This window comes from Malaclemys terrapin, chromosome 23 (assembly GCF_027887155.1).
Source record: "Malaclemys terrapin pileata isolate rMalTer1 chromosome 23, rMalTer1.hap1, whole genome shotgun sequence".
NCBI lineage: Eukaryota > Metazoa > Chordata > Testudines > Emydidae > Malaclemys > Malaclemys terrapin.
The window spans coordinates 8,206,242-8,331,825 of NC_071527.1; the positions used below are offsets into that span (position 1 = coordinate 8,206,242).

A 125,584-nucleotide genomic window follows, 5' to 3' on the forward strand; every position below is an offset into this window, starting at 1 on the left:
AGGGCTCCCCTCCTGCAGAGCTCCCTACTGGCCCCCTCCCCAGCCATGGGGCAGCAGGGCAGGGGGCCATACGGTAGGGAGTTATCTGAAGCCCTGGCATGGAGCTCGTGGGGTGGCCAGGGGGTGCCAGCTGCCCCCTGATTGCTGTCAGCACCTCTTGTGCCCCCTTAGGCCAGGGCTCAGGAGCTGCCGCGGCCCGGGAGCTGATGAGCCAGGCTCCCCCTGGAGCTTCTGCAACTTCCAACCCTGATAGTCTATGATTCTATGACCCCCCACCCCCACGTGGGCACCAGCAGCCCCGGTGCTCAGAGCCGGGCTTCCCCTCTGGGGAAGGGAGACTCCATTTCTCCCACCCCACCCCTGCCGAGGAGCCCCAGCCACACGGGTGCCAGACACCACAGCGCCCACGGACCCCAGCAGCGCCACCCGCTGGCAAGTCCCAGAGCCCTGCCACCAGCAGCTGCCAGTCACACACATTGGTAGTTAGTGCCAGCAGGGGGCAGCGCAGCCTGCGAGCCCGACTGGTGTGAGTACAAGTTCCAGGGGATGTGGGAGCTGTTGGATGGTTAGAAGCGAAGATTGGCACCCAGGACGCCGGGGTTCTATTCTCTTAGCAAGAGGCAGTCAGGACTCCTGGGTTCTTTTCCTCACTGACTGACCCCAGGCGAGTCTCTTCCGTCTCAGGCCCAGCTACCCAGCTGGTTCCCAGGGGCAAGACACAGCAGGCTCTCTGCCACTCACACCAGGGCTCAAAGCATGGGAGAAGTGCCAGGGAAATAACCCGCTCAGCAGCAGGGGAATGGTGCCCAGAGCTGGCTCCCAGGCCTATGCTCTAACCATTAGGCCACCAGCACTCACAGGAAGGTCCGACAAGAGCTGTAAGAACCAGTCAGAGACCCGTGGAGGAGAAGGGCGAAGCGCTGGTGTCCCTGGGACTCCCCCGAGGAATGTGAGGGATCCCCGACAGGGAGCTGAGCACCCTTCCACCCCGCCCCCCACTTCCCCTTCCCTTGCGGAGCTGAGCACCCCCTGCCCCCCCACTTCCCCTTCCCTTGTGGAACTGAGCACCCTCCACCCCCCTTCCCTTTCCCTTGTGGAGCTGAGCACCTCCATCCTGCCCCCCACTCCTCTGCCCCTGTTTTATTGTTCCACGGGCCATGGCTTGCAGAGCCTCAAGGGAGGTGGCGCTTGGAGCTCATCCACACAGCACAGCGGCCCGTGGTCAAAAGGGGCGTTGCAGCAGGAAGGGGCCCTTCTCTGCCGGGTTTGGCGCTGGGGTGACTGCTGATTTCCCAGCATGCACCGGGGTGCTAGCCCACACTCTGCCCCGTGCATGGCTTAAGCTGGGTTTGCCATAGCTGAGGGCACCCAGACCACTGCCCCCATCCGTCAGCTGCACGGGGCACTGCAGGCAGCACGGAAATCAGGCCGGCCGCACGCTCCGAGAACCTCCCTCCACCTGCGGTTTGCCACAGGCCCGCTGAGTTCTCTTTAGGACTGTTTTTAACCAGCGAAAACTCTTGGGCTCCCAGATGAATTAACGCCAATAAAGCACAGATTTACACAACACATTAACCTGTAGAACTGCCTGCCACTGGGGCTCATTGAGGCCAAAGAAGCACGGTTCACAAAAGGGCTCCATGTGGATGCTGTGGACATGCACTTTTATGCCAGAGACTCGGATATAGCCATAAACCCTTGTGCTCCAGACCCAATTTTTCCAGGGCCCTCAATCGGCCGGGATCCCTGGGCACGTGGCCTGTTGGCCCAGTGGTTAATCCAGGGCTTTGCTGGCTGGCCCACCCTTCTCCACAGGCCATTGCCTGCTTCTAATATTAAATGCATGGGAGCCTGCAGACTTCCTAACTCCATAGGGAGCCCTGCTGCCTTCAGTGCCCACCCTGCCTGCCACGTTCAGCGCCTGCCCGGGGGCCCTGCTACTGTCAGCGCCAGCCGGGGAGCCCTGCCACAGTCTATGCCCACCCAGGGGCCCTGTGATGTTCAGCACCGGTCTGCACGCCCTGCCTTCTGGGGCTGGCATTCTATCCTGTTGCTGGTAAATGCTCAGTGGCTACATCTTGGGCACAAGCTCTAAACTCCCATGTGGCCCCGGCCTTGATTTATGCTGTTGCTATATTCTGGCCTTCTGTAGTGCACCTCTCTGGGGCTGGCCCATGTGAAGGATAAGTGCCTACTGCTGCTGCTAGCTGCGGGAGTTACTCTGCTAGCTTCTCAGGGAGCGTGCTGCCCTACGGGGCTGGTTTGGTCCCCACTAGTGACCCAAGCTCGGGGGGTTGTGTCACCAGGGTATCCCTTCACGTGGGCTTTGGGGCATTCAAGCATCTGATTGGCTGGGGAGATCTGTAAGGCTTTTCTCCAGGCTGTCCCCAGGCAGGGACGGGAGGCTCCCAGGGAGTTGGGGGCCTCCTCTGTGAGGAGCAGCTGGGCCTAGGGGAGCATCCGCAGGGCCCAGCGGAGTCAGCGCTGGATCCGTTGGGGGGCCCGGCCTGAGGCTACACTGGCTTTGTTTTCCATGGGGGCTCCCCTTCTCTGGGGGCACCAGCCCTTTGCCGACTCCCCCGCATGGGCAGGAGCCCTTTGCAGAGGGAGTCGGCGTGGGCCTGGCAGGTTGGCCCAGAGTGCCAGGAGGGGCTCGTGTGCTGGGGGGGTCTCAGACCCTGGGGAGGCAGCATTCATTTATTTGCCTTTGAGTTGGCGTGAGGGGAAAACGGCGTAACATAAACAAACCCAGCTCTGCTAAGTGTGTCTGTCCGGCCTAATCCAAACACATACCACAGCGTGCGCCACGCCCGGCTCCGGGCCGAGCGCAGCACGGGCCCCGCCCGAGTCCAGCTCCGTGCCCCCCGCCCCACGGCTCCGGACCGAGCGCAGCACGGTCCCCGCTCGAGTCCAGCTTCGAGCCCCCCCCGCCCCATGGCTCCGGGCCAAGCGCAGCACGGTCCCCGCTCGAGTCCAGCTCAGAGCCCCTTGAACCCCCCAGAGTCCCCCGCGGGGCTGAGCACAGCACGGGCCCCTCCCAAGTGCGGCTCAGAGCCCCCCTCAGGCCTCTCACGTGGCACCAGGCCGAGCGCAACACAAGCCTTGCCAACATCCTGCTCCGAGCCCCTGCCCCAGCCCCACCCCATGGCTGCTCAGTGTAATAAGTGTTTTCATTCCCTTCCCCCAAACAGCCCCAGCTCCCCCAAGCTACAGCCTGGAAAAGGACAAGCTGAGATTGCTGGCAATGGTGTCAAGGCCCTTGGGGTGACCATGCAAAGGCCTGGCCAATAAGAGCAGCCCCTAGCCCCTCCCTATGCCCCATCTGCCCCCATGCTGTGCCCCAAGCTGCCCCTACCCCACCTCACACTACTCCTGCCCTGCGATGCCCCCCAGCCCACATGGCCCCATGCCCAGCTATGGTGGAGGGGACTTGCCCGGCCGCAGGCTGAGATATGAGGTGGGAGGCAGTCCCTGGTCCCTGAGAGCGGTTCCCATCTGATGGCCACTCAGCAGCAAGGGATGAGGGGAGAGGGGGGACTCAGGCCAGTTCCAAGCCACCAGGGCAGGTCCTGGGACCTGGCTGGCAGAGATGCCAGGACTGGGTGGGTTGCCAAGGCTCTCTGGCGATGGCCCTAGTGACAGGCCGAGCTGCTAGGAATCCCGCCATGGGTCCGTCCCAGACTGGAACCAGCACGTTGGAGCTAGTGGAAGCGATTGGTTTTGATACCATCAAACCGTTCGCGCAGGAACCAGGGACTGTCCGCTCCCCGGACAGGACATGCTGCCCGCGCAGATCAGGGACTCTTCTCACATTTCTACGGGTAACATCTTGGCTAATGAATCTGATTGTCCGGCGTGTAACAGCCAGGACTCCCCAGGGCCCACCCCGAGTCAGAGCTCCATGCTAGCCCAGCCCTCCAAGTGGTGTCTCTGCAGCCAGCTAGGGGTGAGCCACACCCCACCTGGGACTGTCAGCCTCGCTCCCACTCCAGCCTCAACCCGTCAGCTGAATCTCAGGCTGTGGCCAGTGCCTCACACCCCCGAGCAGAGCTCGCAAGCCCACAGGAAGAACACTCCTGTGGTTAGGCCGGAAATCAGGGGACCTGGGCTCTATTTCTGTTTGTGTCACATGCTTCCTGCATGACCCCTGTCCAGTGACCTCACACCAGGCCTGGCTGACAGCGAGCAGCGGTGCCCAGATGCTACAGCGATGGGCCACAGGACAGCCTACAATAAGCAGCACTCACCATCCAGCTGGGGCATTTGCCTCCGATGGCAGCATGGGTGCCGCCTAGGAAAGCACCTCCGGTCCCAGCGCTGGGCCTCCCCTCTCTGCCCCACAGCGCGAGGCTGAGACGACCCTGGCAGGCACGGTGCTGTGGTGGCTGCTCGCACCAATCTCAGGCAGCGGGGGGAGGAGGAGACAGGTTCTGGCAGAACTGGAAAAACCACCCCGTGGGCTTGCCATGCCCAGCGCGGTTCTAGGTTTAATTGGAACCCGGGGCACCTCGCAGCTATGAGCCCTGCCCGGCCCCTGGCAGGTGGGGCTGGGACCAGGCACTTCCCGTTCTGCAGAGGGTGAGCCGGATTTATTGCCTCTTTATGGGACAGAGGCCCCGATTGTGGCTTTTTTTTTTGCTTGAGCTTTTCACCCAATAAATCCAGCTCCTTGTTTTCCCAGGACTGTCTGGAGATGGCTGGAGAACGGATGAGGTTCTGGCCCTGGGGCAGCAGGAGCCGGGGTGGGTGGGTTTCACTCAGCCTCAGCCCTTCTGGTCTGTTCGGGGGCTGCGTGGCATCTGTGATTTAACTCAAACGCCCAGTGTACAGTGGGAGAAAAGATCTCTGTGATAAAGTCACCGAAGGGCAGGGCATGCCACGGGCCTTCATCACAGGGCCCGCCCCAGAGCCCCTGCCCGAGCAGGGACTGAGTCATTGCTAGCGTTCAATGTGGGCAGGAAAGGAGAGCAGCGTGGGAAAAACATCTGGGCTGGCAGCATAGCCTCGTGCAGGGCTGGCCTCAGAATCCGACCTCCAACTCTTGCTGGGGCCACGCTGACAATTTTTCCTGAAATATTGAATTAACTTTAGGAAAAATAAATAAATATCCACAGATCTGTCCCTGGCTCTGGCTCTGCCTCCCACGGCCCTTCAGCAGGAACCCACGCTGGGGAAGGTGGGCCGGGAGCGCACCAGCCTCCTGCAGATCCCCAGGGTCCCCGTGCGCCGGGCTGGGCAGGAGCAGGGTTGCTGGACAGGGGAGCGTCCTGGTGACCAGAGACCGCAGCTGCCTCCACTGACGAGCCACCTCCGGTGCCGCACACGCCGGCCCCACATGTCTCCAGAGGTGCTGCCCGGAGCTCCCCCGAGGAGGCTGCGTGGTGCAGGGTGCTGATGCCTGCTGTCCATGCCAGTGCAAACACCAGCGCGGCGCTTCTCGCTGCCCTTGGTAACAGCGATTCAGGAGTGACAGCTGGGCGCTGCAGGGAGGGGCTGCTGTTTTCTGGGAGGGGCGATCGAGGGTAATGGGGGGGCTGTCCTACCTCGGGGCGCGGGCGTGACTCAAGATGTTTGGGGGGCGGTCAAACCTTTAAATTGTGCCCTCTACTATCAACATTTATGATTTTGGGGGGCAATGCTCCTCAATCTACCCCAATTCCCCCCTTGTTTTGGAGGCTGTCTTGGCAGCAAAAAATATCCTCCGATGGCCACATTTGAGAAACACTGGCCCAGGGGCTACAGCAATGGACTGGGCCTCAGGACACCGGGTTCTGGTCCTGGCTCTGGCACTGGCCTGCATGGGGAGCTTCGACTTCACTTTCCTTCTGTGTGCCTCAGTTTCTCCAGCTGTACAGTGGGGATAATGATCGTGTGTCTCCCTTGGAAAGCATGTTGAGACAAGCGACAAGACAATAATATTCTATGATTCTATGAAGAGCTCCGGGTTGTTATTATAATTCTGCCTCATCATGAAGCCGCTGAAATGGGGCCCAAACCCCACTGCCTTCCTCTGGCAGGGCCCTTTGAATAACTGACCTGGTGACTGTCCAGCCTAGTGGCTCTGTCTGGCCGGGTCGGTGGTGTTCATAGAATCATAGAATATCAGGGTTGGAAGGGACCTCAAGAGGTCATCTAGTCCAACCCCCTGCTCAAAGCAGGACCAATTCCCAGCTAAATCATCCCAGCCAGGGCTTTGTCAAGCCGGGCCTTAAAAACCTCCAAGGAAGGAGACTCCACCACCTCCCTAGGTAACGCATTCCAGTGCTTCACCACCCTCCTAGTGAAAAAGTTTTTCCTAATATCCAACCTAAACCTCCCCCACTGCAACTTGAGACCATTGCTCCTTGTTCTGTCATCTGCCACCACTGAGAACAGTCTAGATCCATCCTCTTTGGAACCCCCTTTCAGGTAGTTGAAAGCACCTATCAAATCCCCCCTCATTCTTCTCTTCTGCAGACTAAACAATCCCAGTTCCCTCAGCCTCTCCTCATAAGTCATGTGCTCCAGACCCCTAATCATTTTTGTTGCCCTCCACTGGACTCTTTCCAATTTTTCCACATCCTTCTTGTAGTGTGGGGCCCAAAACTGGACACAGTGCTCCAGATGAGGCCTCTCCAATGCCAAATAGACGGGAATTATCACGTCCCGCGATCTGCTGGCAATGCCCCTACTTATACAGCCCAAAATGGCGTTAGCCTTCTTGGCAACAAGGGCACACTGTTGACTCATATTCAGCTTCTCGTCCACTGTAACCCCTAGGTCCTTTTCTGCAGAACTGCTGCCTACCCACTCAGTCCCTAGTCTGCAGCAGTGCATGGGATTCTTCCGTCCTTGTTGAACCTCATCAGATTTCTTTTGGCCCAATCCTCTAATTTGTCAAGGTCCCTCTGTATCCTATCCCTATCCTCCTCCCAGTTTAGTGTCATCTGCAAACTTGCTGAGTGTGCAATCCACGCCATCCTCCAGATCATTAATGAAGATACTGCTGAATAAAACCGGCCCCAGGACTGACCCTTGGGGCACTCTGCCAACTAGACATGGAGCCATTGATCACTGCCCGTTGAGCCCGATGATCCAGCCAGCTTTCTATCCATCTTATAGTCCATTCATCCAGCCCATACTTCTTTAACTTGCTGGCAAGAATACTGTGGGAGACCGTATCAAAAGCTTTGCTAAAGTCCAGGAATAACATGTCCACTGCTTTCACCTCATCCACAGAGCCAGTTATCTCCTCATAGAAGGCAATTAGGTTAGTCAGGCACGACTTGCCCTTGGTGAATCCATGCTGACTGTTCCTGATCACTTTCCTCTCCTCTAAGTGTTTCATAATTGATTCCTTGAGGACCTGCTCCATGTTTTTTCCAGGGACTGAGGTGAGGCTGACTGGCCTGTAGTTCCCCAGATCCTCCTACTACCCTTTTTTAAAGATGGGCACTATATTAGCCTTTTTCCTGTCATCAGGGACCTTCCCCGATCACCATGAGTTTTCAAAGATAATGGCCAATGGCTCTGCAATCACATCCGCCAACTCCTTTAGCACCCTCGGATGCAGTGCATCCAGCCCCATAGACTTGAGCTTGTTCAGCTTTTCTAAATAGTCCTGAACCACTTCTTTCTCCACAGAGGGCTGGTCACCTTCTCCCCATATTGTGCTGCCCAGTGCAGCAGTCTGGGAGCTGACCTTGTTTGTGAAGACAGAGGCAAAAAAAGCATTGAATACATTAGCTTTTTCCACATCCTCGGTCACTAGGTTGCCTCCCTCATTCAGTAAGGGGCCCACACTTTCCTTGACTTTCTTCTTGTTGCTAACATACCTGAAGAAACCCTTCTTGTTACTCTTAACATCTCTTGCTAGCTGCAACTCCAAGTGTGATTTGGCCTTCCTGATTTCACTCCTGCATGCCTGAGCAATATTTTTATATTCCTCCCTGGTCATTTGACCAAGCTTCTGTGACGAAGTGGTGGATTTTCTTGTTTGTTTTCTTGTTTTCGGTGGGGTTTCAATGGTTTGCATGCGGAGGGGGTGGGACTCAGTTACTGGTTTAACAAGATGAGGGGAGAGGGAGTTTGTTGTTACAGAGGACCGGAGAGGGAACGTGGGACCCCAGCCAATGGCCTGAAGGATGGACACCCCAGCGACCGGTGACCTGAGACCCCGACCTGGAGACCCAGCTCAGGAGTTGCAGCTGGTTCTGGCCAGTGGGAGCACAATGGCCTGCAGAGTAAGGGCCCAGTGACCTAACCAGCTGGTTCCAGCCAGAGGACAGAAGCGAGGAGAGGAGGCCCCAGTTTACAACCCTGTTTACCTGGAGAGAAGACAATGGACAGAGGCGGGGCTTGGGGCCGGGGAGCTCAGATGCCCATCTGGGAAGCAGGGGGGCTCTGGGCTGGGGGGGGGGAGCAGGCAGAGCCCTGAGAGTTTCCTGTGCTGTGTTCAACTCTCAATAAATCCTCCTGTTTTATGCTGGCTGAGAGTTGCTCCAGTCTAGAGAACAGGGTTGGATCAACCCCTTTGGGGGTGGAGGCCCCGGGGGTCCAGAGCGAGTGGACTCCATGAGGGAGCCCACGGCAGAGACAGACGTGCTAAGGCTCCGAGAGGTGCGGCTCCAGGAGGTGGAGGGGCCTGACCCTGAGAGAGAGTGGACCCCCGAGAAGGGCTGTCCCCTGAAAGGGGCACCCCCCATGGACCGCACGGGGCCAAGAGTGGGCACGATCTGTGAATCCATGACAGTTTCCACTTCTTGTAAGTTTCTTTTTTGTGTTTAAGATCAGCAAGGATTTCACTGTTTAGCCAAGCTGGTCGCCTGCCATATTTGCTATTCTTTCTACACATTGGGATGGTTTGTTCCTGCAACCTCAATAAGGATTCTTTAAAATACAGCCAGCTCTCCTGGACTCCTTTCCCCCTCATGTTATTCTCCCAGGGGATCCTGTCGATCAGTTCCCTGAGGGAGTCTAAGTCTGTTTTTCTGAAGTCCAGGGTCCGTATTCTGCTGCTCTCCTTTCTTCCTTGTGTCAGGATCCTGAACTCGACCATCTCATGGTCTCCCAGGTTCCCATCACTGTGTTACCACAGCCCCTGTCACAGTGCCATGGCAGTGCACCTTGTAATGCAGCCCAGCCCAGGCCCCACCCCATGCCGCAGAGTTCGAGCCAGGAAATGCAGCCAGCCCAGGCTCTGGGAGCCAGCCTTCACGCAGACTGACCTGTTTGCCCCAACCTTAGTGATCAGAGCTGGGTGGTGGTGTCAGGAAGAAGAGAGCTGGGACACCCAGGCCAGGGACCTTCCCCCAGCGATTCCTGCTCCCAGCCCTGTTCTGATGGTTGAGCTAGAGTGTGCTCTTTAGAAAGAGCTGTGCAGTCACCAGGGGCAGGAACATCCACTCCTCGGTGACCTTGGATTGGGGAATGACCCCCCAAGAGTGTCACAGACTGTATGTACACGGGACTTACTTCTGCTGGAAAGCAGCTGCTTCTGGGGTGGGGGCAGCTCCTGAAAGACACGCTGGGATCCCTCTAATTGGAGGGCATTGCCGGGGCCTAGCTTGGCAAAGGGGATGCCTGTTCTGCTGCATTAGAGCACGTGATATCTGAAGCCAGCTGTGCAACACTTGAGGGACTGTGGGCACCCGCCAGCCAGGCTGAATGCCAGGTACGCTCCTCCCGCCCCGTGAGCTGCTTGTAGCTTTTTGTTCCTTTGCATTGATACAAATCAAACCCACAAAGGGTTAATAGCTCTCCCGGTGGAAGGGTTGAGGGGTTGCAGAGGCAGGACCTGAGTCTGTCTCAGAGGGGCCAGGGCTCCATGGAGGCATTCCAGACTGACATCAGAGCCAGGAAGGCTAGAATAGAACCAGGTCTGGGAGGTGGGTAAATAAGCATCATTAGCTCCGTTGTACCAATTAGGAAACTGAAGCACAGAGACGGCCATACAGCTGAGATGAGAACAGAGGAATCCTGGCTTTCAGGCCCCCACTTCTCTAACCATTAGACCCACTCACTTCCTAGAACCCAGAGTAGAACTCAGGTGTCTGCTTCCTAGCTCCCCTGTTCAAACCACTAGCCCCTACTCCCCACTCTAGACAGTGGGATGTAATTCAACTGTGTGGATGCTGGCCCTGGCATTGGAGCCAAGTGCTCAGCGGGTCCCAGGGTGGGCAGGCTGCCCAAGCATGCAGCTTAAATGAGTGATTGATGGGGCCTATAGATCCAGCGTCTCCACCAGGTGCCAGTACACACCATTTACAAAGCAAATGAGCCGGGGCAGTCTGGCTGACAGGCCCTGATCCAGCCATGGGGGGTGGGGGGAGTGGTGAGAGGGCGAGGGGCTGGCGCATGGCCCCACTGTGGCTTGGAGACACAGGGAAGGGCCTATGGGCTCCATATACCCTGAGAGACCCACACAGCCGGCTGGAGCTGCGGGGCTCTGATCACAGCAGGCAGGGGCTGATGCTGATGCTGGGTTTGTGGGCTCAGACACTGGAGTTGGGGACGGGGGCAAGAGCAGGCCAGGCCTCTCCTCACAGGGAGGACCAACAACAGGCGCTCCCACCCGATGCCCGCTTGGTGTGAGTTGAGTGTGAGGGCCTCAGCCCAGCTCCCGATGAGACAGGGACCCCTCCCAGCACTAATCACCCACTGCCGAGAGGACAAGGCCTGGCTGAGCAGGGGGTGGGGCCCCTGGTGGATCCCAGCAGGGGAGGGCAGGGCAGGGCATGAGGGCAGCACTGGGGCTGTTGTGCCCGCAGGCCCCAGGGCAGCCCAGTATCACTAGGTGGCACTCATGGCCCATTGCTGGGTCCAGGCTGTGGCACATGTGTCCAGGCCCCTTCACTCCCTCTGGGGTGGGCTGGGAGGCTGCCCCCACTCAGACCTGGGTGGGGCACTGAGGGCACCCACCCATGTTCTCCCATGACTGGGGAGGGGGAGGAGCTCAGCCCCTGGGCCCATCCCCCAGGATCGTGGAGGGGGGAGAGGAGGAGCCCTCTAGGGGCCTGGCTATGAAGGTGGGGAGGGGCAGGGGGCATGTGTGTGTACTGGGGGGGAAGGGGGCTGAGGGGTGGGGGCTGGGGGTATTGTCTGTAACACTGTGGTAGTGGGAGGGGGGACAGTTCTGGTTCTGACCTGGGGTCGGGGGAGGAGTCTCACAAGCCCTGAGAGCCGGGGGGAGGGGGCACCCTTTTCCTGGCTGTTGCTGGTGCCACCACAGCCTGGTTCTTGGCCTGTGTGGGAGGGCGGTTCCCCAGGGTCCTATCCCCGCTCTGGGGCGATCAATGCAGAACCCAGGAGTCCGAGCTCCCAGCCCCCCCCCCGTTCTCCCCACTCCCGCCACACTCTAAACCAGTAAACTCCACTTCCTGCCCTAACCACTGGGGAAAAACCCATGAGTTCGGTCTCCGTCCACTGCTCTAACCACTCTTCCAGGCTCCTTCCTCCCTAGTGTGGTCACTGGGATGACACTGCCCCTGCTGCTTGGGGTATTGGCACCACCCCAGGCACTGCTGTCAATGTTGCTGTTGTATGGGGCAGCAGTGCCACCTGCTGGAGGGTGCATGAATGCAGGGCCCAGCTTTTAGGCAGCAGCCACCTGGTGCCCAAGTCTTTGCATGGCCCTTGGAATCAGGGCAAAGGGGCGAGCACCCGACTGGGGCAGAAGTGTGTGTGTGTGGAGGGGGGACCTGGGGAGGTGGGCACTTCCCAAGAGACGCTGGTGGACGCCCTTTCCCCCCCACACTCCCCATAGCAAGGGTTTGGGTCTGGGGCACTTTCATCAGGCCCCCATGAACCATGAGCTGCAGAACCTGGCTCAAGAATCTGAGTTTGTCATTGTAACAAATCCTGTCTCTGCCCCACCCCTCGGGTGTGGAGACACTTTGAACCCATGAGCTAAGGGAGGCTGGGGGCCCATGGATGGAGAAGGTGGGACCAGAGATGGGGAAGGTGGAGGGGACTGGGGGTCCATGGACCATAGAATCAGAGAATATCAGGGTTGGAAGGGACCTCAGGAGGTCATCTAGTCCAACCCCCTGCTCAAAGCAGGACCAACACCAACTAAATCATCCCAGCCAGGGCTTTGTCAAGCCGGGCCTTAAAAACCTCTAAAGAAGGAGATTCCACCACCTCCCTAGATAACCCATTCCAGGGTGCGGGAGGTGGTGGTGGTGGGGGGGCTGGAGGACCAGGGATGGGGAAGGTGGACGAGACTGGGGGTCCATGGATGGGGGAGACAGAAGGGCTTGGGGACCAGGGATGGGGAAGATGGAGGGGACCGGGAGCCTGTGGATGGGGGTGGGTGGGAGAGCTGAGGGACCAGGGATGGGGAAGGTGGAGGGGGCTGCTGGGGGCCTGTGGATGTGGGAGGCGGGGGGCTGGGGGACCAGGGATGGGGAAGGTGTAGGGGGCTGGGGGGCTCTGGATGGGCGGAGGTGGGGGGGCTGAGGGACAAGCGATGGGGAAGGTGGAGGGGACTGGGTATCCATAAATGGGGGAGGTGGGGGGGGCTAGGGGGTCTATGGATGGGGAAGGTGGAGGGCGCTGGGGGCCTGTGGATGGGGGGAAACAGGGGGGGTGGCTGAGCAGTCACTCTCCCATGTGCCATAGGCTGTGGGACCCAGGGTTGGGGTCACTCCAGTGTGGGGCATCTGGATACTATGGCGACAGCCTGGCGGGATCAATCCCCGCCCTGTCTTCGTGGTCTCACTCACCTGCCAGCTAGACTCCTTGGGGGGGGAGGGTCTCAGAGTCAGTCCCAGCCTCCACCCCTCCAGGGCTCTGCTGCCATCCTGGGCTGCTGAGTCGTCCGTCCCATGAGTGCCAGGGTCATGACCCCCCCATTAGGGTGAGTCTCACTCCCCCCCCCATGGAAACTGAGGAAAAATGGGCGAGGGCAGCAGAGTATGCCCAGGGTGGGACATGGCACGGACCCAGGGCTGGCACCAGGGCCACACTTCCCCTGGATGCCTCGCTCCCATCATGCCCCTGGGCACAAAGGAGCCCCAACAGGACACTGCCAGGCTCTCCCCGGGACTCAGGGCCCCAGTGTCTGTCGGCTCCTCCCCAGCTGGGCCCCCGGCTTGTATCTCCCGGAGCCCGCCATGTGCCCCCCCAGCCAGTGGAGCTAGGAGGGTGCCAGGAGCTGGTGTCTCTTTGCACCCTCCCTGGGGGGTTGTGACCAAATGCCCTAGGCACCTGCCCAGCTGCATCCCTGCCCCTAGGCACAACCCACTGTGGCCTCCGCACCCTCTAGGGCCAGGTGATGATCCTGCCAGGGCTGGAGTCACATTCCTTCCCCCACAGTCTGGGCCTGCATGTCTGGTGCTTGATGGATGCAGGGATTGGCCACGTCATGGGCAGGGAAGCAGGGATCCGTGTACGCAAGGCAGAGCCCAGAGCCAACCAGCAAGCACCATTCAGACCAGGGCATCAGCCACTCACAACCCTGCTTGTGGGAGGAGAGTGGGGGCTAGTGGTTAGAGCAGGGGAGGCTGGGAATCAGGACTCCTGGGTTCTAACCCCAACTCTGAGAGGGATGTGGAGCCTAGGGGGTAAAAGCAAGTAGGCGGTTGGAGGGAGAGGGACTGGGAGTCAGGATTCCTGGGGACTAGCCCCAGCTCTGTCACTTACTTGGGCCAGTCTCAGTCCTGCTCTATGCCTCAGTTTCCCCCCTTAACCAAGATTAACGCTCCCACTTTACCTACTGCTGCTGTGCTTGTGGAAATGCTACGGGCCGACTCCTCCGCTCCCTGCCTTGGGGGAATCGGGCATTGCCCCACGGAGCCAGCAAGAGCTGAACCAGGCTTAAGGCCCAGACCAGCCCTGCCCAGCCCCTCTGCCCAGTGCAGTGCAGGCTCCTCGCTGCGGGCCGTGGGGTCTGGGCCAGATTTGTCGTGTGGCTTCTGTTCCCTTTGCTGGGAAAAGAAACTCCCTGTGCCTGAACAGGGCTCAGGGGACAGCCCAGCGCCCGCACCAGGGTCGGGATCCCAGTGAGGGGGGCTTTCCACCTGCCAGCCACACAGCAGCGGGGAGGGGGGACTTGGCCCATGCTGGCACCGCCAGTGCCAGGAACACAGAATTGACCCATCTGAAAAATCACAAGGCTGCTTTGTCCCTTGGCTCCTTGGGCTGGGAATCCCCATGAGCAGATGATTGCATGTGGAAGCTGCGGTATGTATATGGTTCTAGCGGGTGAGCCTGAACAGAGGTATGTTTGTATGAAGTGCCGCCTAATACAGTTACTGGAAGAAAAGATTCGAGGGTTGGAGATGCAGGTAGATACCCTGGTGGAGTTCAGACGGGGGTTCGAGCAGTTGATGGAGGAAAGGCAAGGAGGGGCTGAAGGGGAATGCTCAGGCGTGCAGGTGGAAGCAGGGGCTGAGGACTATGAGGGGGGAATGTTAGGGGGAGAACAAGGGCAGTGGAAGCATGTGACTGTGAGAAGGAGGCCAAGGAAAAGGAGGGCTAGTGAAGGGGAAGTAGAACTCAGGAACAGGTTTGGGTGTTTGGATAACGAGGAGGGGGGGCAGCAGGTGGTAACTGAAGGTGGGAGGGTGAGGAAGAAGAGAAGAGCAGCTAGTCCAATAGAGAGAGGGGAGGAGTTGATGGAGACAGCACCAAATCTGGGCCCCGGGAGGATACAGGATGGCACAAGGGGGAGTATAAGGGAAAATAGGAATGGACACAGGTTATGACTAGAGGGAACAGAGGATAGATTAGTAGATCGCACTGTCGCCAGGCGAAGGCAGGTTTACGTGATTGGGGACTCCTTACTGAGGAGGTTGGATAGGCCTGCGACCAGGGCGGACCCAGAGAACAGAAGGGTGTGCTGTCTACCGGGCGCTAAGATACGGGATGTGGACCTGCGGTTGAAAAGGATACTAAAAGGAGCAGGTAAGAACCCCTTGATAATCCTTCACGTAGGAACGAATGACACGGCTAGGTTCTTGTTAGAGAGAATCAAGGGAGATTATGCCAGGCTGGGGAAGACGCTCAAGGAAATCGAGGCTCAGATTATCTTTAGTGGGATTCTGCCTGTTCCTAGAGAAGGGCAGCAAAGGGCTGACAGGATTGTGAGGATAAATAGTTGGCTAAGGGAGTGGTGCTATAAGGAGGGCTTTGGGATGTATCGCCACTGGGAGGCTTTCGGGGACAGACAGCTGTTCTCACGGGATGGACTTCACCTGAGTAGGGAAGGAAATAGACTTCTGGGAGGGAGGCTGGCTCATCTCATCAAAAGAGCTTTAAACTAGGAAGTTGAGGGAGACGGTTGGGAGATGTCCAGTTAATCTCCACGCCAGATTCCAACACTGAAAAGGAGAGTGATGAGATAAGAACAGATATAGCCAGGGGGATGGGATTGGACATAAGAAGGAAAGGGGGGATAAACAGTAAGGGGTCTGTAACAAATTGCATAACTAATGGGAGACAGGCTAAACGGCATACATTAAGATGTTTATACACCAATGCGAGAAGCCTAGGTAACAAAATGGAGGAATTGGAGCTCCTGGTCCGAGAAATGAAACCAGATATCGTAGGAATAACTGAAACGTGGTGGAACGGTAGTCATGACGAGTACAGGTATGGAAGGGTATGTGCTGTTTAGGAACGACCGGAACAAAGGTAAAGGTGTGTGGGGGGTGGCATTGTATGTCAATAATGAGGTAAGCTGTAAAGAAATAATAACTGATGGAATGGATAAGACGGAGTCCGTCTGGGCGATAATCACACTGGGTAAAAGAACTACTAGAGCCTCCCCTGGGATAGTGCTTGGGGTGTGCTATAGACCGCCAGGATCTACCCAGGATATGGACAAAGAACTATTTAATGTGTTTAGGGAAGTAAATACTAATAGGAACTGTGTAATTATGGGGGACTTTAACTTCCCAGATATAGATTGGGGAACAAATGCTAGTAGCAATAATAGAGCTCAGATGTTCCTAGATGTGCTTGCTGATCAATTCCTTCATCAAGTAGTAGCTGAACCGACGAGCGGGGAGGCCATTTTGGATTTGGTTTTGGTGAGTAGTGAGGACCTCGTTGAGGAAATGGTTGTAGGGGACAACCTTGGCTCGAGTGATCATGAGCTAATTCAGTTTAAACTAAATGGAAAGATTAACAGAATTAAATCGAAGACTAGGGTTTACAATTTTAAAAAGGCTAATTTTAATAAATTAAGAGGACTGGTAAGGGAAGTGGATTGGGCTAACATATTTATGGATCTAAAGGCAGACGATGCCTGGGATTATTTTAAGTTAAAGTTGCAGGAGCTGTCGGAGGCCTGTATCCCGAGAAAGGGAAAACGGTTAGTAAGCAAGAGATTTAGACCGAGCTGGATGAGCGACCGTCTCAAAGGGGCGATTAAGAAAAAACAGAAAGGGTACAAAGAGTGGAAGAGGGGAGGGATCAGTAAGGAAACTTACCTTATTGAGGTCAGAGCATGTAGAGATGGAGTGAGAAAGGCCAAAAGCCGTGTAGAGTTGGACCTTGCGAGGGGAATTAAAACCAATAGTAAGAGGTTTTATAGCCATATAAATAGGAAGAAAACAAAGAAAGAAGAAGTGGGACCGCTGAAGACTATAGCTGGAGTGGAGATTAAGGATAATCTAGGCATGGCACAATATTTAAACTAATATTTTGCATTGATCTTCAATGAGGCCAATGAAGGTCTTAGGAATATAGGCAGCGTGACAGAGGGGGATACAGGAGGGGGTATTACCGTATCCGAGGTAGAAACCAAACTTGAACACCTTAACGGGACTAAGTCGGGAGGACCGGATGATCTTCATCCAAGAATATTGAAGGAACTGGCGCGAGAAATAGCAGGCCCATTAGCGATAATTTTTAATGAATCTTTAAACTCGGGGGTGGTACCGTTGGACTGGAGAATAGCTAATGTGGTTCCTATTTTCAAGAAAGGGAAAAAAAGTGACCCGGGTAACTACAGGCCTGTTAGTTTAACATCTGTACTGTGCAAGGTCCTGGAGAAAATTTTGAAGGAGAAAGTAGTTAAGGACCTTGAGGTCAATGGCAATTGCGACAAATTACAACATGGTTTTACCAAAGGTAGATCGTGCCAAACCAATCTGATCTCCTTCTTTGAGAAACTAACAGACTTATTAGATAAGGGAAATGCGGTGGACCTAATATACCTCGATTTCAGTAAAGTGTTTGATACGGTACCGCACAAGCAATTATTGGTTAAATTGGAAAAGATGGGGATCGATATGAAAATCCAGAGGTGGATAAGGAACTGGTTAATGGGGAGACTGCAGCGGGTGGTACTGAAAGGTGAACTGTCAGGTTGGAGGGAGGTCACCAGTGGAGTTCCTCAAGGTTCGGTTTTGGGACCCATTTTATTTAATCTATTTATTACTGACCTCGGAACCAATTGTAGGAGTGGGCTGATAAAGTTTGCGGATGACACAAAGTTGGGAGGTATTGCCAATTCGGAGGAGGATCGGGATATTCTGCAGGGAGACTTGAATGACCTTGTAAATTGGAGTAACAGAAATAGGATGAAATTTAATAGTGAAAAGTGTAAGGTGATGCATTTAGGAATGACTAACAAGAATTTTAGTTACAAGCTGGGGACGCATTGGTTGGAAGTAATGGAGGAGGAGAAAGACCTCGGAGTCCTGGTAGACCGCAGGATGACTATGAGTCGACAATGTGACGTGGCAGTGAAAAAAGCCAATGCGGTCTTGGGATGCATTAGGCAAGGTATATCTAGTAGGGATAAGGAGGTGCTGCTTCCATTGTACAAGGCACTGGTGAGACCTCATTTGGAGTAGTGTGTGCAGTTCTGGTCTCCCATGTTTAAAAAAGATGAACTCAAACTGGAACGGGTACAGAGAAGGGCCACTAGGATGATCAGAGGAATGGAAAACCTGTCGTATGAAAGGAGACTCGAGGAGCTCGGTTTGTTTAGCCTAACCAAAAGAAGGCTGAGGGGGGATATGATTGCTCTCTTTAAATATATCAGAGGGATAAATACCAGGGAGGGAGAGGAATTATTCCAGTTCAGTACTAATGTGGACACAAGAACGAATGGATATAAACTGGCCATGGGGAAGTTTAGGTTTGAAATTAGACGAAGGTTTCTGACCGTCAGAGGGGTGAAATATTGGAACAGCCTTCCGAGGGAAACGGTGGGGGCGAAGGACCTGTCTGGCTTTAAGATTAAGCTAGATAAGTTTATGGAGGGAATGGTTTAATGGGATAACATGATTTTAGTCAAATAAACAGCGTGCCATCGCTGGTAAATAGTATCAATGGCCAATGAGGGTCTGGCTGGAGAATCTTGCCTACATGCTCGGGATTCTACTGATCGCCATATTTGGGGTCGGGAAGGAATTTTCCTCCAGGGTAGATTGGCAGAGGCCCTGGAGGTTTTTCACCTTCCTCCGCAGCATGGGGCAGGGGTCGCTAGCTGGGGGATACTCTGCTACTTGAAGTCTCTAAACCACAGGATTTGGGGACTTCAACAGCAGAGTCAAGGGAAAGGGGTTGGGACGACTTTGTGGCCTGCATCATGCGGGAGGTCAGACTAGATGATCATAATGGTCCCTTCTGACCTTAAAGTCTATGAGTCTATGAGCCAGTGCTGCAGTGCTCCGCCTAATCGCTGCCTTGCTGCAGCCCAGAGGTGGCTGCATTTGAGTGCTGAGAGCCTGCCCCACTCTGAGTGCCATGAGCCCTTTGCTGCCCTGGGGTGCCATCCGGAGGGGGAAAGGGGAGGGACCTGGGAACCTGGCTACACTGAGCCCCATCTGCAAATGTTTGCGAGCCTCATGCAGGATGCTTCCCCGCAGACACTACTCCACAACAAGCATGTCAGCCAGGCAGGCATTAGCCGGGCAATGAGCTGGTTGGTGGGCATGTGCCCATGCGTGTAGGCACCATTGCCCTCTGCTGGCTGGAATCAGATGTGCTCAATTCTGGGTCATAACCCATGCACTGTCCCCAGCTAGCAGGGATTCTCTTTCACCTCCTGTACTGGGGCTGGGGGTCTCCTGGGTTCTAGCCCTGGGTGGGCGCAGCCTGTGGAGTGCCAGGGTGGACTGCTGGGGGAGGCCGCTATAGGGCACAGGGGCCGGCGCAGCGACAGACACACACAGCGAACCTGGGCATTGTGGAGTCAAACCTTGAACTTTATTGTTGTCAGGGTGCGGGGGGCTCGAGCGGAAACACGTCAGTGTCACGGCGAGAATCCAGCACAGGACGAATGGGGAGAGATGTTTGGGGTGGAGGCAAAGCCTGGGAGGGCGGTGGGGGGCGTGCAGGATCTCACCCGAGAGCCCCGCGTAGGACAGTGCTTGGCTGAGGTAATGCAGGGAGCATGTGACCCGGTTCCCCCCCCCCCAGCGGAGGCCCCCCCTTATCTATTGCTTTTGCTTTATCACAGTTTTGCTGGCGGAGTTGGGAATTGCAGGCGCGAGCTGGGGGGGTCTGATGCTGAGCTCTGAGCTGGCAGGGGTATGGGCAGCATGGGGGGTTCAGGAGCCCTGGGCAGGAGCAGGTGTCTAGCCTGGAGCCTAACCCCAGCCCCCAATTGTCCCAGGGCGCTGAACTCTGAGGCATTCCCCCACTCCCAGACCTTGGGCTGAAGCGGGGAGGGGATGGCAGCATCCAGCCCCATCAAGTGCCTGCCCCACAACTAAGGAGATAGAGGGGCAGGACCCCTTGTCCCTGACCATGCAGGGGGTGGCCCGAGGGCTAGATCAGGCCCCAGCCAACCCCTTGGAGGTGGAAGCTGGTTCGATCCCCCACCCCAGGCCTGGGGCAGGAGCGGACGTCCCTGGCCCCACAGTTGAGATCAGCGTCCCCTGCTGCCCCCAGGATCAAGGGAGCCATGGGAGCTGAACCTCTCCAGACAATCAGAGGCTGCATTTGGGCAAGTGGCCAGGCCAGGGGCCTGCTGAGGTGTCATGTGTCATGGGCCCCGCACCGCTGGGGGCGGGGGGCAATTCTCCTCTAGCAGCCAGGGCTTTGGGGGCAGTGACTGACACCTGGGGGGGGGGGAGGTGCTGGCCTGTCACACAAGCCCTTTGCTGGGGGACACCCAGTCAATGGAGCACCAGGCACCATACAAAAGGGCAGCCATGGGGGCCAGGCCAGCGTTCCCAGGGTTGCCGAGGTAAGGATGGGGGACTGTTTTGGTATTAACCCTCCCCCGCCCCCAGCCTGGCACTGCCAGCCCCGGGCATTTAACGAGTGTTTGGGATTTAACGGCTGGGGGGGCCTAGTGGGGGAGGGGAGGAGGCTGGTTAATCTCCAGGAAATGACCTGGCCTCTCTGGCTAAGCTGAGGGGCCTGGGGCCAGGCTGCTGGCTCACTGAGCGACTTCGGGTGGCCCCAGAGGGGATGGGGACGTGCTGGGGGGCGGCCGCCATGGCATCAGCATCACAACAGCCCTTCACAAGTATGCATCTGGGGCAGCAGTTTTCCAGCAGCACTTGGAGCTTCCCTGGGCACCCCCCCCCCACCCCTGCCCTGGGCACTCTAGCCCTTCCCCTCCCATCCCCACACTCTTCTCCAACCCACCCCCCCATGGGCACCCCACACATCCCTTCCCCTGATGTGCCCCCATCTCCTCCTGTGGACCCCCTGCACCCCATCCCTTCCCCTGGCCCCCAAGGAGCACCTCCTATTTCCTGCAAACCCTAAGCCCCGCCCCTCCAACCCATGTATTTGAGCTAGGGGCTGGCCAGCTGACCCCCTACACATGGGGGTGGTTCCTGGCTGGAACTTGGGGCACCACCTGCTCCCTGGCACAGGGACCCCCGCTCCCTGTTGGGATAGCAGGGGCCCCATGGCAGGGCAAAGGGTGATTCGGCTTGTGTCCAATGCCTGGGCTGAACCCCTCAGGCCGTGAGGGGAGTGGGGGGCAGGGCCTAGTGTGGGCTGCAGCCCCAGGGAGGTGACAGCTGGGCACCCACGCGGCCCAGGATGGGTTCCCCTGCCTCACTTGGATCAGACCCCCAGGGTCGTGCCAGGGCTCCGCCCCTGCAGCATCCGAGCAGGTGCCCCACAGGGTGTTGCTTGGGGGGGCCCCCATCCAGCCCTGCCCCACAGGGCGGCCATCCCCAGCCTCCCTCCCACCAGCTGGGACACCCCCCTCATTCTCAGCACAGCTGATAAAATCACCCAAGCTTGGCGCTTCTCCTCAACCTCCTGGCCCCACGGCAGGGGGCTCAGGCCAGGCCCAGCCAGTGGCTCCCGAGGGACGGGGGGGGGGGGAAGGGCGCTACCTCTAGACACAAAGCTCCTGCCCCGAAGGGTAGAGGGGCGGGCGCGGGGGGCACAGTGTGGGCCACAGGCTGCTGGCCGGGGGCCGTGGTGGCAGCTGGAGGAAGCACGGGGGAGGGTGGGGGGTGCTATGTACACGGGGCGGCCCAGGCCCCAACGTTATTGCAATGGTGTCCGTTCTCCTGGCGGGCCGGGCGGGCCGTGAGCCCAGGGGGGGATGGGCATCCCTGGGCTCCCAGCTTCGCACCTCTCAGTGCAAGTGGACATGGCTTGTGTGGCTGGCGGGCTCCCTGGCCCCGCATGGATCCTGCTGGGGGGCTGTAGGGAGTCCCCCAGCTCTGGGAGGGACGGGGGCGCCTCCCCGTGGAGAGAGAGATACAAAAGAGATTGCTTGCGATCAGTTCCCTGAGGTACCGGGGGACCCTCCCCCCGATCTGGGGTCACCCCCCAACCTGACACTCCATGGAGTCCGATGGGGGGGCTTCTCCCTTCCCCAGTCCTTCTCCCAAGATTCAGATCCCCCCCACCCTTGGTACCAGGGAGAAAAGAGCAATGAAGGGGGCTGTGGGGATCCCCTCGGTCACTTCCCCGGGGGGCCCAGCACTTGTGCAGAGTTGTCTGGTCCTGGGGGGGACGGAGCTGGGGGGCGGACGGGGGATGGGCTTGTCCCTTTTCTTCTGGGGAAAAAGGATCCGAATTCCAGTTAAAAAGCCACAAACGAAAGGCCCCAAGCCCCACCCAGCCCCCGCCAAGCCCCCGGGAGCTTGGGTGGGCGCCGGGCGGGTCCAGCAGAGGTGGGCGTCGAGGGGCACAGCAGCGGGCATCAGTACGGCGAGAAGAGGATGGGCCCGTGAGCAGTTCTGATGGGCCCCGGGGCTGGACGCAGCAGTGGGTGCGTTAGGGGGGGCCCCTGCAGGAGTGGGGGCGTTGGGCGCAGCGTCAGGGGGGCGGAGGCCGCGGCTGCCATCGCTGCTGCCATGGCCAAGGGGCTGGGCAGGAGTCCGGCCGCCAGCGACTTGGGCAGGTCCTTGGGGAAGGCCAGGGGGCCCTGCAAGAGAGAGAGAGGCGGGCTCAGGGGGTGCCCAGAAAGAGAGAGAGACGGGCGTGTGGGGGTGGGGTGCCCACAGAGAGTGCCAGGCGTGGGGGGAGGGGCGCCCACAGACACAGCACCGGGCTGGGGAGCACCCATAGACAGAGCACTGGGTGCGTGGGGTGCCCAACCATGGGGGCTGGCCAGGAAAGACCAAGGTGTGCAGAGGGCACCGGGGGCCATATTTGTCAGCAGGGCCGGCTTTAAGCCGATTCGGCCGATTCCCTGGAATGGAGCCCCGCGCCTAAGAGGGCCCCGCAATGTCCGGGGCTGCCAGCAGAGCGGAAAAAAAAAAAAGCCGCGTCCTGCTTCTCCCCCCTCCCTCCAGCGCTTGTGCCGCCATACAGCTGATCAGCGCAAGCCTGCGAGGGAGGGGTGAGGAGGAGGAATGCGGCGAAGATGCAGGGCGGGGATTTGGGGAGGGATCCAATGGGGCAGTGGGGGGGTGGCTGGGTGCGGGGATTTGGGGAGGGATCCAATGGGGCAGGGAGGGGGCGGAGTTGGGGTGGGGCCAGGGCGGAGTTGGGGCAGGGGGGGCGTGAGACAATTTGCGTCCGGGCGTGGGCCCTGCACCTGCTAAAGCCGGCCCTGTTTGTCAGCTGCCCTCCGGCTGTCTGCCCGCTGCATCCATCCGTCTATGGCAGGGGTTCTCAAATTGGGGGTCGGGACCCCTCAAGGGGTCGCAAGGTGCAAGGTTATTACATGGGGGGTTGCGAGCTGTCAGCCTCCACCCCAAACCCCGCTTGGCCTCCAGCATTTATAATGGTGTTAAATATATAAAAGTGTTTTTAATTTATAAGGTGGGGGTCACACTCAGAGGCTTGCTATGTGAAAGGGGTCATCAGTAAAAAAGTTTGAGAGCCACTGGTCTATGGCACCCATCCGTGTCCGTGGCTTCCAGAATACCCGTCTGTCTGTCCGTCCGTCCATCCATCTGTCCATGGAATCTCTCTCTCCAACTACCCCCGCCCTCGCCATGGTGCTCCTGCCCCCTTGGCCCCTGCACTCCTAGGAAGCTCCAGCCCCCCTCCAGTGACCAGTCCCAATTCTCTATGCGGCTGGGCCCAGCAAGGTGAAGGGAGCACCCCCACCCCCTGTCTCTCAGCTCACCCGCCCTACTTCCCCCCACACCCCCGCCACTCAGCTCACCCCCCCACACCCCTCTGCCTCTCAGCTCACCCCCACTACTTCCCCCACACCCCTGCCACTCAGCTCACCCCCCCACCCCTCTGCCTCTCAGCTCACCCCCACTCTCACCCACCCACCTCTCAGCTCACCCCACCCCACTGCCTCTCAGCTCACCAGGGCTGGCTCCAGGCACCAGCTAAGGAAGCTGGTGCTCGGGGTGGCCAATTGAAAGGGGCGGCATGTCCGTCCAGTATCGGCAGGAATTTGGCAGCGGGTCCCTCATTCCCGAAGGACCCGCCACCGAAGTGCCGCTGAAGAAGCGGCGCGTTTGAGCGGCCGCTCATCTTTTTTTTTTTTTTTTTTTTTTTTTTTTTTTTGCTGCTTGGAGCAGCAGAAAAGCTGGAGCTGGCCCTGCAGCTCACCCCCACCCGCCCGCCTCTCAGCTCACCCCCCCAGCCCCCTCTCCGGCCTCTCAGCTCACCCCCAGCTCGGCTGAGCTGCGCTGCTTCTTGTGCCGGCTCAGCAGGGGGTTGGGCTTCCCGGCTACCCCATCCCGGTGTCTCCGGCTGGAAATGTGCTGGGGGGGAGAGGAGAGAGTCAGAGCCTTGCCTTGAGCTGCTAGACCAGGGGTCGGCAACCTTTCAGAAGTGGTGGGCCGAGTCTTCATTTATTCTCGCTGATTTAAGGTTTCGCGTTCCAGTCATACCTTTGAACGTTTTTAGAAGGTCTCTTTCTATAAGTCTATAATATAGAACTAAACTATTGTTGTATGTAAAGTAAATAAGGTTTTTAAAATGTTTAAGAAGCTTCATATAAAATTAAGATAAAATGTAAAGCCCCCCGGACCAGTGGCCAGGACCCGGGCAGTGTGAGTGCCACTGAAAATCAGCTCGCGTGCCATAGGTTGCCTACCCCTGTGCTAGACCCTGCTCCCCTCCCAGAGCTGGGCATGGAACCCAGGAGTCCTGACTCCAGCCCGGGTTCAGAGCTGGGACTCAGTGTCTCCCAGCACCCCCAACTGGGATCAGACCCAGGAGCTGGCTCCTTCCCGACCTGGGAGACTAGCCTACCCCCACGCCACATGCCCAAGGGGCAGGGGCTAAGGGGGAGGAGTGATGGCAGGGTGGGGAGGCTGGGAGGACATGGGGGTCCCCAGAAGTGCCCCACCTGTTTGAGCTGGATCTCCGAGTTGACCTTGACATTGCAGATCTCACAGTGGAAGGTGCGCTCCTGAGCATTGGGGTCCTGGCTGCCTGGCTCCCCGCTGGCTGTGGGGCCCAGCCGTGGGTACGCCTTGATGGGCCCCAGCCCGCTGCGTGCCTCCAGGATGGTTTTGTGCTTGGTACCTGGGCGGGGAGGGGATATAGTGAGGGGGAGCAGTGGTGGGAGCTCCCCTCTCCATAGCCAGCGCTCCCACCCCACTCCCCACAGCGCCCCCTTGATTAGCCTTCACTTTGGATGGACTGAGTTTGCTGGCTCTTTGCTGGACCAATCAGAGGGCAGAAGCCCCCCCACCTGGCCCCGTGCTCAGCTCGGTCGCAGCCAGTGGCCCAGGCCGGGGCAGATTCCTGGGCCTGGGGCTGCTTGGCACAGCACGGATGCTCCCCGCGGAAAGTCCCACCCAGGGGCCTGGCTGCTGCCCCTCACATGCCCAGCACAGACAGGGCCACCGGCAGGGGGCAAGTGGGGAATTCCCGGGGCACTCACTGCGGGGCGGGAAGCTGGTCACAAACGTCCTGCCCAGCTCACTTGCCCCAATCCGCAGCTCCCCCCACTCTGCTGTCCCAGCCCTGACTCCCCACACACAGTCGTGCCAATGCCTCTCCATCCCGACCCGCAGCCCCCTGCTACCCTAGCCCTGGCCTCCCTCACACTGCTCAGTCAATGTCTCCCAATCCCAACCCACAGAGCCCCTTACCCGTGGGTGTGCCCACACAGCAGGTGGGGGCAGGGTACGGCTGTGGGGGGTTGGCTGGATGAGCTGATGTGGGGGGCTAGCTGCACAACTGGGAGGTGGCTGGAGGAGCCGGGGGGGTTGGTGGATGAGCTGAGGGAGGGCTAGATGAGCTGAGGGATGGCTGGAGGAGGTGGGGCGGCTGGAGGAGCCGGAGGGATGGCTAGACAAGTGGAGGGTGTGTGGATGAGCTAGGGGGCTGAACGAGCCGGGGGTAGCTGGATGAGTGGAGTGTGGCTGGATGAGCTGGGGGCGGGGCTAGACAAGTCGGGGTGTGGTGGCTGGATGAGCTAGGCAGGGGCTAGATGAGCCGGGGGGTAGCTGGATGAGCAGGGTGTGGCTGGACGAACTGGGGGGGGTGGACGCACAGGGGGGGTGGCTGGATGAGCTGGGGGGTGACTAGACAAGCGGGGGGTGACTAGAGGAGCGAGGGGGGGTGGATGAGGTGGGGGGTAGCTGGATGAGGGGAGTGTGGCTGAATGAGCTGGGGGCTAGATGACCTGGGGGTGACTAGACAAGCGGGGGGGTGACTAGAGGAGCGAGGGGGGGTGGATGAGCTGGGGGGCTAGATGACCTGGGGGTGACTAGACAAGCGGGGGGTGACTAGAGGAGCGAGGGGGGGTGGATGAGGTGGGGGGTAGCTGGATGAGTGTAGTGTGGCTGGATGAGCTGCGGGCGGGGCTAGACGCACGGCGGGAGGGTCTAGACGAGCTGGGGGGGGCTAGACGAGCTGGGGGGGCTGGACGCACAGCGGGAGGGTCTAGACGAGCTGGGGGGGGCTAGACGAGCTGTGGGGGCTGGACGCACAGCGGGAGGGTCTAGACGAGCTGGGGGGGGCTGGAAGCACGGCGGGGGGGGCTGGATGAGCTGGGGGGTGGCAGAAGGAGCCATGGGGGGTGGCTGGACGGCAGCAGGCCTGGGAAACGCGTTGCAGCCGGGCAGGGTGGAGCCGCCTGGACTCACTGTGGCCCTTGCTCTGTTTTTCCAGGGCTGGGAGCTGCTGCGGGGCAGGAAATGCGGGTCCCCGGGGAGGGGCGCCGGGAGCTCAGGCCAGGGCCCGGGCCCGTCTCTGGCAGGCTCCGGAGGCCCAGCCCCGGCTGCTTTTGGAAATTTAGAGGCTCCCTGGCCTGAGCCCCAGCAGCTAGGCATGCTGAGCAATTCCAAACTGGTAAAGAAGGGCTGGGGTTGCAGGACTCAGGGAGAATGCTCGGGGGTTGGGACTGAGGGGCACTGGCAGAGCTGGGGAGGGGGGGAGTGGCAGAGCCCAGGGCTGGGCTAGCAGGGGGCTGCAGGTCAGGATTGAGGGCATCCGCAGCACTTGGGGTTGGGGGGAGCCCAGGGCTGGGCTAACAGGGGGCTGCGGGTCAGGATTGGAGGCATTGCCAGAGCTGTGTAGGGAGCCACATAATTTCATAGAGTTCTGCCCTAGGGCATGTGCCCTGGTGCTGCCCCTGCCTGGCCGCCTGCTGGCCCAGTGCTGCCCTGCCCACCCTGCTGACATCCCTGATTGTGGAACCTTGGAGCTGTTTCGAAAAGGACCTGAACTTTCCCACGCGGCACCGTGTGGGGGCCCTGCCCCGGGGCAAGGACACGATTATTTTAGTCTCTAGAAATAAGGCAGCATTGTTGGGCCTGGGAGGACCCGGCAGAGCAGTGCCCGCGGGCACCAGCCAGCCCAGGAGGAGGCGCCACATGGTCCTTGCTGGCACAGCCCATGGTGGAGCCCCTGTTCCACAGCAGGGCTGCCCGTCCCCCGGCCTGCCCGTCCCCCATCCCCGTACCTTTGTTGTGGGCCTCCAGCTGCGACAGGGAGTTCACGGCCACCTTGCAGAGGGCGCAGTAGAGCAGCTTCTTGGCCTTCTCCTCGTCTGACTTGGAGGCCGCCCCTGGCCCCGCGCTGCCATTGCTGCTGGGCACAGAGGTGCCAGCGGGCGCTGATGCCACGTCCCCCATGGCCAGCGTGCCTCTGGGCTCCTGGCTCACTTCGGCAAAGGAGGCCTGGTAGGGTGGCACGGCTGGGACCGGAGATGCCAGGTAGGGCGGCTTGAAGGGTGAGGCGGGTGCCGAGGGCACTGTCACCCCCAGCCCGTTCTGCTGCTCGGCTGCAGGAGAGGAGAGAAGGTTCAGAGCTGGGGTGGGGTGCCTGGACGAGGGGTGAGGACCCTGGGTTCCCCGGGCACAGGACAGGCTCAGTAGCCCTGGGGCAGGGAGAGGACTGACTGCAACCTCTGCCCTCTGCGTCCCGCCAATCCCTGAAGACCCCACAGACCCTCCCGCCCCCTAGGTGCTGCAGAGCCAGCTAGCAGGGGGAGGCTGCCCCCCACGGTGCCCATGGAGGGCGCGATCCCGGCCCTGTGCATGCTCTGCTGCTGCAGTGCTGGTGAGTCAGTGGCGCCATTAGCACTTGCTGCTCACCCCCTGGGGCAGCGTGGGGAGGAGCAGAGGCTGGCAGGAGACAGGCTGGTGGGTCTGGCAAAGGGGCACCGGGGCTGGGATTCAGGGGCCTCGGTACAGCTTGTGTGGTGGAGCTCCAGGCTGGGGGCTGTGGGTTGGGCCTGAGGGACATCACCCCCTCTATCCAAACCAGCTCGGCTGGGCCACCAGGTCATGCCAGTTGAGCCGGGGGCACAGACCGAACGTCAGTGAACCCCATGGAGGAGCAGCTCCCACGGGACCCGACAGGAGCCCAGGGCCCTTCCCCGCTGACTGCCCACGAGGGACCAGTTGGGGTTGGATGCGGGACAGGTTCTGGGGCGCCAGGCTGCACAGCGCCCCCTAGTACCACTCTGGGCTCAGCCCTGCCTGAGGGGAGAGCGCCCCCTACTGAGCCCCCCCGCTCCCTGCAGCCCCTGTAGTGTTTTGGGGTGGGCTCCTGTGCCAGCCCTGCCCCTGCTGAGCCCGGCCAGCTGCCTGCCCCACACCGCAGGGGGAGGGATCTATCACTTAGCACGGTTGGGCAATGCCAACGATCGGCTCTGAGAACGAACCTGCCCAGCCCGTGGCAGAGCCCATGGCTCCTCCAGACGGGCTCTCCTGGCTCAGGCTGCCACATACACACAGCCCCTTCCCCCACCTAACCTCCTCCCCCCCCCCGCGCTGGCCCAGCCTCCTTTCCCCCCAGCCCAGCCTCCTTTCCCCCAGCCCAGCCTCCATTCCCACCCACCGCCCCATACACAGCCCCCCCACACACACCTAGCCCCCCTGCACTGGCTCAGCCTCCTTTCCCCCAGGCCAGTCTCCTTCCCCCCCCGCCCCCCAACCTGAGCACAAGGCCCAGAGTGCGAGGGCTGCTCTATAATTCATGGGGCCCCATTAAACATCCCCCCCGCCCCAGTTCCACTCATGAAGAAAGTTTCCAGACCAGGGGCACGCAGGGCAGCGCGGCTCCGGTAACCACGCTGATCGGGTTCCCAGCTCACACAGCGCGGGAGGGAGGCTTGGAGCCAGCTGGAGGCACCCATGGGCTGGCTGGGGTCCCACAGCTGGGCACTAGCAGCAGGGTCGGCCCCCCTCCCCACAGCCTCCCTGTGCATGGACCTAGGCCAGGATGGAGCGGGGGCTGGGTCCCGTCTGGGCTCCCATGCCGGGTTGTTGGAGGGTGGGCAGAGGTTTGGGGGAGATCAGCTAACACTGGGACGCTGCCAGGAGGGAGCCTCCCCTCCATCCAGGATAGCCCCAAACCAGGACAGGCATGAGAGCACCTGCCCCCCAGCCCCCTGCCATCCAACCCTGCCCTTCCTGCCCCCATCTCTGCCAGTGCCCCCCAGCCCCCTGCCATCCCAGCCCCGGACTTCCTGCCCCCCAGCTCTGCCAGTGCCCGCCAAACCTGATGCCCACGCCCCTCCGTTGCAGCCTAGTTTTCTGTTGGCTCTAAGGATGGGAAGGCAGGGGGGGAACAAGATCTTGATCCAGTCTGTCCCTTCCCCGCCGCCCCCACGTACACGGCGCCAGCTGCAGGTGCAAGCCGTGACCTCGGCCTTGGCAGTGTGTGGGGATGGGCAGGAGTGTGTGTGTGGCGGGACACGAGTTCTTTATCCGGCAGCACCGCAGCACCAGACTCTGCAGAGCAACCCAGCTTCCGGGCAGCACACGGCTCCATTACCCGCCTGTTGCAACTGCAATCAATTTTTAATTCGATGCTATTTAATTAACTGCCCGGCTCGGCTGACGAGTCAGCTCGGGTTCCCGCTGCAGAGGGAGCTGCCCCAGAGCTGGAGTTGGAGTATGGGCCAGGGCTGCCCTGTGTGGGTTTGGGGATGGGATGGAATTGCCCCCTGGTCCCAGGGCAGCATCCTGGGTGCCACTGAGCAGCTGACATCCCACCCCAGAAGCAGCCGCAATTCAGCCCGTCACTGCAGGCTGGCAGCTGCCACTCAGGGCACTCCTGGGACTGCCCCCTGCCCTGTGCCGAGAATGGGTCCTCCCTCCGGCACTACTGCTGCCTGGGGCAGGATCCCCCAGCCCCCAACCCCAGGGGTGCCCCAGAACCCCCTCAGGTGCCAGCACCAGACCAAGGGGGTGGGGAAGGTGCTAAGGGGGGGTTAGCGCTGTGTATGATCAGAACTCCCATCCCCCCACCGGCTGGGGGGACATGGGTGCCAAGGGCCCGGGGGAAAGGAGGAAGGGCCCATGGGGGCGGGGAGCACCTGGCTTGTCCGAGTCGCTCTCGCTGACGCTGGACATGGGGCTGCCCACGGGCCCCGGCTTGTCGCCCTCGCGGGGCCCCGACTCCTTCTGCCGCGTCTTGGCCGCCTCCATGCCCTTGACGCGCCGGGCGTGTCGGTTCCCCTTGTAGTGCGCCTCGGCCTGGCTCTGCGGGGAGGGGGCGGGGGTCAGGACGCCCTAGAAAACCCTGACAGAACGGCCCCCACCCTGCCCCCATCCTCCCCTGCCTTGTCCCCCAAGCCTCCCTGCCTCTAACCTCCCCAAGCCCCCAGCGCAGCCCCCCACATCAACCCCCGAACCTCCCCCCACAGTTCGGCTCCCCCCACACCATGGCCCTGACCCTCTCCCCACAGTGCGGGCCCCCCCACACACCATGGCCCTGACCCTCCCCCCACAGTGCGCCCCCCCACATCAACCCTGACCTGACACTTCCCCACAGTGCGGCCCCCCCACAGGGGGCTGGGGAGGCAGTAAGGGGGCCCTTGGGTCAGGGCTTGGCAATGGGGGCAGGAACACATGGCTCTGCCCCACCTAGGCCTGAGTGTGTGTGACCCAGACATGCCTGCCGGCTCCGCCAGCCTGGCAGTGTGGGGAGGGGGAGGCAGGGACCACTGTCAGAGCCCAGCCCCCCAGGAGGACACAGATGGGGGCGGTGCTTCCAGAGTCACAGGCCAGAGGGGAGCATTGGGAGCAGCCCCCCCAATCCCCTTGGAAAAGGGCCTCTAATTGGATTCTCTAATCCACACAACACAGCCCCCCACTACCCCAGCCCTGGGCTCCCCCCACCAGCTCTATGGTGCCCCTCAATCCTGACCCGCAGCCCCCCCCCGCCACTACCCAAGCTCAGGGTCCCTCCCCAGTAACTGCAAGTGAAGCTGGCTGCGGGGGAGGGGTACACCAGTCCATCTCCCAGTAATTGCTGGCAAGACCATGCCATGAAGGATCCGGGCTGGGAGCTCTGACAGCCTGGGGCGGGGGAGGGTCCAGCACATCTGGGGGCCTGGAGCACTCAGCAACTGGGCCAGAGGGGAGAGCCACGGGATCTAGTATTTAGAAAGGGCTGGGAGCCAGGATTCCTGGGTTCCATGCCCTGCTCTGGGAAGGTGAGGGGCCCACTGGTTACAGCAGGGGAGTGGGAGCCAGGAGAGGGAATGACTGGGGTGCTGCTAACTCCCTGGGGTGGATGTGCTGCCTCCACAGCACCCCCACATGGCAGCGGCTCTTGCTGCAGCTACGCCCAATCTGGATTCTCTTCTGCTCCTAATGAGTCTCGTTCTGGGGCCATTGCTCCCAGGGTGCCCCGGGAGATCTCCTGAACCCCACCCTGCCCGGCTGGAGAGACACGGTCCTCCCCAGCCACACTGGCTACCAGAGCTGGCAGAGGCCACCTAGGGGCAGAGATGGGGCTGTGCTGGGCATGGGGCAGAGAGCTGGGGGTGTGTGGCTCCTGGGAGGGCACCATGGGCGGGAGTGTTGGGCTGTATGTCTCCCAGAGGGGGCACTGGGGGGGTGTGCACTGGGCTGTACACTGCCTGGAGGGGGCGCTGGGGGGTGTGCACTGGGCTGTAGCCGCCCAGAGGGGGTGCTGGGGGGAACACCCAGTTGTAGCCGCCCTGGGCGGGGTTGCTGCTGGACGCACTCAGCCTTGTTTGTTTATCCCAGCTGGGATCACAGCTTGGGAGGTGGCTGCAGCCACAGATGGGAGACAACAACAAACCACAGCCCAGCTAATCCCCAGCCACGAGCCAACAGCCCCCGGCCCCAGCCCGCCCCCAGCGCTGCGGGTCCACAGCCCCGGCTGCTGCTGGGAGAGGGACGAGCCCTGGGGGTCCGCCAGTGCCCCTCAATCCCAACCCGCAGCCCCTGCTATCCCAGCCCTGCCCCCCCAGCTCTGCCGGTGCCCCTCAATCCCAACCCGCAGCCCCTGCTATCCCAGCCCTGGGCTCCCCCCCAGCTCTGCCGGTGCCCCTCAATCCCAACCGGCAGCCCCTGCTATCCCAGCCCTGCCCCCCCAGCTCTGCCGGTGCCCCTCAATCCCAACCCGCAGCCCCTGCTATCCCAGCCCTGCCCCCCCAGCTCTGCCAGTGCCCCTCAATCCCGACCCACAGCCCCTGCTATCCCAGCCCTGAGCTCCCCCCAGCTCTGCCAGTGCCCCTCAATCCCAACCCGCAGCCCCTGCTATCCCAGCCCTGCCCCCCCAGCTCTGCCAGTGCCCCTCAATCCCGACCCGCAGCCCCTGCTATCCCAGCCCTGCCCCCCCAGCTCTGCCGGTGCCCCTCAATCCCGACCCACAGCCCCTGCTACCCCAGCCCTGAGCTCCCCCCAGCTCTGCCGGTGCCCCTCAATCCCAACCCACAACCCCTGCTATCCCAGCCCTGAGCTCCCCGCAGCTCTGCCAGTGCCCTGGTGCTGCTGGCAGGCCGTGGGGCTGGCTGTGGGGTGTTGGTGCCCATTGGGAGATGCCACCCATTTTCGGGACGGGTTTCTGCCATTAGCGAGGGTTTAAATATCCAGTGACTTGTGCCAAAGGACAGCTGTAGCAGCACCCGCCCCCATCCCCGGCACCCTTCGCTCTGGCAGATACCCGCTGGCCCCATGCTGCACCCATAGGCTCCAAGTGCATCCTGGGGGGAGCAGATCCCCCTCCCACACTCCTCTGGAACGGCCGGCCAGCCAGGGGTTGGGAGCAGATCCTGGCCTGGTTGCGGGAGCCGATAGGAATAACAGCTGCACTGACGCAGGACAATGCTGCGGGGGTGGGGAGAGGGGGAATCTCTCCTACCAGCTGGCCGGGGCAATGCAGGTAAGCGGTGCCCAGCCTGCAGGGGGCACTGCTAGCCCCTGGTACCCCCTCCCTGTGCTCTGCCCAAGGGGCCCAGCCTCGGACCGGTTTCACCCTAGCTGGGCCCCACCACCAACCCGCTCCAGCCCAGCTCGAACTAGAGAGCAGCAAATAACCCCACCCCCGAGACCCAGGCCCCAGGGCCTGACGCAGCGGGGAGCGGAGCCGGGGCAGGGGTAGGCAACAGAACAGAGCCCAGGGGTGCTCGGAGGGATGGGGGGCTCAGCAAGGCGCGTTCTCCCCTCCTGGTCAGTGCTGACCCTGGTGCTGGGGGGCACTGTGCTAGGGGGAGTGGGGTGGGGCTTGGTCAGGGGCTCTCCCCTCCCGGTCAGTGCTGACCCCTGGGCCGCACCCTGACTGCTCCCTGCATGCACACCCCCCACACACTGCCTGCCGGACAGAACTTTCCGCACGTTCCCACAATGCTCCTGGGCAGGGCAGGGGGCTCAGGGCAGGGGGTTGGGGTGCAGGAAGGGTGCAGGGTGCGGCAGGCAGCTCAGGGCAGGAGGTTGGAGTGCAGGAGGGGTGCAGAGTGTGGCAGGGGGTTGGGGTGGAGGAGGGGGTGTGGGGTGCAGCAGGCAGCTCAGGGCAGGGGGTTGGAGTACAGGAGAGCTGCAGAGTGTGGCAGGGGGTTGGGGTGCAGGAGGGGTGTGGGGTGCGGCAGGGAGCTCAGGGCAGGGGGTTGGGGTGCAGGAGGGGTGTGGCAAGGGGCTGGGGTGTAGGAGTGCAGTGGGGTGCGGGCTCCAGCGCAGCGCCCCTTAACTGGAGCGGCTCTGGGGTGGCAGCGGGGCTAAGGCAGGCTCCCTGCCTGCCCTGGCCCCGTGCCGCTCCTGGAAGCAGCTGGCCCCACGTCTCTGCGGCCCCTGGGGGAGGGGGAGGGAAGAGGGCTCCGCATGCTGCCCTTGCCTGTGGGTACCTCCCCCGAAGCTCCCATTGGCCGCGGTCCCCCGTTCCCAGGGAGGGCCGCAGGGACGTGGTGTCGGCCACTTCCAGGAGCGGTGCAGGGCCCACGGCGGCACGGGGGTGGCAATCCCGCGGGCCGGATCCAAAGCCCTGACGGCCTGGATCTGGCCCTCAGGCTGTAGTTTGCCCACCCCGATTTAAAGTGATCCCCAGGGGGAGGGTCAGTGTCAGACAAGGGCCAGGCTGTGGGGGGAGAGGAAAAGGTGTGACCCCCAACCCACCCACCAGGGAACACACAGGATAGACAGATGAGCTCTCAGCAGCTCCCATGTCCACTGGTGATCGAGGAGCCAGCCGGGTCTGTACAGCCAGTGCTGCCTGGGGAAGTCGTCCCCTCCCTGGCCTGCTGCAGCTTGGCCTGGCCCGCCCCTCCTGTGGGGCCCAGACCAGCTCTGCCATCCCCCACCTTGGGTCACGTCCCTGGGGTCCTAGCAGAGCTAAGCCCCCACTGGCCCTGTGACCAAGTGGGAAGTTTGGGTAATATTTTTAAGAAGCCGAGCTGTGCCTCGATTTCCCCTGTGTGCAGCACTGCTCCCTGGTGTGGGGGAGGCCTGTGTGCTCTTGGGGAGGCTAAGACGCAGGTGGGTATCGCTGAGCTGTCTGGGCCTTGATCCCCACCTCAGGGCAAACCCAGTCGCCACAACATGGCCACCTAGCAACCAAGGCCCCAGAGAGATATGGACCCCGCCTCTGTGCAGGGGACTGAGCCCCTCCCGCTTGGGAGCCCAGGCTGCTGGAGGAGCAGGGAGGTTCAGGGGAAGCCCACTGAGGCATAGGCACCAACTTCTGGCGTTAGTGGGTGCTTGTGCCTCCCTGCCCCTGGCCCTGACTCCACCCCTGCCCCATCCCCATTCTAACCCCTTCCCCAAAGTCCCTGCCCCAACTCCACCCCCTCCCTGCCCCTATTGGACTCCTTCCCCAAATCCCGGCCCTGGCCCCGCCTCTTCCCTGCCTTCTCCCCTGAGCATGCTGCATTCCCGCTCCTTCCCACAACTTCTTACGCTGCGAAACAGCAGTTTCGCGGCATGGCAAGCCTGGGAGGAGAAGCGGGGACACGCTCAGGGTAGGAGGAGGAGGTGAGCTGAGGGGCAGGGCCGGGAGCTTGGCTGCCGGTGGTGCAGAGCACCCACGAATTTTTCTCCATGGGTGCTCCAGCCCCAGAGCACCCACGGAGTCGGCGCCTATGCATTGAAGGCCAGGCTGAGCGACAGAGGGGCTCGGGCTGCCCAGGATGGACTCTGCTAGCCAAGGACCCTGGTCCAGCAGAGCCAAGAACTCTGCCTGTGTGGCTGCGCCAGCTGAGCATCCCTGTGGTGCTGGCCCACAGGGTGAAGGCCCTGAGGACCGCAGCGAGCTGCGTGGCTTGCCCTGGGAGAAGAGTGACACCCTAGGGGTCTGGGTCATGGAGGGGGCCTCCCAGAGACTGGTCCAAAGCTGGGGCCCTTCTGGGTCCCGCCGCCTGGCGGGGGGGCCGGCAATACCATCTCACAATGTGGGGGCCTTTGCCAGGAGCCAGTGCAGTGGGGGACTCACCTCCGAGTTGAAGCGGATCTGGCAGACGTTGCAGGAGATGACGGGGCGCCGGGCCTTGCTGAGGGGCGCCCCGAAGGTGTGGTTAATCACCGCCTTCTGCACTGGATCCATCTGTGGGGAGAGTAATGCCATGAGGAGCCATGGGGAGCTGGGCACAACCTTGGGGGGGCTCTGCCTGCCCCACCCTGGGGGCGTCTCCTCCTGCAGGGACTGGGGGAACTGCTCCCGGGAAGGCTGGACTAAACCCCCATGGGTGAGTCTCTCTCCAACAAGCAACATCCCCAACTGGGGCCCAGGTTGGCATTTCCAATGCCATGTTGTGGCCTGGGCTGGACAGCCTCCGGTTCCTGCTGACCATTCATAGGGGAGCTCCACCCCCAGCTCACCCTGGCCCCACCCCCCAGCTCTGCCAGTGTCCATGGGGCAGGGTGGTAGTGGAGCACGGGGTGCAGCCAGCAGGCCAATGCACCGAGGGAATGGGCCAAGGGGCACTCCTCCAGTCCCTCCTACCACAGGAGCTCCAGGGGTCACCCTATTAGCTGGCAGCAGCAGTAGGCTGTTACCCGCCTAAACATTAGCAAACATGGTACTCAGGCAGCAGGGTCCATTCATCATCTGCAGACAAACGGCTCCCTCCCCTGCCCCCGCTGGGCTCTGTCCTCCCTGCAGAGCCCAGGACACCCCCTGGAAAGCAAAAGGGAGGAGTCAAGCTCTGATGGGGAGTGTGACCCCAGGGAGGGGAGGGGAGGGCTTGGCCCTGGCTTTGCCATGCTATCCCTGACTCCGCCCACTACACCCCACAGCCCCCAAAGCCAGGCTGAGAACCCAGCCCCCCAAGCCCTGACTCCACCCACTACACCCTCCAGCTCCACCCACTACACCTCAAAGCCCCCAAAGCGAGGCTGAGAACCCAGCCTCCCAGTCCCCGCTCTGCCCATTACACCTCACAGCTCCCAAAGCTGGGCTGAGAACCCAGCCCCCCAAGCCCCGACTCCGCCCACTACACCCCCCCGACTCCACCCACTACTCCTCACAGCCCCCAAAGCGAGGCTGAAAACCCAGCCCCCCACTTCCTGCTCTACCGACTTTACACCCCACAGCCCCCCAAAACCAGCATTCCTGTCTCTCCAGCCTGTCTCCCCAGGGCTCAGTGATGGCCATGCTGACTGCTGTCCCAATCCTTCCTGGCAATGCTGGCACACCAGCCAGCGAATCCGCCATGGCCAGCGCATGGCACAACGCCAGGGTGTTGGCTGTCATATGGACGCTCTCCCAAAATAAACGAATGACGGGGAGGCGGATTAGCTGGCACAATGGGTCCCAAGCGTGAATTGAGCTGGGATCTGGGGCCACAGGACACGCAGAGTCTCTGTAATGGGCCAGCCCAGCCCCCTGGATCCAAACAGCCCCCCTGTGATCCAGCTCCAACCAGCACCTTGGGCCCCTCCTTCGCTCCTGGGGGAGCTGGCAGCTCCCCCTCCCCCCAACCACAGCCCCCCAGCTGCTCCCCCGATACACATGATAGCAGCTTCCCCTCCCCCCAGCCACTGCCCCCCTGCCCCCGATACACACTGGCAGCTGCCCCTCCCCCAGCCATGGTCCCCCTGCCCTCCCCCAATACACACACTGATAGCTTCCCCTCCCCCCAGTCATGGCTCTCCTGCCTCCGATACAAACACTGGGGCTCCCCCTTCCCCCCAGCTACACACACTGGCACCTTGCCCTCCTCAGCACCCCCAGCCTGGCACCCTGCCCTCCCCAGTGGCCCAGCTCTGCCCCTGCTGATCTCCAGTGCCACTAGCCCTGCCACCTGCGCTTCCCCCAGCCCCACCATTTTCCATTTGCTGCAGTAACTGGCTTAGATTAAAATTCCAGCTGCAAACACATCCTATGCTCGCAGGGAGCGGGAGGCAGCCACGGGTGCTGGGAACGGGGAGGTGCCAGAACCGGGGGGTCAGCTGCGGAGATCCAGGCCCCGGCAGGGACCACGCTATCTCACCCCCACCCCAGGGCCAGCCTGCAGGTCCTGATGCTGAAGTCCGGGAAGGGAGCTCGGCTCAGTCCCCTCTGGGAAGCAGGGTCGCCGGGCAGGGAACATGCAGCTGCCCCGGCCCTGGAGGAGCTGGCGGGGGCTGGATCCAGATCCAGGCTGTGTTTGATGCGAGGCCGGACTCGCAGGGTGTCCCCACAGCTCCTGCGGGCCACTTCCCTTGCTCCAGCATCCCAGGCAGGCACTGCCTGGTGTACCCTTCCCCCCCGGCTCCGAGATCCCTCATCTGCTCCGGTGCCCATCACTGCCCTAGTCCCCCATCACTTCCTTAATCCTGCATCACCCGCTTTAATGCCCCCAGACCCACCCCGGGGCCCCTCACTCACCCTCATCCTCCCACACCCACCTCGGGGCCCGATCACCTGCCCCCATCCCCATCCCCTGCCCTGGGGCCCCTCACCTGCCCTAGTCCCCCATCACCCGCCCCAGGGCCCCTCACCCACCCTAGTCCCCCACCACCTGCCCAGGGGTCCATCACCCACCCTAGTCCCCCATCACCTGCCCTCATTCCCCATCACCTGCCCTAGTCCCTCATCACCCCCCGAGGCCCCTCACCCGCCCTAGTCCCCCATCACCCACCCCGGGCCCCCACACCTGCCCCAGGGCCCATCACTGCCCTAGTTCCCCACTGCCACCCCAGGATGTGCTGCCACCCAGGGCTCTGGGCGCTGCTTGCAGGTCACACTCCTGCCACCACACTCTGTTGGGTGCCACGCTATTGGCTGCCCCAGATTGGGGATGGGTCACACAGTCGGTCAGAGATACAACCTGGAATAGAACCCAGGCGTCCTGACCCACCTCATCCTCTGCTCTGACCACTAGACCCCACTCCCCTCCGAGATCTGGGATAGAGCCCAGCAATCCTGACTCCCAGCCCCCTGCTCTAACTACTAGGCATCACTCCCTCCTAGGACAATGCCCTGGTCTTGGGAGCACCCCGAGACCCATTGCTTCAGCCCCACACATCGTCGCGCTCCGAACACGCCACTTTCCCATTGGCTGTGTTTTGTTTATTCCAGCTTTTACCCCAAATGATTAGCAAACGCAGCACTCTGATTGGGTGGTGACAAAGCCATGCAGTGCTGACTGGCTGGCCAAGTGCTGTGATTGGCCAGCACAGAGCTCGACCCATCGGGGGCCAGACAGAATGACCCTTGGGGCGCTAGCACGGGACCCAGCCTGGCCAGGCGTTTGCCCCGATTTTACGACAATAACTGTCAACCGCCTGGGACTGCGACGGCACCAGTGCCACAGAGCCTGGCACTACGACCCACCCAGAGCCCAATGCTACCACCCCACCCGAGCCGGCACTACGATCCCCCCGGCAGAGCCCAGCTCTACCACACACACCCCAGAGCCTGGAGCTACCCCCCCACACCCGAGTCTGGCACTACCACCCCCGGCAGAGCCGGGTGCTACCACCCCTACGACCCTCCCAGAGCCCGGCGATGCCACCCCTCGGGAGAGCTGGGTGCTACCACCCCTACAGAGCCCAGCCCTACCACCACCACCAGAGCCTGGCGCTACCAGCACCCCCAGAGCTGGGTGCTACCACCCCTACAGAGCCTGGCCCTACCCTCCCCCAAAGCCGGGTGCTACCACTCCCCAGAGCCTGGCTCTACCACCCCTCTAGAGCTGGGTGCTAACACCCCTACAGAGCCTGGCCCTACCACCCCCACAGAGCCAGGCACTGCCACCCCCACAGAGCTGGGGGTGGGGGGCAGCTTGTACTACACCTCCAGCCATCTCCTCATTCTGTGCCAGGGACCCCCAGCCCACACCACAGGTCTGGCCTGGGGGCCAGAGGTTACACTCCCTCCCAGCATGCCTGGGCCACCCCCTCAACCCTCCTCCCTGCCCACAGACCCCCCACTTCTGAGCACACACAGGCCTGTCTCTCCCTGCCCCCCTTTGCAGGCATGGACCTGTCCTCCCCACACAAACCTCCTCTGCCCAGCACACCCCAGCCTGCCTCTCCCCTGCCCTACACCACAGCTTTCTCCCCTCTCCTCCAGCACTTCTAACACACCCCAACCTACTCCTTGCTCCCCCTCTGCCCCCCACCTTCTCAACCGCCTGCTTACCCCCCTCCTGTGCCTAATTCTCCCTGATCCACTCCCTGGGGAAGGAGGGGTTCTTCTACATACCCCCCCGCATTGATTTTAATGGGCCTTACACAGCACTAGCTATCTCAATACCCCTTGACCCCATGCTGAAATACATCTGTCTGGGGGGCGGGGGGGGGGGAAGGCAAGCCAATGTGAACAGCATCGCTGCACAACAGATTGGGGCAGGACAGGAAGTGTAATGAGGAGGTGGGATGTACCCACCCAGTTCATTTGGGAACACACAGGAGATATGGAATGGCCAGAGGCGGCTGGTGCCCGACTTCGACAACTCATTTGACAAATAGCAGCCCCAAACCCCATACTGGGACACTGGTTCAGTCCAGACTGTGAGAGGAGAGCGCCCCCTGCTGAGCCCCAGCCCTGCAGCACAGCACCCCCTACTGACCCCCCTCCCTGCTCCCTGCAGCACAGCACCCCCTACTGACCCCCCTCCCTGCTCCCTGCAGCACAGCTCCCCCTGCAGACCCCCCTCCCCGCTCCCTGCAGCATAGCGCCCCCTGCTGACCTCCCTCCCTGCCCCCTGCAGCACAGCGCCCCCTGCTGAGCCCCCTCCCTGCAGCACAGCACCCCCTACTGACCCCCTTCCCTGCTCCCTGCAGCACAGCACCCCCTGCTGAGCCCCCTCCCTGCAGCACAGCACCCCCTGCTGAGCCCTCTGCCTGCTCCCTGCAGCATAGCATCCCCTACTGACCCCCCTCCCTGCTCCCTGCAGCACAGCTCCCCCCGCTGAGCCCCTCCCTGCAGCACAGCGCCCCCTGCTGACCCCCCTACCTGCTCCCTGCAGCACAGCGCCCCCTGCTGAGCCCCCGCCCTGCTTCCTGCAGCACAGCGCCCCCTGCTGAGCCCCCTCCCTGCTTCCTGCAGCACAGCGCCCCCTGCTGAGCCCCCTCCCTGCTCCGTGTAGCACAGCGCCCCCTGCTGAGCCCCCTCCCTGCAGTACAGCGCCCCCTACTGACCCCCCTCCCTGCTCCCTGCAGCACAGTTCCCCCTGCTGAGCCCCTCCCTGCAGCATAGCGCCCCCTGCTGACCTCCCTCCCTGCCCCCTGTAGCACAGCGCCCCCTGCTGAGCCCCCTCCCTGCAGCACAGCACCCCCTACTGACCCCCCTCCCCGCTCCCTGCAGCACAGCACCCCCTACTGACCCCCCTCCCTGCTCCCTGCAGCACAGCGCCCCCTGCTGAGCCCCCGCCCTGCTCCCTGCAGCACAGCGCCCCCTGCTGAGCCCCCTCCCTGCAGCACAGCACCCCCTGCTGAGCCCTCTGCCTGCTCCCTGCAGCATAGCACCCCCTACTGACCCCCCTCCCTGCTCCCTGCAGCACAGCGCCCCCTGCTGAGCCCCCGCCCTGCTCCCTGCAGCACAGCGCCCCCTGCTGAGCCCCCTCCATGCAGCACAGCACCCCCTGCTGAGCCCTCTGCCTGCTCCCTGCAGCATAGCACCCCCTACTGACCCCCCTCCCTGCTCCCTGCAGCACAGCACCCCCTGCTGAGCCCCCTCCCTGCTCCCTGCAGCACAGCACCCCCTGCTGAGCTCCCTCCCTGCTCCCTGCAGCACAGCGCCCCCTGCTGAGCCCCCTCCCTGCTCCCTGCAGCACAGCACCTCCTGCTGACCTCCCTCCCTGCTCCCTGCAGCACAGCGCCCCCTGCTGACCTCCCTCCCTGCTCTCAGCAGCACAGCGCCCCCTGCTGAGCCCCCTATCCATTGCCTGCAGCACAGTGCCCCCTGCTGAGCCTTCGCCCCCGCTCCCTGCAGCATAGCGCCCCCTGCTGACCTCCCTCCCTGTTCCCTGCAGCACAGTGCCCCCTGCTGAACCCCCGCCCTGCTCTCTGCAGCACAGCGCCCCCTGCTGAGCCCCCGCCCCGCTCCCTGCAGCATAGCGCCCCCTGCTGACCTCCCTCCCTGCAGCACAGCGTCCCCTGCTGAGCCCCCGCCTCGCTCCCTGCAGCACAGCGCCCCCTGCTGACCTCCCTCCCTGCAGCACAGCACCCCCTGCTGAGCCCCCATCCATTGCCCTGCAGCACAGCGCCCCCTAGAGCTGTGCCGAGTTCAGCCCTGATTTGCGAGGTGAGAGCATCCCCTGCCAAGCCCCCATCCGGACCCCTTCAGCACAGCGCTCCCTAGCACATCGTCAGGTTCAGCTCTGAGGGGAGAGCGCCCCCTGTTGAGCCCCCCCAGCAGCTGGGTTTTCCTAGGTCTCCCATGCAGGCAAGGATGCCAGGTGCCCTGCTTAGTTCACAAGCTGCCCCTGGAGGCTGAGTGGCCCCCGGAGCTGGAGGGGCCGGGGCAGGCGATGGATTCGGCTCCCTGCAGTTGCGATCTCCCCTGTGCTGAGCGCTGGAAGGTCACCAGGGCAGCTGAGCCATCGCGCTCCCAGCCAAGCCCGGCAGCTGTTCCAGCATTCGCTAGCGGGACAGGAATTTCCCTTCTCGGCCCTGTCCTGGAGGAGAGGGGCTGCTCTGCTGCTCACGTGCGGCGAGGGCTGGAACTCAGGGCCAGCCCCGGCTTTCGGGGCAGAGCGTCCTAGCTCCTCTCCTCCCCAGCCCCTGGGAGCTGGATTCGCTTCACAGGGCAGCTGTTCAAAAGCTTCCAGCAGTGCCCCCACCCACTTTAGGACAGGAAGTGAAGAGGCTCTGGAGCCAGCAGAGAGGATGGGGGCTGGGCGCAGCTCTCGGAGCTGGAGTCGAGCCTCACCCCGGGGTTCGCACCTAGGCGTTAGGGAGGGGCGGCAGCAGCACCCATGTCTCTGCACAACCAGAGTCGGGGATTTAAACCTCAGCTGCAGCCCCAAGTGGTGGGCTGGGGCTGGCCTGGCTGGGGGGAGAGAACTACCCGGCTGGGACACCAGCACCCCTCTGAGCTCCCGCTCAGCCCCCAGATCTGGTCATGAACCCGGAGGGGGGGAGGGGGGAATACAGCCTCAGGGCAAGGCGCAGACAAAGGCGGTTGGGGGGAGGCTGGCCCAGTGGTCAGAGGAGTCGCCTGGGCCGTGGGACAGCGAGTTCAACTTCCTGATCTGCCACCCACTGCCCCTGTGGCCCTGGAGTCTCAGGCAGCCCCTCTGGGCCCCAGCTCCCCTCTGGGACATGGGGATGACAGCCCTGGCCAGCCTGGCCCAGCCCCTGCCTTGCCTAGCCTTCTTCTGCCCTGCCCAGCCCAGCCTCACAGGAGCGTTTGGGGATAAAGACTGTGAGGCATCCAGATACCACGGTGACAGGGGCCATAAGTAAGACAGAATCGAAGAGAGCACAATTCTGTACTGTATATAGGACAATGCCCCCCCACACGCTGACACCCCCTCATGCTCACACCCCACCCCACGCTGGGACCCTCGCTTTCAGTCACACAGCCCAGATCCACCCCGACACATCCCCTCAGCCACACCCATGTTCCTTGTAACCAGATAAGCAGCTGCGACCCAGAGACCTATTAACTAGGGCAGGGAGGCAGGCAAGGAGCCAGGACCCCGGGTTCTATTCCATGTCCAGCAGGGAAGGGAGTGTGGCTTTGTTGTAAGAGCAGGGATGAGTCAGGACTCCTGGGTTCCCTTCTTGCCACTGCCCCGCTGTGTGACCCTGCTGCAGGGCCCCATGGGGCGGCTGACTCTGGAAAGGAGCAATGGGTCGGATTCGGACAAGCTCATACAGAACATCTGCGGCAAACCAGGGAACTACCCAGGTCTCCTAAACGGACAGAGGAGCGCGCTAGGCACAAGGCCACTCTTCCTCTCCGAGGGGAGCACAAGGGGAGCTGCAGGGCAACCGCCACAAGCCCCCCCAACAGAGCTTGGGTACAGGCCTGGCACTCTCTGGGCCAGGACCCATGGGCCGTCTTGCTGCGGGCTCCTACTGTTCTGAGCTCAGGGTGCTGCCTACGGGCACAGCTCCCTCCCAGCCCCATGCAGCCCTGGGCGGCAATTTGCACATGTCCCCTTGGCTCCCTGGCCACCTGTTTCCTAGCCTTTCATTCCCCCTGCCTCCCCGCCCTCAGGTCCTGCTGACGGGCAGAGCCAGGAGCACTGAGGGTTAACCACGGCAGGCGGATTTCCGCCCAGCTAATCCGGCACGGGGCTTCCACAGCAGATTAGGGGCGCTGAGCCACGGGGCACAGGGCCAGAGCAAACATCTGCACGCTCCCTCCCAGGGGATTAGGGGCTTTATCTGGTCAGAGGCCCCACGCAGCCCACCCTCCCCAGCACAGCCCCATGGATCGCCCCTCCCAGCACCCCCACCACAGAGCGCTAGTTGGGGTGGGGGACAGGGAACAGAGATTTCTGCCTCCACCTCATCTAGCCTGTGGGTCGAGCCAACCCAAGCGCCCCCTGCGCCCCCACCCACCAAGCTGGCCCCTGCCTCCCCCAGCCGGCCACAGCCCAGGCTGGAGACAAAGAGAGATGGGGGGGTGGGAGGGGGTATGTTCAGCAACCACAGTAATAAGCCCTGTATGTTTCCTGCAATGGATTCCTGGCTCTGCTCCCCCCACCCCACCGAGCCCCAGCTCCGCTTCCCCCCACCCCGCAGAGCCCCAGTTCTGCTCCCCAGTCCTGCTCCCCACCCAGCCCTGCAGAGCCCCAGCTCTGCTCCCCCCTGCACTGCGGAACCCCAGACGTGCTCCCCCCTGCCCCACCAAGCCCTGGCTCCTCCCCCACCCCACCGAGCCCCAGCTCCGCTCCCCCCGCCCCGCAGAGCCTCAGCTCTGATCCCCCCCGTCCTGCTGAGCCCCGGATCTGTTCCCCCCACCTACCCTGCCCTGTGGAGCCCCAGATTTGCTCCCCCACTATCCCCGCAGCCCCAGCTCTGCTCTCCCCCTGCCCTGCCCTGCCCTGCCCTGTGAAGCCTTGGCTCTGCTCCCCCACCACCCCAGGAGCACTGAGGCCTGTGCCAGAGTCACCTGCACTGGATGAGGGAGATGCACTGTCAGCCCGGTGCAGCCTGGAAAGGTGACTTTGGGAGCCTGCAGATCCAGCCCCTGCAGTGGGGCCGCTCGGGGGTGAGAGGATCCGGCCCTGAGGGAGGGACGCCCGCTGGCTGCCGAGGGAGGGGGGTGCATGTGTGGCAGCAAAGCCTGGAGGCCCCAGACCTGCAATGCAGGGAAGGGAGCAAGCTCCAGGGCTGCCAGGGCCCTTTCACACCGACTGCAGCCTCTGGGAAGGGACCCCTGCTAGCCTGCACCCCCAGGGCCAAGCTCCCCACACAGCTTCCGGCCCCTCGTCTGCACCAAGCCCAGCACCAGCTCCCACCACTGCTCCAAGACCAAGGTCCTCTTCGGCCAGGGTGAGGGAACCCTGGCAAGAGGGGAGCAGCCCCCATGCCCATGTCCTCCACCTCTCAGTCCCAAGCACAGTCCAAGGGCACACAAAGCCAGTGGCAGAGACAGGAAGGGAAACCAGGAGTCCTGACATGGCCCCTGCCCTAACCGCCAGCCAGGGGGTGCCGGCTCCCATCCACCTTGGGAAGGCTCAGCCGCTCTTCCTGGTCCGTCCCCGCAGCATGAAACTAACCCTTGCCCCGCTGTCAGCTCTGCCCTAAGTCACTGGGTCACAGCCCCCACCCCTGGGCGGATGAGGGGTTTACCGAGAGTCTCAGCCCCCCTTGACTGATAACTGCCCACATGCTCCAGGTCCCACCCAGGCGTTACCAGACCCAGCTGGGACTAGAACCCAGGCTCTCCAGCTCCACAATGCAGTAGCAGGCCCAGCCTCTAGGGGGCAGCACGTCTCCTACACACACAAGCTAGGATGTCACAGGGACCGTACCACCAGGAACAAGCTGAGCAGGGTCCTGCACAGACCCACCAGGGCTGGGCTGTTCCTATCATTGCTAGGATGTGTCAATGGCCCAGCCCGGAGCAGCCCCCTGGATGCTAGTATCACAGGGGCAGCCAGCTCCCACAGCCCTGCCCGTCTTCCCACCCACCCTTAGGAAAGGACCCTGGTCCTTCTGTGACAGTGAAATTCAGCCTAGGGCTCAGGGGGTCCCTCCTCTCTTTAGCCATGGTGGCCCAGTCCTGGACTCGCTCCCATGGGAGAGCCTCCTGCCACGTCTCGATTAGCAACCAAACCTCACCAGAAGGGCAGAAGAGCTGGCACCCGTGCCATCCTGCCTGCGCTGCCAGCCTTGCTGTCCACCCATCTAGCCCAGCAGCAGGCCCCAAGTCCCACACACAGCCTAGGGCTGGGCTCAACCCCCCTCCCCACCTGGCCCAGAGTCCCAAGGGGGAATTTTCTATAATGTTTTAGGAAGCCCCTGTGTGCCTCAGTTTCCCCTGTATTTCGCATGGCTACCCAGTGCGGGAAGGGACTATTTGCTCCCAGGGCAGGTGGGGACACCTAGGTACCAATGTCGCTGGCTGCCTGAGCCAGGATGGGTCATTAAAAAGGACTGGCCGAGGCGACCCCTTATCAATGGAGAATCCGTGAAGACAATGGCAAAGCCAAACACCAGGACACTGACACCCAGCACCCAGGGAGATGGATTCCACTCCCTCACCCCTGGGGAAGTTGGGCATAGACCCAGCAGAGAACAAAGGACAGGGAAGGTGTGTGGATAAAAGTTGGCTGCTGGGAGTTGAGACTCTCACCAAGGAGGGCAGACACAGACAGACAGAGCCTGACCTACAGCTTGGCAGGGCCCCAGGCTGAGGACTCCAGTGTTGGGCTCCAGGGGACACAGCTGGGCTGGGGGAGGTGAGGGGAGCATCCGGCCTTGAGGAGAGGACCTGGCTGCACCAGGTGGGGCAGGAGGGGTAGAGCCCCGAGGGTCAGTCTCAGGAGGCCCCTAGGCTGCCCAGGAGGAAGTGAGACCCCCTGGGGGTCCGGCACATTAAAGGGGTCCCTCCAAGGGCCTGTCCCAAAGCTGGGGTGTGGCACCAATCCTGGGATCCAGGACAGGCCCTCACAGCATTTTGCAAACGGGGAAGCAGAGCCCTACACTCTGATGCCAGGAGGCTCCATTACCCCCTTGGGACAGATGAGGAAACTGAGGCACATGAAGGGACAAGCCCATGATCACAGCATGAGCCAGGAACAGACCCCAGGAATCCTGACTCCCAGCCCCCAGCTCTAACTACTAGACCCCACCCTCCTCCCAGAGCTGGGGATAGAACCCAGGAGTCCTGACTCCCAGCCCTGTGCTCTAGCCATCAGATAAGGCTTCCTGGGCAGTGGGAAGAGACAGGCTGGTTTCACTTGCTTTAAGGGAGCGAGGCTGAGCTGAGAGCTCCCCGGGGTAATATTTGAATGTGCTGTCATTGGCTAGTTCCCCCCACATGGCCAGGCCTGTCTTTCTCGGTCAGTGCCTGGTGCGGGCACCCCTGAGTGGATTAGCAAAATACAATTCTACAGGGTGGCACAGGCTGGTAGAGTCATGGCACACCTAGGAAGCCCCCTTTGAATCCTGTCCCTGCCTGCTCTACCAAAGGCTCCCCCTCTCCTCGCTGCTGTCTGCAGAGCTCAACCCCAGAGGTGGCTGCATTTCACTGGGGCACAAACAGCCACGAGACCCTTGAGCTCTGGCGAGATTTCACAGGCACATTAAAACAGCCCTTGGGATTCCACAGCTCGGCAAGATCCCCGGGGTCCAGGAAGCGTGTGACGATTCCCCTCCCACACTTCTGCCCAGCAGAAACCCAGCCCTGGGAATGGAGGCAGCAGAATGGAGGCCAGCGGCTGGCTCCGTGCGCTGGGCCGCAGGCATCACGCAGCCTATGGAGCACGGTGCCGGCTCACCGGGGAGGGGATGTAGCTACATCTTGTCATCAATAGCCAGCAAGCAAACCCCCAGGGCTAGTAGATAATGGCTTGGAATAAACCCAGAGCCAGGAATAGCTCCCTTGGCGCTGACCCGTCTCCCAGGCCGGAGCGGGGCAACTCCTTTCATGTTCCTGGCCACGATTAGATGCGCTAATGGCCCTGCCCAAGTCGTCCCCTGCCCTGCCAAAGAAACCGGCCCAAGGACTCGCCCCTGCTGCACTCTGCCTTGTCTGTCTGCTCCTGTCCCCAGCCCCTCTCGGCGCAAGAGCATCCTCCATTGCAGCTCCAGAGCTGCCTCTCTGCATCGCTCTGCCTCCTCAGCTCTTCCCCCGGCCGTCTGGCCAGGCATTTCCTAACAGCGCTGCCTGGCCAGGAGCCTGAGTAACAGGCAGTGTGAAACCACGGCCCGGGAGCAGCTGGGAGCCCGGACTCCTGGGTTCTATTCCTGGCCAATCCCTTCCCCGCTCTCTGCTTCAGTTCACCCCACCTCTAAAAGCAGGCGCAGCAACGTGGAGCCAGCAGGCCGGAGGGATTGGAGCTCAATTACCAGTCATGCAGCGTTTGGGTTCTCAGGAGCCAGGGTTGAGGGAATTGCTGCCAGCAAGCAGGGACTGGGCCCTAGCTGGACAAGGCAAAAGAGAAAGGGCTGGTTTATAATGGCTTCTTCGTGGGGGTGGGGGTGGGGGTGGAGCTGGGGGATCTGCTGCAGTTCCCGGCACAGCCCCCGGCTGAAGGACAGGAGCCATCTCCTCTGGGGGTGGGGAGGGGAATTACCTCCAGAGTTGCCAGCTCTCAAGAGCTTTAGCAGAGGCGCCCAGCTAGCAGAGGGCTCTTTGCCCAGATGGGCTCGCACGGCCGCCTGGGAAAGGACCCTCGTGGCAAGTGCTCCCCACAAGCCCCCTGCGGTTCTGCTTTCACACCCAGACACCCCCCCCCCCAGCACATTCCTCACGTACTCGACTCCGAGACCTTCTGTCACTGCCCGGAGCAGGAAGCTGGAAGCCAGGATGCCTGGGTTCTAGTCTCACCTATGGGAAGGGGAGTGGGGTCTAGTGCTTAGGGAAGGAACCGGGAGTCAGGATTCCTGGGTTCTGTTCCCAGCTCTGGGAGGGGAGTAGGGTTCAGTGGCTAGGGCAGGGGCCTGGGGATCACTATGCTCAAGGGGTCCCAGGGATGGATTTCCAAAGGGGTTGAGCCCCCTTACAGCTGGGATCGTGTGTGCTCAGCACCCTGACAGGCCAGTATCAGCTGAGTGACCTTGGGCGAGTCCGCCTCTGTGCCTCAGTTTCCCTAGCTGTAAAATAGGGGCACTTCTCCATCTGCCTGGGGGCTGCGAAGCAAAGTGCGTCACGGCATGTTTACAAACCTCCTCCAGCCCCTGGCTCCCGGCAGGCAGTGAAAACCCACAGAGGGGGCTGTGAGGAAAGTGGAACAGGAGAGCACCTGGGGTTTCCTGGGAGTTAAAGGTACCTCCCACCACCCAGCCACCCGCCTTTGGCTGAGCAGACACCAAACCACTGGGCTGGTCACGGATACAGCTAGGGACCAGCTGCTGGATGCTGTTAAGGGAGCTGGGTGGCTCTGCTATGGGGGGATCCCTACCTCTCTGTGGGAGTGAGGCAGTCTGTAGCGCTGGTGCAGGAGGGGCTGCCTAGCGCTTGGAGGTCGCCGTGAAGGGACCCCGAGGAGGGTGTGGGGCGGTGACACTCCCGGAGACCCAAGCGCAGAGGAGACGGGAAACACGGTCTGCGTCTCAAAAATAAATGAGCAAAACCACCATCAGGAAAAGAACGACGGAGGGGCTGCGGGGAGCCAGGGAAGGGGGTGCAGGGAGCCAGGGGGCGCTGTAGCGAGGCAGGCGGGGAGGGGTACAAGGGGAGCGGGGGGCTGCGGGACCCGGAAAGGGGTGCAGGTGGATGTGGGAAGCCGCGGGGGCCGGAGAAGGGCGCGGGGGACCGGCCTTGCGGGGCTGGGCAGGGACCCTGGAGGATGAACGCGCTGGGAGGAGGAGATCGGGGGGATGGGGAGCCAGACTCCCCCCACCCCGTCCGGGACACCTGCCGCCCCCCGCGGGGCCGCGCTCCCCAGGGCAGCCTCCGGCGAGCCGGTCCCGCAACGCGTCGCGCCCCCTTACCCCGCCTGCCGGGGGCGACGCCGCGCTCCCCCCAGCCCCGCCGGCGCCCAGCCGCGGCGCTGATCCCGGCCGAGTCCCCGGCGCAGCCCGGCAGCGGGCGGAGCCGCCGGCCCGGGGCGGAGCGAGCAAGAGGCGCCCACCCCGGCGCGCCGCCAAGCTGCGCTGCGCCCGGGGCAGGAGCAGCGGGCCCGGGCCCTGTGCTCCGCTCAGCGGGGGCACCTGGGGCAGGGCGGTGAGCGCTCAGCCCTGTACGGCCCCGGGGCACAGTCCCGCTGGGCCGGGGCAGGGCTGAACAGAGGCCGGGCGCTTCAATCCGCCCCACCGGCGCTGCGCAATGACCCTGCTGGACCCCAACTGCCCCGGCCGCATTTGAACCGACCCTGATCCCTCTGCAACGCTGGGGGCCTGAGAGCCGCAGAGCCCCTGGCCCTACCCCAGATGGCGGCTGCGCCCTGCCTGCCTTTCTAGGCGGGACGTGGGTTAACGGCGGACTGATCCCCATGGCGGGGGGGTCCTAGATGGCTCAACCCATTTCGCCAAACACTTTGCCTCTGGGCTTCGCCCAGCCTGGCCAGTGCCAGCCCCTAAGGGCCTCGTGCCAGCCACTTACCAGCAACTGGAAGGGGGGGAGAGGGAGGGTTCAGGGTGGAAGAGCCAAACTTCCTGCTCCCTACACCCCCCGACACCGGGACCCCCTGCCATGCAGCAGCCTGAGATGGCAGGGGGCCCTGAGCTCCCCGCAACGCCCTAGAAGAGGACAGGCCGCGTCGCTCTGCGGCCCCTCTGCTGTGTGGGTGCAGCCAGCTCCTGCTGGGGTGCCTGGAGAGGGGGGAGCTCAGGTGTAGCTAGCACAGCTGGGTGGGGAGCCGGCTGGGTGCCATAATAATCTAATCAGGCCCTCGTGGAAGCCAGGCGTCTGCTACACCAACAGCTCATATATTATTTTAATCTATACATAACCGCTAATGTAATGGGCCTCTGATCTAAAGCAACAGCAGCCCCTCCCGTGGGCTGAGGCCTGATGAACGCATACTTCTCCCAGACCTCCCTGTGCGGGGCTGGCTGGTTCCCCGCACCGAGCCAGGGGCTCCCAGCACAAGCGAGAGAGATAGGAAGGGTCCTCACTGCCTAAAGTTGCCGGGCCGTGCTGCCCCATCCCCAGCCGACTGAGGAACTCGTCAGCACCCTGCTGGTGCCACTGACGCTGTGGGGATAGAGGAGTTAGCGGCAGGCAGGTCCTGCTCTCAGGCGGCTGAGCCATCCCCAGGGCGTGCAATGGGCACCATAATCCCCGTCCTCCCTCCCCCCCACACACACATACATGCTGGCTGACCAGCAGGGAGCCGAGTTTTCTGTGATTAAAAAAACCCCAAAATTCTCCGATTAAAAACCCCCATAAAAATCTGTAAAAAGAACAGGAGTACTTGTGGCACCTTAGAGACTAACAAATTTATTAGAGCATAAGCTTTCGTGGACTACAGCCCACTTCTTCGGATGCATCTATGCTTATGCTCTAATAAATTTGTTAGTGTCTAAGGTGCCACAAGTACTCCTGTTCTTTTTGCGGATACAGACTAACACGGCTGCTACTCTGAAACCTATAAAAATCTGTGTTTTTCCGCAATTAAAATGAAACACAGAACTTTACCACAATATGGGAGGGACCAGTGGAACCCCGTGAACTCCATTTGTCCGATCTAAGGGGACCAGGCCCAGATCGGATAATCAGAAATTCAGATAATCTGGAGAGCTTCAGCCCTGGGCCGCGGGGCTCCTGCTGTCAGTCTCACACAGCAGGGCTCAGGCTTCACCTGACAGTTGGAGCTCGGCCCCCTGGGGCCCACAGCCTGAACCGAGTGCTCAGGACCCACGGCCCAAACCCTGCCACCCAGGGCTGATGGCCTGAGTCCTGTTTCCCAGAGCCAGCCCCAGTTCGGTGAATACAGGGAGCCGGCTAATGGAGACTGGCTAAACAAGGTTCAGATGTTTCTCTTTTTTCACAAAGTGTAAAAAGGCTAATTCAGCGTTTTCCCCTGGCACACAGCTGTCAAGGTTCCCTGCTGGTCAGACACAGCCCGGCAGCACTCATGACACTTGTGCATCAGACACGGGCTGTCGTGCAGGCCCAGTGAAGGGCCTACAGATGGAGAGTCCTTCTCCGCACCAGGGGCATAGCCATGGCTGGACCTGAGTGGGCCATGGCCCACTCACTTAGCATCCAGGCCCACCCAAATCAGGGCGAAAGCCCCCTGAATCCACAGACTGGGAGGGAAGGAGTTGTCCCAGGTTGGGGGGGGGTCTGGGTAGGGCTAGTGCTGGGGCCGGAGACCGGAGCAGCAGCATGCAGCGCCAGCAAGGGGGATGTGGCCAGCTGGGCGGACGGACACTGAGCCAGGGGCAGGAGGAGCGGCTGGAGTTTGAGCCGCGGTTGGGCTTTCCTCTGCCCCATGGGTGAGCCCCACAGCCTGTGTGCCCCGGGCAGCCTCATCTTCTGGCACCTGCTAAGTGGTAAGGACCGGCTAGACAGGGTGGGGGGAGGCAAGCCCCCCATCCCTCCTACCCCCCTTCATTGCCTGCCCTCCTGAAAGTCAGGGCGCACCCAGGTTTCCTGTCCTAGCTACACCCCTGCTCCGCACAGCCCTTAGCCTGGAGAAGAGCAACAAACTCCCAGCCCTTCTACAGACTGTGCTCGAGTCTTCTGCACCCTTCACCACCAATCCCCAGAGCCCCCCTCTGCGATGGAGGCAGCTCGCGCTCTCAAGACAGCTGAGGGGCTGGACAAGGTAACTTCAGGCAGAGCAGGGAGAGAACCCAGGACTCTAAAACAGCTGCACCCACTTTGCCATGCTGCCTTTCAGGGGGCGCTGCCCCATTATGTGCTTGTCTACCCCATGTGACGACAGATGGGTTTCCGTCCCTTTCCAGGGGCCAGATCGCAAGGGGAGGTTTAGGAATCTGCCGCTTGGTGTTGTCCTTTAACTCAAGTGGCAGTGGCTTGCGCTTTTAGTGCCAGAGAGCCCAGGCTCGTGCCTTGCAGAGGACCCAGTCCCATTGTTACACTTGGCTATGGGACCTTTACCCAGTAGGCTGCACCCTGCTGCCAGAGCTGGACAGCCTCGGCCCCAGCGCGGTCACAAATACCTGTGCGCAGCTGGGGTGCTCTGTGGTTTGTCGCCTCCTCTGTGATCCCAGCACCCAGCTGTCTGCAGCTGTTGCCCTCGGGAAGGGGGTAGCCTGCTGGGCTGGGCCAGGCCGGGGAGACAGACTAAGGAATGGTGCCTGTGAAGTGGCTGTGCTTTGGGGAGGGTTGTGTTCAGAGGTGAGGTCACTGTTTGTTTTACTGGTGTATTCTGAGTGATTTGGTTCATGGGTGCCAACTCGTTCAGAAGAGGGAGGGGCCCCTCCTTAGTGGGTTGTGGGGAGGAGACGGGGATCAGAGAGACCAGGCCCGGGCTGGGCCAGCTCCCCAGATCGCAGAACCGGGTTTAATAAATGTGTCTTTCCTGAGAGCCAACTCTGTGCGGGGGGGAGGTCAGCGGGGGGGACCGGCTGCCTCGGGGCAGTGAGGTGGGCTTGGGGGTGGAGGGGGGGTTGTCTCAGCTCCTACATCACAAACTCCCCCCCGCAATTAATGGACCAACTCAGCCGGGAGTTGCTGGAGCCGTCAGGGAGGCAGAACTGCCCCAGACCTGGCCCCCTGCAGGAGAGGCCCCCCATATTTGCCCATATGCAAATTAGGTGCAAATATACAAACGTTCTCCTTACATAAAATGCAGGATGCTCCTGTCCCCGGCTGCAGGTGTCCCAGACCAGTGGCCTCTCCCCTGTGCTGCGGCCCTGTGACAGGGGCGCCTGTGCTCAGCGGAGCAGCAGCTGCTGCATGGTTATGGTGTCAGCAGTGGGCTCGGGAGCGCTCAGCAATCTGCACTAACTCTGTGGGCAGACGTCCAGCAGCCTCCGATCCCTGAGCCTTGGCCACCCAACACAGCCACCTCTCAGCCCCGCTCTGAAGCTGGGCTGTGTCACAGATCCACAGCTCGGTGTTCGCCTGGGGCCCGGGCTCCCTTCTGCCTTCTCACTTAGCTGAGGTTCCAAATGGATGCTGGATCCCCCCGTTGTGTCTGTTGAACATTGCCTGTGCCACACTCACCCCAGAGGTGGCTGCATTTCAGTGGTGGCTGGACGTACGCTAAGGGAAGGCCAGCAGAGTCCAAAGGGAAAGGGACAGACCTGAACTGGTTGCTTTGGGAACTGCCTTTAAAACTTTTAAAACCAAACCCAAACCAAACGACCCCAGAACACAGACAAACACTCCAAGACCACCACAAGCAGCCCCCGAAAAGGAGAGACAGACCCACTAAGGTGCCCTAGCTGCTGCTAATCTGTATGGTGTGGAAGGAAGATGCCCAGAGACGAGGGTGATGGGCAGCAGCAGCCCCAAGCCCTCAGGCTGAGTAAGTTCTGCAACCAGTTTGGCGAGCACGGCAGGCCCTTCTACTTCACAGGGACCCTAGGAACAGATCCAGCACAATCCTCCAGCCCTGCCTGTGCCCCTCACTCCTGAACCGCAGCCCCCACCTCTACTGTTCCAGTCCTGGCTGAAGCCCTCAAGGGAACTGGGTTTTGTAAAATACTCAACAGTGGATGTTCTGCCCCAATGCCAAGCAGGGCTCTGCGCACACTGAGCCAGACACTGCCTCAGGTGCACTAAGCTGGGAGCCAGGTGGCCTTGGTTCTGGTCTCACCTCTACTGACTCCTAGGGATTCTTCTGCACACTTAACAGTTCTCAATATTCACCAGCATTAGACCCCCATTTTAGAGATGCTTATAGGGAGGTTACACAAGGTGAGTTGAAGCCAGCTGGGAAACGAATCTGAGTCTCTTATTACAGCAGACACAAGTCTTAGCCACTCAGCCACATCACCTTTCAGATTAACTGTGCCAAACATACGTGCTTCAGTTATCCCACCTCTAATCAATAAAGCACTCTCCTCTTCCAGAGTAAGGGATAGAACCCAGGAGTTCTGGCTCCAAGCCCCCCCTGCTCTAACCTACCAGACTCCACTGCTCTCCCAGAGCCATAAATTGAACCCAGGAGTCCTGACTCCCAGACACCCCTCCCTACTTTAATCCACATTCCCCGCCCAGATCCCGGAAAAGGACCCAGGAGTCCTGATGCCAAGCCCCCCTGCTCTAACCCACTAGCCCCCACTCCCTGCCCATGGATAGAACCCAGTTATCCTGCTCTCCAGTTGTCTAACACAGTGGTCTCCAAACTTTGTTGATCGCACACCCCTCTCAGTAAACATTTTTTGAGCATGCACCCCCTGCCGCGTATCCTCAAGGATCCTCTTGCGCATCCCTAGGGTGCGGGGCTAACAAACAGGTGTGGGGTATTTTTTGCCCATCTTCAAACAGGGTATTTGAAGTGGAAGCCAGATTGCCAAAGTTCCTTCTCCCTGAGTTGCCCGTCACCACGGCATCTGGGCCCTCGTGCCTCTAAAGAGCTAATTTCCAGAGAGTGGGCATGATGTAATGCTACACCCCCTTAAAGTGCCAACGCTCCACCCAAAGGAGAATGCTTATTTGGTGTCCCATGGCTGACACTGCACCCTCCTGGGACCACCTTGCCCCACAGACCTAGACCAGGCTGGCAAGGGCACGCCAGGGCTGGCAGAGAGAGAGCTGTGGGGGTCAACCCCAGCCCCAAGCTGGGGACAGAGGGGCAAGGCCAGTCAGGCATGGTGGGCACAGAGTCCTAGTCCCACTGCCCCAGCACCAACACAGACTGCTAGACAGACAGACACTAGCTGCCTCCTGTGGCTATAAAATGCCAGGGTGGCTAGTGGGCCCTGGCTTGGCTTCCCAGGCCCTCCAAGGTTCTGGGCCAGCGTTATCCCAGGGAGGGGACCTTTCCCTGCTGTCGGCTGCTCCCTCCCCGTGGGGCGGAGCCTGGGGACAACTGTGGGAAGCCTGGCTCCAGTTAATGGGTGTCATGAGCTGAGCGTGACTCAGCAATGTCCCATCACCCCAGCCCTAGATATGTGCCACAGCAAGGCTCTGGGGGGCTGAGTGAGGGGCCCTACCCCCTGAAGCCCAGCCCAGGGCACACAGTCCCAGCAGCACCTTCCCCACAGCTGGAGTCTGGGGCCCTGGGTGAGTCTCTGCCAAGGGGCTGCAGCCGCGCCCCAGCTGAGGCCAGGTCTATGGGCCAGGCCTGGCTGGGCTGTGCGGACAGGGCTCCCCCAAGGGCAGGGCAGGGCAGGCCGGTGGGATGAATGCCCACAACCATCCCAGTCATGGGAAAGGCTGAACAAGGGCGACCGAGACGCTGGCTTGGACTGACCAGGCCCCTGGATCGAACTCCAGAGTGTGTGAAGATCCTGCCCGGGACCCAGAGCCGCGTGGGGCTGGAAACCAGCCCCCCAGCACTGGTGTGTCGGAAATTAGGCCTATGTGGTGGACAAACGAATGGGGGCACTGGCGAGTCCCCCCACCACTCCCTAGTGTTGGGCTCCTTAAAGGAAGAGCTTTTGGAGCCGGGGGTGGAGCCGGGGGTGCAGCTGGATGGACATGACTGCACCAAGAGCTGGCTGAAAGGAGGGGAAGGGGTGAGCGGTACCACCTACCAGCACCCTGCCGACCCTTACAGGCACCCCAGCCAGCCTGGGCCAGAGAGGCCATGCCAACACCAAGCCAGGAGCCAGCCCGTAGCCCAGGCAGCCCTGCTCTTGTGTGTGCTAAACACAGGTGTGAGGACACCAGGCAGCACTTCAGGCTCCTGAGCCCTCCCAGCCCGTGGGTCTGAGCTCAGGTGGCTGGCCTGAGTCTCTGTCCACACTGCTTGTTAGCGCGAGCAGGTCTGCCTGGGCCAGGGATTCATGGACACATCCAGAGAGGGACCCACTGCCTGTCTGCCTGGGCCAGGGCACGTGCACACACCCAGAGAGGGACCCACTGCCTGTTTGTCTGGGCCAGGGCACGTGGACACACCCAGAGAGGGACCCACTGCCTGTTTGCCTGGGCCGGGGCATGTGGACACGCCCAGAGGGGAACCCATTGCCTATCTGCCTGGGCCGGGGTATGTGGACACGCCCAGAGGGAGACCCACTGCCATCAACACCTCCAGCTAAATCCCAACTACCACATGGGACATGAGACTTTGTGCCTCCGCTCCGCATCCCCTGCTGCCATGTGTCTCTTTCCCTTCCCCATCTTATTGCTCCTCTTTCCTCGCCTCCCTGTTTACCGTCTGCCTCATCAGAGTCTGGCTTCGCTGCCAAGACACTATATTTTGCAACACGGCTTCAAGCCTGTGCCCAGGGGAAGAGAAGAGCAATGCCTCAAATTTGCCGGGTCTTGGCCTGGCTCATCAGCCTGTGGGCCAGGATGTAACACTGCAAAGGAGAGAGACGCTGCTGGTCTCCTTCCCTCTGTGGGCGTTTGTTTTGTTTTGTTTTGTCTGCAGGGAAACGGGATGGGACTTTAACAACAGCAGCAGCAGCTCCATCCCAGCTCAGCCAGCGGCTCCGTCCCCCAGCCAAAGGCCAGTTACTCCCATGGCTGGTCCATCCAGGAGCCTGCCAGTCAGACACGGGTTTTCTTGTCACCCACCTCGCTGAAGGGCTGGGGCCAGGCATCAAGGGGTGCTGGTCTGAGAAAAGCCTTGAATACCTTACAACTCAAAGGCTTTCACTGGCTTTTCTTCTTCCCCTGGGCTTTCATACAGGCTTCCCGGGCTGTTCTGGGGGTGTTTGCCATGGCACTGCCCAGCTGAGAGCTCTGATAACCAACCCCCGAACCCTGTCTGATGCTGGACACAGCCTGGGGCATGGTCACCCCTTGCACTCATTGGACCCCTATATTCCATTTAAACTAATACAACAGCACCCCCTGGAGGTCAGGGGATGTACAGGGTATGGCACCTCTGGGGCAGGGGACACGTGGGGCCTGGGCACTCTGATGGGAGGGCAGGGGACCATGGGCATGCTGGAGGGGGAGAGGATGTGTGGGGTACGGGCACCTAAAGCCCTTGGTAAATCCATCCCTGTTTGTCTGTTAGGCCTGGGCAGGACTTGGCGGGGCTCTGTGCTCTAACACCCCCTCCCCCCCGGCTGTATCTCTCAGAGCACCCAGCTCTGCCACGGGCCAGGATCCTGCAGGGGCACCCTGTCCCTCGCCACTCCACCCAGGTGCATCCCCGTCTCCCCTGCTGTCAGGTGTTCCCCAGCCCTCGCTTGCCCAGACAGGGGGAGGGGAAAGGGAGAAGTGAGGCAGAGTCCTACCCGAGCCTGCAGGGCAGGGCATGGTGGCAGCCAGGGCCTTACCGTGCTGAATCCCGGGAACAGGCCCACGGCTGGCTGCGCCTCCATGGGGAAGGGCAGGAAGTGCTTGATGTCCAGTGGCGGCTGGATCATGGCGGGGGGCGCACGCAGCATGGCGGGGAGCGGGGCCGCCCGGCTCAGGCTCCCTAGACAAGAGACAAGGAGAAAGCGTTAGGAGCAGCATGGGGGGGCCCAGCGGGAGCCACATCTGCAATGGGGGGGGGGGGGTTCCCCATCACCCGCAGGGATCCGACATTCAGCTCCCAAACCACAGGCTCTGGGAGCAGCAGCTGCAACCTGCAGCTGGACACCAGGGGGCGCCAGGATCCCACACATACTAAAGCAGCCTGGGGTACAAGCTCAGCGGATGACGGCCTGGCCCATTAGGGTGACCAGATGTCGCCGATTTTATAGGGACAGTCCCAATATTTGGGGCTTTTTCTTATACAGGTGCCAATTACCCCCCACCTCTGTCCTGATTTTTCACACTTGCTGTCTGGTCACCCTCTGGCCCATAGATGCTGGAATTGGCGGGGGGGGGGGGAGGCGGCCTCACCCAGGCTCAAAGTGGTTTCCATCCTATACAGCGTTTACAGTTTGGTTCAGTGGCTCAGCCCCCTACTATACAAATTGTTCCAGCCCCCCTGGCCTGACCCGCCTGCAGAGGGAGCCCTCAGGACAAGGCAAGGGGCTCTGACCTGGTCAGCACAGCCAGGATACAGGCCTGAGCATCGCGGGCTGGGCCAGTCTGTGCCAGGCCTGGGACCGGCTCCCTGATTGCAGCACCCAGGTGCATTGGCCACAGGGCCGGGAACAGAACAAGTCCTGTGGGTGCAGGCGTGTGCTGCTCACTGCACCCACCAGCAACAGCACCTGGCCCAGCCGCAAAGGGATTCAGAGACCAAGAGGGAGTTAACCCTGAACATGCTGGGCTGTCACAGCAAGCCAAATGACTTGGGGGCTGTGGGTCGGGATTGAGGGGCACCGGCAGAGCTGGGTGTGGGGGAGCCCAGGGATGGGATAGCAGGGGATTATGGGATGGGACTAAGCAGCACTCGGGGGATAGTGCACACATGTGTGTAAGCATGAATATTTTTGCCCTTGCATGTGAACATGAGTGGGGGTTGCATGTTAGCATGTGTGGCGGGGAACACGTGCCCATCTGCGTGCAGCACAGTCTGGGAGGGCTGGGGCAAGTGGCACCCGTCTGGGTGCAGCTGGGTGAGAGACGCCCGTCTGGGCAGGGCCGGGCGAGAGGCCTGTCTGAGTGTGTCCCGATCTCTTCATCTCCAGAAAGGCCCCGTGTAGCCGAGCTCTTTAATCCCCTCCCCTACTCTGCACAGACACCAGTTCTAGGCGCCGACCCCCTCTCCTGTCTTGGTGGTGTGGCACCCCCTGGTGGTGGGACAGGGCAGTGCAGCCCTGCTCATGCCTGCTGATAAGGGCAGGGGCTGCCCTGGGAGTCTGGTGGGGCGGAGGAGGAGGGACCTGCACCTCAGGTCACGGGCCAGTGGAATGATCTCCCAGAATGCACTGCAGCAGGCCAGCCACCCTGTTCACATGCTCCCATACACATGGCCATGCACCCCTGACACACGACGGGCCCCCTTGCACACGTGACACACAACGCACCCCCCCTCCCCCCGTGCACAAGCGCTCAGTTGTGTGCTCAGGCACGCGTCACACCCCAGCAGCAGCCCCATGCAGCAGAAGGGCCCGGTGGAGGGGAGGTGGCTGGGGCCAGGGTGGAGCTGCTGGGGGCTGTCCCTGAGCACAGCCCCAGAGGGTATCTTACCAGTTCCCTGGCAGAGAACGGGGGCACCAAGGCACAGAGGCTGTGGGGCCTCCTGGCATTGCTGACTCCTGTGGGCAGGTCCTGGCTGGCAGGCCGAAGGGTCCTGCAGCGATTGCTGCTGGGAGCCCAGGCCCTGGGGGGCAGAGGGGTGGCTGGCAGTACCCCTGGCAGCACAACTAGCTGAATGTGTCTATGCCCCCTGCCTGGGGAGGTGGGATGGGGTTGGTCCGGTGCAGCGAGATTAGAGCTGCAAAGCCCTTCGCAACTCTCCCCCAACTCCCACCCTGGGGTCCCAGGCTCAGGGGGGTGTCTTTACCTAGGGGGCATCTCCTCCCCTCCCGCACTCTAGCATCATCAGAGAGCCCCACCCCCCACCTCCTGGCAAGGCCTGGGATCTGCCAGCGAGAGCCAAACCATCACAGTCAGTTTTGCTTCCCTTCCCTGGACAGCTGCAGTGGGCGCTGGGCTCCCAGGCCCATGGGGGGCAGCCAGGGTTGAGGGCAACCCCCTCCCTTAAGCTGCTTGTGGGGCCAGTTGGTGGCTCTCACCCTGAGGGAATGAGGCTGGGGGACAGGGATGGAGGGGCCCAGACGGGCGGGACACGCTCCCCGTGCTCACTGTAGCCCTTGCCGCTGGGCTGGTCAGTGGTAGCTGGGCTCAGCACCCCAGGGCCCAGCAAGGAAAGACGGGACCCTGGAGGGCTCCAGGGCCATGTTTCCCCCATGGGCTGGGCATACTGGAAGTCTCTGGCCTGAGGGCAGCTGCTTCACTCAGATCAGAACTGCCAGGACTCAGCGCAGACATGACCCCACTGCAGCCCCAAGCGTCACATGGCCCTGAGCAGCACCAGGCTGATTTGAGGAGCAGGGCCAGGCTGCCCTATGACATGGGGCTGGAGGGACGGGCCCCACTCTGCCGGGGGGAGCACACCTGCAGGGCCAGCCCAGCACCCCTAGGGGAGCCCCCAGGAGTCCTGCACGAGGGTCTGCCCCCCCGCAACAAACCCCACAGACTTAGGCCAGCTGCTGGGCCCTGCCCCACATCACAGCTCCCAAGGCTCCCTGCAAGGGATAGGGGGAAGGAGCATTATTACCCCCATTGCTCTACTGGGAACCCTTGGGGGGGCAGCATATCACACAGCAGAGAACCCAGGTGTCCTGCCCCCAGCCCAGCACCTTATCCATATGAGCACCAGCCCCATCAGAGCAGATGGGAAATCCCCTGGCCCACCTGTTGTCAGTAGAGGGCCATGGGGGCAGCAGGGCCTGGCTAACAGCCCCGGCCAATCTCCCCATGGCCTGAGCGGCAGGGAGGGGTCGGGGACACAAGGGGAGCCAGTGAAAAGGGGACGGAGGGTGGACTGGAGCCGCCAGCACCCGCTCAAGGGGTGCAGAGCATGGTACCTTGAGCCCCATGTCCCCCTGCCCCCCCAATCAAACCCAGGGGCTCATTTAGCCCAATAGCCCCCTCCTCACCCACCCAACCATACCCCACCAGCCCCGTGGGCCCAATAGCCCAGTATCCCTCCTCCCTCCCCCCACCGGTCAGCCCTATGGGCCCAATAGCCCGGTATCCCTCCCCCGGCCAGTCAGCCCCGTGGGCCCAATAGCCCGGTATCCCTCCCCCCTCCCCCTGCCGGTCAGCCCCGTGGGCCCAATAGCCCGGTATCCCTTCCCACTCCCCACGCTGGTCAGCCCTGTGGGCCCAATAACCCGGTATCCCTCCCCACTCCCCCCGCTGGTCAGCCCTGTGGGCCCAATAGCCCGGTATCCCTCATCCCTCCCACCACCGGTCAGCCACGTGGGCCCAATAGCCCGGTATCCCTCCCCCATCCCGTCAGCCCCGTGGGCCCAGTAGCCCGGTATCCCTCCCTCCCACCACTAATGTGCCCCAGATCAGCTCCTTCTCCCTGAGTACCCACTGCTCCCTTGTCTGCCATGCCCAGGGAAAGCAATGAGTCCATCTAACCTGGAGTCCTCCCCTCCCCCGCACCCCGCACCTCCCCACTAGAGCACGGCCCCATTGAGTCCATGCTGGCTCCTGACCTTGGCTCCGGTACAGGGTGCGACCCCCCCGCCCCGGTTCAGTCACGGAGCCAGACAACATCCTGGTTTCTGATCCCCCGTCTCAGGGGTCCTGGGGTCAGCAGAGACCCGAGGGACTGTGCCCTGGAAAGCGCGGCTGCCAGGCCCCCGCATGGCTCTTATGCCTCTAACCAGCACTTCCCCTCACCCCCGCGGGGCCGACGCAGCCAGGAGCAGCAGCCGGTTCCAGCCCAGCTCGCGGTACGCAGCCCTGGGGTCTGAGCCCAGCCAGGGCAGCCAGGGCCGCAAGACCCCGACGCTCTAGGACCTTGCACAGTGTTCACCAAGGAACCCAGCCCTCCCCCCCCGCCCCCCCCGGGCTCTGAGCTGGGCCCACCGGGCTGGGGGTTGTCACAACTACAGCAACAACTACAACAATGGCACCAGGTGCCTGCCAAGCGCCACGTCCTCTGGCTGGAAAATAGGAAGGAGGGAGAGGGCCAGGTTTCTGCCAAGGAGCCGGCTGCTGGGGTCGGGAGAAAGACCCTGGGCCTGGAAGGGGGGTTGGGTAAAAGGCCCCAAGGCTGGGGGCGGGGGAGGTAGAAACGTCCCAGGGATCAAGGAGGTTTAGGACCTAGGTGTCACAGTGGACGAGAAGCTGGATATGAGTCAACAGTGTGCTCTTGTTGCCAAGAAGGCTAACGGCATTTTGGGCTGTATAAGTAGGGGCATTGCCAGCAGATCGAGGAACGTGATCGTTCCCCTTTATTCAACATTGGTGAGACCTCATCTGGAATACTGTGTCCAGTTTTGGGCCCCACACTACAAGAAGGATGTGGAAAAATTGGAAAGAGTCCAGCGGAGGGCAACAAAAATGATTAGGGGTCTGGAGCACATGACTTATGAGGAGAGGCTGAGGGAACTGGGATTGTTTAGTCTCCAGAAGAGAAGAATGGGGGGGGATTTGATAGCAGCCTTCAACTACCTGAAGGGGGGTTCCAAAGAGGATGGAGCTCGGCTGTTCTCAGTGGTGGCAGATGACAGAACAAGGAGCAATGGTCTCAAGTTGCAGTGGGGGAGGTCCAGGTTGGATATCAGGAAAAACTATTTCACTAGGAGGGTGGTGAAACACTGGAATGCGTTACCTAGGGAGGTGGTGGAGTCTCCTTCCTTGGAGGTTTTTAAGGCCCGGCTTGACAAAGCCCTGGCTGGGATGATTTAGCTGGGAATTGGTCCTGCTTTGAGCAGGGGTTGGACTAGATGACCTCTTGAGGTCTCTTCCAACTCTGATATTCTATGATTCTATGATTCTAAGAAAGGCCCCAGAGCCTGGGGGTGGGGGGTCGGGAGAAAGGCCCCAGAGACAAGTGGGGTTGAGAGAAAGACCCCAGAGCCTGGGGGTGGGGGATCGGGAGAAAGGCCCCAAGACTGGGGGCGGGGGAGGGAGAAAGGCCCCAGGGACAAGGGGGGTTGGGAGAAAGGCCCCAGAGCCTAGGAGTGGGGGTCAGGAGAAAGCCCCAGGGACAATGGGGGTTGGCAGAAAGGCCCCAAGGCCGGGGGGAGGGGGAGGGAGGGGGAGTCGGGAGAAAGGCCCCAGGGCTGATCTGAATTCCCACCCCAGCACTCGCCCCTTGTCCCTGCAAACCGCTCCCCATCCCCCGGGGTTTGGCCGCCAGACTGCCGGGTTGTGAAACGTGATGGGGCTGGGGGAACGGACACTCCTGGCACCCTCTGCCGGTGAAGTGGAGGCGGCGTGCGCCACTGCACCTACCTGCTGCCCAGCTAATCTACATATGCTCTCTGGCTCCCCTATGGGTAAATGGGGAAACTGAATGGCTCCCTATATTTGCATCTAGGTCGTGGTGTCATAAAGCTCCCGGAACTGCACAGCCAAGCGGCTACCTGCGTGCCACACTGACCCTGTGCTGGGGGGTAGGAGAACATCCTGCAGGTTACCCCAAAGGGAAGTGGCCACCCTATGCTGGGAGGCCGCAGGGCAGGCACAGTGCCAAGCCTAAGGCAGATTCCTGATGTGGCAGGATGCTGCAGAGCCGGGGCTGCTGGGGCAGCTCCGAGCTCCCTCGGGGAGGGGGGGCACAAAGCATCCTGCAGCCAGATGCTAAGAGCAGCAGCCCGTCCAGTAATGGGAGCTCCAGCCCCCCGCTCCATAGTAGCACCAGGATGGCCAGGTCTGGTATCGGACAGAAGCGAGTGTTCAGGGAGGAGGCCACGCAGCAGAGCTGGGTGATGGCAGTTAATGGCAAAGCCCTCGTAATCCCGCACATTGCTTGCTGCCTGGCTAGCTCCGAGCCGGCGTGGCTCACTGCTGCTTTGGTTCCGAGCTGGCATGTCTTGCTGCTGGCTTAGCTCCGAGCCGGCGTGGCTTGCTGCTGCTTTAGCTCCGAGCCGGCGTGGCTTGCTGCTGCTTTAGCTCCGAGCCGGCGTGGCTTCCTGCTGCTTTAGCTCCGAGCCGGCGTGGCTTCCTGCTGCTTTATCTCCGAGCCAGCGTGGCTTGCTGCTGCTTTAGCTCCGAGCCGGCGTGGCTTGCTGCTGCTTTAGCTCCGAGCCGGCGTGGCTTGCTGCCGCTTTAGCTCCGAGCCAGCGTGGCTTGCTGTCTGGCTAGCTCCGAGCCGGCGTGACTTGCTGCCGCTTTAGCTCCGAGCCGGCGTGGCTTCCTGCTGCTTTATCTCCGAGCCGGCGTGGCTTGCTGCTGCTTTATCTCCGAGCCGGCGTGGCTTGCTGCTGCTTTAGCTCCGAGCCGGCGTGGCTTGCTGCTGCTTTAGCTCCGAGCCGGCGTGGCTTGCTGCCGCTTTAGCTCCGAGCCAGCGTGGCTTGCTGTCTGGCTAGCTCCGAGCCGGCGTGACTTGCTGCCGCTTTAGCTCCGAGCCGGCGTGGCTTCCTGCTGCTTTAGCTCTGAGCCGGCGTGGCTTGCTGCTGCTTTATCTCCGAGCTGGCGTGGCTTGCTGCCGCTTTAGCTCCGAGGCCGCGTGCCTTGCTGCCGCTTTAGCTCCGAGCCGGCATGGCTTGCTGCCGCTTTATCTCCGAGCTGGCGTGGCTTGCTGCCGCTTTAGCTCCGAGCTGGCGTGGCTTCCTGCTGCTTTAGCTCCGAGCCGGCGTGGCTTGCTGCTGGCTTAGCTCCGAGCCGGCGTGGCTTGCTGCCGCTTTAGCTCCGAGCCGGCGTGGCTTGCTGCCGCTTTAGCTCCGAGCCGGCGTGGCTTGCTGCCGCTTTAGCTCCGAGCTGGCGTGACTTGCTGCTGCTTTAGCTCCGAGCCGGCGTGGCTTGCTGCTGGCTTAGCTCCGAGCCGGCGTGGCCTGCTGCTGCTTTAGCTCCGAGCCGGCGTGGCTTGCTGCTGCTTTAGCTCCGAGGCCGCGTGCCTTGCTGCTGCTTTAGCTCCGAGCCGGCGTGGCTTGCTGCCGCTTTAGCTCCGAGCCGGCGTGGCTTGCTGCTGCTTTATCTCCGAGGCCGCGTGCCTTGCTGCTGCTTTAGCTCCGAGCCGGCGTGGCTTGCTGCCGCTTTAGCTCCGAGCCGGCGTGACTTGCTGCCGCTTTAGCTCCGAGCCGGCGTGGCTTGCTGCTGCTTTAGCTCCGAGCCGGCGTGGCTTGCTGCTGCTTTATCTCCGAGCCGGCGTGGCTTGCTGCCGCTTTAGCTCCGAGCTGGCGTGGCTTGCTGCCGCTTTAGCTCTGAGTCGGCGTGGCTTCCTGCTGCTTTAGCTCCGAGCTGGCGTGGCTTGCTGCCGCTTTAGCTCTGAGTCGGCGTGGCTTCCTGCTGCTTTAGCTCCGAGCCGGCGTGGCTTGCTGCTGGCTTAGCTCCGAGCCGGCGTGGCTTCCTGCTGCTTTAGCTCCGAGCCGGCGTGGCTTGCTGCTGCTTTAGCTCCGAGCCGGCGTGGCTTGCTGCTGCTTTAGCTCCGAGCCGGCGTGGCTTCCTGCTGCTTTAGCTCCGAGCCGGCGTGGCTTGCTGCTGGCTTAGCTCCGAGCCGGCGTGGCTTGCTGCTGGCTTAGCTCCGAGCCGGCGTGGCTTGCTGCTGGCTTACCTCCGAGCCAGCTGAACCCAACCAGGTGCCTAAGTGTTAAGTTTTGAGAACCTCGGATCTGAAAATGAGGGGTGTGGGGGGGGGGGGGGAGGTTGAGCCACCTGTTATTGGAGGGGCTGCTGCTGCTATTAGCACCTGGCTGCAGTGTTCCCCCTTTCCCCCGACAGTTCCACCCCACTGAGCTCTGGGTCTGGATAGACAAGATGAAGGAAGGAACATAATTCTCCCCAATTCCGCCTCAGTGCAGCCGGGGGGCTATGCGCCCCCCTCCCCACGCAGCTCTTCGGCTGTGTCTCCAGTGGGGGGAGGTCAGCCGAGCCCTGTGGGCCGGGGGTGGGTTTTCACTGGGAGCTTGGTCAAGGTAACCTTTCAGTGCAGACCAAGGCCTAGAGAGATTCGGTGACTTGTTGGGCCCAGTCCCCCAAGCCCCAGCCCAGGGCAGCACAAACCCAACCGGCCTCTCTCATCAGCACTGTTTTCAGCCTGTGAAATCTCATTAGCTGGTTACCCTACAACATGCTTGTAAAATCTCCTCCTCTAATGGCTGGGCCAAGCGAAGATAACCTACTGCCACTGCTGCTGCTGCCAGCTAACAGAGCTACTCCCGCAGCTCCAACAGATCCCTTGCTTCTAGCCCAGCGCCCCAGGTTCAAGCCCAGCTGATGACAGCAGGTTACACTCACCCTGAGCATCACAGCCATCCCAACAGCCAGCCGCACGCCTCCCCTGAGCACTCACTTCTCGGCCCCAGCAGCGAACACCAGAACCCGTGTAACCTTCCAGCCCCTCGGCTGGGCACAGCAGGGTTGGATCCGCTTTCGCAGGCCAGAGAGATGCTGCTTCCCTCCAGCTCCTACTCACAGCTCAGCTCCTGCTGCCCACAAAGGGGAACTGACTCCCCCCGCCCCCCCGCCTCTGCACAGCAGCTCCCAATGAGCACAGCGGGGGGGGGAATGAGCTGTGCTCATGGATGGGCCCTTCGATGTACAGCCTGGGCACACACAGCGCAAGGGCCTCCCTCCCTCCCTCAGTGACAGGCGCTAATTAGTCCCTGTCCTTAAGGTAACGACCTTTCTCCACCCCAAAGCACGTTCCATGCAGGGATCTGCACTGCCCTGCAGCCCCCCCTGGGGTGGAGCACGACAGCCACTGATCCATCCGCAGCAACGCCCTGCAGGAACGGAGCCGGGGAGCAATGGCCAGAGATGGTATCTGCACCAGCTGCTTCCCCTTGAAGGCACTTCATGAGAGCGGGCAGGGACCAGGACTCGGAGCCCCCAGCCTGAGGGGGTTGCCCATCCGCCATAGATGCAGCTCCTGCGGCAGTAGTGCGGGGGTGTGCGGTGGCCATCACGGTGCAGAGTTCCTTAGCCCAGGCATGGCGCGCTGGCGCACGGGGCAGACGCGATGCAAAAGGCCCGGGTGCCATTTGGAGCTTCGTTCGCTGGGAGCCGGGGGAGCAGCTCCCACCCCACCCGGGGCCACCCCACCCTGTGCTGTTGGGATCCATGCATAGTGCAAGTCACCCCGGCCTCAATGGCTGAGCACGGGAGGCAGAGACATGGGGGACACTCAGCCAGGGGCCACACTGGCGGGGCACTTCGAATATGGCTGGGCACAGGAACAGCTGCTCTCGGGAGGAGCCCGGTGCTGTGGCAACACCACAACTGGGGAACACAGCCCTTGGGTATCTCTCAGGAGCATTGATCCCTGCTGAGCCCCCACCCTGCTCTGTGCAGCACAGCGGCCCCTGCTCACCCCCGCCCTGCTCTCTGCAGCACAGCACCCCCTACTGAGCCCCCGCCCCACTCCCCGCAGCACAGCGCCCCCTGCTGAGCCCCCGCCCTGCTCCCTGCAGCACAGCGCCCCCTGCTGAGCCCCCGCCCTGCTCCCTGCAGCACAGCGCCCCCTGCTGAGCCCCCTCCCTGCTCCCTGCAGCACAGCACCCCCTGCTGAGCCCCTGCCCTGCTCCCTGCAGCACAGCGCCCCCTGCTGAGCCCTCTGCCTGCTCCCCACAGCACAGCGCCCCTGCTGAGCCCCTGCCCTGCTCCCTGCAGCACAGCGCCCCCTGCTGAGCCCTCTGCCTGCTCCCCACAGCACAGCGCCCCTGCTGAGCACCTGCCCCACTGCTTGCAGCACAACGCCCCCTGCTGAGCCCCCTCCCTGCTCCCTGCAGCACAGCACCCCTTGCTCACCCCTGCCCTGCTCCCTGCAGCACAGTGCCCCCTACTGACCCCCCTACTGGCTGGACCCCTTACAGTCTGCTGGGTCAATCCAGTGTGCTGGGCTCTAGCCAGGGGGAGCTGCTAAAGGGGCAGCACAGCCCCCTCTTCGATCAGGTACCAGTGCTGCTGCCATGGCTCAGAGCAGCTCTGCAGCTGCTGGGGGCGGCATGTTGGCGAGATGCCTGGGTGGGGGCCAGGGGACACCTGGGGGTGGTGCTGGGGGGCTGAGGGCCTGGGACACAGCGGGGGAGGGAGCAGGTTCTGATCCAGGGCCCCCTCTGAGACACAGCTCTCAGCCCCACCGGCCCCCTGAGTGCCTCCCACCGAGCTCAGAGCCCTGCTGCAGCAGCACAGGACCCAAAGGCAGCTGTGGTGCTACCCGGGAAGGCAGGAGGGGGCTGGCACAGCCGGAGTCATGAGCCCTGCCCAGACCTCCAGGCAAAGCCCCCTCCACCAAGGGTTCCCCTCTGGGGGTGGGGCGGCTAATGAGACCAGTTCCCCTAAGGAGGCTGCTCGATGCATTAATAAAAAATGACACCACAATTCCCATGGGGGGGGGGAGGGTGGCTGCTCTGACAGGGTCTTGGGGGTGAGGGGGCAAGGCTGGGGCTTGGGACGGGTCTCCAGGCAGTTAGCTCCCCAGAGGCTGGGTGTGGGTGTGTGTGTGGGTGTGATGGGCAGGGCTGTCCCCAAGTCCCAAGGATGGGCAGAGAGTGAAGTGGTGGGTGGGACTCCTGGGTTCCATCCCCGGCTCTGGGAGGGGAGTGGGGTCTAGTGGCTAGAGCAGGGGGGCTGAGAGTCAGGACTCCTGGGTTCCGTCCCCAGCTGTACAATGTGCTAGGCACATCCCTGCCCCTCAGTTTCCCCTCTGTTGCAATGGCCCAGCTGGAAGATGCTGGGAAGGACCCCACTGTTGCTGTTCATTGCTTCTTCTCCCACCGCTGACACCAAGTGCCCCTTGTAAAAGGGGCTGAAACCATCTCCGCCTCCCCGGGCACAGACCGCACCATGCTGACACATGCACCTGCTGTGCCAGCACCAATTCTCCACACAGTGGGCACCAGCTAAACCTTTGAACCTGACACGCCAGATACCTGAGTGCAGGGGGGACAATCTGTGCCCCCCAGTCTGCATCAGAGATGAGTCTGCAGAACCCGACCCGCAGCTCCCTGCCATCCCAGCCCTGCCCCCCAGCTCTGCCGGTGCCCCTCAAACCCGACCCAGAGACCCCTGCTAGCCCAGCCCTGAGCTCCCCCTCAGCTCTGCCAGTGCCCCTCACTCCCGACCCACAGCCCCTGCTAGCCCAGCCCTGCCCCTCCCCCAGCTCTGCTGATGCCACTCAGACTAAGCCACAAGTGCCCCAGCCTCTCCGGGCCCGTGTCTAAGCTGGGCCGTCCCCACCCCCAGGGGTCACTCCCCTTGGATCAGTGACGAGGCTCCAGACTGGCGCAGCCCCCGCCCTGGGCATCGAGAAGGAGCCATTCATCAGTTCTTCTAGCGAGACCCACTCGCAGGGACTCGGCCCTCTCCAGATGCCGTGGTCCCTGGCACTGGTCACCAGGGAGCTGTCACTGAGGCATGTCTGTGCCTCAATGCACTGTAACCCCTGTGACCAGGTGACCCCCAGCTGGGGCGAGACACTGAGACCGGCTGCCCCACAGCCCCTGGCTGGGAGACACGCTCCCCCAGGGCCCTGGCCCCCTGCATGGGCCCTGCCACTAGAGGGCGACAGGGCTCCCTTCTCCCACGCTCAGTGCCAGCGTGTTACACTAGGGGGCGCTGTGGAGACTAGGCTCCCCTCCCTCCACAGCCCAGACACAGTAAACAGCCCCCCAGCCACCAGGGAGGGGTCACACAACAGCCTGGGGATGGGAGGGGCCTGATCACCCCTCCCCCACAGCACCTCCCCTCCCTCCCTCCTGCCCGGAGCTCCGACTGCTCAAGCTAGAGCCCTGCCCCCGCCCAGCGCCCTGGAGTGACCTCTGCCCCCCGAGCCCCCGCCCTGTCTGCCCCTCCCCCGGTCATCGAAGCGGCAGCTCCGAGCAAAGCGGCGCTGGGGGGGGGGCAGGCGGGGAGGACAGCCTGGGTCCAGCTACCAAGCATGGCTGGCGCTGAGATGAGCAACCCTGACAGGCATGACAGGAGCCTCCAGACGCCCATTGTCCAGCTAATCTGCCTGCTCCCGGGCAAGGCACCGAGCACTTACCTGCGCAGGCCGGGTCCCTGCTGCTGCCCCCGGCGCTGGGTCCGGACAGGGCTCGGCTGGGAACAGAACCCGGTGTTCCGTTCTCCCCCCAGCCCGGAGCCGCCCCTCCTCCCCAGTCGCTAACGGTCTCTGGGAACAGCAGCCAATTAAAGGCGCTCAAAAGTGGGGCAGGCGCGCGGCGGGGGGGTGAGGGGGGGCGGGGAGCCCGGCTTAGGGGAGGCGTGACGGGAGATGACAGCTCGGCTCCCTGGCCCCACAGCTGTCCGCATGCCCGCTCCCACGGCCCAGCGGGCAGCGTGGCATGGACACGCGGGGGTGGGGGGCAGTGACTCCATCGCTGCCCAAGCCCCGCACAGCACATACATCGAGGGAATCAACTGCAGAGCCAGGGGCAGAGTTGGGGGGCTGGGAGCCAGGACTCCTGGGTTCTCTCCCTGGCTCTGAGAGAGAGAGGGGTCTAGTGGTTAGAGTGGGGGGGTTGGGATGGGAGCCAGGACTCCTGGGTTCTCTCCATAGCTCCTGCTCTACATCTCCATGCCTGATATTCCAGAGAGGCCTTGCCAACGTGTTGGAAGCACGTTCAGTTCATGACCTTTGGCAGAGCCTGCCCCTCCCCCACCCCAGAGGCCTCCCTGCTCCTGCCCCACTCAGGCTGGGGGCGGGGAGGGGGTTTCCAGTTGCTCAGGGCAGACAGAGCTTGCAGGGGCCTGGCAATAGTGCCCCCTTCTGTCCCCCAGATGGCCGCTGCGTGGCGCTGCCCCTGGGACCAGACTTATCGGAGTGGAGGGAGGGGAGGGGAATTGTGGGGTCAGGCCAGAGCATGGGGGTCCCAGCTCCTCCCGGGAACGACCATGGATCCCATGGGGCTGAACCAAGCCCCAACCATGCAGCACGGCCCCCTTGCCAGAGTCCTAGTGCCAGGGGAGAGCGCCAGAGGAGAGCGCCCCCTGCTGAGCTCGACCCTGCTCTCTGCAGCACAGCGCCCGCTAGTGCCCCACTGACTGCCAGGAGAGAGCACCCCCTGCTGAGCCCCCACCCTGCTCCCTGCAGCACAGTGCCCCCTAGTGCGCCACTGCCAGGGGAGAGCACCCCCTGCTGAGCCCCGACCCTGCTCCCTGCAGTGGCCAGCTTTGCCCTGGGGGTCTCTATTCCAAGCTCTGTGGCCCATCCGGGCTCGAACCCAGCTCCTATCTGCCCCTCCCCCGTGCGGGATCCCTGCAGATTGCAGGCCCGAAGGACTCGGTTCTTGGGTTTCTCTAATTATCCGTTTTGTGGGAATCTGCGTCCCCCCCCAATCCCCCATCCCCGGCACTAGGAACTCCACCCTGCCCAGATCCCGGACGGAAAGGCTGCAGCTGCAGGGAGATCCCAGCGCCACTGAATTCCTGCCCCGGCCAAGCAGCAGGTGAGTGATGGGCTCCACCCCCTCCAGCTCTGTGTGGCCTGGGACACAGGACAGGGGTGAAACCAGAGAGTCCACCTCCCAGCTTCCCCCATGGCCCCCCACAACCCTCCCCCCCACGGCGGGGCTGTGCACTTGCTACATTCTTCAATTGCATTTTGTGGCCACACACAGTATATTAAAATCCCTGGCTACAGCACACAGCTCTGCCGGCGCTCCTCAATCCCAACCTGCAGACCCTCGTTACCCCAAGCCTGGGCTTTCCCCCCAGCTCTGCCGACACTTCTCAGTCCCGACCCACAGCCTCCTGTTACCCAAGCCGTGAGTTCCCACCCCCCACAGCTCTGCAGGCGCTTCGCAGTCCCGACCCGCAGCCCCCCTTAGTTCGCTGCATTCTCTCCAGAGGCGAAGGGCTCGGCCCTGTCCTAAGCAGCTGTTCAGAGATGGTGTGAGCATTAAATTGCTGCTCTACATCACCCCAGAGGTGACTGCAGTTCACCAGCGTGTTTGTGCCTTATCCAGTAAGTGCTTCGGCACCCTTTGGGGGCAAGGAAATGGGACTGTCTGTAATACATGCAGGCTCATTCGGGCCCTCACGTTTGTATCTTATGCCCCCCACCGCACCTTGGAGCTTCCCGGTGATAGGCGGGTTGGAGCCAGGATCCTCCTGCTCCCACAGACCAGGCAACTGATGAATCGCAATTGCTACTGAGTGTACAGGGCCTATGACATGCGGCAGGTGTGAATCCCGCCAGCAGGGGGCAGTGGAGCTTCCAGACACACCCTGGTTGTAATTTTACTTCCCAGGGTAGGGGACAGCATAGGGAATCGTAACCATGGCGACCTGCATGGCCTTGCCCAGAGGAGCCTGTGAAGCTGGCCTCCCGTTGACCTACAGCCCTGCCGCCCCCCACCCCCAGTCATCTCCCCCAAGCTCACCCCCAGCCCTGCCCCCTCAGCTCACCCATGACCTGCATGTCTCTGGGTGGGGCGGCTGGTGGGGGAACGCAGGGTGCGCTCAGGGTGGGGTGAAGAGGATGCGGGCACCATGCCAGGCTGCTGGGTGTGACGCCTGCTGGGACCCAGGACCTGGGGGTGAGGATGAACGAGATGCTGGGGTGGCGAACGGCTCCTGAACTGCTCAGCTCCAGCCCTCAATCCTGACCCGCAGCCCCCAGGGCTCCCCCCCAGCTCTGCCAATGCTCCTCAATCCCGACTCACAGCCCCCAGGGCTCCCCCCCAGCTCTGCCAATGCTCCTCAGTCCTGACTCACGGCCCCCAGGGCTCCCCCCCAGCTCTGCCAATGCTCCTCAATCCTGACTCACGGCCCCCAGGGCTCCCCCCCAGCTCTGCCAATGCCCCTCAATCCTGAACAGCAGCCCCCGGGGCTCCCCCCAGCTCTGCGGATGCACCTCAATCCTGACTCCCGGCCCCCTGGGCTCCCCGCCACACCTCTGCCAGGGCTCCTCAATCCCAACCCGCAGGACCTGCTGTCCCAGCTCTTTTGGTCCAAGAGACAGGTGTTGAGGGTGGAGTCAGCCCTGACCCCACCCCTGGGAGAGTCTCTGGGGTGGGCATTCGGGGCCCTGCCTGCACAGCCTGCTCCAGCAAAGAGGAGACCCATTCAGGGCAACAGGGCTGGCCGGGCCTGGGGGCAGGAACAGAGCCCGCCAGGGGCACCCACACACCCTCCAGGGTACAGCTGCCAGGGGGCAGGCAGAGCGATATGAGCCTGGGGACTCTGCACAGCTGCCCACCACAGGAGCTCTTCAGACACCCCTCCCCAGGAGGCAGGCCCATCACACAGCTGGGGATACTGAGGCATGGAGGGGGTGGGAGGTTACCCACGGTAACAGTGAGTCAGGAACAGAACCCAGGAGTCCTGACTCCCAGACCACCGCCCCCCATTCTAATCCCACTCCCCTCCCAGAGCTGGGGACAGAACCCAGGCGTCCTGGCCCCCAGCTCCCACTCCCCATTCTAACCCACCAGATCCCACTCCCCTCCCAGAGCTGAGCATGGAACCCAGGCGTCCTGGCCCCCAGCCCAGCGCTCGCAGCACTCTGTCTCTGGGACACTTGCCAGCAGGGTCACACTCTGGTCCCTGATCCCATGGAACTTAAAGGCCAGATTCCCACGGGCTCCAGGGGGACTGGCCCCTCCCCAACTGAGCCCCTCACATTCCCCTTCCCAAATACAGAGGGGAGCTTGAAACATCTCCCAACCCGGCTAGAGCAGAACCTGCTTTTGGGGGAGAATCTGTGGCCTCCCCAATGACCCCCCCCCACAGCCCCTCTGAGCAGCCGAGGCACCAGGCCTCCTATGTTTGCCCCCCATGCTTCATGAGCCCTGGAGCGGGTGGAGGGGGACGGTGCAGACCCTGCTATGGGAGCAGCGAGGCGGAGATGAAAGGCAGGGGGCTCCGCAGCAGGGAGAAAGGCCCGTTCACCCCCCACCCAGAGCCGGGGTCCTGCGTTCAGCCTGTCCTTGTGTCCTGGGGGGCTGTGTACAGCTCCTGTGCGCCCCTCCTGAGTCCCCAACTTCCCCCGCCCCCGCTCCAGAGCTGACAGGACCTCCCAACATGAGTGGTGCTGCCCTGACTATGGGAGAATCCTCTACCCTGCCTTTGCCAGGCCCCCACCCATCAACCGGGCCAGCGCAGCCCGGGCCCAGCGCCCTCTCGGCTTCCTGAGGTGTGCATAGCCCTGTCTGTGCCTGGAACAGCTCCGGCCAGAGAGGTGCCAGCCCAGACACAGGGAGTGGGACCCGACTCCCAGGGACAGAGCTCGCCAGCCCGGGGCAACAGCTGGAGACTCCCTCAGCTGGGACCCGAGGGGCAGGGCACACTGGTCGCCGGGTGGGGGAGCCCGAGGCTCCTAGCACAAGGGCCCTGCTGGCAGAAGCCCCAGGGCTGCCCCCAGGGATTCCTGCTGCACCCACAGCAGATCTTAGAACAAAACATCCCGGCTGCATGGGAGCATTGTCAGCACCAGCGACTCCTCCACAGCCCAGGGGAAATTCCCCTCCCTGGGGGAAACTTGCACCTCAGTTCCTGTCTGATCAACTTCCAGCCACTGGAGCTTAGAAAGAACCCAGGCGTCCTGGTTCCCAGGCCCCGGCTCTAACCACTAGACCCTGCTCCCCGCCCAGGGCCAGAACCCAGGTGTCCTGCTCTAACCGTTAGACTCCGCTCTGTCCCCTCCCAAGGGCAGAACCCAGGCATTCTGGCTCCCAGCCCCCTGGTCTAACCCCGGACTATCACATTCCCCTCTTTGCCGCTCTCCTCCAAGATCCTCCACATGGCAGTGCAGCCGTGTGCACTGGTCACACGCTAAGGCTGGCAGTGCCACTTCATTCCCCTGTTACCCGGTCTCTCCCTGGCTGGCAAAAGGTGCTGAGTGAAGGGCCAGTGCCTGTGGTTCTCCCCCACACCCCAACCACAACCCCCATGACGGGGGAAGGGGCTGCCAGGGCCCCACTGCCAGTCAGAAACTGAAGTCCCAGGATGCAACGGGGCACCATGCAAATTAAGAGCGAGGAGAGAAGCTGGGGGGCTGCGGAGTTAGTGGAGAGGCCCAGAAGAAATCCCTGGATCCAGCCCCCCTCCCCCATTGGTTCCGATCCAATCTCTGGGTCTGACCCACTGCACCCCTACGAGCCAGGCAGGTGGGGAGGAGGGTCTCAGCACCCACCCAGCACATGCCCTGGCCTTGGCCACATCACTGCATTTAGGGCTGGATGAACAGCCCTGTGGCAGGCCGATGGGCACAAGGGGCGTGTGGGGAAGGACCAGGCACCGCCCCGTCCCCCGGAGCCACCCCAGGCACTTGGTGGCACACAGTGGAGGGTGGGAAATGGTGCCTAGTGTGGTGGGGTGGAGTGAGGACCGGCCTGGCCCTGCCGCCCCTTATGTGCCAGCCCGAGGCCAGCTCTGCTGCCTGCCCAGACTCCAAGGGTAGGCAGGGAGCACAGTGGGACACGGGAGTGGTGCCCCGGCTGCCGATTGGCTGCTCCGCAGCTATTTTTAGTTAGGGAAACGTTCACACCAAGTGGGCCCAAGCCCAGCCTGGATTCAGGTTAATTATGTGCCCACTGGCTGCCCGCACGCGATGCCCCCTCCCCTAACCCACAGCCTCTGGGCATGCACGAGGCTGGGATGGGGGGCTGGAAGTGGGGCTCCTACCCCTGCGGTCTGGGGGTGCCCAGTCTGGATTGAGTGATGTGCGGCAGGGCCCTGGGCTGCCTGGCTGGGCATGATGCCCACAGGGTGCTGGGGTACACAGCACTTTGGGGGACCCTGCGCAGCAGCCAGCTCCAGCTCGCTCATGCCCCCCCTCTCCCCAGCGTGCCAGCAGGTTTGGCCCTGGCTCCGTGAACCTCCAGCCCTTCCACATAGCAGGGTGGGCTCTGGTGCACCCCCCACCCCATCGCCGCCCTTGTGCGCTGGTCGTCGAGAGCCCGGGGGCTCCCCTCACCCATCCGGCTAGGCCCGTCTCTGCGCAGCCTGGGAGCAGCCGGGCGGAAAAGACCCTGATTGTTCCTGACAAACTGGCCCCATTTCTCTGCTGCCAGCGCGGCAGCTGGCGGGGGCTGGGAGCGTGGCTGAGAGGAGCAGGAGCGGCTCCGTCACCATGGGGGGCTGAGCGGGCACCGAGCGGGCAGCGGGGTGGGCTGGGGGAGCTGCTAGAATCGGAGACTCCCCCAGATAAGCCTGCTGCCCAGCCCCCCATGTGAGCCCCCCAACTTCCCCAACAAGCCCTCTCCTTGGCACCTCTCCCCCGCCCCATCTGAATGTCAGCATTGGGGCAACCCCTCAGCCAGGCTCCATGGGGTCTCATAGGCCCTGGGTGAGGGGGCATGTGCCACGGTGGGGCCAAAGGCTGTGGGGGTTAGCAGGCCCCAGGCTGGTTCCGGAGCTGGGCCCAGAGCGAATGCCTTCCCCAGGCCAGCGCTGATGGCTCCCCACACCCAGGCCGAGCTCTGGTTATACCCTGGGGATACAAGGCTGGCCCTGGAGTCTGCAATGTTAGCCCCTCCCCGGCCTGCTCCACCCAGGGCATGGCTCCCTGGCACGGCAAGGCCTTGTTACCTGCCCACCCCACCACTCGGGTGCCACCGCCCCCCAGCCCCACACAGCCAGAGAGACCTGCGATCTGCCAGGGCACGTGGAGCCCAGGCAGGGCCCAAGGGATACTGAACCCAGGAGTCCTGACTACTGCTCCTCTCCCCAAGCCGGCAAGGGGACCCCGGAATCCTGCTCCCAGTGCGAATCCCCATCAGGGACAGTCCCAGGAGTGGCAGCCCCAGCTCTGTCCCCACTTGGAGCAGGAGGGAGAATTCCCCCTCCCCCCACCCAGCCAGGGCTCTGCTTGCTGCCCAGACACCAGGGAGGGGGCAGTGGGGAAGCAGGCCCCCGGCTATCCATCCTGGGGAGCTCTGTATCATCCCCTCTCGCTCACGACGGACAGGCCTGAGGACTGGCAAACTCATCTCACAGTCGCCTGCAGGAGTCTGACCACCCCTCTGCCTCAGGGAGCTGCGGGGCTATCCCAGGGAGCAGCCCTTGGAGCCCTGGGTTCCGTCCCCACTTGGGGAGGGGAGTGGGGTCTAGTGGTCAGAGCAGGGGGGCTGGATGTCAGGACTCCTGGGTTCTATTCATGTGTCTGTGAACTTGGGTGCATTCTTCCCCACTCTGCGCCTCAGTTTCTCCTCTCGACTGTGGGGCGATATCCAGCTGCCCCTTGGCAGCTATTGATATCCCTGCCTGTGAACGGCTGGGTGCTCCTCAGGGGAAGGTGCCAGAGGACCCCCACGTTTTGAATCGCCCCCTGGCCAGTGCCCAGGACAATGTGGCCCTGGCAAATGGGTGTCCGACCCTGCAGCAGTGTGGCTCGGAGCAGTTGCTGCTGGGGGGGCTGAGGGCAGCAGAGCCATGACAGGGGCAGCTGTAGGGGTGGGGGTTGGGGCTGTTGCATCTCTGTCCCTAATGCGCTGGGGGGATACCTGAGCCCTGGGAGCCGACTGCCCTGCCCTGCCCCAGCAAGCCCTGAGCCTGCATCTCTGCCACAGGGCCACAGGTTCCCCCCCGCCCCGACAATCAGGCACAGCCACTGGCAGCTGGGCAACTTCCTAGATCAGACACCTGCCTGGCCAAGGCTGGAGCCCCCAGGGTCCGGTGAGAGACTCGCCCACTGGGGCATCTGGCACTGCCCGCTGTGGGGAGGGGGAGAGCAACACGCTGCAGAAGATCCTGCAAAAGAGTAAGTTCCCAGCTAAGCTCCTGCAACTTCCTCAGGCCCTGAGCCAGGCTGGGGGTGAGGCTCTTGGGGGGCTGGAGTCCTTGGGGTGCTGGGGCTCTTGAGGGCTGTGTGTGTAGGAGAGGGGGTCCCCTCTGATTTCCTCAGGATCCCAGCAGGGCCATAATCCCAAAGCAGGTGTTTGGCCAGTGCTCGATTCCCTAATCCCCTCCTGGATCCTCCGCACTGCAAGGCCCAGAGGGACCAAATCCATCTGAGCCAGGCGCTAATTGGGAAGGTCTCAGAAGGGTGGCCAAGGCAGCAGATGATGCCAAGCGCCTGGAGGGAAGGTGACCCTTGCCCTGCTGGGCCTGCTCAGTACCCCCAGACTGGCACTGATACTGGTTGTGCCATCAGCCTGCCTGGAACTGTGAGCACTGGGCACCCCATCCTGTGGGGATGGAAAAGGGATTCTGCCCTGGTACAATGCAAATCTTGCCCCTCCAGAACCCAGCCTCCTCCTACACCCCACCTTCCCCCACCAGCTCCAGTACAGCCATGTCCCTTCCCACCCCTATGCCCCCCAAATTCCCAGCACCCCTGCCGATGCCACAATATCTCCAGTGCCCCCTGGAGCTCCTGCAGATGCTAGCGTAACTCTCTAGCAAACCACATGCCACCTCCCTTCTGACCCACTAGAAGATAACTGCCCACTACTGCTGCCAGCCAGTGGAGTCGCTCCTGTAGCCTGAGGGGTGGCACAAGAGGCTGGGGGGTGGCAGATTCACATCCCCCCGGTGCGGGTGCCGGGCAGCGGCTCGGGGACGCACCTGAGCTTGGCCTCTGTCTAGGCAGGATCCCTGGATTAACCAGCCCCTCCCCTCCCCCCCGGAAGATCCCCAATGACTCCCTCCCACCCCCAGCCACTCTCAGAGATCCCTCTGCAGATCTCAGCACCTCCCTCTCCCAACAATTCCCCCACTGCCCGCACAACCCCCAGCCCCAGCACTCCCACCCCCTCCAGGTCACTGCACAGCCATATGGCCCCAAAGGCACACAGTCCCCCAGCAGTTCCACTCCCCAGATCAGTCCCTCCAGCTGCCCTCAGATCCTGTTCCATCCCCCCCCCCCCCCCCCGACACAAACATACCTGGCCGGGGAGCAGGGCCGGCTCCAGGGTTTTGGCCGCCCCAAGCAGCCAAACAAAAAAAACCAAACCAAAACAAAAAAAGCCGCGACCGTGATCTGCAGCGGCAATTCGGCGGGAGGTCCTTCTCTCCGAGCAGGAGTGAGGGACCATCTGCCGAATTGCCACCGAACAGCTGGACGTGCCGCCCCTCTCCGAAGTGGCCGCCCCAAGCACCTGCTTGGTAAGCTGGTGCCTGGAGCCGGCCCTGCCAGGGAGGGCCCTGCCTCACCTGCCACCAAACCAGCCCCTCACCACAAAGGCCCCACTCTGGGGTGGGGAGTCAGCATCCACCAGATGGCAGCACTATGCCCAGGGGGCGGAGGGAGCAAGAGCGGGGGTGGGGTGAGAGGCAGCAACAACTGGGGTTGGGAGCCAGGACTCCTGGGTTCTATCCCAAGCCCTGCTCCCTGTGTGCCCTGGGAAGACTCTTGCCACCGTGTGACTCAGTTTCTCCCTTTGTGCCATGGGCGTTAGTGATGCTGACACACTTGGGAACGAACCCCAGGCAGGTAACAAGCAGCACCATGTATCCCCTGCAGGGGGCACTCTGCTGCCCAGATCACAAGCAGCCTTCACAGATGGCCTGGTATGGAGCTGGGCTGACCACCTTGTGGTGGGGTCTGGTGCCCTGACCCATCATGTCCCCAGCCCTCCTGTGCCCCAATGCCAGGGCCCTTGCGCCAGAGAGACATGCTCCCAGCTCGCCCCATGGGAAAGGGGCTGTCCCAGCTGGTCGCAGGCAGTACGGGGTCACCTAGCTAAGGAGCGCGGTGCCCCCCGATGGGCCGTGGCTGAGCTGCCGCCCACAAAGCCGGGGCAGAGCTGAGCCAGGCACCCCCTTGCCGGGGGCGGGGGGCATGTCTCACTGGTGGCCCCTGGTGAGCGGCTCTGGTGCGGGGGCAGCTGGTGGCTCCTGGCCCTCCTGCCTCAGGCCCCACAGACACCAGCAGAGGCCATTCATTCAGATTCACCCCATCCCTGGGTAGGCGAGGCCGAATGGCCCAGTCCAGCGTAGACCCTGGGGCGCAGGCCCTAAGCCACTGCCTGCAGGGACGTGAGGCTCCCTTCTCTTCTGTCAGGTCCTCCTTGCCACCGCTTTCACTGGTAATGTCTGTGGTGAAACAGGGGGGCCCCCGAGAGAAAGGCTGGGTCACCCTGGTGGGGAGGGACTCGGGGGCTGCAAGCCACTGAGGCCACTAACAGCAGCTAGGGATCTGTGGTGCAGGGCGGGTCCTGGGCACAGGGGGCTGGCACCTGGGGATGGGAGCCTCCATGCTGACTGCTCCCCAGGCCCAGCCACACGGGGAGGAGGGATCTAGGGTTCGGTGCCACCCCTGCTGGAAGTGGCAGGACTGGCCTGGTCCCGGAGCCGCAGGCATTGTGGCAAAGGGGCAACTGCGCTGCAGGGCGAACTGCCAGGTTCAAGGTCGCGGCCCTGGCCCGGCCCGGGTGATTTAGTGCAAGTGAGGACGGGAGGGCACCGCAGTCAGCTGGCGGGAACCGAGCTCTCCCCAAGGACCAAGGTGTGCCCGGCTCAGCCCAGCCAGGCTGGCCTGCTGGCTGCTAACAGTGGAGGAAGTCACTGAAAAAGGAACCCATCAGCACGACTCTGCTCAGGGATAAAAATAACCCGTTAAGCCACAACAACCTGCTTATATAAAGGCCGGCTGGTGCCGCGATACAGCCAAGAGCAACCGGCCTCCAGTCGGGGGTGGGAAGAAGGGGGAGAGAACAGACATACCAACCAAGCCAAGGTCCCTCGGTTCCCACCACCCACAGCACTGCTTACCGGCTTCAACACCACACCAAATACATAGGAACCCTACAATAACATTGCAGTGCACACGGCCCACTGAGCACCCTACTAAACCTATCCAGTTTGTGGCACACCCTGAGTACCCTACCAAAACAATCCAGGGGGTGACATAAACTGAGCACCCTACCAAAACAATCCAGGGTGTGACACACACTGAGAACCCTACCAAAACAATCCAGTGTGTGCGACCCACTGAGCAACCTACTGAAAAAATCCAGTGTGAACCACCCACACAGCACCCTACCAAAACAATGAAGTCTGTGACACCCACTGAGGACCCTACCAAAACAATCCGGAGTGTGACACCCACTCAGCATCCTATCCTAACAATAGAATGTGTGACACCCACTGAGCATCCTACCAAACAATCCAGTGATTGACACCCACTCAGCACACTACCAAAACAATCCAGTGTGTGTCACTCACTGAGCACCATACCATAACAATCCAGTGATTGACACCCACTCAGCACACTACCAAAACAATCCAGTGTGTGTCACTCACTGAGCACCATACCATAACAATCCAGTCTGTGACACCCACTCAGCACCTTACCAAAACAGTCCAGTGTGTGCCACTCATTGAGCACCCTACCGTAACAATCCAGTGATTGACACCCACTCAGCACCCTATCAAAACAATGTGACACCCACTCAGAACCGTAACAAAACAATCCACGGCGTGACACCCATTGAGAACCCTAACCAAACAATCCAGTCTGTGACACCCACTCAGCACCCTACAATAACAATCCAGTGTGTGACACCCCCTGAGCACCCACCAAAACAATCCAGTATATGAAACCAACACAGGACCCTACCACAACAATCCAGTGTGGGATACCCACTGAGCACTCTACCAGAATTATCCAGTGTGTGACAGGCATTGAACAACCTACAAAAACAAACCTCTCTGTGACACCCACAGAGCACACTAACTCAACAATCCAGGATGTGACACGCACTGAGCACCCTAGCAAAACAATTAAGTGACACCCATTCAGCACCTTGCCAAAACAATCCAGGGTGTGAAACCCACTGAGCCCATTATGAGAACAATCCAGTGTGTGACACCCACTGAGCACCCTACAAAAACAAACCAGCGTGTGACACCCACTGAGCAGTATACCAGAACTATCCAGTGTGTGACACCCACTCAGCATGTTACCAAAACAAACCAGCGTGTGACACCCACTGAGCACCCTACAAAAACAAACCAGTGTGTGACACCCACTGAGCACCCTACCAAAACAATCCAGTGTGTAACAAACTTGAAGCACCCTACCGTAGCAATCCAGGGTTTGACACCCACTCAGCACCCTACAATAACAATCCAGTGTAAGACACCCACTGAGCACCCTACGAAAACCATCCACAGTGTGACACCCACTCAGTACCCTACAATAACAATCCACTGTATAACACCGACTAATCACCCTAACGTAAATCCAGTGTGTGACACACACTGAGAACCCTACCGTAACAATCCAGAGTGTGATACCCCCTAAGCACCCTACTAAAATAATCCAGTGTGTGACACCAACTAAGCACCCCAATGTAAATCCAGTGTGTGACAATCCCTGAGCAGCCGACCAGAACAATCTAGTGCATGAGCACCATACAAACCAGTCCAGTGCGTGACACCCACTGAGCACACTACCAAAACAATGCAGGGTGTGACACCCACAGACCACTTTACCAAACACACCAGTGTGTAACAGCCACAGAGCACCCTACCAAAACACTCCAGCCTCTGACACTCACTCAGAACCCTACCAAAACAATCCAGTGTGAGATACCCACTGAGCAATCTACCGTAACAATTGGGATTGTAACACCCAGTAAACAAACCAATTGAGTGTGTGACACCCACGGAGCATCCTACCGAAACAAACCAGTGTATGACACCAACCCTGTACCCTACCATAACAATCCAGTGTGTGACACCCACTGAGCACCCTACCATAACAATCCAATATCTGACCCACAATGAGCACCCTACCTTAACAGTCCAGCACATGACCCCCACTGAGCACCCTACCAAAACAATCCAGGGAGTGACACCCACTCTGCACCCTTCCCTAACAATTTAGTGTGACACCCACTGAGCACCCTACCAAAACAATCCAGTGACATCCATTCAGTACCCTACCAAAACAATGAAGTCTGTGAAACCCACTGAGCATCCTACCAAAACAATCCAGTGTGTGACACCCACTGAGTGCCCTACAAAAACAATCAAGTGTGAAAAACCAACACAGCACCCTACCAAAAAAGCCCAGTAAGTGACACCCTCAAAGCACCCTCCCATAGAAATCCAGGGTGTAACACGCAATCAGGACCCTACAATAACAACCAGTGTAAGACACTTACTGAGCATCCTACCGTAACAATCCAGTGCGTGACACCCACTGAGCACCCCACCATTACAATTCAGTGTGTGACGCCCACTCACCACCCTACCCTAACAATCCAGTGTGTGACACCCACTGAGCACCCCACCGTTACAATTCAGTGTGTGACGCCCACTCACCACCCTACCCTAACAATCCAGTGCGTGACACCCACTGAGCACCCCACCGTTACAATTCAGTGTGTGACGCCCACTCACCACTCTACCCTAACAATCCAGTGTGTGACACCCACTGAGCACCCCACCGTTACAATTCAGTGTGTGACACCCACTCACCACCCTACCCTAACAATCCAGTGTGTGACACCCACTGAGCACCCCACCGTTACAATCCAGTGTGTGACACCCACTCACCACCCTACCCTAACAATCCAGTGTGTGACACCCACTGAGCACCCCACCGTTACAATCCAGTGTGTGACGCCCACTCACCACCCTACCCTAACAATCCAGTGTGTGACACCCACTGAACACCCCACCGTTACAATCCAGTGTGTGACACCCACTGAGCACCCCACTGTTACAATCCAGTGTGTGACACCCACTGAGCACCCCACCGTTACAATCCAGTGTGTGACACCCACTGAGCACCCCACCGTTACAATTCAGTGCGTGACACCCACTGAGCACCCCACCGTTACAATTCAGTGTGTGACGCCCACTCACCACCCTACCATAACATTCCAGTGTGTGACACCCACTGAGCACCCCACCGTTACAATCCAGTGTGTGACACCCACTGAGCACCCCACCGTTACAATCCAGTGTGTGACACCCACTCACCACCCTACCCTAACAATCCAGTGCGTGACACCCACTGAGCACCCCACCGTTACAATCCAGTGTGTGACACCCACTCACCACCCTACCATAACATTCCAGTGTGTGACACCCACTGAGCACCCCACCGTTACAATTCAGTGTGTGACACCCACTCACCACCCTACCCTAACAATCCAGTGTGTGACACCCACTGAGCACCCCACCGTTACAATTCAGTGTGTGACACCCACTCACCACCCTACCCTAACAATCCAGTGTGTGACACCCACTGAGCACCCCACCGTTACAATCCAGTGTGTGACACCCACTCACCACCCTACCCTAACAATCCAGTGTGTGACACCCACTGAGCACCCCACCGTTACAATCCAGTGTGTGACACCCACTCACCACCCTACCCTAACAATCCATGGTGTGACACCCACTGAGCACCTGAGCAAAACAATCCATGGTGTGACATCCACTGAGCACCCTACCAAAACAATCCAGTGACATCCGTTCAGCCCCCTACCAAAACAATGAAGCCTGTGAAACCCACTGAGCACCCTAGCAAAACAATCCAGTGTGTGATGCCCACTAAGCACCCTACGAAAACAATCCAGTGACACCCATTCCGCAGCCTACCAAAATAATTAAGTCTGGAACACCCACAGAGCACCCTAGCAAAACAATCCAGTGTGTGACACCCACTGAGCACCCTACAAAAACAACCCAGTGCGTGACACCCACTGAGCATCCTACCTTAACAATCCAGGGTCTGACACACACTGAGCACCCTACCAAAACAGTCCAGTATGTGACACCCCCTGAGCACTTTAGCAAAGCAATCCAGTGTGTGACACCCACTGAGCACCCTACAAAAGCAAACCGATGAGTGACACACAATGAGCACCCCACCAAAACATTCCAGTGTGTGACACCCACTGAGCATCTTACCAAAACAATCCAGTGTGTGACACCGACTAAGCACCCTAAGGTAAATCCAGTGTGTGACACACATTAAGAACCCTACCGTAACAATCCAAAGTCTGACACCCACTGAGCACCCTACAAAAACATTCCAGTGTGTGACACTCACTGAGCGCGCCACCAACCAATCCCGTGTGTGACACCTACTGACCACCCTACCGCAACAATCAAAAATGTGACACATATTAAGCACCCTAACCTAACAATCCAGTGTGTGACACCCATTCAGCACCCCACCAAGACAATCCAAGGTGTGTCACACACTGAGCACTGTACCATAACTATCCACTATCCAGTGACCCCCATTCAGCACCCTACCATAACAATCCAGTGTGTGACACCTGCTCAGCACCCTGCCAAGACAACCTAGGGTGTGACACCCACAGAGCACCCTACCGTAACAATTCTATGTGTGACACCCCCTCAGCACCCTGCCAAGAAAAGCCACGGTGTGACACCCTCTGAGCACCCTACCAAAACAATCCATGGTATGACACCCACAGAGCACCTTACCAAAACCATCCAGTGTGTGACACCTACTGAGCACTCTACCCTAACAATCCAATGTGTGACAGCCACTTTGTACACTATCGTAATAATCCAGCATGTCACACCCACTGAGAAACCTACCAAAAGAATTCAGTGTGTGACACCCACTGAGCACATTACGCTAACAATCCAGTGTGTGACATGCATTCAGCACCCTACAATAAGAATCCAGTGTGAAATACCCACGGAGAACTCTACTGTAACTATCCAGTGTGTTACACCCACTCAGCCCCCTACCAAAATATTCCAGTGTGTGACACCCATTGAGCACCTTATCAAAACAATGCAGTGTGTGACCCCCACAGAGAACCCTACCAAAACAATCGAGGGTGTCACACCAGCTGGGCACCCTATCGTAACAATCTAGTGTTTGACACTCTTAAAGCACCCTACCAAAACAATCCACCATGTGACAGTCACTGAGCACCCTTCTAACAATCCTGTGTGTGACACCCACTGATTGCCCTACCAAAAAAAACAGTGTGTGACACCCACTTAGCACCCTACCAAAACCATCCAGTGTGTCACACCCACTGAGTATTTTACCAAAACAATCCACTGCATGATACCCACTGAGCACCCTACCAAAACAATCCAGGTTGTGAAACCCATTCAGCACCCTACCAAGACAATTCAGGTTGTGACACCCATTCAACACCCTACCAAGACAATCCAGGTTGTGACAGCCACTGAGCACCCTACCAAAACAATCCAGTGTGTCACACCCACTGAGCACCCTACCAAAACAATCCAGGGTGTGACAGCCACTCAAGTGCCCGGTGAGTGTAGCCTAGATCAGTCTTGCCTGCCATGCAGAGCCTGGTGAGGGGGTGCAGCCCCGGGCCGGACCGAATACATGGAATACAGCGCTGCCCGGCAGGGAGATTTCGTGCTGTCCAGGGGGCCAAGACGGGTTTGTCGGGAGGTTGCAAACCCCAAGTGCCCATGTAACGCCCCAGAGCCACCAAACCGTGGAACCGCAGAGATGGGAAAGTGGGCAGAGTCAAGGTAACCAGGCACAGCTCCCTCTAGCTCTCCGGCCCGCAGCCCCCTGCCAGCAGAGCTCAGGGCTCTCCCTTTCCCCACCACAGAGCTCTGCCGATGTCCCTCACTCCCCACCTGCAGCCGCCTGCTAGCCCAGCTGTGGGCTCCCTCCTTCCCCCAGCTCCTGCACTGCTGGTGCCCCTCAGTCCCGACCCACAGCCACCCTAACGTGCCAGTTCTGCTGGTGCCCCTCAGTCCCGACCCACAGCCACCCTAACGTGCCAGTTCTGGGCCTCCCCAAAGTGGCTCTGCCAAGGCCACCCACTTACTCACTCATGTACACACCACATAGTACCACTGAAGTGCCCTGTCCTGCCCTGCAGCACCCCCTGCTGGATCCTTGGAGCAGAGACGTGCCCCCGGGATGCTGAACCCAGCAGGCGTGGGTCTGTTTGTAGTGACTGGAGATGGGCACACAGCCAAGGTCTTTAGCCCCCAAAACCAGCCCAGGGCCCGTCTCCCTGTGCTCACATGCCCTGTAGCTCCCTGCTCCCGCTCTGCCCACTCAGCACTGAAGCGACCATGACACCTGCTGAGCGAGGGTTCCCGCGGTCCCTGCCCGGCCGGCACCACGATGCGCAATGGCTTGCTGCCAGGGGAGGCACTCAAGTGGGGCGGAGCAGTGTTCGGTGCAGGTCCCCACCCTCCCCCGGGGGTGCCCTCCCCTCCCCCCCATGTCCCAGCTCCAGCACTCCACAGGGAGCTCTCCGCACCCCGCCTCGCCGCCTACGCCCCCAGTCACCAGACAGGCAGGAAAGAGCACAGTTGTCTGTTCTTGTTCTAACCTGCTGGGGTTCCTGATACCCCCTACGGCTTTGTTTGGTCTCACCCCAATACTCTACATCCCCCCAAATTCACTCCCTCCTGCGCGCCCCTTGCCAGCAATGTACCGGTTCTCCCCCCTCCCCCCCCGCTAGCCAAGCTGCCCCATCCCATGGGGGGACCCTGCTCACACACAGACACACATGCACATAGACAGACACACACTCACACACATACAGTGTGGATACACTGACACATACACATGCTGACACGAACGCACACCGACACACACACACACACCGACATGTGGGGACACACTGCTAATTCACACTGAGTTCTTCCACACCAACTGACATATTCAATACTCTGTGCTAGACAATCTAATACGGCCCCTCAATCCTGACCCACACGCCCCTGCTAGCGCAGCCCTGGGCTCCCCTCATTGCCCCCAGGCCTGCCTGTGCCCCTCAGTCCCAACCCTGCCTTGCCCAGCTCCTCCTGCCTGGCTCAGCTGCTGTTCTCTGCCCGGCTGGGTGTCTGCGTGCGGGTAATTCCTTCGGTAGCTCCCCCCTGCCCCATGCTGTCAATCCCCCATACTGATCAGATGAACACGGCCCTGTGAGCCTCAGGCTTCCCCCCCATTATGGGACCCTGGGGATGGTGGAGTGGGGGGAGGGTGTTTTGGTGCAGCCAGGGCAGTGCGGCCTGGGAATTGGGCCGGGGTCCCTGAGACCCTGGGGCAGGCGGGGTCCCAGGACAGCAGGGGCAGTTACCCCCCAGCCTGCCCAGCACCAGGAGCTGGGGGGGAGAGTCACTCCATGACCTGCTGCATGCCCAGCTCCTCGCCCAGGGTCCAGTGCCCCCACACGTTGTGGGAGGGGTCCTGCCATGTGCTGGGGGGATCTCCTGCCCTGGCACAGGGCAGCTGAAGGACAGGGCACTAGCCCTTCTTCCAGCTCCCGCGGGCGCCTCGTCCGCCAGCCCTGGTTCTGTTACCACGCTCAGCCTCAGACAGAGACAGCCCCCCCCAAAGCCAGCCAACAGGAGCGATCCTCTAGGCTGCCCTAGCAACCCTTTGCCAATGGGCTTGGGGCTGGAACTGGGTTGCCCACCACGGTCAGCACCCACCATGGGGGACACTGCTGGGCCCCTGCAGTCACACCCCCCCCGGGGCGGAGGCGGTACAGTGAACACAACGCAGCAGTTTAGGACAGGAAGTGAAGGAGACCCCCATGTCCAACAGCAGAAAGGCTGGCATGGCAGGGGGTGGAAAGCTCCTGGGACAGGCCAGCACACGCCGGGAACGCCAGTGCTTGGCAAGGCGCTGCGGGAGCGGCACAGGCCATGGATGCCCGAGTTTCTCACCTCATCGGAAAGCTGGTTCTCTCACCAGGCCCCCTGCTGTGCCCCCGCCCCGCTGCCTGCAGCATGAGGCCCCCACCATGCCCCTGCCTCCATCCCCACAGCATGGTGCCCCTGCCACCACCACCCCGGTCCCTGCAGTATGTTGCCCCCTGGCACCATGCTGGAACCTTGTTTTCAGCTGGGCAGGACCTGGGGGTTCCCTAGGTCTGCCCCCGCAGCAAGTCCTGTGACAGAGTCGCAGGTGGTAGCAGGAAATGGGGTGGGACTGGGGGGATCCCCTCACTGCAGCCCCACAGCCATCCCAGAGCTGAGCCCTTCTCCTTGGGCTTCCTGCACCCACCGAGACTGATGGGGGAGAGGACTGGAAAAGATCATAGTCCAAATCCCTGCCGGGCACCACCGCCAAGTGCCGCCCTGCAACGGGACCCCCCAGCACTGCCGCCGAGCGCCGCCCTGCGACGGGACCCCCCAGCACTGCCGCCGAGCGCTGCCCTGCGACGGGACGCCCCTGCACTGCCGCCGAGCGCTGCCCTGCGACGGGACGCCCCTGCACTGCCGCCGAGCGCCGCCCTGCGACGGGACGCCCCTGCACTGCCGCCGAGCGCCGCCCTGCGACGGGACCCCCAGCACTGCCACCGAGCGCTGCCCTGTGACGGGACCCCCAGCACTGCCACCGAGCGCCGCCCTGCGACGGGACGCCCCTGCACTGCCGCCGAGCGCCGCCCTGCGACGGGACCCCCAGCACTGCCGCCGAGCGCTGCCCTGTGACGGGACCCCCAGCACTGCCACCGAGCGCCGCCCTGCGACGGGACGCCCCTGCACTGCCGCCGAGCGCCGCCCTGCGACGGGACCCCCAGCACTGCCACCGAGCGCTGCCCTGTGACGGGACCCCCAGCACTGCCACCGAGCGCCGCCCTGCGACGGGACGCCCCTGCACTGCCGCCGAGCGCCGCCCTGCGACGGGACCCCCAGCACTGCCACCGAGCGCTGCCCTGTGACGGGACCCCCTGCACTGCCGCCGAGCGCCGCCCTGCGACGGGACCCCCAGCACTGCCACCGAGTGCTGCCCTGTGACGGGACCCCCAGCACTGCCACCGAGCGCTGCCCTGTGACGGGACCCCCAGCACTGCCACCGAGCGCTGCCCTGTGACGGGACCCCCTGCACTGCCGCCGAGCACCGCTGGCACTGCTGCCAAGCACCGCCCTGTGATGGAACCTTCCCCAGGTGCTGCCACCAAGCGCTGCCCCACAATGGGACCCCCCGGCACTGCTGCCAAGCACTGCCCCAGGATGGGACCCCCGGTGATGCCACCAATTGCCACCCCACAACGAGACCCCCCGGCACTGCTGCCAAGCACTGCCCTGCGACGGGAACCCCCGACACAGCCACCGAACACCACCCCACAACGGGACCCACCGACACTGCCAGCGATCACTGGCCAGCAACGGAATGCCCCGGTGCTGCCGCCAATCACTGCCCTGAGACAGGACCCCCCAGGCAGCGCCATCGAGCCCCCCCTCTCCATGACGGGACCCCCTGCCACCCTGTGACGGGACCTCCTGGCGCTGCCGCCGAGCGCTGCCCCATGACAGGACCCCGCAGGCGCTGCTGCCGAACGGGATCCTGGGAGTGTCTCTGGCACCTACCTGGGAAATATCTGGGGCTCTGGCCTGAGTCCATGTCACACACACAAGGGAGCTGGAGGCATGAGACCAAGCACTGAAAGAGAGGGAGGGTGAGAGGAGGGGGGAGAGAGCAAGCGAGCAAGAGATGAGCCCAGACAGATAGCCCTGGAGACAGACAGCCCCAGACACAGACAGCCCCAGACACACGGGCAGACCCAGTCCCAGCCCAAGTGCCACTGCAGGGCTTTTGGAGCGAGCTGAGGGAAGTCTCGGCCCAGGGACCTATCCCAGCTGGATCAGATGCTGTGGCCCTCCCCCACCCCCATGTTGGGGGCCCTGGTCCCTTCCCCACCGGATTCTTTCTGGGCTGGCTCCAGCCAAGACCAGAGTTGCCAACATGCCCAGCACAGGGCCTTTCTCCCAGCATGGCCACCCCAGCCATCCAGAGCACGGAACCCATTGCCACCATTAGAGCCGAGGGGAAGATGGGGGAGGCTGGGGCCCAATAAAACGGCAGGTCGGGGGCTGAGCTAAGGTGCCCCAGAGTCTTAGGGAGCCTGGGGGGGGCATCACCTCCCACCCCCAACTCCTCACGAATAACAGCTTGTGACACAGCCAAGGCAGGGGTGGCCACAGACTCAGCAGCGAGGGCAGCGCCCGCTTCCGGGGTTGGAGGTTACAGACTCCCTGAATGCCCCACTTCCAGCAACCTCCATAACCTCTAGAGACCAGTGACCCAACCCCTGGCAAAGGAGTCAGGGGGGCTTTGTCATCCGCAAGGGCCACTTCCACCCCCTCCCAAACCTGGCAGAGCTGGGGGGGCAGGGTTGGGATAACGGGGGGCTGCAGTTCGGGAGTGAGGGGCACCAGCAGAGCTGGGTGGGTGGGTGACACTGGTTTGTCACCTGCCTGCTCTGGCCCCTGTTCTGACTGAGCTTATGGGGAGAGGAGGATGATGGGGGGGCAGAGGGAAGGATGGGGGCAAAGGGACGGGGGTGCCGGGGGGCAGAGGGATGGGACAGGGAGTGCTGGGGGGCAGAGGGATGGGACAGGGGCAGAGGGACGTGACAGGGGATGCCAGGGGGCAGAGGGATGGGATGGAGGGCAGAAGGATTGGGACTGGACAGGGCAGAGGGACGGGACGTGGGTAAGGTGGGGCAGAGGAACAGGACAGGGCAGAGGGATGGGATGGGAGTACCGGGGGGCAGAGGGATGGGATGGGGGTACCATGGGGCAAAGGGACGGGATGGGGCAGAGGAACGTGACAGGGGATGCCAGGGAGCAGAGGGATGGGACAGAGGGCAGAAGGATGGGATGGGGGGCGCCAGAGGGATGGGGCAGAGGGACACGACGTGGGTAAGGTGGGGCATTGGAACAGGACAGGGCATTGGGATGGGACAGGGCAGAGGGACGGGACGGGGGCAGAGGGATGGGATGGAAGTACCGGAGAGCAGGGGAATGGGAGGGAGGCAGCAGCTCCACACTTCAGACTCCTTTGTTTCTCACTCCTGACTGCTGTGAACTCCATCTGGGGCACAGCCCCCACCCCCCAGGCCAAGCTCCAGGCCTGGCCCCCCCAGCTCTGCGCCCACCCTCCACCCCCAGGACTAGGGAGTGATGGAGCCTGTTGCCCAGACACCCACAAGACTGGAGCAGAGCATCTCCCACCCCTCCCCCACCTCTGCCTCCCTCCAGGGGTGACAGCATCGCTGGGCAGAGGCTGCCTTGGGGACCCCGATCCTGGGGTCACGGGGGGGGGCTGTGCAGGGACAGGGAGGATGGAGCCAGGATCTAGGTCAGAGATGAAGCTTCAGCCATGAGGGGCACATCCCGCCCAGCACCCCCCCCCCGTTCCCGCAGAACCAGCAGCCCCCGGCGGGTCAGGGCAGCCAAGGCACCCCGCTTCCCCGGCCCAGCTGCCAGAGTCAGGCCCAGGGGGAGAACAGGCAGGATCGTGCTAAGTAATAGCCGTGGAGATCAGATCGTTCTGTCCCCCCCAATCCCCCCGTGCTCCCCACTCCTCCAGGGCCCCCTCCCCAGCCCCCATTACCCCCCCCCCCACACACACACACACACACACCAGACCAAGGCTGGAAGCAGAACTGGTCTGAAATGACAAAAAGTTCCATATTGTGCCCCGGTGGGCTAAGGCGGCGGGGGGGAGGGAGGGATGGAGAGGAGGGGGCAAGGGGAGGGGTATGGAACAGGGGAGATGGGGTAGGCGGCAGAGTGGGGGTCCGGGGGAGGAGGGGTTTGGAGTGGGGGCAGAGGAGGGGGCAGGCAGTGGGGCAGGGGGAGGAGTGGGCGTCCGGGCGAATTCCGCACAACTGTCCCCCGCCCCCCAGCTCTGTGTATACTGCCCCTCTCCCCCAGCAGCCCGGGGAAGTTTCAGGCGCTTCCGATCAGCGCCATCCCGGGGGCCATACTGCCCCCCGCCCCCCAGCACATATAAGGTCCGACAGGCGCAGCGGGTCCAACCCCCGGGGCTGGGGAGTCACGGATCGGGCCGAATCAAAGAGCTGGGGAGGGGGTCGCCGGACACACGGACGGACGGACGGACAGAGCATCCACTCACCCAGAATCATCCCGCGGGCTCCGGGCGCAGCCCCAGCGATCCAGGTGTGTGTGTGGGGGGGGGTCAGGCAGCCCCAGAGATCCGGGTGTGTGTGGCGGGAGTCAGGCAGCCCCAGCGATCCAGGTGTGTGGTGGGGTCAGGCAGCCCCAGCGATCCAGGTGTGTGTGGGGCGGGGGGGGGTCAGGCAGCCCCAGAGATCCAGGTGTGTGTGGGGGTCAGGCAGCCCCAGCGATCCAGGTGTGTCGGGGGGGGGGGGGTCAGGCAGCCCCAGCGATCCAGGAGTGTGTGGGGGGGGCAGGCAGCCCCAGCGATCCAGGAGTGTGTGTGTGGGGGGGTCAGGCAGCCCCAGCGATCAAGAGGAGGGGGGCGGGCAGCCCAGCGATCCGGGGTGGGGGGGTCGGGCAGCCCCAGCGGTCGGGGGGGCGGTGAAGGGCCAGGCCGGGCCGGGCGCGGAGATGGGCAGCAGGGTCCGTGCACAGAGAAGCCGAAGCCGCAGCACCAACAATGTGAGCCCCGAGCAGCAGCGCGGCTCCTGGGCAGGGACCCCCGGGGCGACTCGCCTGCCCGTCCCGCGATTGGCTGCGCTGCCAACTCCAGAGCCAATGGCAGCGACCAGAGCGCAAGGAGCAGCCAGCGAGCGGCGGGGGCCGTGCCGGGCCGCTCAGGGCTGCGTTACCCGGCAGGGCCCAGGTGAGCGAGCGCACCTTACAGCGCCGGGCCGGGCCGGGCTGGCGGGCGGACACATGGTCCCCGCCCGCCGACTGACACCCACTGCGGGACAGCCACACACACACTGCGGGACAGACAGACACACACGTACACTGGTGGACACACACACACACTGGGGGAGCAGCGGGACAGCCACACGCTGCGGGACAGTCACACATACATACACACTGCGGGACAGAGACACACACTGTGGGACATACACACACCCACTGCGGGACAGACAGACATGTACACTGGGGGGACAGACACACACACACATACTGGGGGAGCAGTGGGACAGTCACACATACACACACACTGCGGGACAGAGACACATGAAGAAGTGGGCTGTAGTCCACGAAAGCTTATGCTCTAATAAATTTGTTAGTCTCTAAGGTGCCACAAGTATTCCTGTTCTTTTTGCGGATACAGACTAACACAGCTGCTACTCTGAAAACTGTGGGACAGCCACACATACACACACACACTGCGGGACAGACAGACACACACACTGGGGGAGCAGCAGGACAGACACATGCTGTGGGACAGCCACACACACACACCACGGGACAGAGACACACACTGCGGGACAGACACACACACACACTGTGGGAGCAGCGGGACAGAGACACGCTGCGGGACAGACAGACACCACACATACACTGCAGGAGCTGAGGGACAGCCACACACACACACACAGCGAGGACAGACAGCCACACACCACTGAACAGACAGCCATACACACTGTGTGACAGACACACATACTGTGGGACAGACAAAGAGCCACGGGACAGACAGACACCGAGAGACAGCCATACACACACTGCGGAACAGACAGACAGACACACACACTGCAGGACAGACAATCTCACACAAGCTGAGAGACAGCCAGACACACACTGCGGGACATCCAGTTACACACATACACGTACACTGAAAGACAGACACACACCCACACCCATGCTGAGAGACAGATAGACACACACACTGACATACACGCTATCAGTCAGGCTCCCCGGTTTGCCCTCCCATTTCAGGCACACACAAAAAGCTTCATGCTGTGTTTGCCCCTGCCTGACCCATCCCCCAGAGCAGGCCAGAGGCCCCAGATACCCAGGATATATTGAGGGAGTCTCAAGTCCCTGAACTGGAGTGTCTGGCGTATGCAGTGGGGTGGTGTATGGGGGGGGGGGGGGGATGCATGAGGGGGTTGGTGTGTTGGGTGGAGGATGAGGTATGAGGTGAAGTTGGGGGGTTGGGGTATGAGGAGTGGGGGAGGGTTGGAGTATGAGGAGTTTGTGTGTGTGTTGGGGGTTGCGGTATGAGGAGCGGGCTGGGGGTTGGGGTACGCAGAGTAGGTTGGGGAGTTGGGGTCTGAGGAGGGGTGGTTGGAGTATGAGGAGTGTGTGTGTGTGTTGGGGGTTGATGTGTTGGGTTGGGGTATGAGGAGTGGGGGGTGTTGGGGGTTGCGGTATGAGGAGCGAGTTGGTGGGTTGGGGTATGCGGGATGGGGGGTTGGGGAGTGTCTCTGTTGATATGTTGGGTTGGGGTATGAAGAGTGTGTGTGTGTGTTGAAGTTTGCGGTATGAGGAGCGGGTTGGGGTACGCAGAGTACGTTGGGGAGTTGGGGCTGAGGAGGGGTGGTAGGGGTTGGAGTATGAGGAGTGGGGGTGTGTGTTGGGGGTTGTGGTATGATGAGCAGGTTGGGGGTTGATGTGTTGGGCTGGGGTATGAGGAGTGTGTGTGTGTGTTGGAGTTTGCGGTATGAGGAGCGGGCTAGGGGTTGGGGTACGCAGAGCAGGTTGGGGAGTTGGGGTCTGAGGAGTAGGATGGCATGTGTGTGTTGGAGGTTGGGGTATGTGGAGCAGGTTGGGGGTGAGTGGGTTGGGGTACATGGAGTGTGTATGGGGGTTGGGGGTATGAGGAGCGGATTGGGGGTGTGGGTGTGTTGGGGTTGGGGTACATGGAGCGTGTGTGTGTGTGTTGGGGGTGGGAGTATGAGGAGTGTTGGGAGAATGAGGAGTGGGGGGTGGTGTGTTGGGGGTTGGGGTGTGATGAGTGCAGGTAGTTGGGGTATGCAGAGTGAGGGTGTGTGTGTTGGGGTTGTGGTATGAGGAGCAGGTTGGGGTATGAGGAACGAGGGAGGGTTAGGGTTGGGGTATGCAGAGCGGGGGGGTTGAGGGAATAAGGAGTGGGAGGGGGTTGGGGTGTGAGGAGAATGGGGTGTTGGGGTATGCGGAGCGAGGGTGTGTGTGTTGGGGGTTGGGGTATGAGGAACAGGTTGGGGGGTTGGTGTGTTGGGGGTTGGGGTACGAGGAGTGCGGGGAGTTGAGGTATGCAGAGCGGGTTGGGGGTGGCGTTGGGGTTGTGGTACAAGTAGCAGGTTGGGGGCTTCGGGTATGTGGAGCGGGGAGATGTGTGTTGGAGTATGAGGAGCGGGGGAGGGTTGGGGTATGAGGTGTGTGTATGTGTTGGGGTATGAAGAGCAGGTTGGTGTGTTGGGGGTTGGGGTGTGAGGAGCAGGGGAGGGTTGGGGTATGAGGAGTGCGGGGGGTTGGGGTATGCAGAGCGGGTTGGGGGTGGTGTTGGGGTTGCGGTACGAGGAGCAGGTTGAGGGTTGGGTATGTTGGGGTTGGGGTACGCGGAGCAAGGGGATGTGTGTTAGGGCATGAGGAGTGGGGGAGGGTTGGGGTATGAGGAGTGGATGTGTGTGTGTTGGGGGTTGGGGTACAAGGAGTGTGGGGGGTTGGGGTATGCAGAGCGGGTTGGGGGTGGTGTTGGGGTTGCAGTACAAAGAGCAGGTTGGGTGGGTTGGGGTACACGGAGCGGGGGGATGTGTGTTAGGGTATGAGGAGTGGGGGACGGTTGGGGTATAAGGAGTGTGTGTGTGTGTTGGGGGTTGGGGTATGAGGAGTGTGTGTGGGGGTTGGGGGTATGAGGAGCTGGGGACGGTTGGGGTATGAGGAGTGTGGGTGTGTGTTGGGGTGTGAGGAGTGCGGAGGAGTGGGGGGGGTTGGGATACGCAGAGCAAGGGTGACCTGGAGTGTCCCTCCCCCATAGCCGGGCCTTCCCTCCAGACCCGAACCAGTGGTGAGTGCCCGGAATACTAACAGCAGCCGCCAGCTCTGATCTGTCTCAGCACATTGGAGGCGAGCGAGCTTCATGCGGCAGCTGTCCTGTGAAATCAATAGCGGCCCTGGGAGGCCCGGGGCTGGGCCTTGGGGAGGCCGCAGCCGCTGGCATGGCTGGGCTGGGGGCCCACGGGGGTCATGGAGAGGTAAGGGGTGCGTGTGTGCAGGGTGTGTGTCTGTATCAATTTGTGTGCATGGCTACAGACCGTGTGTGCAGATGTGTCAGTGCCTGTTTGCGCACACAGGTGTTTAGGAAGGACTCTGTATGTTTGTCATAGCAGTGTGTGTAGACAACTGGGTGTTTAAACATACACACCCTTGTGTCATGTTTGTATGGTTGAGTGTGTATGTGTGCATGTACATTTGCATGTTTATGGTCGTGACTGTAACTGTGTTAAAACACGAGTGGGTGTGAACTTGCACACCCATGTGTCTCAGTGGTTCTCAATTAATGGGGTACAATCAGACACGTGTGTGTGCACCTGTATGCAGACGATTGTCTGTGTGATTCTTTCTATGCCTGTTTAAGGTTTTGTGTGTACATGCAGGGCAGGGAGTTGCAAATGGTTGTGCATGTGTAACTGTCTGTGTGTGCCCATATACCTGTGTGTGTGTGTGTGTGTGTGAGTTCACCTCCTTCCCCCTTTATAAAGTAGCTCCTGGGTCCAGCACTCACTGAGTCATTCCATCTTCCCCAGCCCCCCACCCAGCCACCCGCCCATTCTCCCCCCACCCCCTTTTGCACTCCCAGGCCAAATTTGATTTAAGTTTCTTTGTTTGGTTTGTTTTTTTAATATTAGCACTGGGAGAAGGTGCTGGATTCCACACCCCCACGCCCTGAGCCTCAGCCCACCCCAACCCCTGGAGACACAGCCCCTCCCAGTCCTCCCAAGATTCAGTCCCACATGTCCAAACACACACCCGTCTCCAGCCACAAACATAGCCACGTTTACCCGGTCACTAAGGAGCCATTCTGGTATCTCTGGGTCCCTGCAGGTTTGTGGGGACCGTCTGTGCTAACCTCCTCCCATCCCAATCCCCATCCCCATCTCTTAGTGCTAAGGAGTAAATAGAACAAAATGCGGGTCCTGAGAAAGGAGAGATGCTCGGAGAACCTCACCACACCTTAAGCACCAGGAGCCCAGCGTGAGGTTTAATATCCCTTCCCAAATTTTTGCTAGGATCAGCTAGTCCAACTCTGAGAGACAAGGTGGGGGAGGTAATATCTACCCCTGGACCAGCTTCTGTTGGTGAGAGAGACCAGCTTTCGCACTACACAGAGCTCGTCTTCCAAGTCTGGACAGTCGTAGCCACAGAAAGGGTCAGTCCCTCCTTAAATCTTGCTCAATTCTTGACCTCTGAGTCTCCCTGTGGCAGTGAGTTCCACAGATTAATCCCGCCTTGGGAGGAAAGTTTTTCCCTGGATCAGTTCTTTGTTTCATCATGTGTGCTCTCCATCTTACACTGGGAGTCAGGGAGGACGGAAGCTCCCCTCCCTCGGCCTGTCATTACTGCCTGCACTCCAGCCCCGCTTTTTTCTTTACCTGCTGGGGGGAATAATCTCTCGCCATGTGGGAGCTTTTTCAGGCCTCAGCTCATTCTCGCCCATCTCAGCGCCCCTGCAGCAGGGCACGTCCTCACCAGTGACGGGGACACAAGACCTAGCAAACTCATCTCACCTCGGCGGCCGACTCCTGGGCCCGGCTGGAGCTGGGTGGGCTGTGCAGCAAAGAGCACAAGTCACTCACTGTGGTGGCGGCTCCTCCTCCTGCCACGTGCATCACTGGGGAAGAGGGAAAATGTGCTGACATATTCAGGTCATCTAGGCCCCGATCTCAAAAAGACCGAGGCACGTGCTTCATGTGACAACAAAGGCAAGGGGGTGGGGCGCGTGCTTAGAGTCAAGCGGGCGTGTGAGGGACAGCAGGCTCGGGCTAGGCCGGTCTCCAAACTGGCTGTGTCACCAGGTCTCTCATCCGCTGGGCTGACTGGTACTGCAAAGGAGGCAGCTGCTTGCCGTTGACTTCTGAGGATGTGGGATCAGGCCTTAGCCCATCCAAAGCCATATGCAGCGGGAAGAGAAGGCAAAGCCATTGCCAGGGGCCGGCATGTTCATCTGAGCATGTCGGAACATTGTCTGAGTCGGAGGGTGGGTTGTGAGGCAAGGGGGTGTAGTGGGTAGGGTCCTGGCCTGACACCTCGACTCTAGTCCTGGCCCTCTGGCTTTCCCTCGCTGTGCATCTGTCTGCTCCATTCCCGCTAGGAGACCTGCATATCGCCCAGCTAGGTGAGGCCTCGGGGGAGGGGGTGCTGTGACGAACTGGGCCTGTTCTCACGGTGGTCTGTGAATGCTGACAGGGGAGTGTGCTGGGATAGTCTGCATTGCAGGATGGGATCTGCCCGAGGGCGCATACCTGAGTGTGTAACATGAGAACCCAGGAAGGGGTTGAAGGCGAGGCGACTCCTTAGCCCGGGAAACTGAACAAAGGCTGTGGGAGGGGTCGCAAAAGCAGAGTGCTGGAAGCAGGCTGGAAGGAGGCTGGAGAGATGGCTGGGAGGCAGAGATGGCTCTGACCCCCCAAAGGGGGGTGGGCTGGCATGCCCTGGGACCCCAAGCTGGACCTAACTGAGGGGGGCCCTGTTGTCTGTGCCTGCAAGACCTGTCTTGGACTGTATTCCTATCATCCAAATAAACCTTCTGCTTTACTGGCTGGCTGAGAGTCATGGTGAATCGCAGGAAGTCGGGGGTGCAGGGCCCTGAGTTCCCCAATAGTCCGTGACAACTGGTGGCAGAGGTGGGATCTACTGCACCCCGTGGACGGCGCTTCCTGCAGTAAGTGACTGGGGAGCAGTAAAACGAAGGGGGATTGACGGGGACCAGGCCGGCTGAAGAGTGGGAGAGAGACGGTTATTACCCCTGGGAGTGTGTGACCAGCGAGAAGGACTTTTGCAGTAACAGGGTCCCCCGGGGGGATCGCAGCGAGTGGTCCCAGGGGCGGAGGAGTCTGCAGCTCGACCCTGGCAGAGAGGCGGTGACCTCGAGAAGAGCTGGCACACTAGGGGTCCCCCTGGGAACTGTGGGGAGCTGTGAGCACACAGGCCGGTGAGTGGCCAGCAGGAAGATGTATGCCAAGCGGCTTAAGAGCGACCTGGTGGAGCTGTGCAAGCAGAGACGGCTGCGCATTGGGAGGCTCACTAAAGAACAGCTCATTGCCCAGCTGGAGGCGGAAGATCGCGCGAATGAACTGATCCCTGTGTCTCAGGGAAGCAGCCTGGCAAATGCAGCGCAGGCACCAGTGTCTGTCCAAGCTGGGAGTGGTCAGCCGGCTGCTGAGGGCTTCCCGAGACCCCTCCTTCCTATGCCTAGGGGAAGGGTGGGGAGGAGCCCAGCAAATACCGAAGGCACCGTGACCCCCCCGGCCAGCAGGGGACCCTCCCGGCGAAGCTCGCCGGCCAGCAGAGGATCCTCCCGGCGACGTTCGGCATCCGGGGAGCGGAATTGGCTGGAATGGGAGAAAGAGCTAAAACTGAGGGAGCTGGAGGATCGTGAACAACAGAGACAGCATGAAGAGAGACAGCGTCAGCATGAACGGGAGGAGAAAGAGAGACAGCATCAGCGTGAACGGGAGGAGAAAGAGAGACAGCATCAGCGTGAAGAGAGACAGAGACAGCATGAACGGGAGGAGAAAGAGAGACAGCATCAGCGTGAACGGGAGGAGAAAGAGAGACAGAGACAGCATGAAGAGAGACAGAGACAGGAGAATGAGAGACAGCGTCAGCATGACCTGGAACTGGCGAGATTGAAGGGCAGCGAACCCCCGGCTGCGGTGAGTGAGGGGGGACCCAGGACTGCACGGAGCTTTGATAAGTGCATCACGGCCCCATACAAGGAGGGGGAGGACATGGATGACTTCCTGGAGGCCTTTGAGACGGCCTGCGAGCTGCACCGGGTGGAGCCCGCGGACAGACTCCGGGTCCTTACCCCCTTACTGGACCCCAAATCCGTGGCATTGTACCGCCAACTGGGAGAGGCAGAGAAAGGGGACTACGAACTATTCAAAAAGGCCCTGCTACGAGAGTTTGGGCTGACTCCTGAGATGTACCGGGAAAGGTTCCGGAGTCAAGATAAAACCCCTGAGATCTCATATCTGCAACTAGCCGCCCGCATGGAAAGATACGCCAGCAAGTGGGCTGGTGGGGCCCAGACGAAGGAGGACCTGATTAAACTGCTGGTACTGGAGCAACTGTATGAGCGGTGCCCATCCGACCTGAGGCTGTGGTTGGTGGACAGAAAGCCAGAGAACCCGCGACACGCCGGGCAGCTGGCTGATGAGTTTGTAAAGAGCCGGTCAGGGGGTGGCAGGGAGGAGTCCCAAAGGAGCAATCCCACCACAACGCAGAGAGAGAGTCACCATGGGACCTCCCCGTGGGAAAATACAGAAAAACCCCATCAGAGGGGAACATCCGGCATCAGGACCATCCGACCCACTCAAGGGGACCCATGGGACATGGGCTGCTACCACTGTGGCCAAAAGGGCCACATACGGGCCCAGTGCCCCAGGCTCAGGGACAGACTGAGCAGGCCGAACCCACAGAGGGTTGACTGGGTAGAGACCCAGCCCGGCGAGAGGCAGCATTCCCAGGGAAGGGGGGCTGGCAGAGTACCACCTGCTAAGGAGGGAGGAGAGCCCCAGGCCAGCTTCTCTGGGGGGGCCAGATGCTCCGGATTCAAAGTTCTCCGTTTACAGGGTTGGCGCGGGGCTGTCCCTGCGGAGCGAGTGCCTTGTTCCCCTGGAGGTGGATGGGAAGGAAGTTTATGGTTACTGGGACACGGGCGCAGAGGTGACACTGGCCCGGCCCGAGGTGGTGGCCCCAGATCGGGTGGTGCCCAACACCTTCCTGACCCTGACCGGGGTGGGCGGGACCCCATTCAAGGTTCCCGTAGCGAGGGTACACCTGAAATGGGGGGCCAAGGAGGGCCCCAAGGACGTGGGAGTGCACCACCATTTGCCCACTGAGGTGTTGATGGGGGGGGACCTAGAGGACTGGCCCAGCAGCCCCCAGACCGCCTTAGTTGTGACCCGCGGTCAGAGCCGGCGAGGGGCACTGCGCCCTGGCCTTGGGGGGGGTGCCTTGCCTGAGGCGCGGGACCCTAACCTGGTGGGGAGGGAACGCCCAGGGACGCGGCTCAGGGAGGCTGCAGCTTCGGACCCAGCGGGCGAGAAAGAGCAGGTGGCCATCCCCGTCCCAGCTGCTGAGTTCCAGGCCGAGTTGCAGAAAGATCCCTCCTTGCGGAAGATAAGGGACCTGGCCGACCTCAATGCGGTACAGACCATGGGACGAGGTGGCCGGAAAGGATTCCTGTGGGAGAAGGGGTTCCTGTACCGAGAATGGGCTCCCCCAGGGAAAATGGAGTCAGGGGGGATCAGGAGGCAGCTGGTGGTACCCCAGAAGTATCGCCGCCAGCTGCTGTGCCGGGCCCATGACATTCCCCTCTCAGGGCACCAGGGAACCTGGCGTACCCAGCAGAGGCTGCTACGGAGCTTTTACTGGCCTGGGGTCTTTGCTACTGTCCGACAGTACTGCGGATCCTGTGACCCCTGTCAGAGGGGGAGGAAGGCCTGGGACAAGGGGAAAACAGCTTTAGGACCCTTGCCCAGCATAGAGGAGCCTTTTCGGAGGGTGGCCAAGGTTAAAAGGGCGGCTCTAAACCAAGAGAGCCCAAAGCACAGACCTCCAGACTGGAGCGCTGGGAGAAGACCACAGCCCAGTTGGAGCCCCAGAGGTATGGGGGTGGGAAAAGGGCGCAGGCCGCATAAACCTTCCCACATGCGAACTGCGAGTGCCATCAAGCTCCCCCGACCTAAGGGGGGGCGTGGAACTGGAGGGGCCTGGTGTAATTCTCACCAAGGAATGGGAGGGATGCGGGGGCATCCATGGGAACGGGGGTAGGTTCGAACTTCCCCAGGTCACTGGCTAAAGTGACCCCGCTCAGTTCGGTCTCGAAGGGGGGAGAGATGTGACGAACTGGGCCTGTTCTCACGGTGGTCTGTGAATGCTGACAGGGGAGTGTGCTGGGATAGTCTGCATTGCAGGATGGGATCTGCCCGAGGGCGCATACCTGAGTGTGTAACATGAGAACCCAGGAAGGGGTTGAAGGCGAGGCGACTCCTTAGCCCGGGAAACTGAACAAAGGCTGTGGGAGGGGTCGCAAAAGCAGAGTGCTGGAAGCAGGCTGGAAGGAGGCTGGAGAGATGGCTGGGAGGCAGAGATGGCTCTGACCCCCCAAAGGGGGGTGGGCTGGCATGCCCTGGGACCCCAAGCTGGACCTAACTGAGGGGGGCCCTGTTGTCTGTGCCTGCAAGACCTGTCTTGGACTGTATTCCTGTCATCCAAATAAACCTTCTGCTTTACTGGCTGGCTGAGAGTCATGGTGAATTGCAGGAAGTCGGGGGTGCAGGGCCCTGAGTCCCCCAATACTCCGTGACAGGTGCTACTGTACCAAAAGCACCAATTAATCCTGGCATTGACCAGTGTATGGTAATGCCTAGGGGGCAGGGCCAAGGTAGGGCAGATCCTGGCTTATTACAACAATAGTGATCCGGCCTTTGATGGTTATGGGTGATGCAGGCCAGCCAGGAAAGGATCCATCTCACTCCCACACAGCTGGGCCAGTTGCTGCAGAGCTACCAGGGGTTGTCTGCGCCCCACTTAAAGATGCCCTGGCTCGGAAGGGCGCTGCGTGGCAGGAAGGGACCATGTGGGCCGGGCCGTGTGTCTCTCGGCAGCTTGGATGGCAACAGAAATGAGCTTTCAGCGGAAGCCGCCTTCCTTGTTAACCTAGGTCAGGTCCATTCCCGGCAGCCTCTGCTGCTTTGTAGACAGGCGCTTTACATGCAGGACCTGTTGGCATCCCATGGAATGAGTAACAGGCTGTGAGTCAGCACAGCTGGGAGCCGGATTCGCCCCCAACCCACCACCCTGCTGTATAGTGGCACGTGGAGGGGGCGGAGGGTCCCTGCAGCCATTCAGCACAAGATATTCAAGGATCTCAATGAACTTTACAGGCTAATGAATCCGCACAGCTCCTGGGAGTTAGGTCTGAATCTGGATTTCTAAGGGGAAGGGAGGGGAAACTGAGGCACGCAGACTCACTCAAGGTCACACAGCCAATCTGCGACAGAGCAAGGAATAGAACCCAGGAGTCCTGCCTCCCATCACTGCTCTAATCAGTAAACAACACTTCCCTCCCAGGGCCTGGAATCTTGACAGTCCCCCCACCACCCCAACCTACTAGACCCCACTCCCCTCCCAGAGACAGGGTAGAACCCAGGAGTCCTGACTCCCAGCCTCCCCCCGTCCTGCTACTTTATCCCACTCCCTCATTTCCAATACCTGGGACTGGGGTTAGAGATTAATTCCCTCCGCTACTGGCCCCAGGCTCCAGCCCTCACCAGTGCACAGGCCGGACACACACCGCATGTGTCACTAATCTGCTGACAGCGGGACCTGAGCTGGTCTGGTCCTTCACACGGGTGATCCTGGCTGCCGTGGGTGCCAGCCTGGGCCGCCATGCCACAGGGATTGCTCCCAGGCCTGCCAGCTGGGGGCTGAGACTGTCCCCTCCTCCCCAGCTTTGGGGGCTGCTCCCCATGCAAGGCCTGAGCTCTGGTGCCCAGTGAGGGAGGGGTGTGGTGGCACCTGGGGGCTGCAGCAGAGACTGGGCTGTTACTGCTGGGAGCCCCCGGGTGGGAGCAGATGGAGAAGGATTCATAAAGCACCTGGTGCCAGACAGTCTCCTCTCCGGAGCCTCTTCCCGCCCCAAACGCGCCCCGACCTGCCCGAGCCAGGGAAAGGGCGGGGGGAGGGGATCCTGCCCAGCTGTGCTGCTGAGGCCTCCTTCCACGGAGGGTCCCCTCCCCCTGCCCCGGGCTGGGTTGGGGGGGGTGGTGGCAAGACAATGCTCTTGGCTCAACCTTGTTTGAGGAAAGCTGAGCCGTCTGCTCCCGCCAGCCTGTGAGACTCATGAGACGGGCAGGGCGTGTCTGAGGGGAAGTGCCAGGGACATTAGCCAACAGGCTGTGCCCCCTCCCCCCTGAGTTCAGGATCCCATTCTATGGGAATGTGGGGCACACAGTGGAGAAGGGGATCCCTCAAGGCCACACAGTGAGTTAGTGTCAGGAACAGAACTCAGGTGTCCTGGCTTCGGGCCTGGGACTAACCCCCAGATGAGCGTGCCCCACCCCCGCCCCTGAGCCCTTCGCAGCGTGTCAGTCAGTTACCCCAAGCAAAGTGGGTGTGAAACTCCCAGGAGCTGCTCTGGAGCCTGGTATCCTAGGCGGTACCCTGACCCTGCTACAGACAGGCTAGGCGGGAGAGCGCCCCGGGTATTCTGGGTAGGTGTGATGGGCCCCTGATGTCTCCTGACATCCTTCGGGGCCAGCGATCCTGTGGGGGGAGGCTCCTGCCCATCTGATGTTGGTCTGGGGTCCAGCCGCCTGGCTACAGCACCATGCTGTCCCTGAAGCAACTAAGCTGCAGGGTGGCTAGGCCTGAGCTGTGTCTGGTAACATGCCAGTAGCGTGTAGCCAGCTGCCCTGCCATGACTGTGTGGTGCAGACCAGGGCACAGCAGGCAGGGTGCTGGCCTGGGACTCAGGTGAGCCGGGTTCAATTCCCTCCCTGCCACAGGGTGCAGACTGGGCCCCTGCTCCTGTCTGCCCCATGGGGTAACAGCCCTGCCCCTCCCCTGGTGAATGCGTTAGAGGGTGCGAGGCTCAGGCACTGGGCATGTGGGTCTGACAACCTCAGCAATGAGCCCCTGGGCCACTTGACCTGCCCTCCACATTCCCTGGGGCAACCGCTGCTGGGGGGGAGTGGCGCTTTCCAGACACAGCGCTGCCCTTGCCTGAATCCCTCCTTGCCATCAACAGGGCGATGCCCCAGGGTAGCACACGCAGGACTGGCTCCCTGGGGCCTCCAGGCCCTGGCAGCCCTTTTGCTCTTCACTGGTTTTCTTTCCCGTGAAATCCCCAGTGAATCTTGTGACTTTGAGGCACCTTCCCCCAGCCCACGGCAGTGGGAGGTTCGGTTACAGCTGTGGATTCGGTTACAGACCCAGGCAGACGGCAGGGGGAAGCTGCCGCAGCGTCTGCTCCTCAGCCCCAAGCGCCGGGGCGGAATGGGGGAGCTGGTGTTCAGGCTTCCCAGGGGCTGCGTGCGTTGCCCCAGGGAGTCAATAGGTGCCCCATGCCTGGGCTCCTGGTGGGATGACAGGGTCCCGGCTCCCTGCACAGGGCCAGCCCCTCTGGCAGCATGGGCCCAAGCTCGGCCTCCTGTAGACCGCAGCCTGAGGGGCACCAGAGCAGGGATCTACTGGCCCTGTCTCAGCCTTTGTGCAAGGCTGCTCCATGTGGGGGTGGGGGGCTCAGGCAAGGGGGTGAGCTCTGGACATGCCCCTAGTGAGCGTGAGAACTCACCCCCTACCTGAGCTGTAGCCCACTAGAGGCTACAGACTCTGCAGCCTCCCAGAGCCAGGGGTCCCCTGGCTTGCGGGCAGCTTCTTTTGCCAATCACCTAGTGCCCTCCAGCCCTACTGGGCATCCTGTGCTGCCCCGCTGAGGCTAGGAGGTTTGCAGGGAACAGATACAGAAGGGAGGGCAGGGCACCCAAGGACATATCCCCAGGCTGCCACCAGCTGGGGGACCCAGCTATGCTATGGGGCAGACATAGGATTCTTAGCCCATCGGCCAAGGTCCGGATGTGTTTGATTCTGCAGCACCTGGAGGGAGGAGAGGGGGATGGAGCACCAGCTGATCATAAAATTGTGTCTCCTGAGCACCCCCTGCTGAGCCCCTGGCACCAATCCTGTCAGTGCCCCTTGGGTTCTGAAGCAAACCCACCCTCACATCAAGGCTTGAGCACAGTCCCTGCCCTGCCCCACTGTAAATCCTCCCTGCCCCCGCCCCAGTACAAATAGCCCGGCTCCAGCATTAGTCCCTATTGATCCGCTAAAAGAGAACTCGATTTCCGGCTGCCAGAGCCAGTAGCAGCTGCAGCTGGCATGACTGGCACAATGAGCTGCTGAGAGCTCCTGCCAGAGGCCAAGAACATAACAATGGACACTACACAACCTGAGGCACTCGGCGCAGCTCCTCAATTGATGCTAGCTGGGAGGGCTGGGCCCCTGGAATATGGACCACGCCAGGGCATCAGGCGACCCCAATCTGGCACCTGGGCACCCCCCTCAGAAATCCACCCAACCTGGCATCTGGGCGTCCTGCTCAGAAATCCACCCGACCTGACGTCTGGGAGCCCCCCCTCACAAATCCACCTGAGTGCCCCCCCCTCACAAATCCATCCAAAAGGGTGTTTGGACACCCCCTCCCCCAAAATCAGCCTAACGTGGTCCTTGCCTCAGTGCCCCAGTGCTTTGTGAAGCACCCCAGCTAGGTTACCAGTTACCACCTGGCTGGTATTTGACCGGCCTGGTTGGGTTGTTTTATGGATTTGCCAATTGCCAGAAAAATAATTTAATCTGCCATTTTTTTCACATGGGTCTAAAGATTTGCATTATTCTCCCTGTACACTGGGCTAGCTAATGGTAAAAGTGTCTGTGTCCAGCTCAAGATGCTGCAGTGTTCCCATCCCACCTCCGCAGTTTAAGCGATAACAGATCAAAACTGTTGAAAACACAGCAGCTGTCTGCCCACCCCCAAACCTGGGGCTGACGAGAGGAATTGCCTACGCGTTCAAGTGGTCAAAAGGGAGCTTTGCTTTAGCTGCCACCTCAGCTACTCCTGTCTGGAATTCACGATGTTGCCGTCAAAAATAAGGAATTGTTGGGAAAGGCGAAATCAAACAGCAAATACAAAGTCAAGGAAGAGACTTGATGGATTTTCTTTATGGATAAAGTTCCAGAACATTCCCATGCGAGGATATAGTTAAAATATAGAGTCAAGGCAGTTTGGGAAGAAATAATCTCAGTGAAGACGGACAGAGACAAAGTAGCTTGGAGCAACACGGCCAAGGTAAGAGAATGATGCTATCAATCTTCTCGGTGCCTGTTATCTCGCTAGATACTGTAAGTGGCGGCTGAAGTGGGTGGCTTGGCGGAGTTGGGGTTGCAGTGGACTTGCTTTGTGGGTGGGGTTTTTTTTTCCCCCAGGTTTTCTTGCATTTCAAAGGTGGTAGCCAGCTAGCCCTCAGTCCCTTCCCTCAGCGTGCCCGCCTTCCCTCTCCTTGGTCTGCCTTCCTTCTGCCTGTTGGTTAAAGTCAGAGCCATTTGTTTATGGAGCGGGCGCGAGGGCGGCACAGCCCAGGGCCCGCAGTGGAGGGAGCCGGTGTAATTAGCTGATTATAGTCCACCCCTGCCAGCCCTGGCACGGCCCAACCACAGGGAGCAGCCACTGTTTACACTGCTCATAACCAGCTGTGCCAACAGGCTGTGGCGAGCGGCAGGGCCGAGCTGGCCTTGGAGAGAGGCCACGGCAGCCTTGCACCTGCAGCTTATTGCTGCTGCCTCCCAGCTCCGTTGAAGCAGCGCTGCTCTCCCTGGGCGGCGTTGGTCCCTGCGGATCCACACAGGGATTCAGGGCCCCCCCTCCCCCACTGCCACTTCAGGCGCCTCGCTCCAAAATGTAGATCCCCCAAGCCCCGCGCAGCTGGCGCCGGACCCTGGAGATGCCTCAATTCCCTAATTGCCACCGGTAACATCCCCTGGGCGCAGGCACAGAACGGCCTAAAGTCCTGGTGCTGAGCTCACACCTAAGCCCTGATGGGAATCTCCCCGGAGGAGGAGGTGCTCCCTTCTCCCAAGACCCCATGGCTAGAGCATGCACCTAGCATGTGGGAGACCTACAGGAACACAGCAGGGATTCGAACCCACGTCCCTGCTTGGCTCAGGGTGGAGCACCAGGCTGGGGCCTGGCTGTGCTGTCACTCACACAGGGGTGCCCCATTGGGCCTGCCGGAGTGACTCCTACCCCACATCACAGGGGCAGGCCCAGGTGCTCTGGGCCAGCAGGAGCCGCAGTGTCCGAATTTACGGGCCAGGCCCTGCCTCCCCCATGAAACCCCTCGATTTCCAAGCCAAACCGGGCTGGCCTGGTCCCGGGGCCGGGCGCTGGCTCCTGACCTTGGAGGGTGATGTGATCCCCAGAGGGCGCAGGCTCATCTTACTCATTAGCCAGTGGGTATTAATAATGCAGGCCGGGCTGTGTTGCGCTCTGCGGCTTTCTGCTAATTTGCTGTTCTCACCCTTTGTGCATGGGGCGAACAGGACTTTAATGGATGTAAGGATGAGAGGGGGAAACCTGAGAGCCAACTGCACAGCTCAGCCTTCCCCAGCAGCCCTATCGGAGCTGCCATCAGGGCTGCCTTGGGTTTCCACGGGATCAGGGAAATTTGAGGACCCCCGTCCTCCCCGCCCAGCTTTCCCTTCACACCCTCCCTGCCCTGTTCCTGTCCCTCCCACGGGCGCTTTGTGCTGGTGCCAGGTGGAGGAGAGACCCTGGCTCTGAGGGGCTGTTTGACTATCCCATGTGTGCATCTGCATGTTTGTATGTGTGCATTTCCACACGCAGGGCTGGGGGAGCTGCCCCTTTACCCGGGAGTCCAGAACCAGAGGGGCTCAGACCTAGGATGAGGCCAATGGGCAGCCATTGCTGCTGGGCTGAGGGGTCAGGCTCACACTGAGCATGTCCTGCCTGGTACCTGGTTCCCCCTGCTACTGCTGCAGATCAGTGGATGTCGGAGCTGGTAACTGGAGAGCCCCGAGGGACTGGGAGGGGAAGTGGGGCAGGGCCTGGCCCAGCCTCCCCCTGCAAACCCCAGGACTCCAGGCTCTTGTTGGCACTGGAGGGTCCCTGTGTGGCCTAAGGGATCCCAGCCTGAGAGGGGAAGGCAGCCCCCAGTCCCTCTGAACCGCTCAAGGGCCACCGGGCCTTGAATCCAAGCCGGAAACCTGTATCCAAACAGGCACAAACTTCCCAGCCCACAGCTCTGGCCTAGCTCCAATAATAATAATATTGAAGGCCTTACTGTAATAGAGTGACATGTAGCTCCTAGGGGGATTCCATAGAAATGGGACACAAGTGACAGGTGAGCTTTATATACAGACTCCACCAGTAAGGGGAGGGACTATAATATACTACAGGTTCTATGCACAGTGGGAGGGGATTCAGACCCCGCCCATCAGGAGGTGGGGCTATCATGCCATTTAAAGGGACCTCACTTTGTTTTTTGGCCCTGAGTTCTTTACGGAAACGCATTGGGGTTTTTTTTGTTAGAAAAATGGGATGAAAAGGGGGCGAGGCAGCCAGAGGCACTGCCGGATTAACCCTTTCCTGAGCTGCCCTGACTGGTACCAGCCCCTCAGTCTGCGTGCCGTAGGGCTAGAGCAGGGTGCCAGCTCCCGTCTCATTAGCTGGGCTATGAGAAGTCATAAGAACATAAGAATGGCCATACTGCAGTGGGTCTCAAACTTTTTTACTGGTGACCCCTTTCACATTGCAAGCCTCTGAGTGCGACCCCCCCAATAAATTAAACACCCTTTTAAATATATTTAACACCATTATAAATGCTGGAGGCAAGCAGGGTTTGGGGTGGAGGTTGACTCGCGACCCCCATGTAATGACTTCGCAACCCCCTGAGGGGTCCCGACCCCCAGTTTGAGAACCCCTGCCATACTGGGTCAGACCAAAGGTCCATCTAGCCCAGTATCCCGTCTTCCAACAGTGGCCAATGCCAGGTGCCCCAGAGGGAATGAACAGAACAGGTAATCACCAAGTGATCCATCCCGTCGCCCATTCCCAGCTTCTGGCAAACCAAGGCTAGGGACACCATCCCTGCCCATCCTGGCTAATAGCCATTGATGGACCTATCCTCCATGAATTGATCTAGTTATTTTTTGAACCCTGTTATAGTCTTGGCCTTCACAATATCCTCTGGCAAGGAGTTCCACAGGTTGACTGTGCGTTGTGTGAAAAAATACTTCCTTTTGTTTGGTTTAAACCTGCTGCCCGTTAATTTCATTTGGTGGCCCCTAGTTCTTGTGTCAAGATCCTGTTGCCTCACCAGTTAGGGAATTGGCTCTGGAGTTTGGCTCAACCCAGGGACAGGTGAGGCTGGCAGGTGGTGTTCCTGATGCCAAGGGGCAGTGTCGGTCAAGTGCGCCTGCCCAGGGCTTTCTCCTCCCCATTTCCAGGCGTTTGGGTTTTGCCCTATCAGAAAACAAAAGAAAAACCCAGACATGGCTCCTTCCCCATTTATCCTGTGGTGCCCGCCAGGGCTGGGGGGCTGAGAGACCCCATTGCCCCCCTCAGAGCACTTATGTCCTGACAGCATCATGCACTGTCAATGGGGTGATGCAGGAGCCATCGCTTTGCCAGGGCCTGAGCCCCCACTCCCAGCAGGGTGACTCAGTGATTTACCTGGGGGGGGGTGTTCCCCGCCCCTCTCCCCAGCCCACGACCCTCAGGCACCAGTGATTGGTCTTTGTCAATTCCACCTCTTGCTGGTATTCCTATTTCCCGCCTGCTCCTCCCACCCCAAGCCTGTCTGGGACCTGGCCCGGCCCAGCTGCTCCTCTGAGATTTTACTCATCTGAGGTTGGTCTGTGAGTTGCTGAGTGATCAGACTGTGGAATAGCTCCCAAAAGTGCATGCCGGGAGTCCTAGTGCCCCGTCCCCTCTGCTCTAACCAGGAGCTGACACTCCCAGCACCCAGGAGTCCTGGCTGCCAGGCCCCTGCTCTAACCACTAACAATACTGTCTCCTGGAGCAGGGAAAGGAACCCAGGAGCCCTGGCTCCCAGCCTCGGCTCTAACATTTCTTCTGCCCTCCCCCATTATTATTACCTGAGACAAGGTCAGAGTCCTCCGTCTATGACATCACACTCAGCTGCCATGGCGTTGCCTGGGACATCACAAACCTGGGCCCAAGACCTCGGCCAGGGAAGTAAACAATAGGAGCCAACAAAGCTGCGGGCTCCAGCCCCTGTGCCTGCAGTCACCAACCAGGGGCCGGAAAGGACGGGGACACGGCCAGTGCAGCTGGCTACATACAGGCGGCTTTGCCAGAGGCATTCTTTCTTTGATAGGATAACGAGCCTTGTGGATAAGGGTGAAGCGGTGGATGTGGTATACCTAGACTTTAGTAAGGCATTTGATATGGTCTCGCATGATATTCTTATCGATAAACTAGGCAAATACAAATTAGATGGGGCTACTATAAGGTGGGTGCATAACTGGCTGGATAATCGTACTCAGAGAGTTGTTATTAATGGTTCCCAATCCTGCTGGAAAGGCGTAACGAGTGGGGTACCGCAGGGGTCTGTTTTGGGACCGGCTCTGTTCAATATCTTCATCAACGACTTAGATATTGGCATAGAAAGTACGCTTATTAAGTTTGCGGATGATACCAAACTGGGAGGGATTGCAACTACTTTGGAGGACAGGGTCATAATTCAAAATGATCTGGACAAATTGGAGAAATGGGCTGAGTTAAACAGGATGAAGTTTAACAAAGACAAATGCAAAGTGCTCCACTTAGGAAGGAAAAATCAATTTCACACATACAGAATGGGAAAAGACTGTCTAGGAAGGAGTACGGCAGAAAGGGATCTAGGGGTTATAGTGGACCACAAGCTAAATATGAGTCAACAGTGTGATGCTGTTGCAAAAAAAGCAAACATGATTCTGGGATGCATTAACAGGTGTGTTGTGAGCAAGACACGAGAAGTCCTTCTTCCGCTCTACTCTGCTCTGGTTAGGCCTCAGCTGGAGTATTGTGTCCAGTTCTGGGCGCCACATTTTAAAAAAGATGTGGAGAAACTGGAAAGGGTCCAAAGAAGAGCAACAAGAATGATTAAAGGTCTTGAGAACATGACCTATGAAGGAAGGCTGAAAGAATTGGGTTTGTTTAGTTTGGAAAAGAGAAGACTGAGAGGGGACATGATAGCAGTTTTCAGGTATATAAAAGGGTGTCATAAGGAGGAGGGAGAGAACTTGTTCACCTTAGCCTCTAAGGATAGAACCAGAAACAATGGGTTTAAACTGCAGCAAGGGAGGTCTAGATTGGACATTAGGAAAAAGTTCCTAACTGTCAGGGTGGTTAAACACTGGAACAAATTGCCTAGGGAGGTTGTGGAATCTCCGTCTCTGGAGATATTTAAGAGTAGGTTAGATAAATGTCTATTAGGGATGGTCTAGGCAGTATTTGGTCCTGCCATGCGGGCAGGGGACTGGACTCGATGACCTCTCGAGGTCCCTTCCAGTCCTATAATCTATGAATCTATGAATCTATTAATGGCTCTTTGGTGAGCACGCCGCAGAGGCATCCTGGGATGTGTCTTCCAGGCTGCTGGTAGGGCTCAGGGAGGTGGGGCTGGCAGAGGGGGCAGCACAACCCCAGCCCATGTGCCTGGCTCTGGAGTGTCTCCTGGATTAGGAGCAGCTGGGACTCAGATCACCAGGGACTGCCCCATCCCATCAGGCCTGTAGCTGTCTGTGGGGGTCCCAGCTCGATCCCTGCCCATCCACTCTGTGAGGCCCTGCCCCAGTTCCCCACTCCCCCCAATACAGGCCCAGCTCAGGGCCCTCCATGGCCCTGGCCTGTCTCTGGGGGGCACCTTTCCTGCGGCAGCCATGGCCCAATGCTCCACCAGCCCTAGAGAACAGTAGAGAGCTCAGGAGCCAGAACTGTCCTGGGAGCTGGGCCCAGCCTCTGGAACTCCATGCCACTGGAGAGCAGGAAGTGTCTCTGCACCCAGGGCAAATTGCAAACCTTAACTCAGTGAGCTTCATGAGTTCATCACAGGCACAAAGCACACAACACACCTCATACACAACACATCCATGTACACACATGCACAGAAACATCCCCCTCCCACTACACAGACAGACCCTCAGACAATACATCCCACACATCTATGTAAACACACACACACAGCACAGACCCACACAGCCAACATGACAACAGCCGCACAACCCATCTACTCACCCAGGCACAGCCCACACAACGCACACAGCCAGCACACAATACCCACACAACACGTCCACTTACACATCCAGACACACAGACAAACACAAAACCATCAAATCAACAACTACAAATTATGGAGCACGCCCTTGCGGGGGCTGGGAAGGCAGGGAGGCCGAGGCACCAATTGTTGCTATTCTTGTTTGTTAAACACCTGGGAGGTGCCAGACGCTTTGGTGATGGGTGTTGACCTCAGACTCTAGACCAGGCATAGGCAACCTAATGGCACATGTGCCGAAGGCGGCACGCGAGCTGATTTTCAGTGGCACTCACACTGCCCGGGTCCTGGCCACCGGTCCGGAGGGCTCTGCATTTTAATTTAATTTTAAATGAAGCTTCTTAAACATTTTAATAACCTTATTTACTTTAACATACAACAATAGTTTAGTTCTATATTATAGACTTATAGAAAGAGACCTTCTAAAAACGTTAAAATGCATTACTGGCACGCAAAACCTTAAATGAGAGTGAATAAATGAAGACTCAGCACACACTTCTGAAAGGTTGCCGACCCCTGCTCTAGACTGACGGGAAATTGCAAGAATCATGAGTCAGCCCCCCCCAAAATCATGAGATTTAAAACAAATAACAATGATTGGATTGTATTTTTTAGCTCTTGCTACGGGGCGTGCGTGAGCTTGGGGCCCCGTTGTGCTGGGCACTGCACAGACACAAGGCGGGACAGGCTCGGCCTCACAATGCTCCATCAAGGGCAAAGCGCGGGAGGAGTTTGAAAGGTGGGAGCCGGAGCTGAGACAACCCAACTCAGTTCACAGTGAAGCCAGCAAGCACCCCTTGACAGGCATGGTTTATAATCGCTGCTGAGCTGAACTGAGTCAGTGACATGCAGGCCAGGGGCTCGGTTAGCGACACAACAAGGCAGCCAGTCCTGTCGGTGCTGATGTTCCATCTTCACAGACTGGCTTTCAGGAAAGACGTGTTTATTAAACTCAGTTCTGCCCATCATGGCGCTGATCTAGGCCCAGCCTCCCGTTTCTGCTAACACCAGCACTAGCTGTCAGTCTCCAAAAAACGCTCTCAGTCGGCCACACCCTGTTCTTAAAGCAACAGCCCCAGGAGCAGAGCGTGGTGGTTCCGGAGAGCCCAGCCCCATATAATGACACCCCTGTGTGGGTTGCCTGCTGTGACTGCATCTGAGACCTTTGAATGGAGCTGCTGGGCCCTCGACCATTGAGCTAAAGAACCAGAATGGAGTCTAGATAAAGGCAGAGAGCAAGCTCACCCAAGAAACCACAGCCGCAGTCTAGCAACGCAGCATTTCTCCAAGCACTGAAAACTTGCTTGCACGTTTAAGAAAAGGAACTTGGAACACCACGTGTCATGGTACCACTTGGAGACGCTGCTTTAATAACAGCCAGCCCCAAGGAAACCCGGGCTCATAAAAGGGTTGTAGAGGATACAGCTGGGCCTAGAACTCATGGCCTATCTTACATGCATCTTCGTCCCCAAAATCACCCTGTGGCTGGTGTTTCTGCCTCCTTGTGAGGCCTTGCTGAAGCTGTGGCAGATCTGCAGTGCTGCAGATTAGGTCAGGTGGATCCCGTGGCGAGATAGAGAGCGCCCACGGGCCTGCCCCTCCCCACTCCTCTTCAGAGTGCCACAGATCCCTCCCCATCCAGCAGCCTCTCTGTGCCCTAGGCTCCCTACCCCCAAAGCCCCCGCTAGCTCCCCCGAGCAGAACACATTGTCTGCCCTGCATGGGGCGGGCGGGGGTATCCCCCATCTGGGCCAGAGGCCTCCGGCTTGGAGGAGACAAAGATAGGGCAGCTCTGACCTTAGCCAGGGGCTAGGCCAACCCCCCATAGCACCAAGGCAGCAGGGACACGCACTCACTGCCCCCACCCAGTCCCGAAGCCAACAGGTGATGTGGTCCCCATGGAAACAGCCTCACCCTGTAGGGCGGTGCCTGCTCCTGCCCCAGAAGAACCTGCCTGCTCCTGCTCCAGGCCCAGTGGGGAACTGGCAAGGAGCCCTGTGCAGCTGGCAAAGGGTGGGGTGGGAGGAAGTGATGGAAGAGCAAGGAGACACCAGTGCAGAGTGTGCTGCCAAGTCCCCCTGCCCCCCACCTGAAGCTGGGAATAGAACCCAGGAGTCCTCACTCCCAACCCCAGGCAGTGCTACACTCTAGCCACTAGGCCCCATGCCCCTCCCGGAGCCAGAACCCGGGAGACCGGACTCCCCTCCCCCGCACTGTAACAACTAGCCCCCACTCCCATCCCAGAGCCAGGGCCAGCACAACCCATTAGGCGACCTAGGCAGTCGCCTAGGGCACTGTGATTTTGGGGGGCGGCAACCGCGGCGGTATTTCCGCGGCAGGACCTTCCGCCGCCTCTGTGGGGGGGCAGTATTTCAGGGCGGGACCTTCTGCCACCTGGCAGCGCTCCTGCCCAGAGCCAGGGATAGAACCCAGGAGTCGGGACTCCCAGTCCTCCCATTCTAACCCCTAGTCCCCACTCCCCTCTCCGGGCTGCAAAGAGAACCCAGGAGTCCCGGCTTCCAGCCCTGGTCCTTAACCACAAGAGCAAACACCCTCAGAGCAGGGACTGCTCCCCATGAGCTCAGGCTGGGTCCCAAGCCTGCCTCTCCATAGGCACCGGGGAGAGCAGCAAACCAGCGAGCAGGCGGCCAGAGAGATGGGCGGAGGGGAGTGCTGCTTGCTTTGCCCTGCTAGCATCTGCTGAGCAGCTCTGGGACTAACACTGTGCTCGGCCCACAAGCACTTCACCCAGCACTGCCAGCCCCCCATGCAAGGAGGCACAGCTCTCCCAGGAGCCCCCTGTGTCGCGCCAGCCCCATGTCCCTGCATCCAGCCAGCCCATCAGCTCATTGCTCCCACACTAGCGCCTGTTCCGAGATCTGGCGTCTCATTTCATGAGCCAGGAAGGGTTTGTGCGAGGGGAGCGGCTTGGCTGGCAGCCCTGGCACGTGGTGTCCTGCACCTGGCAAGCAGGTGAGCCCCCAAAATGCATGCCCCCCGCCCAGGAGGACCCCCCCAGTCGGAGAGAGTGTAACATAGACTCTGCAGCTGGACAAACATCTCGTCAGTGCTCTCAAGCCAGGTGGGGTAGAGGGGCAATAGGGGGCATGCACCCCACTCAACCAGTGCTCACCTCAATGCCCCATCATGATGCTAGGGGGCGCTGTGCTGCTGGCAGCGGGGTGGGGGCTGAGTGTGGGGCGCTGTGCTGCAGGGAACAGGGTGGGGGTTCTGTAGGGGGCGCTGTGCTGCAGAGAGTGGGGCAGGGGCTCAGTAGGGCGGCGCTCTCACCCTTGGTGTCAGCTGAGATTCCCTTTGGGTTATAAATCTATTCTGTCCCTGCCCTCCCATGACACAGCCAACCCCCTCCTCACTCTGCCCCAAAGGAGTGGCACAGTCCCCCTCCCCAACAGCCCAAACCCACTGAGCTGCCCCAGGCTCTGCCCCCCACCCCTGGCAGAGCTACGCCCATGGCAGGGGGATTCCCAGGTGCCTGGAACTGCCCCAGGGGCCGCGGGCCAGGTGGGTTTTGTCTGGGCCTTTCTCAGTGGGGTAGTCATTTGGAGGCGGAGGCCACTGATTGCACCTGATGTTGGGGGCAGGGTCAGCCCTTCCTCTCCCCTCCTCACCCCCCCCACGTCCCCGCAGTCTCTCTGTGCTATTTAAAAGTCACAGTAGCTGCTTCCCACAGGGCCAGCGATTCCTGGTTGCTCCAGGCTGGGCTGCACCAGAGAACATGCCTGACCCCAACCCTCACTTGGCTGCGCCCCTCTCCCCCCCCCCTGCAGCTCAGCCCCAAGGCTAGTCCCTGCTTCCCGGCCTTTCACCCCTGTTTGGGGCCTCTGGGCAGCCAGGGCTGCGCTGCTCGGCTCTGGGAGAGGGTTCCCAGGAGGGGGTGCACTGGGGAGGAGGAGGGACCCTTGTCAGCTAGCCGGGAAGTGGTATGAGGAATGTTTCCCCTACACCCGCTCCGACTGCAGCCCCAGGGCAGTGCAGGGTGGCAGGGGCTCTGTGTCCCAGGGGTGCTGGAGGTTGTTAGGGGTGTGTGGGGGTGTCCTGTCTCTCCAGAAGGTGGGTCTGAGTTCAAGAGGCCCCCCCTCCCCCAATGGCAGGTTGCCCATGGGGAGCAGCCCTGCTGGGGCTTGTGCCCCCAAGCTGGTTGGGGTTTAAGCCCCAATATACCCTGCCGATTCCAGAAGAAGCAGAGGATTGGGGGTTGGGGTGTCCCTGGCTGAACCTCCAGGCTCCAGCAGGTGAAGGTTCTGGCTGGTCTTTGTGCAGTCTTGATTCCCCGTCCCCAACCCACCATCTGGGGCAGCACAGGAAGGGTTAACACTGCTTGCGGGGGGAGAGCAGCCCCCCTCCCATCCCAGGAATGTCCCTGCCTATCCTGCAGGGGTGCAGGAGCAGGGAATGTGGCGTGGGGGGGGGAGGAGGGAAGGGAACAGGCAGGGAGGGGATATGGGCAAAGAGGAGGCAAGGAGGATGTGGGGGGGAAGCAGGTTGATATCGGGGCAGGGTGGGATAAGAGCAGGGTGATATGGGGCAGGGCAGGCATTGGGGCAGGGTAGGCACAGGGTGATATGGGGGCAGGGTGGGCACAGTGGTATCAGGGGAAGCTGGGCACAGGGATGTAGAGAGAGCGCAGGATGATATGGGGTAGGATGGGAGCAAGGGGATGGGGGATATCAGGGCAGGGTAGGCATGGGGGCAGGGAGCTATGGGGCAGGGTCAGCACAGAGTGGTATGGGGCAAGCTGTGCACGGGGGGAAGGGAGGTGCACAGTGATATGGGTCTGGGTGGGGGTGGGGGTGGGGGAGGGCAGGATGGTGTGGGGGTAGCTCTGTCTCAGGACCCCACTATCCTCAGCGGGTGGTGACAGTGCCTTGCCCGGCCCAGACAAACAAACCGTAACTTCCCTGCCCCCTGCGCGTTAGCTGGAGGCCATAGGGGGCCCCTCACACTGCCAGTGCCAGGCGTGGCCTGGGGAGCAGCCTTGAGTGCCCTGCCGGGGTCCCCCTGCGGCCAACACCTCTGGGCCCCCCACTCCCAGGGAACCTGCTCTGAGGGCTCTGCTGATCCTCTTCCCCCTCCCTCCCAGCAGGTCTGGGGCAGCAGGCACTGGGCAGAAATGCAGGTGATTTGCACGCCCCATTGGAGAGTGAAACCAGCCTCTGGGGGTGACGCGTGCACACACACACACAGCACTTGCACTCATGCACTCGCACACACAAGGCCCTAGCGTCCCAGGACTCTCTCTGCATTCCAGCCTTTGACAATGGCAGAAAGCCCCAGGGGTCTCCAGAAGGACCCTCCTCCCTGGCATTTGCCAGCAGATTTCGGAGCTCTCCTCCCCGCCCCCACCCGTGGGAGTTTCCCCACGTCAAAGCTGGGAGCATTCCGTGGTCAGAGGTTGCAGCCCCTCCCTGGGCAGCACAGCATAAGGACAGCAGGGAGCCGCTGGAGCTGGGGGAAGCCCTCAAAGCTGAGGACTTGGGTGGGTTTGCAGCTACAGCGTAATGTGTGTAAAGGGCCACCCGGCTGGAATGAACGTCTGTGCGCGCATGTTTGTGCCTGTGGGTGCGACATGTAAGTGTGTGTGTGTGTGTGCACATGCATGTTTGTGTGTGTGTTTGCATGTACATGTGTGCGCGCACACAGGTGTGTTTGTGCAGATGTGTGTGCATCTGTACGTGTGTTTGTGTGTGCACAGTGTGTGTGTTTGTGTGCACGTGTGTATGGGTGTGAGTTTGCGCATATGTGTGTGTGTCTGGGTGGGTCTTTGTGTGTGTGGTACTCAAGCATCCAAAACTCACAGGTCAGGCCCCTGGAATCCCGCGCTCTCGGGCAGCGAGCTGGTGGGTTGGGCTGACCCCAAGCCCAGGGCTCTGGGTGCTGGGGGTTAGTATGATACCAGGCGAGGCGAGGCTGGTGAGGCAGCCCATGAGCTGGCAGCGCTGAGCAGGCGCACACTTAGTTGTGTGTCAACACCCCTGCACTGCGCACAGCTGGGGGATTTGCTGTAGCTCCGGTTTCTCTGCCCACAGGTCAGTGTGGCTCTGTGGGGCTGTGCAAAGCCCGTTGGGCAGGCCCTAGAGTTTGCTGCCATCTATCAGCACCGAGGGTTTGTAGCCAGAAAGTGACAGCGTCCCTCTGCCCCTCCCCAACACTGGCTTTTCCACCCTGCCCCAGTCCTACCCCGATGCTGTGAGTGGGGTGCTGCGCCTGCCCCCGCCCCCCTCCACTGGGCCGTTCACCTCCCTGGAGCATGGTGCAGCTGGGCTCCTGGCTGCTTGGCAGGAATCTGGCACCAGGGTGAGGATAGGGGCGGGGGAGCCGTGGGCAGCCAGAGGCTCCCTGGTGCAGAATGTCCCACGGGGCTGTGATGCTGGGGGAGCAGCACCTCCGGCCTGTTATGGGGAGGGGGGACAGCACTGCCTGGGGGGCCTCCGGGAGGGGATTGGTCTGGGAGGGGAGTTGGTGGGGGAAGGGGACTGGTCATTGTGGGGGTTGGTCTGTGCATGTGGGGGAGGGGCACTGGTCAGAAGAACCCCATTATCTCAGAGCAGCACAGGAAATGCTCTGGGGGTGGAGGCTGCAGCACCAGGCACCGTGCGACATGATCCTGGGGGAGCAGGAAGGTGGGAGCTGTGGACTCACCCCCTTGGGATTCACCCTACTTACCGGGTGGGCCCCTCCTCTTGGGAAAGGCATTGTCAAGACTCTGGCCCTGGGTGTCTATCCCATCCAGGGGACAGTACCTCCTGCTGAGCCCCCCCACCTTGCCATGGGGTCCCCTGCCCCAGTGCACCTTGCTGAGCCACCCCTGCCGCAGTGCCCCAGGGCGACTCCCGAGCGGAGCTGACCTTGTTTCGCTGAGGAGCTGGGTGCCCCACTTGACAGGCGCTGGCGCGGGAGGAAAGTTTCGCTGCCATCATTCACTAGCTGCAAGAAACTCGGCAACACAGCAATCAAGAGGCAAGCGGCAGGCGAATGCCAGGCAGCAGTGTCTCATCTCGACTTCAAAGGCGTCAGAGCTGCCGAAGAGCCCTCATTTCAAGTGTCAGGGAGTTCCGGAGGGAGGAGGGGAAGTCTCACTCCCAGATGAAAGGAGGATGCCAGACGCAGCCCCTGCTCACCAGGAGCATGTCGGGAAAGTCGGCGCTAGTGCGTCTAGGATGCAGGGATCAGTGCCATCCTGGGAGGGGACTGCAGGGTCAGAACGAGGAGCTTACGCTCACCTGGCTGATGGCCCGTGTTTCATGGACAGAGCCAGGGGCACAATGGCCACATGGAACCTTGCAGAGAGGGTCCCAGGGTGAGCAATAAATGTTTCAGCAAAGTCACATCAGCCACAATGGTGCTCCCCTTGACCCACTTCCTGGGAACATTTGTGTAACTGAGTTTCCCGAGCCTCGCACCCAGATCCTGGTGGAACACGAGTTCTGAGCCCTCACACCCAGATTCTCATGGAACGCAAATTCTGAGCTCTTAGGCCCAGATTCCTGTGGAACACAAGTTCTCATCTCTTATAATAGAATCATAGACTATCAGAGTTGGAAGGGACCTCAGGAGGTATCTAGTCCAACCCCCTGCTCAAAGCAGGACCAATCTCCAGACAGATTTTTGCCCCAGATCCTTAAGGAATCCCTCAAGGATTGAACTCATAACCCTGGGTTTAGCAGTCCAATGCTTAAACCTCCCCTTAGGCCCAAATTTTCGTGGAACACAAGTTCTGAGTTCTCACACCCAGATCCTCATGGAGGTCAAATTGGAAATTTGCTTCCTCTGATCATTCACACCAGAACCTTGATGAGAAACATCACAACCCTCCAATCAGGACGCAGAGCCAACGCCACATGTCCTGAGGTGACCAAATCACAGAGTGGCTCACTCCCATGCAGAGCTGCAAAGGAAACTGGCCACAGCGTTCAGGGGCCTTGAACTTCTTCCAAAGAGGCAAAGTTCACGGACTAAAGAAGTGGCTGATGCAACGTGAGGCGGCTGCTTGGGGCCGTGGGACCCCCCAGCTTTCCTCTGCAGCTCACCTGGCCTCAGCGCTAGGGGCGTTAACTGCTTGCACTGACACCCCCCTTCCCCTCCATGCACCTCCCCTGTGCCTGAGACCTCCCCCCAGCGCCCCTCTCCCTGTGCCCCCTCCAGCCCAGGGCAGGGGATTCAGGAAGCTCCTGCTATTCCCAAGGGCACCAGGCTGATGGCACAGCCTCCTGCCGACTGCACCCACCTCCCCCATTGTCCACCCCCAGCACTGAGCTGCCCCCCATAGGGTGACCAGACAGCAAATGTGAAAAATCGGGACAGGAGTGGGGGGTAATAGGAGCCTACATAAGAAAAAGACCCAAAAAATCGGGACTGTCCCTATAAAATCGGGACATCTGGTCACCCTACCCCCCCCCTCCTGCTCACAGGGGGCTCACGAGCCAAATCCAGCCATAGTACAGAGCCCTAACGACACATAGCCGGTAGCTCAGGCAGCGCTCTGTTGCCCATCCCCCTAGTATCTGGGTTCCCCTCCCCCTCCATGCAGCAGGGCCGTGCTGTCATCCCCGCTGGGCAGAGGGGGACCGAGCTCGGCACAGAGACACTGAACAACTTGCCCAAGGACACACACCTGGGTGGGGAGAGGGTCTCCGGAGCGCCAGGCCTGCACCCTCACACCGGGCCACCCTTCCATCACACCCGGGGGCCAGGGCTGCAGGGTCAGGCTGGAGGAAGGTGGGTTTGGGGCCAGCACTGGAGAGCAGGAATATGAGTCCATGCCACTGTCATCTGGTCACACTGAGTGTGAGGGGCACAGGCGCTAGGGTCGCCAACTTTCTAATTGCACAAAATCAAACACCCTTGCCCTGCCCCCTGGCCCGAGGCCCCGTCCCTTCTCTGAGGCCCTGCCCCCTCGCTCCAGCCCCCCTCTTTCCATCACTCACTCTCCCCCACCCTCACTCACTTTCACTGGGCTGGGGCTGAGGCTGGGGCAGGGGTGTGGGAAGGGGTAAAGGCTCCAACTGGGGTTGTGGCTTCTGGGATGGGGCCAGAAATTAGGGGTTCAGGGTGCGGGAGGGGGGTCCAGGCTGGAGCAGGTGCAGGAGGGGCTGAGGGCTCCAGCTGGGGGTGCGGGATCAGGGGTGGTGCTGGAGATGCGAGGATTGAGATGCAGGAGGGGGCTCCAGGCTGGGGCAGAGGGGTTTGGAGTGTGGGAGGGGGTGCCGGGTGCGGGCTTTGGGAGGGAGTTTGGATGTGGGGCGGGCTCAGGGCTGGGGTAGGGCATTGGGGTGCGGGAGGGGGTGCGGGGTGTGGGCTGTAGGAGGGCGTTTGGGTGTGGGAGGGGACTCAGGCGTCTCCCAGCGCAGCGGGGCTAAGGTGGAGTGGCCAGGGAGCTCTGCGCGCTGCCCACGCCTGCAGGCGTTGCCCTCGCAGCTCCCATTGGCCCCATTGGTGCTTCCTGGCCAATGGGAGCTGTGGAGCTGGCGCTGGGGGCAGCACACAGAGCTTCCCTGATCACTCCTGTGCCTAGGGACCAGACATGCCAGCCGCTTCCAGGGAGCCGCACGGAACCACAGCTGTCAGGGAGCCTGCTTCAGCCCCGCTGTGCCGCCGACTGGTGTTTTAAAGGCCCAGTCAGCAGTGCTGACCGGAGCCACTAGGGTCCCTTTTTGACCAGGTATTCTGGTCAAAAACCAGATGCCTGGCAACCCTGGCAGGCACCTGTCACCCACCCTGCTGGTTGCAAACACCCACATGGCCAGCTGAGACATAGCAGTCCCTTCCCACCTCAGCCGCACCCCACTGATGAAGGATCCCACAGCTCCCACCTACCACCGTGTTGCAGCCACCTCTGGGGCAGGGCACAACTGTGTGTAACACTCCCAAAGCCGTGCTATGCAGGCATCAATCACCCAGCACTGAGATGCAGCCATCACCCCGGCAGGGTGCCCAGCAACATGGCACAAACATTCAGGACAGGAAGTGAAGGAAAAACCCAGTCTCCAGTTGGATGTGCAGGGGGCACCGAAGAGAGACGTGTCGTTGCCTGCCTGAGCACATGGAACCGCTGCCATGTGGGGTCAGAGGGCACATGCAGCCATGCCACACAGCAGTCAGTCAGTGCTGCAGCCACGCCAAGGTCACAGGGGGCAGGGCCTGTAGGCTGGTGTGGCTTTGATGTGCCTGCCAGGTCTCACTCTCCTAGGGGAGGGAGAACAGGGGGGTGAGTGATCCTGGTGAATGCAGCCAGTACGTGAGCCCAGGGTCTAGTGAGCAATAATGGGGGGGGCAGCAGCTCCACCCCCACCCCACTGGGCTCTTTTGCACGGAGGTCCTGCCCTTTGGGCTGCGGCAGTGCGGGGCTGTCTCTAGTTGGGGAATGTCTCTCCCTGCTGAGCCAGAACGTCCAGGGCCATAGCGGGGCTGGCAGCTGGGGGATTTGGCAAGGGAAGCTGCCAGGCGGGCGGTGTTTGCTTTCACCTGCTGGGCCGGGATCCCCCTCACAGCAGCTCCCCTGGGCATGGGGGCAGGAGCCTGGCCTGTTGGGGGGGGGGGGAGGCCAGGCTGTGGGGGGCCACTCGCTGCCCATGGCCAGGAAGATTGGAGACCCTGGTGCACTGAGGCAGGGCCCCTCTCCTGCAGGATGCCCAGGGCTGAGATAAGCTGCGGGTCAGGATTGAGGGGCACCGGCAGAGCTGGGGGGCAGGGCTAGGATAGCAGGGGACTGCGGGTCGGGATTGAGGATGGGGGAGGCAGGGGCAGAACGTCCCCCTTGTCCCTGGAGAAGAGCATCCTCCCGCCCCCGCCCCCCCGTTCCCTGGGGGCGGGGCTCTGGGACTCGCTGTGTATTTGTGATGACGTGGCACCCTCTGGTGGCTCCATCCTGCTACAGCCACTAAGTCTGTGCTGGGCGCCGAGAGCCATCCCCAGGGTTTAACCTCTGGATCCTGGTGGGGCAGGATGCCTGGGGCAGAGCTTCCCAGGCTGCAGCATGGGGGGGCAGGAGTCAGATCCCAGGCTCTGCTCACATCCAGCCCCCTTCCTGCCCCGTGCACACATGGCAGGAGATCCATGCGGTGCCACCTCCATGCCCACCCCTCTGGAGTGCCCTTGGGCCACAGGACACCTGGGTTTCCCAGCCCTGCCCCGGCCATCAGTGGGAGCAGTTCAGTGAGCCGGAGGTGCTTGGCTGCAGCAGGCCCTGGGGGCGGCGGGAATGATCCTGCTTGTGATGCTGCCGTCACAGGAATCGCTGGGCCATGGTGCACGTGGAGATGATATACTCCCCTCCGCCCACCCGGGCCTTGCAGGGCAGTGACATGCTGCACAAGCTTCGTGCAGGAGTCTGAATGGGGCCAGTGGGACCCCGCGGGTCAGACACTGGCTGCAAGCCTCCCGGTGCCCATAGTGCAGCTCAGCCCCTTGGGACCAGAGGAAGCTACTAAAAGGCCTGGGCTCTGTGGGGCTCATCGCAGCACTCCTGGGCTGTGCCCTGGTCACAGGCCTGTGGCGATCCCTGGCAGGAGCCCGCGGCACGGCCATGGGGAACGGGCCCAGCGCTGGCGATCCCTGGCAGATCGCGGTCTCTGTGTGCCTGCGGCGATCTACAGCAGCAGAGAGAGCTGATGGCAGCCAGTTAAGTCCAGGGGCTTTGCACATCTTTCCCCGCAGCAAAGGGCCACTGGGCACGTGCGTGTGAGAATAGGGCAGGTCACACGCATGAGGCGGTTTAATTACACAAACAGAACAGGTCCTGTGCCACCAGCAGGGGAACACATGCCCAGGCACACACAAACCCCTCTCACCCCTAGGCCACCCGTCTGGGGAAGCGTCTCATCCAACGGCCCAGGTACGAGGGCTCCAGACCGTTCATCGGACTCTCAGGGACGGTGATGAGG

General features: G+C 61.1%; 2 protein-coding genes across 11 annotated transcripts in view; both read right to left on the minus strand.

Annotated features, from left to right (window-relative positions):
- The window catches only part of GPR84 (G protein-coupled receptor 84), a 10,016-nt gene extending 5,669 nt beyond the window's left edge, over nt 1-4,347 (minus strand). The window contains exon 1 of the mRNA XM_054012837.1: nt 4,248-4,347. Coding sequence (XP_053868812.1) covers nt 4,248-4,250 — 3 coding nt within the window. The 5' untranslated portion in view covers nt 4,251-4,347. The remainder of the gene's footprint in view (nt 1-4,247) is intronic.
- Nucleotides 4,348-20,625: 16,278 nt separating this feature from the next.
- ZNF385A (zinc finger protein 385A) lies at nt 20,626-93,116 on the minus strand. Of its 10 annotated transcripts, none has more exons than XM_054012170.1 (8): nt 92,810-93,116; nt 57,762-57,946; nt 35,419-35,529; nt 30,062-30,227; nt 27,197-27,517; nt 24,629-24,807; nt 23,943-24,038; nt 20,626-22,291 (listed from the first exon to the last, which is right to left on the minus strand). In XM_054012170.1, the coding sequence occupies exons 1-8, from the start codon at nt 92,817-92,819 to the stop codon at nt 22,067-22,069; spliced, it is 1,293 nt and encodes a 430-aa protein (XP_053868145.1). In that variant the 5' UTR covers nt 92,820-93,116; the 3' UTR covers nt 20,626-22,066. The 10 variants fall into 10 exon arrangements, with proteins under 10 accessions (XP_053868145.1, XP_053868146.1, XP_053868143.1 ...); XM_054012171.1 differs by lacking the exon at nt 92,810-93,116 and adding an exon at nt 90,256-90,320 and having other exon boundaries at nt 57,804-57,946; XM_054012168.1 differs by lacking the exon at nt 92,810-93,116 and adding an exon at nt 90,256-90,320.
- Between the last annotated feature and the right edge of the window lie 32,468 nt (nt 93,117-125,584).

Coding starts and splice junctions, on each gene's coding strand:
- ZNF385A (XM_054012168.1), bottom strand. CDS start 90,289: ATGGACTCAGGCCAGAGCCCCAGATATTTCCCAG. Junction 30,228..35,418: donor AGATCCGCTTCAACTCGGAG/GTGAGTCCCCCA, acceptor CCCTCCCCGCAG/AGCCAGGCCGAGGCGCACTA. Junction 24,808..27,196: donor GCTGGAGGCCCACAACAAAG/GTACGGGGATGG, acceptor CTCCCCGCCCAG/GTACCAAGCACAAAACCATC.